This window comes from Poecilia reticulata, chromosome 2 (genome assembly GCF_904066995.2).
Source record: "Poecilia reticulata chromosome 2, P_reticulata-male-v2, whole genome shotgun sequence".
Classification (NCBI taxonomy): domain Eukaryota; kingdom Metazoa; phylum Chordata; class Actinopteri; order Cyprinodontiformes; family Poeciliidae; genus Poecilia; species Poecilia reticulata.
In genome coordinates, this window is record NC_088831.1 from 37,061,655 (window position 1) to 37,205,833 (window position 144,179).

The window sequence follows — 144,179 nt, forward strand, 5'->3', positions numbered from 1 at the left end:
TGACAACCTCGCAATTACACACTCCCCAAAAGTACTAAGTACCCAAAACTACTGCAACATATTTTAACTCAAGTAAAAGTAAAAAAGTAGTCGTCCAAGGAATTATTCAAGAGTGAAAAACATTTGGTAAAAAGACCCCAAACATGCAACAATTCCTTTGCAAAGGTTCTGTAAAGGTTCTGTTTGGTTCCTCAGCTCTTTACTCTGGGAGTTTGGTCAGACAAAAGACTGACCCCATGGGCTCAGAGAAGATAAATGCATGAATGCTAATTGGACTGTACCACTGAGTCCTAGCTAGTGGTGATATGCTGGGTAGTTATCCCTTCTCTCCTAGCTAGTGGTGATATGCTGGTTAGTTATCCCTTCTGGGTTGAGATGATCTGACCTGTCATTATTTATATCCATGTGTGTCCTTTGTTAGTTAGGATAGTCATGTTTGAAGATCATGCTGAGTTTTGTTTCTCTGATCTCTTTTATGAGCTCAGATTATTTTTTTGTAAACATAACTATCGGGTTAACATTAAAATAAAACTTCTCATCATTCCGGTGATTTTGATCTGCCTTTCAACTGCAAAGAAGAATATTCCACAAAAACATGCAGCTGCAATGCCAACAAAAGTTTGTTGTTTAAAGGATTGACTCAGGAGAGTTCAACACTAAAGAACAACAGATTTTTATTTGGGATTAAAGTTGAAAAATGTGTGCCCTTTTCTTCCCACTTCACACATATGTGCTACTTTGTGTTTGCATATCAGATAAATCACAAAAAAATACTCTGAAGATTGTGTTTCTTTGTGACAAAGGAAACTATTATGAAGCTTTATAGTGCCTTGCAAGAGTTTCCATACTTCATGTCTCTGCAGGTAGATGAGATTACTGCACAGAACTGCTACCTAATCCCAGGAATCGTTAGTAGCTAAGAGTAGCTGTGAGCCATACTTACTTTTGTACTTTCTTTGAGGTAAAATAAATACATTCTGCCTCCAAACAGACTTTGAGGTTTTCTGAATGTTGTTTAGTGATTCCCCCCCCACCTTTATAACTGAGACAAGCACACATTCCAGATTGTAAATTAGAGAGAAAATTAGACAACTTAATGAGATGTTTTGAATCCAGTAAATACATAATTCCCCCCTATGCGCCAAATAAATGTTTTGCTATATCTTTGTAAGGTTTAAAATAGGGCTGTAAGAAAAATAATGCAACATTTGTCTGGGTAAAACGGCGGAAAATAACAGAGCAAACATTTCCCCAGTTATCTGATATCCGGTTGATGGTCTTTTTCTAACAACAGGCAAAGTAATCTAACTTGTGAAAGCAAATATTTCCTCTCTCAAAACTGTAATTACAGTTGAAGAGGACAATTAACAGCATTTTTCATAAATAGATAGACTTGTTGTCATTAAAATAAATGTGCTGAGTAAACTCATTGTTTTATAACTGACTGCTGATAACGTCGAGTGTTTTCTAAATAATGTTTTATAAAGCCGAGAGGACGACAGAAGGCGTGTACCCATCAGCACGGCACTTGGCTGTATTTTTAATCAGTGAGCCTCAGCATGAGATTTTCATAGAAAAGTAAACTTTTATTTCTACAATCACAGCTTGTCCCTGGGGTGGACAGGCATAAAAACCAGCGAGTTGGTATATTTTCTTTGAGCAGTAACAGGGGTGGAGGAAGAATTGGTCAGCAGGAAAAGGAGTCGTGCAACAAGAAAGATATATTACATTTTACACAAGAATGAGGATCCACATGGTTCGCTGATAAAACTGAACCCATTTCTCATTCCGAAAGATCACAGAGACTGCGTGAGGAAATTGGAGAGTCACCTACAATATTCAGAATCACTCTTTTCCTCTGATGTATCAATTGTCATTTGCATCACAGTTGGAGGAGTTATGATATTCATTCAAATTCTTCTGAAGAAACTGATTTTCACACAATTGGACTGTATCAGTGCCAGTGTCTGTTCTTGCATTGCAATGGGCTGCAAATCAAAAACTTGTTGTATTTTCTTTGTCAGTGTTTCACACACGTGTTATGTTTACGCATAAATCTACATGTGTTTTAAGGGGACTCTGAGTTTTTCCCGTCCTCTGTAAAGGCTCACAGGTCGATGGAAAATGTGATTTTAATAGTCATGTGTGTGCTTTCCTGGTTTTACAGAGAGGCGACATTAGAAGAACAAAATGGCCCCAAATGCCACCCCTGCTGACTATTTACTGAGTGCCACAAAGTCAAACAAATATGACACGGCTTTGGTCAAACACTGTAATCACTGGGGTGGTCACAGGCTCAGACAGGCGACGGGCCTCAGTGAATACCCACAGTGCCCTCTACTGGACGCAGAGACAAGCACTTACAAAAGGAGATATGTCTTAAACAGGAGTCCCAGCTTTTAAAGTGGACATTTTCACCAATCTTCAATCACACTGGAACTTCTGTTTCTATATGTAATTATAAATCCTTTTACTTCTGCTGTATTGTGATAAACCTGCTTAAATCGCACACGTAGTGCAGATTCTCTGTCAACACACAGGGTGGTCCGTCCAAACGCCCTGCTCACTCCGAGGGAGAGCGATGTGGATGTGTTAGTGATCATAACTATCTTCTGACAAGACATCAATATACATAAGACCATTTTAATGCAGGAGCTGTCTGACAGCTGCTGCCAGCACAGCACAGCAGAGGCAAATACCCCAGAAGCCCCCCTAGGACAGGGCGTTTCTCGGATGCTTTAATCTTAGCGGCGCAGAGTGTGCAAAATTACGATCTTATGGAAATGATGCAAATAATCACGCTGCCATCCTCCATTAGTGTGTCATGGCCTTGAATTATGCAATGTTATGCATAGTGTTCTGTCCACCCACCACTTTTGCATTCAGAGAGCAGAGTGATGGCTTGCATGTCTGATAAATATTGCAAGGGGGATACATTTGGTCCATCTACCGCACCTCATAAATCAAGACACTTTCCAGTCCAAACGTTACCAAGGCCAAGCCTATCGGCATGGAGGCTTTTGACCTTTGTCCTTTTCACTCGCAAAGATTATCTGTAAGTGTAAATATGCCATGGCTTGATCGTGATATAGAGAGTTATTGATAATGTAAAGAAGAAGCTCAATGTTTGTATTATTTATAAAAAGAAAAATAATATGAAGAGAACTTTAAGGAGGGTAAATAGTAAATGATTTTCTTCAGTATGTGAAATTTACAGATTTTGTTAAGATCACATATAATAGATCAACTCAAAAAAGTGTCTAATTTATGAAATGGATGGAAACGGCATGTTTTTTTATTTTAATTATACAAATGCAGAACCCTTTACTCTTACGCTCTTAAATAATTGTCTTTAGATAATTAGTAAATTAAATCCGCATTGTGTAATTCATTTGGAGTATAAATGAAGCTGCTCGGTTTATTAGAGAACATGAGTGAATAAAAAACATCAAGTCACATTGTGCTCTGGTCAGATGAGGCCCAATTCAAATGTATTTATCTTTTGGATCCAGAATGCTGTGAAGATACACCATCTCTGTGGTGAACCATAAGTGCCAGAATCATTGAGTATTGTTGCTTTTCTGCAGTACAAACAGGGAAGCTGTTCAAGGTTGATGGGAAGATGGATGGACCTAAAAACAGATTTTAAAAAAACCTGTTGGTGACTGCGCAGTATTTTGACTTTAGAACTGTAAGGGTTCTTGTCCTTCTAGCAGGACAAGAACCTTTACAGCCAGAGCTACAGGGAAACAGCTTCTATTAAAACATATTCAAGTGGTAGAATCCCCAAGTCAAAGTCTAGACTAAAGCCCAATTGGGAATTTTGTGGCAGGACTTGAATATTTCTGTTCAAAGATGTTCTCCATCCAGTCTGGCTGAGCTTCAGATATTTTTAAAGTAAAAATGGGCAAAAGTTTCATCATCTATTTGTGCAAAGTGAGAAGAGGAAACTCCAAAATGTTTTCAGAGGATGTTTGGACCCGGGGTTGTTGATTTTTGTTATTTTTGTCATTTTTGATATTCCTTATGGTTTTTTTCTCTATTTATTTGCCTTGTTTTTCACCTTTGTTTTTCCTTAGTGATTCCAGTTATGATTTTTCTAGTTATTTTCTGTTCCAGGTTTCTTTTGTCAAAGTTACTCTTTGCCACTTTCTGTCCCTCCTCAGCCTGGCTCCTGCTCTAACTACTCACACCTGTAATCAGTTAACTCATCGTGTTTTTTGTCATAGTATTTAAGCTCCTCAGTCTCACCCACAACTCGCCGGATCCTCGTGTCTACTCTCCTCAGTCTTTTGTGCTTTCTTGTGTTCTCCTCGTCTCTGCTGACTGGATTTGTTTTGGTCTTATTTTCATCATCTTTTCATTAAATCACCAAGCTCAGCTACTGCCTCCACCTCTCTGCACTACACCAACCAACACCATGACTGAGGAAAACTGCCCTACAAACTGCAGGCTGATAGTGAAACGTTGAAAACCATGCATCATTTTAGGATCAAACTATCCCAATAAAATGTGAAAAAGTCAAAAAGGGGAGTGAAAACTTTTGGAAGACACTGTTGCTATTATTTGCTGGTTTCTGTTGATTTGTCACTTCTGTTTTTGTCTCTGTTTCATGTTTTCCTCTGTGTAGCTGAGGAGTTAAACTTTTCTGTTAACCTCAAGGCTGTTCCTAGCTTTGGCCCCCCGCTGGTTTCTTTTCTGCTGAAATCTGTTTTCTGGTCTGTTTCTCCAATTACATTACATTCCAGTTCTATTCAGTGCATAAATGTTTTACAACCTGAAACTACACATACAGACATGTTGATATGGTAGGTGGCTCTCAGCCTGTTTATTTTCCCCTTCTGTATCATATTCCCCGTCCGATGTGTTGCCATAGAAACAGAAAGATGCACTACGAGGGCTACGTCATAACAATGACATTACACTTATGTGATCAGATAGAAATGTGGTATTTTAAATCAATTGGAAAAAGAAATGGCATAAAGCTTACAGCTTCAGAAAAGGTTGTTGTTCCATTTACCTGCTGTCCAACCATGATATCAGAATGAAACCTTTATTTAATTTGTAAAATGTTTGTCTTAAATGGCTCAAATTCTGCAGCTGTGCTGTGTGAAGCCCAACATATGTCGGGCACTCAACCGCACTCACAAAGGTATGAGATGTTTGATCAAATCAAGTTTTATATTTTGTAATAAACACGGTTTAGGGAAGTTTCCACATCAAGTGATGTTTTCTAAAATCCAAAGTCAACTCAGTCATCTACCAGGAAATTTCAAACTAACTTTTTCTTTAAATGTGTCCCGTCTGGCAGAGTAACTTACTTTTACATTACGGCTTTCGCTGTAATACTCCACTTGATATGAAATACTGTATTAGAAATAGCTTTGGGTTTATTTCAAATTCAATGGACACAGACAGTAAAAGAGAAAAAATAAATAAAAGCAGAGAGGTGTGGCACAAAAATAAGAGAGGAGAGAAAAGGGATAAGAGAAAACAAGAAAACACTCTAGAAATATGTTTCTACACCTGCAGAAAGAGAGAAAAGAAACCCCACAGTGACGCACAATGCAGCAACATCACTGAAAACTACAATGTACTAATTAATGCAAGATGAATTTAGTGCCAACCACAGGCAGAGATCAAGTGTGTCTTTTAACACTTGAATCCAAACATGTGTGCGTGTGTGTGTGTGTGTGTGTGTGTGAGCATTCAGTAGTGCTGCTCTGCTCTTCTTTGCTCCCCAGAGAAGAGCAGACGATGGCCTCAGGGACCCACCCAGCAGCCCCAGTGCAGAACCCCAGGGGGCCGCAGCGCTGCACACCGAGCTTCCTTCTGCTGAGCAGCTTTATATAGATGCTAATTCAATTTTCCAGCAGGTGAAGGCACCTGACCAAACTCACAAAGGTACCAAGAGCTGGTTCAGTCACCGTGTTGCTGCTGCGTTTAATCGGTCAGCAAACCGGCCCACAGAGAATCTGAGAGGACAATGAGAGACAGCAGACCTTACACTGCAGATGATCAAGAAGTCAAGTCAACTCAGACCCGGATGGCCTCCATGCTACGCCGTTGGTGCAGTAAATTATGCAAAATCAAGTACTGAGTGCAAATGAGTCAGTCATTTTTTTAAATAATGACATTTCTGCTTAAAATATCTCTTTTAATTGATTGACACTAAATTCTAGGTTCTTACTAAGCAATAATTAAAACTGAAAAAAATGCTTAAACGTTTTTGCTCTATATGTAACAAATGAGTATTGAACTTTTTCTTCATATTTTTTATTTATTTTTTCCCTTTTCATGAATAAAATAGAAGGTTCATAAATCTGTCTTTTATAAAATCTCTGTATGGGTAGAATTTTGTTGCGACCACCAACAAACTTCTAGTTGCAACAAACTTCTGGCTGGATAATTGGCTCATCTCTGCAAAATTGAAAGAGTTTGGTGAAAGTGGTTGGCTTCTTTGCAAAAACCTCACTGGTAGTCATTTCTTTAAATCCTACAGCCAGCTTTGATGTGTGTTTGAGATCAATGTTCTGTTTAAAAACCCCGTTGGAACCAAATTTAAACAGTTTTACCCAAGCAGTCACCATCAAATCAAAGGAAATTGGTGGATGTTCAGACACAGTCCAGACACTTTCCAGTGCAGAAGTCACCGGTTGAATCATGGATTCAGTTAGGTGTAGAGACAATGATCCCACACAAACATCAAATCCTGTTAAGGCAGAATAATATTAAGCTTCTGGAAAAGCCACATTGAAAATGATTGTCCTGTGCTTAACATGTCATCCTGAGTCAGGAAATCCGCTGATTCAGAAAAGCACCATGAAATCTGATGATAAGTATCAGGAACTTGTTAATGGCTCCAAAAAGCAGGTTTTCTCTGCAGCTTGTGATCCACCACAAGGCTGTGTGTTGTTCTGTATTTGAACCAGAATGGATTAAACAAAACATGTTTTTTTCACATTTATTAAAGAGAAGCAATTACATGATCAAAATTAATGTGAAGCTTTTAATGGGTACATGTGAAAATCTTTGCTTCTTTTATGCACAGTCAAAATCGCCTTTTTCTTAATTCTGCTGTGATTAATTGCATTAATCTTGTTTACTTTTGCCTTAGTCAAAAATATCCTCCTTTTTCTTTAAATCTCAACTCCATTTTGTTATTATCCTTCAGGACGGAGCTGCGATCCTTTTCCATTTGTAAAAATGGAAGAAAATTTCAATATAAACTCTACAATAAAACAAATTATAAGCACATCTGTTAAGAAGCTTATTAAAACATTTTGTGTAAGCAGGAATAATAAAAATAGCCACGTTTTTGTTGGAGGAGTTGTGGGCGGACACATTTTTCTGCCTGGGTTTTTCATTTCAGACTTGTGTGCGTGTGTGTGTGTGTGTGTGTGTGATCCTCTGCTAAAGAGATGTTTGACCAAAAACAGGGGAGTTTATGCAGGTTTAGTCTGCTGAGCAGTGGAACTAAGATGTGTTCAGAGCTCAGATTCTGGCTTGGCTCTGGTTCTTTACGTTCCAGTTGCCAAAGTATACAGAGAGAAAAACAGACAGTGGAGTTAAAATACATTTTTCTCTTCTGTAACTAATGCCAGAGTCCAGTAAAAACAATTGGTTTTAGCAGTTCACCTTCAGGAAGACGTCATATTGTTGCTATCTAAAGCTGTGAGGACCACAAACACTAGTAGGCAGAAATTTGAACGTATGTCAGAGTATCTTGATTCAGTTATTATACCTCTCAGACTGAAGAAAGAGTTTATTTGAACATGCTAAAGCAAATCTTTTCATTTTCCACCTTCAGCAGCAGCAACTGCCTTCATGCGTTTAAGATAACAGGGAATGAATCCTTTATATCAAAATTTTTGCTCTGCTGAATTGTTTTAATTGCGTTTCGAGCATGAATGGACAGCTTAAGCTCATGGTTGAGAATCTCAATCAGATGCAAGGCTGGACTTTGACTAGGTCACTCAAAAACCTAAATTTTGGGTTTTGTTGAGCCGTCCAGAGACCGACTTGATATTCAGCACATGTAAAGACGCTCCAGACTATCATGCTACCAACATCCTATTTCCCTGTTGGGATGATTTTCTTCTTTGGAAATCAATAGTTGGTGAGTTTAATGCCAGATTTACAAGATATACAAGGAGGCAAACCTTCTGCTCTTGGCTCAATATTTTCCAAAAGGTTTCGGGGAGTATCAAGATGTTTTGAGATGAGTCTGTTATTTTTCACCAGTTGTTGTCGTATTGAAACCCTGCCATGGATTCCCTTTGACCTTCACTAACAGTGAGCTAAACAGACACAAGTGAGGCCTGCAGTGCTTTAGACGTCTTTCTGAGCCATTTTCTGAAATCCAATGTGCCCTTGAGGTGATAGTAGGAGGCTGACCTCTCCTGATAAGGGTCACCATTATTTCATGTTTTCACCGTTTTGTTGTTCACTGGAGTTCCAGGAAAGACATTTTCAATGTGTTCTTGAATTTCGAGTTTGCAGAGGCCAGTTTCATTTATGTTATCATTACCATTACCATTTTATAACCAAGGTTTATTGATAAACATGCTTAGTGAAGGCTGGCCCGTGTTCTTAACCAGCTGAACTTCTATAGCTAAAACTGATGAAAATGTAAAGCTTATTCTGATTGCCGTTGTACGGATAGTGAAGGCGCCTCCAGCTCTTTAAAAAATGAAGAGCCCACTGCACTGAACCTCATTAAAAACCTCCTGGTTATTCCACCAAATATTGATTTCTGAACTCTTTCTGAGTTAAAACATTAGTATTGTTGTTTTCTTTGCATTATTTGAGGTCTGAAAGCACTGCGTCTTTTTCGTTATTTTGACCATTTCTCATTTTCTGCAAATACTGTAAATTCTAGATTTTTGCTTGCATTATCAGACACATGTTGTCAGTAGGCCATAAGAACAATGTTCAGTTCACTCAAACAAAGTAAAATCAGAGAAACTGATAATTTAAAGTGGTCTCTTAATTTGTTTCTCCTGAACACAAAAGATTCAGCCTTGGACTAGACCGATGGAGGACGGCGGCCCTGTCAGCTCAGTCTGGTTTTGTTTTTGGATGATATGGTTTGTGTGCATCACTATGGAGAACACAAGATGACACCGGGGTGCATCAAGAGAAGAAAGTCAGGTAGTAAAGTCTGATCCATGGAGGCTCGTTCAAGTCCCAATGGGTGAGAAGCTTTTTGAAATCATATCTCTTCAGTTTGAAGGTGCATTGCATTCATCAAAGACAGTAATTTTCTTTGCCTTCCTCCACAACTGCTGGGTAGAAACAAATGTCTATTTTCCACCTCTGTAAGGAACTGGCACGTTCAGATATTTCAGAGGACAGTTTAACAAAAGATTATCTTTAGCCGGTGATGCATGGCAGTCCGGTGTTATTTCTCTGTACCATATGAAGCTGAGCAGTGCGAAATGTCGGCTTCTATTTGACAGCTCATTTGTCACTCCTGTAGGCTTTTGTGAGTCATCATCCTTATCAGCCGCTCTGTATCCAGACAGGAACCCTCCACCTGTCCTCTCGAGTGGAAGCATCCCTGGACCTTTGCCTGCAGCCAGTTGTACGTTCACCTCCTGAGCTGTAGTCTAGCACACACTCACACGGCGCCTGGAAGCAAGTAAAAAGAGGTGCTGAATTTATCTTTCCACCATCATCCCAAGCAGACATGTCTGTCTGCTGAACTCACAAACATCTCCGTTTTTGTTTGGGGATTTTTTTTAAAGTCAGCCATGAAAGCATGTCTGTTCACCATGTTCATGTTTCTTATGACCTGAAATTTATTTTATGTAATAGACTGACATAAATCGGAGCATAATTGAGAAACGAGAGGATAAGGAAACACCTGCCAGTTGTCTGAACTCAGTAAATTCAAGGTCACAAGCAGAAGTGTTTCCGTCTGCAGCAGCCATAGGCAGGGAGGTTGGGGACGTCATGAGGTAAGATATTACAAACATCCCAGCAAAAACACATGAAGGCCAGGATTTAAACCTTCACGGTGTCAACAGCTACATCAAGATGCAGTCTAGAATAAATGTTTTTTGACAAATTTATTATAAACAGAACTCTGACAAGTCGGCCTTACATTTGTATTTAAGACTCACAAAGTCAACATTCTTATTACTTTCTGGGTTTATGTCTCTACAAGTTTTGCATATTGAGAATTATGTAGATTTTTGCTCATTATTCTTTGCAAAAATTTATTAAGCTCAGATTATATCGAGAGTCTGTGAAAAGTCTTTCAGTTCACAATATATATATATTTTTCATCTATCAAAAAATGACAGATCTTGCAAATGGTTTATACATTTATTAATCACTTAAATTATACTTATTGACAAAATCTGAAGAATATGCAGCAACCTACATGAAGGAATACATATGACAAGATGTATAAACTCTGATGTGTTTTATGTTTCATGTATCAAGATTGAGTGTCCAGATAAATCATAGTTTGTATTAAAATAAAGTGAACAGATATTTTTATGGGTTAATTTTGCCCAGTTAGACATTTGTCAGGCTGCTGTTATGGTAAGGGTCTTGAACTGACTACTTTTCATTGCGTAACAAATGAAGTTATGATGCAACTAAAGTTGGTCATAATGTGTCCATTTTAATAAATTAAAACGTTGTTGAAAATGACATTTACCTCACTAATTCAACAAGTGAAACATCGATACACCTATGAAACAGAGTGACACATTTAAAGTGCTGCTATGATTACGATTTATTGATTACAGTGAATAGAAACCAGAAATAAAGTTGATCAGAAAATGAGAACATCACATAGGACCAAAACTAAATAGATTTTTAACAAAAAAAATCTTTTTAGTTACTACACCATGGGTTTTTAACCTTGACAAGCCGAAAACCCATTTTTACCTCCATTCTAGGTAAATAAAACTAGCTTAGAGCTGCAAATGTTAACTTTAAAAACACAGTATAATTTTTAATAAATATCTACCAAAGAAAAATAGTTAAAGAACCTTTTTACCTTTAATAAAATAACTTTTGCAAAAAAGGATGGATACATATTTCTATGTGATGTTGAGATTTGTGAAAAAGTTTTTAAAAGAAGAAAAAAACCACATAACTAAAAATTCAATGATGCAATTATTCCATAAAATTCAGAATAAATCACTAAAAGCTGAGTTTGTCATTACATATTTTAAAACATTTGTTGGTTCAAAGTTATAAGTAGCCACTGTTGAAGGTTTAAAGAACATTTTGCAGCTTTATGGCCACAAGTTGCAGACCTCTGACCTTCATTATCATGTAACAGTTAGTAGCTCACATTTGAAACAAATTACAGAAATTCACACCCATTTTGATAATTTTTAACTTCGAGATCCACCTGCATTATTCCTGTTTGGATGCAGACATTTCCATCAGAAGATTGCAAAACAATCAGTTGTAAAATATATAAAAATCTATTTCTTTTTGCCAATTACAAAAGTGAATACAATTTTAATAAGGAATTATTGATTGAAGAGAAAGTTTGCAAAAACCAAAGAAATGCTGTAAAATATATTTTAAGAATCTCATTCTGCAACAAGGAAAAACTGACAATTGTCCTGCTTTTTCCCCATCACAGATAATTGCTCTATATTTGTATTTTCATCAAACTTCATGTGTAAATAGTAAATTCCACAATTGTGGGGAAGTCTAATTTTTAATTTTGCCTCTAACGTTTAAGTTTCATCTGCGCTGATGAGATTCCTACAAACTGCAGAAAACAGAGAGCCAATTCAGAAGAACAAACCTCAAATCAACACAGGAAAATACTGTACATTAACAGACATGATTAAATCATTACGCAGCTGCAGCAGCACCAAAATCTTCATCTCTAATAGAGACTCTCGTTGCACTAATTTGAACAAAACTGCTGAAGTGATCACGAGAGCTCAAGGGCTTAATAAGTAAATGTTAAAGAAGCTGGAGGAATAATTTGGAGCATCTTCTCCAGTGATTGCCAAGGCACTGTTTAAGTATGCAGAGGTGGAGCAAGTCCACATTTAGAAAAGCGATGCTACTTGATTGCAGCGCAAGTCTTAAATCCTGCTGATTTATTTTGATGGTAGTCAATTTCACGAGTCTAACAAGGAAGCCACTAAAAGCTTTCAATCAATGTTTTGGAAAAAAGTGATTGCATTAAATTCCCAGAGGTTTTGTTTTATTATTTTAAAGAATTACTCCTCACATTTAGGTTGACAAGTGAAAATTGCCAAGAGAAGAAAGAGCATAAAAGAATATATATTGAATTGGCTGGCATGACATTATTCAAGGTAAATGGAGATGCATGTGGCTGTCCAGTGTTGCGTAAATTCTTAAGAAAAAATATATAAACGTATTTTTCAAAAACAGTTTAATGAAGGCTTTTCATATCCATCTTAAACATCTTATGTACAGTAACTCTCCATCAGAGCCGGGCTTGGCCAGCAGCAGCCTTTCAGTGTCGACGGGAACAGAAGTGAAGCAGATACTAAAGGATGATTTGGTTTTTGAAGCCGCGGTTCAGATCTTTGTGTGGGAGCACAATCGAGTTCAGTATGATCACCTCAGAAGGAATGGTCACGTTGCAACCTGAGGAGAAAGAAAAGCTTTAAATCCTGTGCAGAAAACAAAAACATTACACATCACACTGACTCATCATTACCCCAGTGATGAGTCAGTGTGATAAGAGAAATTTAAATTGGATGCAGTCCTTAAAAAGTTCTGGCCTTTGCTCTATTAAAAACGACTCACCATTAATGTGCAGTGCACATCTTGTCACATGACCACACATTCAATTTAACTTATTGGGATTTTCTGATTTTGTGTCTCTGGACTTGACTTGTCATCAGTCCTAAAGGTAGTTAAAAATATATTTTTAATCTGCTTTTTAGTAATTTCTTTTGGGATTTTATGCACTATTGCCTATAATGAAGCCTTTTGTAATTTCTAGATCTTGAAAAATGCTTTCTAAATAAAGTTTTACTCACTTCCTCAGGTTGCGTTCCCACTGCAGCCTGAAGTGACTATGTTGCTCCAGTTGGACGACAACTTCAAGATCGTAAGCTAAGCTCCACCGTTAGCCTCCACGGAACCGTTAGCCTCCACGTTTACTTCCACAAACACTGAGCACTTCTTCTTTTTACGGCGGTTGGCAAAACACTGAGAACGCTGACGCTATTGCGCCCTCTACTGCGCATGCGGGACACCTTCAGGCCGTTTGCAGTTCACAGTGGAGATCATATACATGTTGCCTATATTTGGAAAAAAATCCGACTTGACAAAAAATCGGAATTGGGTCACTTCGAGCTGCAGTGTGAACGCAGCCATGCAGACCAACAGAACGTTGTGAAGGAGAAGCTAAACGATGAGCGGTTTTCAAAAATAAACATTTGACGAAAGCGTTTTTTCCTACAGCCCAATTTACTCTGACAAACTGAAATAAAATCTGAGGCAACCAGCCTTTAGAGATTACACCTAGTTAGGAAGCAGAGTCCTCCACTTCATTTGTGTCTGGGACAGGTAGTAAATGTCATATCTTGTCATAAACACAGAGATTCAGTGAGGCTTACCAAGAATAGTTATAGAAGGTGTGAGTTTTCCATCTCTGAAGAGCGTCTCGCTGTCAATCTTTGCAAATGGATCATTTGGGTTTGGGTCACTGGGAGTTCCTTCTACTCTTGCCCACTTGCCTATGGTACTATCCCATCCCACAATGCTGTTCAAAACACAGCACTGATCCTGATAAAGAGCAAATGAGATCATAAAATAGACGCAACAAGGTAACAATCATTTGTAATCAAGAATTAATTAACAGCTGATTGTACTCTGACTAAAACATCGATGGATTTCAGATATCCAGTGAAATAACATTGAGATATCCAGCAGGGAGCGTTTATTTAGAGGAATACATCAACTAAGAATCTGGCCTTCTATGCATTATGCAATGAAAACCAATAAATCTCCAGTGGAATAAATCCAGTTTAAATGTCCCCCGGTCTTCACAGGAGACATGGGATTAAATTACAGCAGCCTGAAAATCGTTAACCATGACATCTTTGTGCCAGGCAGTGGCAACAATATTTTTGGAGACAGATGAGGGTGATGATATACTTTAGGGATGTCAGATGCGAAGGATGGATAATGTTGGCATTAAAAATATAAAGACAGTCTCATCTTTAGCTCTAAGTTCACCTTAATATTAAGCAACATTTAGCATTTATACTGAGTAAGAAAACATTACATTGAAAAAAGAACACATTTTCACTTGAGTTCAGTGCACAGAATGGCTTACCTGTAGGTTTGCACCATGAAGAATGATTGATTCTCGAACTCTGACCCCGGCGCCGATGGTAACACCAGTTCCAATTGAGACGTTGGGACCTAACTGCAAAAATAAATACAAAAGCAAATAAATAAATAAAAAAGAAATAAAGAAGAACCCAAACTCGTCACAACAAGGTACATGGCAGGGTAACATTTCAACAGTTCATTGCACAACTATGGTAAAAGTTTACACATTATCTCAGAGGCAGACAGAATCATGAGGAAAACGTAGGCAGCTGACAAAAAGGAAAATAATCTAGACTTTTATAGACATATCTGCAAATAAATTCAAATGCAACAACTGTTGCCTAATATATTTCATGTGTGATGAACTTGCATTTTACATACTAAGGTAATATTTAGTCAGCTGGACAGCAGCAGATGCTCCCCACAGATACTAGTAGCATTGCTCAAAATAATATAGAATAACAAATAAATAAATGATTTAACATTATTACTGTTTTTAGACTAAACATACAAAAAAAGACAAGAATTTGCACATATTTCATTTGTTGACAATTGTTTACAGACACATAATATAAAGTTTCAGCTGCCAGTGAGGCACGTTGGAGTTTATTTATGTGTAGTTGCACTGACTGTTACCAGTAGAGGACAATGAGGAAGCCCTCAACAACAATCAAAGTTACTCATGTGACTTTTTGGGAAAACAAACTGGTCACCTCTGACCTCTGACCTCGATCAAGCGAACCACGATCGCATTGCTTTTAAAAACAAGTCTAACAAGTGAGATTTTGAAAGAAACTTAGCAGATGAAGCCAACTTGTAGCAATAAGCAACAATCACCTACCAGAAGGTTTTAGTCCAATAAGTGTTAGAAATGCATGCAATAGTAAAGTAGAGGGATGACTAAGTCTGCCTCTGCTGTGTTTCATGTCTTCTTGGCTACTGTTACATTTTAACAGAGATATTGTGTTTCTATTTAGAGTTCTTACCACAGCAGTGGGATCAATATTGGCTGTGGGATGAATATAGACATTACCTGGGCAGAAGGAAAGTGAGTGTGAGTTGACGTGTACAGGTCAATATTTTTTGGGGTGGATGTACAGCAAGTTTATAAGTGGTACCAGTTATTTTGGGTCCTCCCTCTTTATTAGGAGCCAGTCTTTCAGAGTGAGTTGTGTGATATTGATTGAGGTACAATCGACTGGCATAAATCGCAGACCTGTGAAACGGAACAAAAATAGTTTGACAGCAAACAAAAGCAGAAACAAATCAGATTCTCGTCTGAATGAGTCACGGCTGAGTGGGCTGCCAGATTTGCCGTGACAACGGTAAAGATCACGACGTCTGTGATGCGGCAGGTAAAAATGCTTCACTCACCCTGCAGACTTAATCTGGCTCCAGAAGCTGAGGGTTTTGTAGACGTAGAGTTTGCCCTGTCCGGCCAGGGCAGTAAATATGTCCTGCTCCAGCCTGATGGCTTCTGCTCTCTGCCAGCCGTTGGTCGGCTCCTCTCTGCACCAAACAGATCGTCAGAATGAGGCCGAGAACTTCAAAAGTTTAGGTATCAATCAATAAAAGACTTTATGAAGCTTAGGGATAATGTGGGCATTTGGGCTAAAGGCAGTTTTTTTGCCCTTCCCACTCAAGTGTTTTCTTTTTTAATTTCTTCTGCACAAGCTACTTAAAATAAATTAATGGTACAGTTTTCAAGGTGTGCCCACACAAAAACAGAATGTTTCCAAAACAATCGCTGCATTTGAATTTTCTAAAAACCTTAAATAAACATGGCATTATGTCATTAAAGGTCTTCATGAAAATTAAAGGAATTGACCTAAAACTGTGACAGTAACTGTGACAAGCATGCATGTTGTGATATAAAGCAATCGCTAAAAAGCAAAGGAGACGTGAAGCATGCAGTGTAAAGCTTTGGGTTGTGTGCTGGAACACATTACAGTGGCATCAGTTTCCAGGAACCGATGTGTTGACAACAATTTAAGAAGAAGATGTCACTCTAAACTCAATTCAGGAAAAAATAACCTAACAATTAGTCCAACTGAACTGTTCAATATACATACATATTATCAGTATGCACAAAGGTTTAGGTTGAAATTACCCGATAATGCTTTTTATTTATTTATTTTTTTTTAGAAATATTGTTTTTTAATCAACCACAGTTTACACATTTTTTAATACAAAGCATGCTTTAAAATGTTGTTTTACTCTTTTCACCATGCAAAACGAATGCTGGACAAAAGGCGGCCATTTTTAGAGAAATGAAAACATGAAACTCTTCACCTGTTTTAAGTGAAGCAAATGCTAAAGATTTTGAGAGTCCTGTTTATTTTATTATGTAATGTGGTAAAATTGCACATTTTTGAATCAATATGCTTTGAAACTATTGTTATATAAATTGTGTTATAAATGTTATTTTTATGATATGGACCCCACATTGTCATGGCAACAGTGAATAGAGATCCAAATAAACAAACAAATCCAGCTGCAGGTTGTACAGGAACTTCAATTATATTGTTATATTCAAATGCTTAAAACAAAAAACATATCTTATCCACTTCTAAGACATAACCTGTATACAAAAAAAACAATCCATTAACAAAATTATCGAGTTTTTCTTAAATTATTTTAAGATTTTGTTGTACAAAATCTTTATTGACGAGAATCAAACAGACAATCAGAGAAAAGGATCATGCTGCAAAGGTTTCAAGGTTAGGAATCAAACCTGCTATTAGCCTCGGTACATGGAGCACCTGCTCTACATCTACGTCATATATGCTGTCCCCAGAAACCCAGATACCTCCGAAAGAAGCTTTTCTTTAACAAATAACCCGCAGTTTAAGATGAGACACATAAAAGGCATGTAGACTCTGATGGCTTCAGTGGTGAAACCAAACCTAATTACTCAGTGGTAACCCCTCCCAAAAAGAGTCTTAAAGAAGAGTTTACGTTCTCCATATTAATCAGGGTATCCAACTTGGTGCATTGTAAGACCGTAAAGATCAAACAGAGTCTTAAATATTGATGAAAAAGAATATTTTAAAGGATCAGACCCATAATCGAAGACTTACTAAGAGAAGGGTGGATGTGAGAAGAAGCAGAGCAATCCCTGAGAGACTGCAGTAAAGGCCTTCTCATTTCTATCAAGAATCTCTGATGTGCTCCAAAGTTTGCTGATTCAGCACCCGCTCCAGTTAAGGTCCATTGATGTTAGCAGGTGAATTATTCATGGTGCGTTTTGTCTTTTCCTCAGATTTCCTAAATGTCCTTTGTGTACCATTGTGAGAGCAGTGTGGTGTTTAAGCATATGTAAGCAGCTGCAGGCATTTCATAAAGGACGGTAAAATGTTCAAAAGTTAAAGAGTAAAACAACAACAAAAAGTGGCAAACGGGATCAGTAACAAAGTTTCACCTACTCCGACTCCAACACTGTAAATATTATTCTAGACTAAACAAATGCACTCCAGGTCAATTTGCCCCTTTGCCAGTTCCTGTTTCCATTTTATACCTTTAAACCATTTTGTAAAACATGTTAAACCATGAGGTATAAGTTTATCTCTCTTGGTTGTTATAGATAAATAATGATAAAAAATACTAAAGTCCAGAATGTATGTAAAAGTATTCACACCATTTGACCTTTATTATATCGTTTCATTCAAGCCTTTGAAGTAGGGCTGAAACGATTAATCGATTAATCGTCAACTAATTTAGTAATCGATTGTAAACAGGAGAATACAAACTCAAAAAAGGCCATTTGCTGAAAGAACATCTTATTCAGAGCAGTAAATAAGCCAAAATTGTATGAATTATATCTACGTTTTGCATTTAGGATAAAAACAACTTTGTGGAACAGCTTTATCTTCACCCGGTTCAGTTTCACTGAGGAATGAGTTTTATTGAGTTTTCAGCACTAAATGTTTTCTTTTATTATTTTAAAAAAAGCTACTGAAATATTTATTTGCATACAAAAACAGTGTGGTTGTATGAAAAATCTGTACAATCTGATTGTTAGAAAAAATGGTAGAATACTTGATTACTAAAATCATCTGTCCCACTTTGAAGTTCACATGACATTTTTGGTCATTCCTCTTGACTAAACACCTAAACAGGAAGGAAAATATCACATTTTCCAAGGTTCTGCCAGTGATTCTGAAGCTAAGGAGACAGTTTAGGAGGTCTAGATAAAAATGGGTGTTCACACTAAGGCTGTTGGGGGATCACACACCTTACAACTGCACCAGCTGAAGGATCACAGACTACCGGATTTTTCAGGCCAACTAAAGCCAACTAACTGAATGTATCAAAGTGTTGCGACGGCAACCGTTTGAAGGAAGAAACAAACATACCAGCAGGTGGTGGAGACAGAATATCCAGACAAATCCAGGAGAGTTTGTTATTTAGAAAAAAAAAATCTATTCGACTCATGGATTCTTTTCAACAAAAAATATATTAGATTTCTACTTCTCTGATTTGAAGTAAATTACTCAAAAGGAAAATAAAGGGCCACCTTATAAACAAAAGTCTCAACAGCAAACACAAAGCATTCTTTAGAAAACGGTGCTTTAGGCAAGCATTCACACAGAAACCATTGTTATCGCAGCTTTTTGTGGATTAAAGCTCGCCACATACTCCAGTTGTTCTAAAGTCACAGCACACAGCCTAAACATACCAACTTACCCATCGTACGGATAGCTGACGATTGGATAAGGAAACAGAAAACATGGCGTGGAAGGGAAGAAATGGAAAAAAGTGAACAAATGAAGAGGATAAAAGAAATGAGAAGATGGTATTCACATGCAGCCTCAGACCCTCATGAAAGAGAAAAGTGCTGCAACTTACAGCAACATGTCCTGCTGGTTCTTCTGAAAGACGGCGCCGATGTGCTGGAAGATCTCTGGGTTAAACAGGTAAATGCCACAGTTGATAATATCGCTCACAAATGTGCTGGGCTTTTCCACATAATGCAGAACCTGAACAAAAAAAACACACAAAAAATTAAAGCCTCATTTTCAGAGTCTCTCAGTTTAAACACGGATGAATGGCCAGGTGGACCAGATAAGGGGCAGTGAATACCTCATTTGTTTGCTCGTTCTCCACGATGCAACCATAATTCATGGACTGCTTCCTGTTTGCCTGAGAGTCGAGAAGTTTTCACATTAAGAGTCTAACAGAAAAGTTTTAATAACAGTGAGCAAAACAACAGCGGCCCGCTAATCATAAAAATCTCACCGTTGTCCCTAGAATAACAAAACTGCTTGGCTCTCCGTGCTCTTTCTGGAAGTTGAGCATCTCTGTGAGAGGAAACGCTGAGCAAACATCAGCATTCAGAACAAAGAAAGCCTCTGGACTGCCAGACAGGATCTGATCTCTGAAGTGATAAATGCCCCCTCCAGTGCCCAGGGCTGCAAACTCCTGTAAATACCTGCAGTGCAGAGTGGAGAACAAAGAGATAGCTGTAATTGTTTGGCAATGTTGGTGCATTAGAGCTGTAAAGTTTCTCCTTTCCCATAGATTTAAATAACAAAAGATGATAAGCATGTTTTAAAGAAAAAAATTTTTTTTTCTGCATTTCTCTAATGACGAAAACAAAAACTCTCTTGTTCACCTGATGGACATTTTGAACTCCTGCTGCGCATTAAACAGGAATCGGTTCAGTTCTTCATTTGGCTGATAAAAGCCGATGAGCAAAATCTCCTTCAGGTTTGGTACCTAAAAAAATAATTTGAAAGAAAACAAAGACTGTCAAAAGAAACATCCAGATAATTATGGATAAAGAGTTTTCCCTACCAACATGCTCAATTGGTAAAGAAAGGTTTAAATTCAAAGGTATAACAATTTGTCTGTGACTTGAATTAAATAACTCTAGAATAAAATAAAAGATGGATAATTTTAAGGCTCAACAAACCTCGTTGACAAAGTGGAGTTGGGTCAGAAAAGGAAAGATGTAGTCAGTTTTTGCATCACTTTGTAAAGTTATGTAACAACGTACAGGTTTTAACCAATAGTCTGAGGATACAGGACCCAAAAGAACAATTTAAAACCTAAATGACTAAAACCAATTAAAGTCAGTGAGTAAAAATGCAGATAATTTAACAGATGAATAATTGCACCATTAAGCTATCACCATTATCTACAATGTTTAGAAATAATTATTTCACTATTATTAGTAGTTGGTGTACTACTGATCAGTGCCAAAAGAATATAATTTCAGGTTGCATTGCAGTGCGCATATATGCAATTTATTGGGCTCTCAAAATTGAGAGAATTCACAAATTCTAGTTTATTGAGATGAAACTGTACATCTATACACAACCTGGGACTGATGAGAGAGGCACTCACTTTGACACACGCCTCAATGTGGTGCTGAAGCATGGGGACACCAGCCACTGGGAACAATGGTTTGGGAACTTCGAAAGACAATGGTCTGAACCTTGTCCCTGAAAAGCAAAAACAAAAAAAAAGCACCAGATTACGTTTAACAACACATTTTTAAAATATCGCTATCTGGTACAACACTGGACCGATTTGAGTCTTATCTAAAAAACAGATACTTATTTGTGACAACAGGTAACTTTTCATCTGAGCTAACATAAATCCCATCAGGGGTACCCCAAGGTTCCATCTTGGCGTCTCTCTTATTTAATATTTATATGCTCCCACTTTCTCAAATTACAGTAAGTAATAAGAACAGCTATCATAAATACACAGATGATACCAAGCTCTACTTTACGATGTCACCATTTGAACCCTTACCAGCACTGAACAGATGCACAGAAAGAAAGGAGAAAAAAAGTCAGTGTGTAAAAAAGTGACAGTTTCAACTGTTTTCAGATGAAACTGAAGTCGTTACTTTTGGACCTAAAGAGGAACAATATAGAGTCAGCATAAATATATATGGAGTCTGTGAGTACACAGATTCGGTTGTTATAACTAGAAATGAGCGATCAGGTGTGAAATCTGGTTGTACTGATGGAGTCAGACCTGAACATTTATAGACACAAAGACAGTTACAAAGTTGGCCTTCCATCACCTGAAGAACATCTCCAGGATTAAAGCACTAATGTCCCAACATGATTTTGAAAACGTCACCCATGTGTTTATCTTTATTCACATTGATCACTGCAATAGTGTCTTCACCAGTCTGCCTAAAAGGTCAATCAGACATCTGCAGCTGATCCAGAACGATGCGTTTCTTCCTCACTACGATTAGAAAGTTCACATCATCAGCTGTGCATTTCTTTTTATAACTACACAGCATTTATGTTGAAATGTTGCCCTTTAATTCTTTATTGAGCTTTTATATATTTCTGTTTCTGAGTGAATCTACATACACTGCCTGACATATTTCTGCTATTGCACAGAAATGTCCCCATTGTGGGAGAATATAGGATATATTTATTCCATTATAATGGAAAAATAAATCTTGTACAAGTATAACTTCAAAAGAGTTTCTCCTTCAGCTTTAAATAGGTTGAGAGCATAGACGTGTGGACATTAGACATTTTTAAAAGATGTCTTGATTTGTGTTTTCGGATTAAGCCACGTCAGTCACATAAACAAGCTCAGCCAGTTTGTTAGCATTAGCAGCTTAGCTTCCCTTCAATAACACCAAGACCACCGACTATGGAGACCGGACAGGATGCAGGTGGATTCTCACCTTTTTGGGGACCTCCGATTAAAATGACCGCCTTCAGCATGTTGACTGAGGAGCTGTATTGTGCCAGAACACCTGCCTGATGTCAACCTGTAACAGCTGGCTGCTCGCTTCCGCATCCACGTACTACTTGTGACGTTACGAGATTACCGTGAAAACCCGGGGCGGAGTATGTTACAGGACGGGATTTAAGAGGCGTTGTTCGGTTTCTAAACTTGAAATCTTAAAAATATCTTAAGATTTAGTAAAACAAAAAAAGAATTTGAACGGTTGTTACTTTAAATGTTTGTATATAAAGCAGACCATTGGCAAATCTCAAATGTCAAGATGGAATCATTTATTAGTTTTTTTTGTTGCAAAACATGCAGAAATGAATACAAATAATCAAAAAATCAACATGTAATATTATTTTACACAACAAAACCACACTTACAGCCTAAATATGAATGAACCTTGACTGTAGAAATTTTTTGTGCCTTTCTTTAGGGCCAGATTTGTGGCTTGCCCAACTGTCCTGTTACAGCTTCTCTCATCTGAATTGTGGATGTCTGCAGCTCCTACAATTTCTCTATTAATGCTCTTCTTGCCTGTTGGTTAGGTGAACGACAAAGTCTTCATAGGTTGGCAAATGTTATATACTGTTTCCATTTAGAGAAAGTGCTCAGAGAAATGCTTTAAGGTTGGGATGTTGTTTTACAACCTAAACTTGCTGAAAATGTCCCCATGTTTTTAATCCTGACGTGTCTGGTGTGTTTCTTGGCATTCAGCATTCACTCTGCAAAACAAATAGATTTTTTAAAATTCCCATCTGAAACTCACTTTTTCTTTTGGGTTTTAGTTTGACTTCAATTTATGTCCAATCAGCTTCTTTATGCTCTAGTGTTTTATAGTTTTAGCTACTTTTATCATTTAATTTTATTGTATTTACTAAACTAATTGCAGACATTTTTCTTTGAACAGGGTGACATATTTTGAAGTTTGCAGATGAAACAGTTACAATTATATAATATGTGGTGTATCAGTTCTTACTTCAAACTAAATTTCATCAAAACCAACAATTTTAGAAAGTAAAGTTCAGATTTTAGAAAAAGTCCAGTCCACCGCCTTTAGATCTCATTAAAGGAGAACCAGTGGAGCAACTTATTAGTAAGAGAGAAATAAAGGATGAAGCAAACGGTAAAAGCGTTTCGCAAAATTATTGGTACCAAATTATTTGATTTAACAGAAAGATTTTTAAAAAGAGTCACATAAAAGGCGACATCTACCAGACCCCTGATTTCACACTTGATGATGAATTTGAGGCCTTACATCTATTCAGAAAGCCTAAAGACCAACACATGGATCAATTTTAATTCATTATTCCATTATTTAGTTAAATGAAATGTTTGAGTGTGATTATTTTGATATTTTAGCCTGATCTTTGATAGTTGTAGATATTTCTGTCTGAATTTAATTTTATTTCAATTCAATTCACTGGAAAATACTTTATTAATCCCAAAGCGAAATTAAATGTTGTATTAACTCATATTATTCAGCATAACACATAGTGATTGTATTTGTGTGTTTTTTAAATGTTTTTCACAAGGGTGCAAGGGAAATTGTAACTGGTAACAACTAAGTAAAACTGATTCTATGGAAGCCCATTTCCGCCATGAAAGAAAAAATAAGACCAACTGGAAGTCATAATTTCGACTTTCGAAGTCATAAATTTGACTTTGAAAGTTATAATTATGAGATTCAAAGTCATAATTTCGACTTTCAAAGTCACAATTATGAGAAAGTCGAAACTATGACTTCCTGTTGGTCTTTTATTTTTTCTTTCATGGCGGAAATGGGCTTCCATATGATTCTGATAGTCCAACATTTTGGTCAGCCTTGTTGCTATTCATTACCTTGAAACACAAAAAGGCAGAAAACATTAAGATATGCACATCAGCCACTACATTAGAAACCAAGCTTTTAAATCAATTCAAGACAAAAATAGTTCAAGGTATTCACACTTTTGTAAGCACTTTTAATAGAACAAAAACAGAGCAAAACAAAAGCTACGGTATGTTGTTATGATGTGATTATGTTCAGTGTAACCAGACTCCCATAAATGAGACACACAACCTGGCAACGATACAACGTGTGAGTACGTGATCCCAGATTTTGGCGTAACATTTCATGACAACGCTCTGTCACCTGAAACTTCAGCTCAGCGTCTTGTTTCTCAGAGTATCTTTGGCACCAACACAAAGTAGGTTAAGTTGTTATTTAAGAGTTATTGCAGAAAGCAAAATAACTCAGCTGTCAGTTTGAAAGACTCATAAAGACAGCAAATAGTGTGCAGTCATCTCTAATGGAGGAGTCTGCTTTCATTCCTCCTCATTAAAACATGACCTGAAGTAAAACAGTCTCCTGAGTGGTGGTGTTCAGAACTCAAACATATGCAAATAAGGTGCGAGTTTTCATCAAACAAAATTCAATAACATTTCAGTCACCAAGAGGTGAAGGTGCTCTGGTGTAGGCATCCGTTGCAGGAGAGGCAGAGGAATGTGACGCACTTTCAAACTATCTAAAGTTTAAAGGTTTATTTTATTTGCCTGCTTCTCCGCCTAACAGATTGTTTTCTTTTATAGCGCTTCTAAACAATGTTTTTTTTATAGGTTGCTACAGTTTTGGACAGTTTTAATCAAGATACAAACTGTGAATAAATACTAAGTTCTTAACATTCAGTTCCAGTGGTTCTGCCTGTTATTGAAGACTAATAACAGGCAGACTAATAACTGATCCAGTTATTTTGGTGATTTTGGTTCTGAAAGATGGCAGATCAAAGCTTTGTCTAAACTTTTCCCATCATATTTCTTATTACCTGTCAGATTAATGAAGGGATTCGAGTAAAAACGAAGCCATAAACCCATTTCCCTTAAATTCTGAGACTGATAAACTCACCCAAAATATTTTCAACATTTATTCCCTCATTAAAGAACATCTTTATATTCTGTAGCAGTAGACTAGAACTAGAACTAGAACGGCATCTTCATAATCTAAATTTCACTTTGATTAAAAAGGAATTGCATATATTAGTTTAATTATTAGTTCCTCTATCTTTAACTGAAGTATTTATTTTAGTGTTTTAATTCAAATGTAATGATTACTGTTCAGGGAATAGGACGATGCATTGCCCTTTTATTTTTCATACGTTTTGAGGCTGTTATTGGTTTATGAACCATAAAAATATTTTGTGGCAAACTCAAGCGGTACATGACTACAACAATGCACAGCTTAAAACATTAAATTCTCTGAGCATTGCAGCATAAATGAAGACATGAAGAAAAGTTTATATTTGATTTTAGTTCATGAATTATTGACATAAACTGCCACTGTTAAGAGATACTTTTATATATACACTGCTGTTTCTACAGGCTCAGATGTATTAAGTTCAGCATTTCTTGTATTGTACATGAGGGATAAAATGACAAAAATCTATTTATTTTCAAACCAATAAATCATAATGAACATCTTATAATTGACAAACATATCTAATTGGAGAACCAGAAAACTCAAGATAAAAAATAAAACACAAACAAAAAGAGGCAATAAAAATATTTATTGAACATTTCTCACAGATATTGATTTGATAGTTTCACACTGTTGTGCCAACAGGGATGTTGCTCCTAAGTAAACCTAGGATGTCAGCTCTTGTCTCAGCATAATTTATCCCCTTAAGGTGTTTCATATTTAGGGTGCAGTGGTCATGAAAGCCAAAGATCCGTACACAGCTTTGTTTCTGGTTGAGATTGGATCAGATAACAGACAACAGTTACATTTCTTTTTAAAGAAAATGCAGTGGTTTTGCTTCGACTCACTTTAAACATAAAATAATCCTCACAAAGAAAGGCAGAAATATAAAATCAGCCCAAGCAGTGATAGGTCCCCAAAGTAGCAGACAAAGTCACTTTAACATGAGAAAAATAAAAATAACATTCAAAAATGTTTGGTTTGACTTATTTGGCCTCAAAATCATACAAATCAACATTCAGTACAGAACTGAATATCGTCTAATGCTTAAGTACAGCATAACTCAACAATTCAATGGCAACAGTTATTCAAGTGGTGTTACAGTAGGTGGTGCTGTTCAAGAGCCATCAACAGAGGTGTTTATATTAGCTGGTTAAAATCAAGAAACCTAGTCTTTAACTTGTGCATTATTATCATCATCAGTCATTCCTGCATTGGTTTGGTGTGGAGTGCTTCAGGTCGTAGCTTAATCAACCTGAAAGCGATAAAAGCTTATATCAATCCTCTTCTGTATAAGTGGTCAATATATATTTTTTTATATGACTTCATACAACCACACATTAAATCTGTACCGCAAAGGTTCAGTACCAAAACTTTTACCATTTCACCCTTATTTTTTAATATAAATAAGTTTGGTCTCTACAGTTTTAAACTGGTAAAGCATTCCTTCAGTCGATACAGTGAAGATTCATCTTTCAAAGAGAAACACTGATCACCATAAAGTTTTTGTTTTTAACTCACCTGGAACATTTAGCTGCAAAACATGTTTGTTTTAACACAAGTCTTCATATTAAATGCAGACTCAACTCTACATGCTGCCGTACAAAACGTTCCCTTCAAAAACAGTTCAGTGGGGTGACAGGATTTAGATCACAATACCTTCACATATTTTTGTTCACATTCGTAAAGTGAAGCATTTTAAGATCTAAAATATTACTTCTGTTTTTTGTGAGAAAAGTAAAAGTATTTTAGTGTTTTTCCTGCAGTTAACAGCAATCAGAGTAACGGGAGGTCAGACGATGAAGGTGGGGAATTTGTGTAGTATGCAAGTCAAGATCCAACACGAGGACTCAAGTGTTTAAAAGTGAAATCACCAGAAAGTTTCAGAAGAACTGAGCACATGCTACCACATGCTCCGCATTTATTGCCACCCCTGGCAAAAATATATACAAAACCTGGAAACTGCAGCTCTTTAACTCCGTCGCCTCTCGTGTCCTCGTCCAGCTTATAGTTTATCCCATTTGTCACAGTTTCTTTGTGCTTCTCTACACTGGGAGGTTTCTGATTCCCGTCTACTGCAGATAAGACACTGACAACTTGTAAATATTTCACACATCCCCTTCTAAAAAACAAAAAAACAAGCTTCCAATGTGGACACAGCTGAAGAGCAAAAAGAAAATATTCGTTGATGAGCACACACTAAAAACGTTTTGCAAGGAAATAGTGGTTTTCCATTTGGCTCAAATCAAACTGTAGAAAAATCCAGACTGTTGCTATAAAAGGGAAAAAATACCAACAAAAAAAAACCCATCATTGGATTTGGTAAATTAAATTCACCATTACTTTTGAAGTTTACATAAAAAAAAACACACACACTTATTCCCAAAATTTTAAGTCAGAGAAACAAACTGCTCTTTAGCTGGACTGCTAAACAAGGCCTGTAACGGAAACTTGTGTATCTTATTATTATTATTATTATTAGCAAAAAATCCTAAGAGTTTTAACTATTTAACAATTCAGAAAGCTAAACTACTTAAAGCACCCATAACAGAAACCTGACTGTACCTACTTGTAAAATGACAAAGAATTATTCCTGAAGGTCTTCACTACGTGTGTTATTATGATACGATAAGATGAACGTGCAATTCTCTAAACAGGAACAAATTTATCACTAAACTACAATCCTGGAGAGAGAAAGTAGGACTACCATGTTACGATTAAATAATAAAGGTGAACTTCCTGTTGGTCACAGATTCAGCTCAAAACGTCTTAATGCCCATTCATAAAGTTTCGAATCACAAATGCTGGTTTGTCCGTTACGTCCTCTGCCTTACTGCCTCCTGTTGAAGAGGTCTTTTTGCTTCCGTAGCTCCTCTAAGACCCGCGCCCTGAACTGGGTCCAGTCTTCGTCCAGGAGCTGCTGGACGCCCAGAGCCTGATGGAGCTCTGCAGAGTGGCTGCGCAGGAAAGGGTTGTACTGCTTCTCCTCCCCGATGGTGGAGGGGCTCTAAAAGTGAAGTGCATGACAAAAACAATCCCATCTCAGAAAGCTCCATTCACTTTGTTCTCTTTTTGGCAGAAAGGAAATGTGTGCAGCAAAGGATTTCTGCAGCTGAAAATTAGCTCAGATTTACATTTGTGGATGTCTGACCCAGTTTGAATACTGCTTTGTGTATTCATACGTTTCTGCAGCTGAAATCTTTGGACCCCGAAGTGACTTAAATATGTAGCTGCAGAACATGTATCCAGGGTATTAAAAATATTTCTGAATTATCATTATTTACCAGAATTCATTCAGCTTTACTGTAACTCCTAGCCAAAGTATTCATAAGGATTTTGTAAAGGCAGAGCCAAACTTTGTGCATCTAGAGTCCTTTGGTGCCCCTTAATTAAATCCAATGCAATTCAGCAAATATGTGGAGGAATGTGTCAAGGAAGCTGCTCAAAGGCTATGATGAATAAATCTTTGTAATGGGTAAATATTATGATCTCTAGAGGTAGACACAAATCAAAATATTTGATGCAATGGAAGTGAAAATTGTGTTCCAAAATGCAAATCTTTAAAAAACATGTACAGGGTGGGCCATAAGTTTCCGTACATAAGAGAATGTAAAATGTGTATTTCTGTTATATTTCAGATACCCAAGAAGATGCGTTTGACAAAAGAGCAAAGAACTGAAATTGTACTGATGGCTGGATGGGGAAGCAGTCGCATGGTTGCACGAAACTTTAACAGAAAACATGGAGCGAGCATCACAACGAGCATCACACACGACACTGTGGCAAAAACTTATTTGCAAGTTTCAGAAAGCTGGAAATGTTGCAGATCAACCACGAAGTTGTCCAAGACGTGCAGCGATTACAGAGTCCCACAAAAATAAAAACAGTTGTCCAATATAAAATGTTTATTTTCTCTATATATGGAAACTTATGGCCCATCTATGCTCAACTTTGTGTTTGTCTGCCACATAAAATCCCTCAAAAATACAATAAAGTTTGCAGCTTTAAAGTGAGAAAAGCTATGAATACGTTTTACATGGCGAACATGCGACTACATGAACATCAGCCACAAACAGAAAACATGAGCAGAGCCTGAATCTCATTAGGCTGCTTCAGAGTCCTGGCGCTGTTCGTACTGGTTCACCATCACTCTGCCATGGCTTAGAGGACACATGGAGACACTGGAGTCTATGCTAATCTTATTAGCAACACCTGGCCTTTCCCTTCCATGAAAAGCCAAAACGCCTGTCTGAAGTCAGATGCGACTTTCTTTTCCAAAAGAAATTCCCGAATCAGGAGCCAGTAACACCTGGAACGGAATACGCTGCCATAAAGCTGCTCTGCTTTGGGATTAGAAATGAGTGAACACTGTCCTCTGATGCCGGGAACCAGCTGTAAAATAGTAGGGATTTTATTTCATGAACAGGAAAATAATGGGCCAATTAGCTTTCACACAATGTCACACCTAATTAAATGTGTTCACGCTTTTCTCCAGTAAGAACTGCCCACTGTGTTGAAAATATGATATAGAAAATCTTTCTATGCGCTGCCTCGTAAAAGTATTCATACAGCTTTATTTTTATTTTTTTTGATACATTTCTGTAACATTACAACCAAAAACTAAAAAACATATATATATTGAGCTCTTATTTTATAATGCAAAGTAGTGCACAACAAAAAGGATTGTTTTCTATATAGAAACATGAAAACTGTGGCATGCATTTGTCCTTTTACTCTGATCTAAAGGCTGGAACGATTCCTCCAATGATTCGAGTTCCTCGATTATTAAATTGATCTGGCTCAAAGCTTCGTTAAATTATGTTTCATCATGTCGCACACAGCGTTCCGGTCAGATTATCGTTTGTGTCGGGCAGGGCTCTCACTTCCGCGTATGAGTCGTTGCTAAATGCTAACTGCATAATGTCAAATTTTCCAGGTTTTTATTGTTTTTTTAGGGGACCAGAAGCGTTTTTGAATTGACTGGTGCGATGCTTGGAATACGACGGCGTTTCTCCTCCCAGAAAGAGAGAGAGGGAGAGAGACAGAGGGAGAGACAATTTTTTCCGATTACTCAATTAATCGTAACAATAATCGATAGAGTAGTCAAATAATAGAATATTCTTTTACAACAGATTTTCCCGCAATAAAATCCAGTTGTTGATTGGATTTTTACTGGAAGCGCTCCTCACAGATGTTTCCTTTTTGAGTCAATTTCCTGATTTGCATCTGATTGGTTGAGTTGTTTTCATCCACCTTGCCCACATTAGAGAAAAATGAAGCAATATGAAATGCAGGTGATCAAATACACAAAAGTTCAGGAGGTACAAACACTTTCGCAACATGCTGTATTCTGGAAAGGGAGGTTGACAAAACTCCGGGAGGTAAAAACTAATGGAACAGCCTCTGCAGTCATGTTGTATTGATAAGAGGTAAAAAGCAATCTAAATTCCAGGTAAGCCCTGAACTGAGAGCGTTTGCCCGGCTGCAGAGTGCATCACAGATGAAGCTCGACAGTAAGCCTGGTCTGTTAGGGGAGGAGGGTTGCAGGAGTGTGCAGACCAGGCTCTGACAGCATGTAAACTGTATGCGGCGATAAGCCTTGTTTCCCGGGTGCAGGACAACGCGAGTCCTTTCTGGGAAGGCGGGCTTGAGGAGCATAACAATGGCAAAAATGTCATTCTCACCGAACAAAGCTTCTGGCCTCGCTGCTGCAGCACCCACTGATATTTGTTCTCTCTGGCGGCGTTGCGTGGCTCGACCTCAGCAGCAAACAGCAGATTGTCCTCTGCATACTCATGACCTGCGGGGTCGTCAGAGGACATGCGAAAAAAAACAAACAAAAAAAACTTACATCGCATATAAACGAGACTTAAAAGCTTTTGGCCGCCAGGGGATTGATGCTGGGCAGTAAGAGGAGGAAACGTTAAGCAAACAATCAGGAACCAGACGTTTACAGAGCTGTGAAGAACTATTTCCAACTTTTGGGATTTTTTGTGTTTTACTTTTTTACTGTCGAAGTTCATGGTTTCATTTAAAATGTGGTTATCAAATATCATTATTAAGGAATATGTGATAAAGTCCGAAACCTAAGAACTGACTGTTACCATGGTAACAGCAGCTGCTGTCGAGTCGTAACATGACTCGACAAAAAAACATACTTTTATCAAATCATACTTTAAATGGTTTACTGTTAAAAACAGGACAAACTGTGGCTCTTTGCTGCTTCACAAACACTTCTGAATGACAACATGAGGGAAATGAATGGATTAACTAAACAGTGTAACTATAATCTGATCGTTTTTCAGCCAAGAACTCAACACTTTTCTAGACTTCTCAACTCATTATGTATGTAGTTTTAAGGATGGACAGAAGAAAACAAAGAAAAAACTAAGACAAGAAAAGAAGGTGGGAAGAACACAAGGAAGGGCATGAGAAGAAAAGAAGGAAAGAAGAATGAAAGGCCACAAAAAAGGCAAGGAAAGAAAAGAACATGAGGAAAGAAGGAAAGAAAAAAAGGACACAAGGAAGGGCAAAAAAGGAAGGAAACGAAAGAAGGCCAGTAAGGACAATAAAAGGAAATAAAGTGTGGAAACAAATACATTTCTAAATATTTATCCAGACCTGGGAAAAGCTGAAATCAAATTCAAGACATTTCCAAACAGTTTATGACTTTACAGGAACTCTTGTTTCCATAGTTTACAATCTGAAGTTTGACAAAAAAGCTTTTCTGTCTGACAGTTGAAGCAGTTTACATACCGGGCCACAGTAAAGTATCGTCACTTAAGGAACCGACTGTGTCCAGAGAGGAGAGCATTGTTATGGCACTGCCCTCGAACATCCTCCCTGGAAACACCAAGTTCAAATCATCATGTTAGAGGAAATGCATGCAGATGTTTATCAAAAAAACAATAATAGGAATATCCTTTATTGTCCCTTAGAGGGAAAATTAACAAAAGCAAATGGTTTTACAACACCATAAGAAAAAAATACAATGATTAGGACAACCTGAAAAAAAAAAACCTAACAGGTAGAGCAAGTGACACCGTTCAAAAATGACAGTAAAGTATTTAGAAATACAAAATCAAAGCCTGCCATTTGCTTTTTTTTCACTTTTATTTCAACAGCCGGCCTGTTTCCAGTTGACCTGAGTTGTTGTGAAATTGACGTTTTTCAGCATTGCACAATCTCCCCTGTTTTCCTTTGACCCATGTCCTAACTTGTTTAATACAAGCTGAGGAAATAATGACGAGTATCACCCAAAGGCAAAAAGAAAACTAATAAAAGAGTGTGCAGGTGAAAAAAAATTAAAAAGCTTTGTCCCCAATTAAATGACAGTTTAAAAGTTTTCTTATAACTTCATGCTAATGAAGACTTTATATCTAAATATAGCATTGACTAACAATCTGGAATGTTTGATGTTGAAAAGATCCGTCTTGGTGTCATTTGCTCAAGGTTCATGGTCTAGTTAAAGTCTCAGTGTCGTTAACATTTGTACAGGAAACCGGTTGGTGTGCAAAAAGCATCTAACGGATGTTTTAAGGATTTGGAGATGCTAAGAAGTCTCTGTTTGCTGCAGTTTTCCCAACAGTGAGCTTTAGAGGTTTACTTTACCTCCATTCCCATCAAGCTCACTGTGTGTGAGAGCAGGACAAACGTGGGACCACTGGAGCCTTGTTAGTCACAGTTCCACTTGTTTTAAAGTTTTTAATTATTGCTCTGACTCTAGATATAAACAAGTTTAGACAAGCAGCTACTTTTTATAGCCAACTTCTGACTTATAAAGACTAAATCGTGTTTTTTCCATTTCTGAAAGTGTCCAACAGAAATATTGTGCCCCCAGGGGAATGGCATGCCATGGATTACAAATTAAAAGTTTCAAGACACTCTGATGTAATTTACGTATAAATGTACAAAGAATTATTGGCTTGCCAGAGTTTTTCAAAACTTTACATTAATTTATGCAAAAAAAAGAAAGAAAAACAGAAAAAAAGAAACACAGTAAGGAAGAAGCGAGGACACAAGTAGAGAAGAAAGGATTGAGGAACCCAAGGACTTGAGGAAGGTAGGAAGGATCTGAGGAAGGAGACAAGTAAATTAAGAAAAAAGGAAAAATAAGGAAAAAAGGACCACAAGGAAAAACTGAAGGAAAACAGCATTTATGCAATGGGATAGAAAATAAAATCTGGAAAAACTATGTTTTTCATACTCATCTTTACTTAAGCAGGTCTAGAAAATAATATTTTTTTTTACTTTATTCAGTGCCAAAAAGTTTGTTAGAACAACTGCAAAGAATCTTCAACTCAAACCAAAAGATGATTAAAGATGATGAAAAAATAAATGTGAAGGCTTTGAACATCTTTAAACAGAAACCAACAAGCATTTATTAAAAAAGATGTGCAACTAACCACATCCTGAGAGGAACACCAGATCCCCAGAGAAGAGGCTGCAGGGGGAACCGACTGCCGCGCCGTCCAGGAGGTAGATTATGTGGCCTACGGTGTGTCCAGGAGTGAACAGGGCCTTAAAGTGCAGCCGGCCCACATTGACTGTGTCTCTGTGTGAGAGTGGGCTGGGAACAATACAAATAAATCAAACTGATGTCCACCAAACTAATGCTGATCACCATTAATGTAATTAGAAAAAAGTAAAAGTCAGAAATAGAAAACAGGAAGTCATTCCTGTTGATGACTATGATTTAAAATCAACCCCCGCAAGATAAACAAAAACAGTTTTCCACTGCGTGATCATTTACTGTGAAGTCAGCTGCTGCTACTGCTTCTGTGAGCGCTGACGGAGGGAACAAGACACGACTCATTACAGTAAAAGGCAAGCTTTGAAAGTGTGTGTGCGCAGCCCGTGCACGCTGGGACTTACTGCGTCAGGCCAGGAATGTTATCAGCTGCGCTTCCGTACACATGACAGGCACTGTGAAGCCTTTTCAGACCTTTGTTGCCCCCGCTGTGGTCCCTGAAAACACAAGAGAAGATAAAGGCCTTTGGGAAACAGCCAGAACCGACACATCTGAAAACAGTTATTTCATTTAGATTCATTTTGTTGCTGAAAATAAGCTTAATATATATATATATATATATATATATATATATATATATATATATATATATATATATATATATATATATCTATAAATGTATGCTTGCGAAAATTACCAGATACTCACCAGTGCTTGTGGGTACATAATATAGCTTCTAACATTGCTCCCTCTTCTTCAAGCACTGTCTGAAAGGTTATAAAGAAACAACATCAACAAAGTGTGCCACTTACATGTAAGCTGGGAGAACAAGCTAATATCAAATGCTTTTACTTTAGCATTTCATCACTGGAGATTTTTACCAGGAACCTGACAAAGTGCACTTCCCACATTTGTCGAGAATACAGCTTCAGGTGTCAAAACACTTCTGCATTAACAAGAAATGACAGTTGGTGTGCTCACCTGAACTGTTTGAGGGTCTGCAGGGTCTACAGCAACTGCGACGCTGGAGGCTGTGTCAACAATAAGGTAGCTGTAGTTGTCAGACAGAACCGAGATGGGAATTATTTTTACACCTGTGGACGAACAGGAAGAAGACAGATCAGAAAACACACAAAACCCATAAATGCATGGTAAATAAGAAGACCTCCCTGCTGAAGCTTACAGAAGAATTTATACCAGCTGAAGCTTTTTACAACTTGTAAACACAAACATTTACACCATAATTCTGAAGAGAAAAATAATAATACAACATTTTGTTCCTCAGCCTGCCTGTATGTTTAGGCTTGTTATTCTGCTGGAAGGTTAACCTTTTTTTTTTAAAGCATCACAGCATGATGCTGCCAACATATATGTTCATGGTTACGTGCAGTTATGCGTAACTTTGCAGTTTAGCACAGGGATCTCTGCAAACTTTACAATTTGGCTATTTAAGCCCACAGTCAAGCTAACAGAACTCGATTAGAGCTGCAAAGTTTTTTTTTTCAGAACCTTTAGAAAAACCTTTTAAAATGTATTAAGATTTGATAGCTACTAGAAAATCCTCTTTGTGAGACTGTCATAGAAAAACAGAGTGACTTCAGTCACATTTGTTGTCAGATTTATGCTAGGAAAATAATTCCTTTTATTTTATGTCAGTCTGTCACATAAAACACTAATAAAATATGCCGCAGTTGTGGTTGCAATGCTAGAAAAATGTGAATAATCCCTGAATGCGCTTCGGTGCTATGTACCGTTCAGCTCCATAGGATGAGTAGTGGAATGCCCAGCAGGATAATTCTCCCTGGCTTTCCTCATTTGCCTCTTGTAGTATATATAACCCAGTCTGGTCCTTGTGTAGAGTGTATACCTGGGGAAAAAACAAGATATTAAATTAACTTTTATAAGCAGTCAATTCATCAGCATGTAAACAAAGTTTTCGGCATCCCGAATTTAAATAAATGTAGGCTTGCTACCAGCAGAAATCAAAACAATACACGTCGCTAAGCTACACAGACAGCAAACTGATAATAACTCAAGTTGTACTAACGCGATTCGGAACAGCGGCTTCTCTGTTCGAGCCATGATCCTGTTCAGCAGCTTCCTGCAAAACTCCAACGTGGTTCGTCGGTACCGAAAAAAGAAGCACAAGAAACAGAAGGAGGATGCAGCGACCAACGATGTCACTATCCAGTCAGGAAGCGCCATAGCCTGCTGTGCGTCGAACTCAACGTGATGACGTCACCGCGATGGGACAGCGTGCCTTTGCGGAATTCATGAGTTCAGCTGCTTGATCAAAATAAGGCGGAGGAAATAAACACAAGAAATGCTAATGTTCATAATTGGAAGCAATAATTCAGTTAAAATAATGAGGGAAAAAGCCGCATGTACATTTACTTTCAATTATACTTGAATTTACAATTTGAGAATAATTGTGTATTTCCTCTGTTTTTGAAGAATCATAAGAACAAGGGTTTTCTTTGCTTTTGTTACATTAAGTTACACATCACTGTGACAAAAATAACAAAACAAATCCACACCCATCACGTGAGTATGTTTAAACTTTTGCCCACAACAGAACTATAATTATGGGAAAAGAATAAGAAGGAAAACATTTTGGAAAAAAGTAAAACTTGAGGTTCAAATTTTGTTCCTTTTTTTTTTCCCATGTTTGTTTTTACATTTCATTGCATTCTGTTTAAGTAAACAGTGAGGGTACCAGGCAGCGTGTGTACCACTTGGCATGCTTTCTGTGAAACAGCAGTGTGAGTTTCAGTGAGCATATCCAGTTACACAGAGGACATGTTCCAACGATGACAGTCAGTAAGCAGAGAGGACGGAGGGGCATTCTGCTCCCATCACAGGCTGAGGCCAACAAAGGTACGTTTCTATTTTTCACATTTATTCAGTAATATTCAGACTAAACTACGACACGATGGGGAGTTTAATTAGAGCCATGTTCTCATATGACCTGTTCTTTTTGTGATAATAATACTGGATTACTAGACTTTTAAAGTTAAGTCATCAATGCAAACCTTAGTTCAAACAATGTGGTTATATTACTGGCTATATAATGCTATCATGTACTCCTAAAAACTAAAACAGCTTGGCTGGAGTTACTTTAAAACTCAGCAGCAAGAATCCTGAAAAGGTTTAAGGTGATCAGAAAATGAACTTTTATGTTTTGGAATCAATATTAAAGTTTTTCTATTAGTTTTTTTTTTTATTTTTTTACTCCCAATATCCTCAAGTTAGTTATCTGAGTTATCTGGAAAGAAGGTTGTCTCAATACTGCTGGTAAGAACTAAAGTTAATCAATTTCTTATTATTGCCCTCATCTTGGTTACAGCCTTCCTGGAGGTCTGAGGGCATCTTAGTGTTAATGTTTTAAAAACTTTTCTCTGTAATATTTGTTATATTAATTAATTTATTCAATTTTTTTTGTTTAATTAAGTTTTATGTTCTTATCTATTTGATTTTATTTGACTTGCTGTTATTTTGGATTTATCACAAATATTTTTGACTAAAATTTATTTTCAAATCACTGTAATTTTTTGAGTTATTTCTTCCATTGTTTTGACTTGTCCAACCGTAATAAAACAGAATTTATTTACTAAAGTAGACATTTTTAACTTTTTTTCTCATGTCAGTCTGTTTTAACATGTGCAATGCAGTTTCTATTCCACTTATTTGTATGGGGATTGCTCTACAAGCACACAGTAATCCTCACCAGAGTATTTTTTCTCTGATCAGCATACAGTCATTAGCAATAAATGCATCTCATATAATTCTGTTAACTTCCTTTTTAAGGTGGTCCAGAAAAATGTCTTCCAAAACCGATTCTCCTCCATCCTATGAGGACGCCCTGAAGGATCCTAAGTGTAATAATTACCCCTTCCTGACACAACATGGCGCCCCTCTGCCCCCTCCTCCATCCTACAGCCCCAGTCCCGGCATGTGTCCAGGTCCCGGCTTCCCTCCGCCTGCCATGCCCATCTCCACTCTGTCAGCAGGACTGTCTGCGTCCAGCCCAGGTTCCCAGGAGCTTACACCGACTTTCATCACTCACTTCTATTGAATTCAGATTAACTTCTGAAGCTTAAATTGCCTTTTTTTTGTGCAATTCTGCAGGAGAAATGGATGACTTTTTCAGCAACCAGTGGGAAAGCACGTCCATTCGACACGCCTTCATCAGAAAAGTAAGGACTTTCTTTTCTTCTCTTTGCCAGAGTCAGGGACTCAGACTGTTCCTCTGTTGTCCAGTGTGCCAGTAATCACTGTTAATCTGACCTCCATGTCTGTGGACAGGTTTACTTGATTTTGACTGTGCAGCTTGCGTTCACCTTTGCAGTCGTCGGTGTCTTTACGTTTGTGTAAGTCTCCCTGTTCAGTCCAATAGAACACCACTTCTATCTGTTTAGTGCGGCTGAATAAAAGAAAGCATTGCTGGTGACCCTGTTGTCTGTGGTTTCACAGTGACCCAGTGAAGATGTTTGTCACCCAATACCCAGCAATCTACTGGGCTTCTTTGTGAGTTTACTTTCCATCAACAGTGACTAAACGTTTAACAAAAATGTCTAATTTTATTGTAAAAAAAAGCAAAATAAACTTTTATAACATTTGACAGTCAGCCAAGCAGAACCACATTCCTGATTTATTTCTCCATAGCGCTGTTTTCTTTTTGGTGTATTGCATTCTCATCTGCTGCAAAGGGCCAAGGTAAAGCAAGGATCATTTCCAGATAATCAGAAATTATTCTGGGTTTTAAAAGACGTCACATTATTTTCCTTCGTTTTCTGTGTAGGAGGCGTTTTCCATTGAATCTGGTGCTGCTGGGAATATTTGTAAGTATTTATCCTGAATCTGAAGCCAAAAGCTGGGTGAGGAGTTAGGGCTTGAGCCAAAGACTGGCAGCAAGTAAAGATGAAAGAATAAAGCAAAGCTGTTAATTATAAAAAAAAAACACATCTTGTCGTGTTTTATCTTGCAGACTGTTGCCCTGTCTTATATGGCTGGAACAGTTTCAAGGTTTGTTTTTGAACACCTGAATGCACTGCACAAGTCTTTTCTTTACGCTCTGTCAGGTTATAGACACAAACTTCAATGTGTTTTATTAAAAAAGACCAACACAAAGTAGAAGAAGTAAAAATCTTGGACGTTTGCTGCGTCATGCATCTGCATTCAGTTTTTCTCAATCAGTGCTTTGGAGGAACCACATTTTTTTCGCGGTTACCATCCTTTGGGTGTATGTTATGCCCAGTTTGCACCAGCAGGTTTGCCAAATGTTGTTTTAAAAATGACTCAAGCTCAAACTGAATGGAGAGTGTCTGTCGATAGCAGTTTCCAGTGATTCCCTTTAGCGTTAGCCCAATTTAACACATGGATTTATTTATGTGCTGATCTAAATCATTCTGTTGTTGGTCAGGTTGGAAGCTCCTTAACATCTCCAGGGTTGTTTTTCTTTTAACCTGCTTTGTTCCAGGATTGCCTTGAATTGAACTCCCTCCATCAACTGTGATTAGCTCTTTCAGTCTGAAAAGCATGCCCACATCACCATTCTGCCACTACCATGTGTCACAGTGATGTTGGTTCAGGGTGATGCAGTGCTTTGCATGTATGTTAAAAAGCTTCAGTTTCATTAGTTCCTTTGAATTTTAGCTAGAGTTATTAAATAAAATTAAGATTCTTATTTGTAATAAAATTGGAAAACAAATAATCTTCTGTTTTCTGCCACATAAAATCCAAATAAAATGCTCTGAAGTTTGTGGTTGAAACATGGTAAAGTGTTATCCTATTTCAATCTGTATATTTCTGTTTTTCCAGCTATTATGAAACCAAAGCGGTGATAATCGCCATGGGAATAACAGGCGTAGTGTGCATAGCCGTGACAGTCTTCTGCTTCCAGACGAAGGTATCTGAAAACGGTTCTTCTGCTGCAGCTCAGCCGCCTGTGGCTTGTCAGAGGATGTCTTTGTTGTCGGTGTAAAATAACTCCTTTGTCTCACATTACAATGGGGCACTGAGCTCCTTTAAATATTTATAACATTTTGGGATAAGATGTGAATCCCATCTGATGCAACTCCAGATACATAAGTTACATGTTTTGGCCAGCACATGGCACATCCAGCCAACTTTCTTTTTTTTTTTTTTTTCTTTATTGCAACTCCACTGAGAAACCTAAAAAGAAAGGAAAAAAATACATTTTCACTGCTCCTTTATGTGTGGCTTGAAGCATGTTCTGCCTCCCTTTCATCCTTTTAATGACTTGTTTCTAATCACAGGTGGACTTCACCTCCTGCGGGGGATTTCTCTGCATAGCTGCTGTTTTGCTCATGATCATTGGGATTGTTACATCCATCGTGCTCTCCTTCCAATATGTGAGGACTCTTTGGTCAAGGCCTTTAATATATTCTTGCTTCTCTGTGTGAGCTTCAGCGGCAGCTCAACAGGGGTGTGCATGTGTGACCAATTTTCACATTTAGAGAGCCTTTTCTATGTCACTCAACAGGTCCCCTGGCTGCACATGCTCTATGCTGCAATCGGAGCCGTCGTTTACACTCTGGTGAGTGAACGCCGGCATAATTTCAAATCATTTCAGCTTTGTGTTTCTATATTGTTCTGCAAGAAAAGGCCAATTGATTTCAAGCTATATTGAGAAGAGGTAAATAGCATGTTTGTCGTTTTTATAGGAATTGCAGCAGAGTGCAACTGTATTTTTATGCAATGTATGATTTCCAAATAACCAGAATTTCTCAGAGTATCAGTGCTTATTGATGAACCTGGTGATCAGTGTTTATAACTGTGCTTGAATAGGATTTATGGCTTGGTGAAGCGTAAAGTTTATTATACTGGGATTCTGTGGGATAAAACAGCACAAAGTAGCAAAAGCCAGAATGTAAGAAAGGGGGATAATTTGTTTTACAATGTTCTTACTTTGTAGAACCAACATTTCCAGACTTCAATGGGTTTTGGAAATGGAATAAATTTTATTCCGCGCTCTAAATGCTCTGGGTTAAAGCGTATCTTAAGTGCATGTTCCCCTCTGACAACGTTTTACCATTTTCTCCTTTAATTTTTCACCAAATCTCCATGACCGTAGGTCATTCCTAATGATAAACCCTGACTCTTTGTCAGAGGTTCAGTTCCTCCAGCTAAGAGGCCTTTACTTCAGGACAAATTGTGACAAACCCACTGGATTGATTGACAGGTGGCGTCAGGTCAATTGCTGTTACACATCTTTCGGGTCATGTCCCTTCCAGTTCCGCCCGTTGTTCTTTGTAAAATACCTCAAACTCAGTGAGACTGGATGGACAGTGTCCGAAGAGTAAATTTTACATTCCATCAGAAATTTTCTGTAAAGTTTTGCTCTGGACTTTATCTGAGACATTCTAACACCAGGATATCTAAACTTTTTCATTGTAGTTCTGTCTGGCATGACGACGATCCTAAACAATGTGTCAAATATTTCACAGTGTCTAACTGTTAGACTCTAACAGTTTTCTCTAGGATTTCCCTGTATTTAGCATCATCCATCTTCTCTGTCCATTTTTGAAGAAAAGCAAAGTTATTGTGCTTAGATTGAGCCGGTTTTGCAGCATAGGTTCTTGTTCTCAGAAATGTTCAAATATGCTTTATAAGCTAATCCCGTTTGAAACTTCTCCACAACTTAATGCCTGATCTGTCTGCTGTTTCTTAGTCTTCTTGATCATTAAGGTTCCCTAAAACACGAGACCCACACTGAAACAACATGTCAACACTAAAACGTTTCAGATGTGAAACTTGTTTTCTCCTCTTTTCTTAGTTTTTAGTCTACAACACTCAGCTTCTCATCGGGAATCGGGAGCTGGCCATCAGCCCAGAGGAGTACATCTACGGCGCGCTCTCTCTCTACGTCGATATCGTTCACATCTTCCTCTTCATCCTGCAAGTCAGCGGAGCGGCAACCGAGTAAAGCAATCACCCAGCAACATTTTATCAGTAAATCCTGAATGTACAGAGTATTTTGGGGAGCAACGTCACATGTATGCATGCGCACCAATCAAAAAAAAAGTTTTTTTTGTGTAAATGTTATATAAACTTTATTATAGTTTTATGTATGTTTGTAACACTGAAGCACTTTGATGCTCACTTTGGAGCAGGGATGGAAACTGGAGGCTTTAGCCAAGTATGAGTGAGGAAATGCACTTAAGCTTTAATATTTATAATGCAACATTTATGTACACAAAACAAACATGTATCTGAATTATTAATCCTTTCAAATCTAATTATTATTTTGGTAATTTATGTCCTTCCAGCTCCCAGGAAGAAACAAAAACAGGTTTTTTCTTTAATTAACCATTTTTATTTCTCATTAATTACTTATAAAACACATTTAGTTACAGGCAAACTGTTGAAAACCACAATCATCATACTTAATGTTGGTGCTGGTAATACAAAGGACTCTGATTTGTGTTCCAGTTGTTTAAACCACATAATTAACCCTTAGAAAACCCTTGTTAATTAGAAGATTAATCACACGTGTGCAGCCTCCTCTGGGAGTGTTCTGGCCCATTCCTTCCCTCTTCAACCCGTCTGTTTTTAGTTGTTAGAAAACTATGCACACAAATCAATAAAGTACCTTCTATTACAACTGCTTCATTCTTCTTCGCGATTAACTTCTATCAGCCTGTTAGAAACGGGGTGGCGCTCTATCCCCCTCATTGCCCCCTTTCTGGATTGTGGATTAGTTGTAATCTCCGTCACCTACAGCTTTGAGTCCGGTTGGTATGGGATTCTTCCACAAGGCGCTGTGCTCAGGGTGTGAGACGTTTGGGGTCACGGGGGAACATGGAGGTCTGACGCACGTTGTGGAGACCCAGGTACAGCATGCAGACTCTCTCCAGACCTGAGAGGGAGGACGGGTTGGTAACTCACCAGATTCAAGTTTCCAGTAGAAAAGATTAAAAAGCTTCTTACCAATCCCTCCTCCACCATGTGGGGGCGCTCCATATCGGAATGAGTCGATGTATGACTTTATCTTCTCCAGATCTACAATCATCAGAAAAAAAAACTGAATTGTTACAAAGTAGCACATTAAACATTTTGCTTTTTTCTCCATAAACACTCTCAATCCTTTAGACGTTCTGTTATTGTAGTACCTGCCACTCGTCTGCAGAGGGAGACAAATCCTTTCAAATACATTCTGTGAATGCGTTTTAAGCTTGCTTCTTACCGATCTGATGATGCAGAGCCCGTTCGGTCAGCAGCTGAGGGTCGTGGACTCTCTGAGCCCCAGACAGGATCTCCTCTCCTCTCATGAACATGTCGTAAGAGTTGGAGTATTTCTGGTTGGAAGAAAAACCAGGAAAGAATCATATTATCTGTTAACTAGCATAAAATGTTTACACTAAGTATACAAGGTCTTACATGGAGATAAGTAAACAACTTTCTGAATGTTAATTAGGGTTAAATGAGTCTTTATACCTCAACCTGCTTCACAGTTTCACTACAAACTATGGTGTTGTTTATGCAGACTTTATATGATGCATCAACTTATCATATTACATAATCGTGAAGTGAAATCAAAGTGGATTTTTTTTTTTCCCCAACCAAAACCCCCCTGAAAATTTCAGAGTTCATCCACTCTGAGTCAATAATATGTAAAACAACCTTTGACTATAGTTGGAGCATTTCGTCAGTTCTTTCCACAGACAGAAGCATTTTGCATGAAGGGAAAAACAAAGTTACATTTTGATCTCACATGTCCAGAGCACCTTTGCTCCGTTTCTTTCAACAACTACAATCCATTTACCATTCCAGTATAAAAGGACAGATTGGTGCCAGGTGTGAATAATGGATGTCAAATTTTTAAAATTTTCTTTGTATATAAAATAATTAGCATTTAAAAAAAAAAATCCTTTCCATTTCCTGATATTTTGTTTTTCTGTCAGTAACTCCTCATGAAAATAAGTTAGTGGTTATAAAATAGCAACATATGAACATTTTAAGGGTTATTAATACTTTTACAAGAAACATTTCACTAAAATAGTTTTTTAAAAGTGAGAAAATAGTAATTTTTTTAATTTATGGAGCTGAAGAGATTTGCCAGAAAACTTCCCTCTAAAAATGTTTGGAAGCAGATTTATCATTACATATTTTTGCTTTTTAGATGGTAAGTGTTTCAGTGTTTTGTGTAGATGAGAAACTCACAGGGTTGTTTGGATCCGGCATCGTGTAAAAAGGTCTAACAGCCAGTGGGTACTTGTCCAGCACGTAAAAGTCAGTATCATACTGAGGAAAAGTAAAAATAAAAACAACGGATATTAATAAGAGCACAAAAGTGAAGCAACTAGTTCACTTTTTGAGCACTTTTGTTTTTGGATTTAAATGTGGCAGTGGCCAGCGGCTCCAGTCCTGCAACTTTTGGATGCCTACCTGCTCCAGCAAGCCAGAATTAAATGACTTTATTAACTCCTCGGCAAGTTTAGCAAACGTCTCATCATTAACTGTTCATGTGATTCAGGTGTGTTGGAGCGCGGATGCACCCAAAAAGGTTGCAGGACGGAGGCCTTCGAGGACTGGATTAAACTGTACGAACCTTTTCCTTGACCAGACGGCCCAGCAGCTTCTCATTAGGAGTGCTGCGGAATAACAAAACACGTTTTATTTACCATCAGCAAAAACTTTCACACAGCTTTCAAATTCTTTCATTTCCTGCTCAACAAGAAAAAGTTCAGGAGAACTGGTCTTATCACGAGAATTACATAAACACAGAGTTCCTTAAACATATCCTGACTTCTGTATTTTCAAATGAAACCATATGACAAAACATGGCGTCCCGTGCAGAGGGTGTGTGACGTAACCTGACCTCAGGTCATCTTCGTCTCCCATCTCCACTCCGGCCTCGCGCAGCATGGCCAAGGCCTCAGTGTATTCCAGCCGCAGGGTGGGCTCCAGGAATTTAAACGGCTCGCTGGGGAACTGCTTGCTCACCGTCTGAATCTCGGTCTGGAAGCTGGTGCAGAAAAACCAGCAGACAGTTTTCATTTCACTAGTCACTGATTTTCAAAGGTTTAACATGCAATATATAACGCAGGAATAAATTAGGTTGTTCTCATCACATTAAAAGAAAACAACATTTTCAGTAGACTTTGCAGTTTTAGCACACCTCATGCTTTTCTTTATCATCAAATTGAAACACTGCACATCACTCTGAACACACAATCTCCATGGCTTAAATGGTACTGGTAGCATCAGGCTGGAGGGATGGTGCTACTCCAGCATGGTTCAGCCCCAAGATTTTACTTTTTATAAGCATTTGTTTGAGTAAAATGAACATTGTTCTTTTATTCTATGAACTGCTGACAACATGTCTCCAAAAGTCCAAGCAAAAATTCTGTATTTATTTGCAGAAAATGAGAAATGGTCAAAATATTTGAGGTACTTTCAGACCTCAAATGATGCACAGAAAACAAGTTCATATTCGTTTATAAACAGCAACATTACTAATGTTTTAACTCAGGAAGAGTTCAGAAATCAATATTTGGTGGAATAACCAGGAGGTTTTCAATGGGGTTCAGTGAGGTGGGCTCTTAAGTTTTTCCAGAGGTCTATGTTAGATTTATAGCCGAAAAGGTTTCAGCAATGAGTAGTTCAACATCGTACTGACTAAAAAGAGCTGAATGGAAATGAATAAGTATACAACAACAAGAAAAACATATATTTTTTCCTTCTATTTCTCTTTAATACCCTGGTTTGTAATAGTTTTTCCACATAAAGGCTGTGGCTGTAATGTCACAACATGTGAAAAACTCCAAAGGTTCTCAAAGTTTTTACAAGGGATTGTAAATAAATGAAAATCCCTCACTATTTCCATAGAAGCAGAAAACATGAATCAGATGCTAACCGTTATATCTCTAATAAAGAATCTTTATTAAATTATTTCTAAACAGCATGTGATGACTGATGTTTCCAGAGAACAACAGTCATGAGTTGTTCTAGAGTTGGAGCGAGCGCTCAAAATAAACACACACGTCAAAGGAAAGAGTCTGGGAAGTCATGAGAACAGAAGTAGCAAACTGGACTGAGGAGAGAAAAGAGGAACGACAGTCATAAGGTAAAACAAACCAACAAAGACGACTTGAACTGTTAGTCGGTATGTAACCCTGATAGAGCCGACTTTCCCTGGACAGATGCTTCAATCTGTAATTCATGAAGTGGGACTTTATTGTTTATTGTGTTCTTTTTTTTGACTGCACCAGATTTATGTGTGTGATATTTACTCTATCATTTGGCCAACTGCTTCTTGCTGCACTGATTTCCACCACTAGGAGGCAGTAAAGCCACATCATATGGATCAAATTACACTGTGCAACAACTGTGGCTTAACATGATAATTTTGATCTGTTTGTCTTCTAAATCATCTTTTGTTTTAGCTTAACAAATAAAACACACAAAAAAAATAGAAACAATCATTTTCATGCATGAATGAAAAATGATTAAACTCATTTTGAAAAGAGGCCAAGAGAAACTGGGTTTTATTTATTATTTATAATTGTAATCCAAAGAAACATGAAGTCATGGATTATTAAAAGGTTTTCAAAAATCTGATCAGTCCAATCAAAATCACAGTAAGAAATCTGACAGGAATGGTTAGGGGTGCCGGTGCATATGACCCCGGTCACGATGCCTTTTATTTTGCAAAGTGCACCAGTCCCTCCTGCAGCGAAACCTCCAGACAGCATGATGTTGGCTATCGTCTTCCTTCACAGTTCAGAAGATGGTTAAACCAAACCAAACCCTTCCAGAATGGTATGATGGCTGGACATTTCCATGGTGTTTATACTTGGAAAAAACTGTTGAAACTAATGGCTGTGGCCCCTTCAGGTATCTGGGATTGTTGATTTTTTAATTTCCCATTAAGTCACAGATGGCAGAATGTTGAATAAATCTCCATGTCTTCATTTAACCCAAATGTTGTGAATTATTCAATTTACAAAGCTTTAGTATCTTCTCCTGGCCTTTTATCAAATTGCTTAAAGGGTCCTTAGTGTATATAAACGTTTGAATTTGAACAAAAAAAATGGTATTTAATACATAGGAATAATTTTGGTAATCCTCACTGACCTAAAACAAGAAATGTTTAGCCTGATGTAATATAGAGATGAAAAATGTTTTCTTTTAATATACTTTTATACATTATATGTGAATGTACGTTTTCATCTGTTTTCTTAATGTTTAAAAAAGATATTTTTCTTAGTTTCTTCTGATTTATAAAGTAAAGATACAAGAGAGTCGATACTCCGTTGTGAAAACAAATAATAAAATATTTAAGCAAACATGTAAAATTTATTAACCCAGTTTTCTGTTGTGTTCAGGTTTCTGCTCATACAAAAACATTATGAATAAAAACTAGCATTATGTATAATCTTTGGACATGAATAAACAACGTTTTCATCACTTCTCAGCACATTGGTTACCTTCTAAAGCATGTCTAACTGTGACTTGGTATCTATCCTGTCTGGCTTCTTACTTGTCTCTCAGGCCCTTGAATATCTGCACCATGGTGTCAGTGATGGAGTCAATCACTTCGTGGTAGTGGTAGTTGAAGGCCATCTCAATATCCAGACCCACAAACTCAGTCAGGTGACGGTGAGTGTTGGAGTCCTCTGCCCTGAAAACTGAACGTTGGAACTTTAACGTCAGGGTCAAAAGAAGTTCATGAGAAACAGAAACATGTCATTATGTTAAAAGTGACAGAACTAACTTGCAACCTGACTGGATCTTAAGGAAGAAGAGGGTAAAGTAAATGTGGATTAAGAGTTATGTTAATTTTTTATTTACTTAGGTACAACTGAAACTAGTGGATAATTATTAAAGGAAACAAAAATTTTTCTTTTTTTTTGCAAATATAAATTTTTAAAGTGTGATATGCAGTTCCTGAGTAAATAGTTTACAAAACCATCTCTTGCTACAGATCCAGCTGAGAGTTGTGTGTGCCAAGTCTCTACTGGACTTTAGAGACTTAAATTAAATCGGCTCAAACTAACAAATCAGAACCAGCATCTCTGGATTATTCAAAAAAAAAAAAAAAGAAAAAAAAAGAAAAGAAACCACACAGTATAATGCTGACAACACCATGTTTTATGGTGATGGTATGTTCAATGTAATCTGCTGTAATAATTTTCAGTCAAACAAAGTTTTTAGCATGTAGGCCAAAATGTCCAGCTGTTGTCTCATCTGACCAGAGCATCTTTTTACATGTTTGATGGTTTAAGGAAAAACTTTATGGCTTTCTTTCAACAATGTCCTGTTTTTTTCCCCCCTTTCTTCCATGAAGGCCAGAATAGTGGAGTGCTCAGCTAATTGTTCTGTTGAGAGATTGTTTTTCAAATCCACTTGAGCTCTTCTGAAGTTCCTCCTTGCTTCTTCTCTGATTAATAGTCTGCATAATATTTAGCAAACAGGATTTTCTTGAACTTTTTAACAACTTGATATCAGTTGTCCTAAGGATCATGTTCCTTGGTCCTCATGATGCTGTTTGTTCACTAATGTTCACAAATAAAACAACTTGCATAACTGAAAGTGAAAACGTTTAAAGGGAATAAAGACTTTTACAAGGTACTGCATCGTGACAGTGGAGATAAATCTCCAACAAGCTCATTTCCTCCACATACTGGAGTTGGACCTTTTTTCCTCTTGCTTCTTTTCCAAAGCGCACCATAGATGTAGGGGCTAAAGCTGAACAAAGCTGAGCTTCTGACCATTTAGATATTTGAGCACATTTGACCTCACTTCTTCATACCGAATCAGTCCTGAGCCTGCATGACTGTAACTACGGCAACAGCAGCGAGAAGCAGTAATGATCTGGAGCCCTTTGATTCCTCAGGTGCGGCCGCAGAGGAACTGCAAAAAACACAATGCACCGAGTGGTGCTCTCTTCCTTCAGAAATGCATTTTATCTCTGCTCAGCAACACTAAATACACATCAAACAAAGCGTTTTAGATAAGACCGTCTTTGTATAAAACCAGCTACGCATTCAACGAAGCGATGAAACTGTTTGCTCACCTAATCAGATGGTGGCAGTATTTGCTCAGCTACAAAGCTCCAGGTTCTCCCAAGTCTGTGTAAAAAGTCTTTTACAAGTCCCTTTATGTCACTAACGGACCAACTACAAGCTCTGTCCACAGTTACAGGACCGGTGGGATGTCTGCTAAACTTTAACAATCTTAAACACAATTGGCGCCGTTTTAAACGTGTCATCTCAGTTAATAGGGTCCACCGCTTTCATTACACTCCTGCTGCTCATTTTCCTATTATGCCTGTGAGAACTCTGCCAGCTCATGAGGTGTCAGACGGGAGGCGTCCCTTTTACCTGGGCCGACGCAGAAGACCTTGTCAAAGTCAGCACAGATGCACATCTGCTTGTAGAGCTGAGGGGACTGGGCCAGGTAGGCGCTGGATTTGAAGTAAGACACCGTGAAGACGTTCGCTCCACCTTCGCTGGCAGCTAGGAAAGGGCAAAGACAATTTTCAGGAGTGATTGGGGGGAGGGGGGATTTTTTTTTTTCCAGCTCAACCTGCAAAAAAAGATTACTGTGACCTGCAAAGGCTGAGAGTGCTTTTCAAAATTTTACCCAATCTTCCCTGAGGTATGGCACTCTACAAAACTCTTGAACGTTTTCTTTATATTTTACCTAAAAGAAGCAAAGAAATGCCCTGTAATGTTTTAAAGTTTTCCTTGGAAACTATTTTTCCAAGTAGTCTAAAGGCAATTCAAAGTGCCTTGACTTTTTTTTTAATCCTGTCTGACAAATTTCAGACCTGTTTGTGCTTTTTGAGCCCCTTATTCTCACTGAAAAATGAACCAGGCATGAAAGGGTTTCTAAACTCTAGGGATGAACCACTGTTGTGCCAACAAATGTCTAAAAGAACTCAAATTGGGACTGACATATTAGCCCAAAATTAGCCGAGACTCAGGCAGAACCCAAAAGGACGGTGAGCATGGCAACTATTTATTTGCCATTTGCCGCTGAAATAATTGCAAGACTTCAATCAAATCAAATTAGGGAGTGATGAGTACCAACTAGGAAGGTCTCAAAGCACTTAACTAATACTTTATGATCTGGACTGGAAAATATCTGCTCTTTCAAATTGGAGCTGGAAACATGATGAATGATGATTGCTTGAAATGTCTCTACAACCAAAGAGAGATCTGGTTGTAGAGATCTGGTTCTCTACAACCAGATCTATAGCGTGTGGAGTACTTTATTACTTACTCATGGTAGAAATTCAGAAGTACAGAAAAAAATAATTAAACAGCTGTCTTGTTTGAGCCGATTTGAGTTTACAGCTGGACTTGCTGATGTTTATGCTGGTTACATTTGAGCTGTAACTTAACTTTAAGGACCAATGGTGGGACCTGGACTGCCTTTAGTTCACCTGAAGGAGAATAACATTACTGCAGCTGTCAATCAGTGTCTCTCTGAACGGTGAACTCAAGGTTTTTATGCATAATTTCGATTCTCAATATCAGACTGGGGGAAGGTTTGGAAGAAGAACAAAACTTGGATAAACTCCAACAACGTCCCTTTTGGTCGATCAGATCAGATCACCTTCAACTGCAGAGTCTCCTCCCTGTGGAAATCAAGTTTGGACCTCAGCAGGTCCGACCTCTGACCTTTCTAAGGCTGTGAGCGGAGGAATACCGCGACACTCCGGTCGGCTTGTGACCTCTCTCCTGGCTCTGACCTCAGAAAGTCTCAGTGGTTTCTTTCACTTCTGAACCGAAATGTAAATTCACAATCAAATCTCAAATGTTTTTAGATAAACCAACTTCTGGTCTTCAGCAGGTGAATGAAGACACTTGCAGAAACCTTTAGATGGCAAACAAAAACAAAAATTTTAACCACGTGGATCAGAATTGAGAAATTAAACTGGTTGTGACTGCTGTCCCCGCAACTCCCATTGTGGGGTGTGTGTGTGTGTGTGTGTGTGTGTGTGTGTGTGTGTGTGTGTGTGTGTGTGTGTGTGTGTGTGTGTGTGTGTGTGTGTGTGTGTGTATGCGTGTGTGTGTGTGTGTGTGTGTGTGAGGCTAAAAATAATATAGAATTTGTTGAAACCTTGTTGTTTACATTTTAGAGACGAAGGTCTCAGACACACACTGATCTATATCTATCAGGGGAAAAGACAAGGTTGCATTCAGAAAAGAAGCTTTAAAGTTATTACTGATCATGAATTATTTATGGTTTTAAAGTAGCAGCAAAATAGTTGAAAGATTATTTTATGTGGGATGCATCTAAAAGTTAAGTCATTTTCTGTCTCAGATTATCTTATTTGAGTGTCATGACAAAGGTTTTGATATGTCTTTAAAAAAAACTGATTTCTGACCCTTTCCAACACTTAAAGCAGCTCTGCAGGAAATTATTCTTAGAGTTTGCTTCTGTCCACCACAACGCAGATAAGCAAGAAACTGATCTCAGCAGAAAAACAAAAACCGACTGATTGGGGGTGGGACCAAATGAACAAGATAAAATAAAAATAATCTGTCTGAATTATTTTTCAGACTGATTTTTTTTTCGTGGAAAAACTGTCACCCTTCTATTATTTTCAAAATAATATTCTAGCAAACACAAAATGACGCTTTTGCAGATCTGCTCATGTTTCATGGAGAGCCATTTTGCCAATTTAAAGTAAGTTTCTACATTTGAGCTGCAACTTAACTTTAAGGACCAATGATGGGACCTGGACTGCCTTTAGTTCACCTTAGGAGGAACTTTGAGTAAGATTTTCTGAAAGTAAAGGGCAGATTAAAGATTATTTCTTTAAGCACTTTGATCTTTGCTCAAATAGAAACGAGTATAAGACAAATGAGGGTGGAGTCATTTGATCTGAAGGTGAACCACAAAAACCTGTTATGGCGGTTAATTGTGCTCAGACTCAACTTTGCTCTTATTTCAAGATTAAAAACTGTTAAATTGATTATATTGATTACACTTTGATGAACAATAGACATGCAGCTAGTTTTCACCTCAGAGGTTTATAAAAATCAACAATAGTGTTGATTTTTATATGAAGTCGCCGCAGCCAGTCTTGACCAGGATTCTCTTGCAAAAGAGATTTTAACCTCAATGGGATTTTCCTAATAACAAAGCCTTATAATAATAATAATAAAAAGAAAGTTTGTAGCATCCTTTGTATTACACACAGCCTATGCAATATCTGCACTGCAAGATCTATCAAATGTGAATGGATATATTTGAAAGGTTGAGTGTTAGAAACAATTGAATAATTGGACAGAAATATTGATCCTTAGCTGCTCTTATAAATATTGGAAAAAAAACCTAAAATTTTCCGACATGGGTTTGGTTGAGTTCAACCAAAACACGTAATATTTCAGCTCAAATAACGGGATTCCCAAAGTCTTGTTAGATGAAGATTTTGTATTTAACAGGCATTTTATTTATTTATTTTTTGGTAAGGCAAAGATTAAAAAAATGAAAAAACTCAGCTAAAATAGAGTTTATATAAGTTTATATAAGTTATCATAATGTGGTACAAACTTATTTTTTACCTTCACCAAGACTGCAGTGTTTTTGTTCAAAAACAAGTTTGAGCATTACATAATGACCAGCCATGCAAAACACATCTGCAGCTTTCTGTTCGACACAAACGTCATCAAGGAGGGCTCTATCTGATGTTCCAGTGAAAATATATAATAGGGCGTGGGTAGGGGGGGTTCTCGCACAGCACAAGCTGTACGCTGCGCGTGTGATGGGTGTAGCAGGAAGATGCGGTTTTGCAGAAAGCACATCATGTTGTTTGGCAGGTGCCGCCAAAAGGAAAAAACGCGGCAGTTTTAAAATGAGGCGAAGATGCAACGATTGGCTGAAACACAGTAAAAGAGGAAGTGAGAGCAAAGCTGTTCATGTCAAATGTGAGAATCACGTGGGAGTCCAGGGATAGCACAAAGACACGGCCCTTTTATGTAACATGTTTTGGAGTTTTTTACGTAACCTGCTTTTGCCGCCTCCGTCTCAGGTTTTAGCAGTTTTAGCACAAGATGAATATTTCTACTAGAATGGAGGAGAAAAAGCACCAACAGGAGAAGAAACACGATTCAAAGAGCTCAAATACATTTGAACTTTGATAAGCAGAGTGAGGAATCTTTTTTTGTTTGTTTGTTTTATGTTCTTTCCAGCCGGTAACTACTTCTTCTTCATCTAATAAAAAACTTAAACTTAAAAAATATGAAAGTGGAGAGGCGAAGGTTTGATGCTACAAAACAATCTTCTGAATAGATTTTGACATGTTTCCCGATCCTGGTCCTCGAGGCATCCTGCCCTGCATGTTTCAGATGTCTCCCTGCTTTTACACATCTGACTCAGATAATTGCAGTTCAATAAAAGTCTGTTAATCGGCCATCAATTGAAATCAGGTGTGTGTGAAGCAAGAGAATTATAACTTGGGGAAACATGGGGAAAATGTCACGTTCCAATGGAAGATTATTTCGTTATACTTTTGTACTTCTTTATCAATATTAAGGAATTATTGACTTAAATCAAGTTCCTATATGCTGAAAAGCTACGTGTAAATTGGTTTTGTTTTTATTTCACGTGTACTAAGATATTTGAACTACAAACTAGACCAGAAAAACTAAGATTTTGTGTTTCTGTAGTGTGAATGAATAATGTGTTCAACATGAGGAGCACTGGTTGGTTTGGCCTGCAGTTTCTTTTATGCTTTTGGCTTTTTTTTTTTTTTTTCTCTCAAACTGGTTTAACTCTTGCTACAGTTGAAAGCAGAGCAGATCATTGTTAAAAATTAACCCTCAAAACAAAATAGTGTAACAGTTGAGTGAAAGAGCACACTGAAACATAAGAGTATACTCCCTGAAGTAAAGGCCCGGTTTGTGGAATGAACAAACAGCTTGTCCTCCTCCAGAGCTGCCATGGGCCACTTTGGCTGCGTATCTAACCATCTTCAGACGATGGATTGAACAGTGTTCAGTGGATTAAACTTCCTTACATCCTGATCCCTGAACTCTGCTGTGTTTTCCTTGGTTTTCACAGTTGTGAGACTTTCTTGCTGCTAAAGTATTAATATGTTTGCTTTAAGCAGTTGAGCATTTCTACTATTTTTAAAAGTTTGGTTTTGCTCTCTATGGTAGGAAAAGCTGTGGGGGGGTTAACAATTCAAGAAAAAGCTCAAATACCTCTGAACTCTGAATGCCTGATAGAAGAATTGTGTTTTTGTTTAATTTTTTATTTTGTTCTGAACCAAAGGTATTGAAGTATTACTACAGTAAAACGTCCCCTTTTCCAAATATAAATTGGTGTTTAACTAAAATAGAGGAGAGAGGCTAATGTTTTAAGTTTAAGATCCCAAGTGGCCTGAAAGTTTTCATATTCCAAACTGTTTCATGTTTGCATGACTGTTTTGGTTTTATGACTAACGCTGGGAGATTCAGCTGAACTTAATGTTTGGTTTATGATTTTAAAATGCGTACTAGTAGAGGAAGTGTGATTTACAACTGTCACTTCATGACTCACAGGGCACCTGCGGGTGGTGGGATGGAAACAAGGGTGCCTCCACTGAGATAACTTTAAAAACAAAAAAAAAGATCAGTTTCCCCAACTGGGGGAAGATAAGAAAACAGTTTTACCAGATATTATTTTGGGGGTCTGGATCTCTACAAAGCCCTTTTTGGTGAGGGTGTCTCTGAAGAGCTGGCAGACTCCTGACTGCAGGCGGAAGATGGCCTGGCTGGTGGTCGTCTTTGGGAGGAAACACACACACACACACACAACGCATAAAGCATTGAACCACAAGCAGAGCAGCGTTACCACACACAGAGTGATTCATTGGACTCATTACCCAATTGTAACAGATGTGCAAAAACAAGATTGCCAGTTTTTTTTTTTTGTATCTTGCACCTCCCGTCTGCACGAAGGTTGAAACATTTATTTGCTGGCAAGGGCGAGACCGAGACCTGCATCAGAGCCCGGCGGGAGCTCCGGGAATGCAAAACCTATCATTATCAATGTAAAAACTGACAGCGAGGTAGGGAAGATTACTGTTAAAAATTAACCCCCAAAACCAAAATGTGTAACAGTTGAGTAAAATAAGCAGACAGAAACATAAAAGCACACTCCCTAAAATCCTTTGACTCATCTCGGATTACCACAAACCTCTACAGTTTACTGGCCTACGACTACAGCTATTACATATCAAAAGGAGAGAAACTGTTGCCACCAAGCCTCATCTGTACTGACGGCCTAAATTTGAATAGACATTATGACTGCTTTTTGACAAGAAAGGGAAAAGTGATAGCGTGTGAGCACTGGCCAACTTGTAACTCTACAGACGATGCTTCAGGGATGTCTGACTGAAATCTGAAGCATCAGCGAGAACAATTGGTAAAAAGAAGAAGTGAAAAAGATATAAAACTTTCCTGATAATTTTTATCAACACCTTTGCAAAGCTGCGGAGCAGAATGGCTCTGACTCATTTTCGCTGTGCGTCATACGTTTGGGCCGAACCTCTTTTAACTTGGGAAAAAAATCAGCGACAAGCCAGTCTGAGTGAGGCCACGCTTAAACCTTCGAAAGCGCTTCCTGTTTACAGCAAGTCTGCAGCGAGAAGGTGCGATGGGTATATGTAGGTAGCAGTCGGTCTCCTAAACTGGCAGCTCTTCTGATGCTGCGGTTACTTATAAGAAGCACCTAAATATCACTTACAACTCAGAGGCAAACTCTACGGTTTAGAAACCCAGATGCGGTGATGAGATACCACAGACGGGTTTCAAGGTCCAAAATTTACATTTCTGGTGAAGTGCGGTTTCAGTCCCACGTTGCAAGACAAGCATAGAATTCATCTGGGAGTTTTTTTGCCCTTACTATAGTAAACAGTGACAAACAGACTCCAAAATGGTTAAAATATTGTTAATACTGAAATTTGATAGTAATAAAAATGTCTGAAGTTAACCCAAGAACATAATTCTGTTTTTAATGTCTTTGGTGAATGTGAAACACCTTAGAGGAATTATAAAACCAGCTCCAGAGAATTGCAGAACACCTAACTATGCAATAACATGCATTGCATAGTTAAACTTCTGCATTTTATATGGTGACATATTAACAGATAAAAAAGTAGCATTGCAAAAATATACAGGAAGTTTATTTTCTTTGGATAAAATCTCAATATCTTAAAGAAATGCAGAGTTATTAGTGAATTATGCAACTGCTCACTTTGCCAGGGATGCATTTGGTGATGCTTGTTGTTTAAAACAGCAGAAAAATGTTTCACTGAGATGTTTCAACTTTTCAATTAAATCATGCAGTTGGGAGAAAAACTATATATTTATCATTATTTATTTTTCCCAACACTCTATAGGGTCCATTTTTGCAATATACCATTAACGAATTCTCCAACATCATCACAAATTTTATGTTTTCCTGAAGACTCTTGTTGAAAGTCACCATGTCCTTGCAACCGTTATATTTAAGCAGAAATTTACCATTTTAGTTTGTTTTCAAAACTTGCATGTTGTGATGAGGTGAGAGACAGTTTTGCTCCGAAATCTTCATAAGTGGAAGTATTACTACAAAAACAAATCTTTTTGCCTATCATCTGATCAGCTCAGTTTCATTTACAGAATCATTATGGAACTTTAAATTGCTTACATTGTTTTCAGCTTGATACATTTCTCTTTCAACACAGAGTTCCTGGATGTGAAGCTGTTTAAATGATATCCATTTGTTGCAGTTGAAGCATAAAATCAAATTAATTCAACTTGTTATTTGTCACCCAATAGAGGAACTAGAAACAAAAATGTACTTTAAAAATGTTAAACCTTCAATGCAGTTTAAAATTAACGATGGCACATGTAAGAAATGATGATGCAACACTCAAACAGCAATCAGCGTACATATATTACTCAACAGCTGAAGGAGAGATGCACAAACAAGTCGATACCGTCTGCATTGATAAATGTCTAAACATTTGCTTTTAATTTACGCATCAACCAGAGATTACATTTTAACGCTAAGCAGCCCAGTTTGCAACAAACTGATGAGGTGTGTAACCTGACACCAACCTGTCTTACATGCATCAAAGGGCCTTCACCACTCCAGTAAGATTGCTTCTTTATACGGTTTTGAAGTTATTCTGACCCAGTCGGCTAATCATTACATTTGTTTTTAATTAAACTTGTTTAGATCTTTATAATTGCTCATTTTCTTGATTCTATCATTAATTTTAAGGAAAATGATAACTTTTCCACTGTTTTCCACTAAAAGGGTGTCGATATATTTTACCTGACAGACTTGAAAACATTCAAGGAGCAAGACTTAGTAGATTATATTCCAAAGTAAGATATTTTATATTGTGTATCATCTGTTTACTACTATAAAACATCAGTTATATCAGTAAAAAAAGACTAGATTTTGTTTTAGAAATGTTAACAGATTCTGCTGCTTCCTTAAAAAGCAATGCAGATATGTTGACCCCACAGGAAGTAGCATAGGTTTCAACTTTAATATGTGCTATTTTACTGTTTATTGTAGTTTGGTTAATAAAAGCTGTTATTTCTATTACACCATCTTGAAATTTTGTCTCCCAGCTGTTTGTTGTATGCAGTCTGCTGACTCAGAGTCGTATTCCTAAAATGAATGCAGATGACAGAAAAAAGGGTCAAAATTGTCAGTAGTAATCTATAATTAACAATTGTTTATCTCCATCTTATCTAAAGCTGGTGCCAATTCAGAGCAAAATGTAACTAACAAGTTTTAAAACTCTAGCCAGGATTAAAAGGTGATGTTCTTGGCCTAGAACTTCAGGTTGTACACAGCAGCTAAAACTCTGCTTGCTATTTGGAAAGATTTTAATTTAGTTAAAAAAAAAAAAAAATTTATCACATGACGACATCCCATACGAGCTCTGCAAACTTGTGCTTTTTTTATTATCATTTAAAATCTGTTGATACACATTCAGGAGGGGGTCATAGTTGACTTTAATGTAAATTAGGACGTAAAACTTTCAAACTCTTAAATATTTCCTCGGCTAAAGGAACCTTAGATTAGTTTTTAGCTGCTTGGCATCTTCCGCTATAAATCTCCACCCTGAGCGTTCGTGGTAACATTGAAAGTTGTACCTCCTTACCCGGGGTCTTGTTCTGAGTTTAATTTCTAACCCTGTGAACCGTTTTCACACTGGCGCAGTGAAAACATAAGTGGGTGAAAAAGCCTGAGAAACAAACTCTGGTTCCTCGAGGAAGTTTCTATAAAGGAAATGAGCCTAAATTAAATTTTGAACTGCACTGTTTCAGTCAAAAAAAAAAAAAAAGTTAATTTCTGTAGCTATTTGATGCCAAATAACTGAACAGATTGCAAGTCCAAGCTTTATTGCACAAACTAAATTAACACAACTGAACTTCCTCTGCTTTTTATCGTACAAAGCACCTGATGTTAAAGCATCACATGAGAGAAGTTTCATAGAAACTCAACTATTCTTAGAGGAGCTTTATTGGTCCCTCATCGAGTGTTTGTCTCGCAGAGTGGGAACCGCTTTATAGCTTCACCGGGTCCTTAAGTGTACAAGTGATGACAGACCTTCGTCTGTGAGCTTCAAGTGTTACAGAAACAGGTGTTGTTGTGATCCTTTAGAGCGCCGTGTCTCTGTGCTGTGGTGTTGCCGCCTTCCTGCCAGCCATATCATCCATACATATCAAAACAATGCGAGACTCGGCGGCTGTGCGCCTTCTGCTGCTCATATAGATTTAGCACATCTCCCACAAAACGCGGCAGCATGCTAAATCACAGATGAACGTTTTCTCTTCTAAGGTGCAGCGGTTTGCTCAGTCGTTTTGAAGTTATTAGGTAGTTTGCTTTCTGTTTGATCTCAAGTGCCGCGCTTCAACGCTATGGCAGTTTTAGCTTAACCTGTAAAGTCTGAATGAAGACGTTTCTAAATTTAGACGACGGAGCGTAAAAGATAAGTTTTGAACGGCGTTGCTTTAATTTTTTTACTGAAAATGACACGGCATCCCGCATGCTTGTAGGAATGTAAACTGAGATTTTCTTTTCCTTCACCCAGAGTCACCTTTAGGATAAGATCCACCGACTGATAGTTTTGACACATTTCTGTTGTCTCTTACCCTGAGATCAATCACCCGGTTGTCCAGTCTGGTATCCTGGTTAACAGTGGCTCTTCCTTCCTGAGGGGAAAAAACATTTTAACATCACCACCAAACATTCGACTTATGAAATAATTCAACAGAGGTGATATGCTCTGCTCCTGTTCTTTACACAGGGGTGTTTGCATTCAGTGATGTGTAAATATTTTACAGGCTCTTTAAAGCTCACAAGGGATGAAACATAAGGAGTGTTGCATATCTGGATATGTTAGGATGTAAAATCATAAAGGGGCATTCTTAGCAAATTAGAGAACTTACTTCATTCCACTAATTCAGTTAAACTCAAATATTCATTTTACATAACATGATGTGCTTCAAATTTTCATCTGTGTTAATTTTGATGATTAAAAAATGAATAAAGCTCAAAATTTACTTTGTTCTGAAAACATAAACATTACCGTATTTTCCGCACTATAAGGCGCACCTTCAATGAATGGCCTATTTTAAAACTTTTTTTATATAATAAAGCGCACCGCATTATAAGGCGCATAGAATAGACGCCTCAGTTTGAGTTGCCAATTTGTTCCGTACTCTATTATTACACATCCACATTGTCCACATTTGTAAAAAAGTGGTCCCCGAGTACTTTATATAGTAGGCTGCCCCAGTCATTGTTTCACTCACGGTGTTGGTGTTGCAATATTGTGCCCAACTGCTTTCTGGGTAACACAGACCAACCGACACGCTGCCGCCGCAGTCTCTGTCTCTCTTCCCCCGCACCCCCTGGCTTTAAATGTATTATCAAACTTTATTAACAAACCAGCATTCTGACAACTATCGCAGCATGCACCATGCACTTCTTCTTCTACGGGGGAAAATAATGTCGGCGGCTGCTTACCGTAGTTGCTAGACGTGTTGTGGCTCAATATTGGTCCATATATAAGGCGCACCGGGTTATAAGGCGCACTGTCGGCTTTTGAGGAAATTGAAGGTTTTTAGGTGCGCCTTATAGTGCGAAAAATACGGTACATATTATGCAATAAAAGTAAAGCAGTTATCACTAAAACCGTATCCACAAGGAGGATACGGTGCCAGAAGTGTTTGCTAAGAAGCTTGCTGGTCACCGGCTATCAATGTAATGTTTAGTGGAAGGAAAAAGTGTGGTAGAAAAAAATTGAAGCAGGTTTTCATGAGCATTATGCCATAAGCATCCAAATAAGAAGAATTATTTAATTTTGATGATATTCTAATTTGTCGAGAAACATAAATTGGAAACTGCACCAACAGAGGCGTGCTGAGTTGTTTCTACTAATACATTAGAGTGAAAAAAGTAAAAGAAAATCTGTCTAATTTGGTTTATATATTTGCATGCAAACATTCTTCTCTATTTCAACATCAAAAGAAAATACCTCTTATTAGTTTCTTTAAAAATTACATTCAAAATCAAGTGAGAAATAAATTAGAGCAATCCAAAAATGTATTCCTACATAAAAAAGAATATAAATATTCTTTTATTGTCCCAGTGTGTAATTTTAGCCATTTCATTTTTCCCACTAAGGTGACACAACTCGGTTCGCTGAAGATGATTTGCGTCGTTTAAACGTCAGACTGAGAGCTGTCAGAAAATAAAAAATAATAATAATAATATTGCAGCAGCTAATAAGGGCTCCTGAGGATTTAATAAGGCCTAAAAATTTAAATCATCCTATGTGATGTACAAAAAACATCAAAAAGATGTGAATATAAAGTGAGAATTGCAGCAAATTTCTAAGTTATGTCAGCTAAAAGAGCAAACACTAGCTATTAGGTGACAGGGTGACCCATATTTTTCCATTAGACAGAAAACAGATTTTTGTCAATATCTTCTGTTTAAATAGGAAAACACTAATGTGCAAATAAATTACTTTCCCTGAGATAAATAAAACGTGACGTCAATATATGAACAACTCTAAATAAACTGAGCACTGACATGTCCTAACATTTTCACATGACTGTGAGAATGTAGGCACCAAGCGCTAAATGGGAAACAAGGTCAGATGCAGATTGAACAACGAAAATGTTCAGCTGCAACAAAACATCTGCTCTTCAAGACAATAGGGAATCAATTCAGAAAGGGGAGAAATATAAAGAAAAACAAATGAAAAAGTAAACATTTCATCACAGGAGGAACTAATGCTTCCAGGGTCACGTTGGGCTTCCTCAGAATGTCCTCTGGGGCGCGAGTTAACAGCCCATGTTGCTACATCCTGCCCCAGACAGCCTCATACAGTGGGGGAAAAGTGTTAGGCAGGCAGACAGTCAGAGCCGATCTGGCCTGCCTCTCTGGGGACGACAGGTGCTGCTACAAGTGTGTGACTGACATGTTGAATCCCAACAGAAAACACCTGAGATCCTGCTGCAGATGTGAAATGTAGCTGTGGATACAAACAGGTGTGCTCACTGCAACAAGGTGCGACCCGTGTGCATACAAGGACAAATTTGTTGACACCCTTGTTTGAAATGTGCTAAAAAGTCTTTAAAAATGTCACCCTTCACTCCAGTTTCATGCTGCGAAATACTATAATTTTACCAAAGACTTCAAAAATACCATTTATTTAACCCGCAACCATCCCTTCACAATAAATAACTTCACCCTTGTTTCTTATTTTATTTGATTTTTTAAGTTGGCCAGAGTTTAAAAACGAGGAACTTCTAATTATACAGTGATGTTTTTCTGTTGCCCTCTGGTAGAAATATGCCGCGACAGATGCCCGTTTCTCTTTAAAATGTCATACAACTTCCTCTGATGTGTGCTGGTATAAATAAGTCTAAAAAACAGCTACAAGAAAACAGCTGCTTTCCGAGTCCTCAAGACAGAGCTACAGTCAGAGAGACAAATAAAGTTCAAAACAACTGCAACTGGGACCAAAAACGGCTGTCAAAGCTTCTGCAACAATCAGACTCTTTTTATGCACCATCTGTCCTAAAGTAATATATATTACTTTAGGACAGTAATAGATATTAATGTCCTAAAGTAATATCTATTACTGTCCTAAGTTTAAGTAGAATGTAGTGTTTTTGTTGGATAAAAAAATGAAATGAGCTTGTAGGCCAAAAAAAAAAAAAAAACCTCAAGGTAGGTTTTAAGTAACACTGTTAATGTTGTTAGTGTGCAACAACGAACACTGTTGCATACAGTGAAATATATGCAACAATGATGTGCATGGTGTCATAAACTTCAAGTCAACACCAAAATATAAAGAGAAGAATAAACATTCAGAATTAAAGCCTATGGAAAACCTGTGGGATGGGCTGTAAACAGAGATTATCAGACACAGACTATGCTTGTATGCTTTGCCAGAGAAAAGCTGAAGCCTTTTATAAATCATGTCAGAACAGCTAATTGAGCCAAAAGTTAAATTGGTGCTTTAGTCCTGCACAACAGCAACTAACTTTCTAACAAAACTTAAATCCCCCCCCCACATTTGTCACAATGGAATGACATCATTCCTCAAAGTTTTCTCAAATAAAAATCTGAAAGATTTGTATTCCAAACCCTCCTATATAAAACCACTTTTTGAAGCAATTGCAGTTCTTTTGACGTACACCTCTACCAGTTAAGAGTCTAAGGTTACAGCTCTTTTTGTCCATTCTGAAGTCACCTCACCTCCTCCCCATCTCCGTCTGGCCTGACTGCGTCCTCCAGCTGCAGGGGAAGACGAGGCTCTGCCTGGCTGATGACAAAAATCTGAGAGAAAAAAACAAGCAAAAGAAAACAAAGCTTAGAACAATAAAATGTCTAAAACAAAGCTGCAATGTTTACACAAGGGCTTAAGAAAATGGAAAGTACCTGACTTTCAGACTTCTACGTCAAAGTGAAAGCGGATAAGAAGTGACACCCCCCTCTGTTTATGTGAAAAGCTGACTCCAGCTGACAAACGTGAGTGCTTATTGTGATCGGTTTGGTTATTGCTTCAATTGTCAAGCCTGAACACCTTGTCTCGTAGCTTTGAAATTTTACCTGGTCAATGATCCCAATCTGCTTGAACAATGAGTTTCAACACAGAGGTAAACATTAGGTGCACTGTGTGCTTCCTGTGAGGGGAGCTGTGTACCTGCCTGAACAAAATGAACTATAAAGGCCTAAAAGTCTGGATGCTTTTATGCTGCCAGGCAGGAAAGAAATATGTGTGTTTATTTGGATGTGAAAGGGAACAAAGGTGCATGAGAAGGCCTTGCAGGTGAGCTAACCCTCTCGATGTGGAGCTCCACGTCCTGCTGTGAACAGCTCTCGATCTTCTGCTCCACTTTCCTCACCATGGCCTCCACATCCACGATGCTCTCCTTTGTGATGCTGCAGAGTGAAAGCAACAAACTGCACTTAGAAAACAAACTTCTACGCCTGTGTCGAAGCCACATTTCTGTTAAACTCTGACCTCAACCAGCAGACATGAAGGAAGGTAAGCGTGTGGGACATGGTGACTGATTTCTGACTTGATTGTGCCATTTTCTTCATTTATTTTTTCAATCATGCTGGAATTACAACTGTTGAAGTGACATTTGCGGAAAAGTGAAGAAATATTTCAGATACCACGCGCTCTTTTGGCTTTCATATCAAAACCACCATCCCCTATTTCTCCCCCTGCTTTAATCAGCAGGCTGCAACGGCATGCACAATTTCCCTTCAAGCTCATGTAGAACAAAATACAGATGGCTCAGGTAGTTTGATAAATTTGATAAAATATTTTTAGACAATTTGTAATGAGTCACAATAAATTAAAACATTTTTTAGTATATTTTAGGCCATTTCTGTTCATTTCAGGGGTCACGTTAACAGAATATTTTCTGTATTTGAACATAAAATTACAGAAAACTCTCAAGGCCTGCAGCAGCGAGAGGCACACAAACAACAGGGATAACTGCAGCCTTGACATTATTGTAAACCAACGTCTATTTGGTAGATTTACAAGGTGTGGACTGCAGCAGTAGTGAGTCCTTCAAGAATCACTACATGCAGATACAGTTGTGTAAAGTCAATCCTGAATTGGTGACATCTGATCTAAGCATCTTACCTTGGCTAAGGAGCGAAAGGAACGGATTATTGTTGACATTTTGTGTTGCATTAGAAAATCAACATCCCGAACTCTAAAAGAAGAGAGGATGGGCAAGGATTTTAAGTTGCTTAAGATCCGGTGTGATGTTTCTACAGAGATTTGGGGAGCCTTGTAACCAGCCATCAAACTAGTCTGACCTAAACTTCACAGGGTTTCTGTCAGGAAGGTGAGAGAGAGCTGAAACAAAAATGCAGACAAGCTTAAAGCAACTTGAGCTTTATACCGAACTGATGCAGCATTCAATACAAAAAGAGTCCTAAGAAATATTCAGTGCATCTACTCTACAGTACAGGGACATGCTTATTAATAAGGGTACATTTCTGGCAGTAATCCTCTTTAATTGGTATTTAGTACTATAATTTTTGGGGAAATAAATCTGCTATTTTGTTTATCTGAGAAAAAATAAGCAAAAATAAACATTTGAAATATCTGTTATCAGTGATTCATCTGTGCAATGAACCTGTAATATAAGAAGCTACCTTTCCAGATAGACTAATGGAAATACATCAACCTTATTCTGACTTTCTGATTTATTGACAAGCACCTCCATCTACTCAATACTGATCATCTCCAAACAACAACTCTACCCTATGCAAGATTAACAGCACACATTATGCAAAAGCACAGATTTTAAAAGCAAAAGTAGAAATCAAACAACAGGTATGGAGAGTTTGTCAGATTCTCAGAAGCTGAAAGGAAAAGACTGTCACTCAACTGTAACACCTAACGTAAGGAAGAGGATGTTTTCAGTCTTCAGAATCATGCAGAAGTCGTCTAACTTCCTGCACCAACTGCTACCTGAGAAAGAACTGAACTTCACTGACAAGATTATATGTTGTTTTTATTAATCTAATTCATCTTTAACCTTATGATAATCAAATAATTTGGTACTTAAACCACTAACGGCTTAAAAATTCAAAGTTTTAATTTTCAAATAAAAATATTCAGAGTTTAATAGTTTTAAGTGTGCATAATAAAAAACAAAGCATCAGGGTGAGGCACTGCATCATATTTCAGGATGTAGGAAGTGCACAGCTACACAACAAAATCATTTGGGTTTTGTTCCCATTGTGATCATTTTCCTGTCCTACTTTAAATTTAAAGTAAATTTGTAGGAGGGCCATTTTTTTTAATTTTTACTTGATCTTTGTTGGTTTCAAAACCAACCCCCGGCCCCTAAATTCAAGCTGGTGGAAACTCAGTGTACCGTGTTAGAAAAGCGAAACACCCCCCTGCTTGCCAAACAGCACCAGGCCAGATGGGAGACCTGCTGTAATCCGTCACTCCTCCTCATTAAAAAGCAGTAATGAGGGACTGAACGCCGGGGCACTGCTGTCCCTTCAGCCCCGCGACAGCTGCCGCCAAAGTCCTTCCCATCCAGGAGGAGATCAGTAAAATAAATAAATCCCCAACATTAATGACCGTCTAAGCTCGCCCCCAAAGACTCTGAGGATACGCGACACGCAACTGACATCACCGAATGGAAATGAGACAGAAGAGAAGGGAGACGGACTTGAGTAAATGACCCAAGGAAAAGCAAGATGGTGCGGTTCTTCAACCTGACAAAAACTGACCACCTCATGGGTTCGGTACTTGTTCGTTGTCTCCAGTCACTTTTAGAGATCTGAGGAAAAAACTTTTGATTCGGCTAAAAACTGAGGGGGAAAAAAGTGGTCAGACATCGAAGGTCAAGCTCCGGCCTCGACTACAGATCAATTATCTTGGAGTTTTGTTCTGATTAACTGGAGCTTGTCTGTAGAAATGTGAGCGCTGATCTGTTATATTATGGTTTAAAAAAAAAAAAGGACTAAAAGTGAAGCTCGTGATTAGCCGCTCTGTTGGCTTCACAAGCCTTATACATGTGGTCATGAGATACTGAGTACTGCTATAATAACCCCATGGCTTATATATAAATGTGACCCATCTGCAGGGAGGCTGGGCTCACCCTAAGAGCTGAGGCGTTTTCACACCCAATAGTCTGGTACACAACATGAAAACCTGAAGAAGACATGAACGCAACTTCTTTCTTCACAAAATGTAAACAAAAATGGGCTGGCGGTTGTAGGATTTCCATTTTGTCCTTGGTTAAAGACCATGGCCCATTTCTCTTGCTAGCATTAGACTTTTGTGTTTGTTTTGGTTGCATTTACCCCAAATGCCCTCCTGTATAGTCTACTTTCTGCTTTTGGAGAGGTCTCTGGCGCTGAACGCATTAGTGATCTCCAAGCAGACCAGAGTTCACTTCAACCAAACAGACTTAGGATTTTAGGCAGACCAGTTTGCTTTTTGGGACCAAATCAGAGTTGGATTGCCATTCACACCTCCCCAAACCATCCAGGCCTTCTAACTACTAATAAATGTATTCACTCGGTAGAAAGCATCTGTTAGATATCAAAGGTGCCAACAGAAGCGACGCATCAGTGGAGTAATTTGTAGGGGACTGCTGCTTTAACTATCTAATAAAGAATTAGGAGGTCTATTCTATAGAAAGAAAACTAAAATGGGTTGAATTGGGGACTTCATGTTCAGCTCCTGGCAGGAGCTGGCAGGAGAGTAAACGTTGCAGAGCTTCTGGAGCTCTTAATTAAATTGCATGTGAGAGAAGAGGATGTCCTGGACATGGGATAAATGAAAGGCGACTTCCCACTATGATGCCACCTTTGGCCTCGGTATGATGATGAGAGGATTTCCTTTTAATCTGGGTTCCCACTCAGCTTGTCAATCATCAAGCCGCAGCATGTGAAACTAGATGAGGAGGGTAGAAACCCACCGGTTGCGTTCTGAGAAGCGGTAAAGTTTAGTAAAAACATGTTGCTTTGACAACCGTGTCGTCACTTTCACTTGCTCCGTTGCTAGGTGCCAAGTTTTGCAACACAAACTGTCATACCACAAACATTGCAGAACTAGATTGAGGAACCGTGATACGTAAGAGTTGCAGATACACCGACACCCAAATAAATGCTTGGGGAAATACAGTACAATAAGCTTTGATAAGAAGAGTAATGTTTTAACTTTATACTACTGACCTCTGGTAGAATAAAGCAAATGTTATTTATCTTGGATATCTTTAACCCACCCCTTACTATCAAGATCTTTCTGAACAGTAATATGTTGTTTGCTATCTACTTTATCTTTTCTCACACCTAATGTGTTTTTTTCCAGTAAAAAATGAACAGAAGGGCAAATGTTGGGCAAGGTTTTCTAAGCCCAAGATCTTTTCCCCATGAAGATAATTTTATGATTGAAGATTAAATGCTTTTACAGACAGAAGAGAGACAATTATTCAGGACTCTGAAGACATTTTTTTTTTTTCTTCTCTAGTCTTTTCAGAGATGGGTTTCTGTGATTTAACACGACAACAAAGAGCAAACCAAGTTCATGGCCGTGAGAACCATCAGTTATTTTGCAGAGTCACTAATCCCACATCATGGAAAAGTGCAGCCCAAAGGTCATCTGAAGAGGAACTGCAACTAACATCAGGAGTTTGAGCCATTTGCTGAAGCTGACGTCAGCACTCCAGTCTGAGCATCAGTAGGTTCACCACCATAGTTACAGTGAGTCTCTAAGCAGCAGAACAAACTGTAGAGGATCCATTTAAAGCATGGATGTGGTAAGCATATGTTGGATGTAAAGTATGTGTAGAAGGACTGCTAAATAAAAATTAACAAAAATCAAGGAATTTGTCATTTATTAACTAAAAATGTTGAAATTACACGTCATCTTCAAATACTGGTTTTGTTTTACATATAATCCATATTTCTGGACTACTTAATACAAAGGAACACGATATTCGGTTGTGGCAGCCTTGTGTCATGTAGATTTTTCTTCTTTTTTTTTTTTTAATGGATGACATTTCTTGGCAAAGCAGATAAAAATAAACACTATTCAAAAAACGGTTTAGGTCCTAAACATAAAATCAGAAGTCTGCTGGAAGACTTGTGTTAGCAACACAGTGAGTCCAGGCATACATGCAAATTAATGAAAAAATATAAAAGAAAGTTTAATTTTGGCATAAATTCAATTTGAAAAAAAAAAAAAAAAAAATCCCAAAGGGAAATTAAATGCTGATGCAGCTCATAATTTTCCTCAGAGTTGTTGTAGATGCTGATGGCCATGTGCAGGAAGGATCTTCTATAGAGGTCTGTATTACAACGGAGTCTAAAGAAGCTTCTGATTGAAGCCAGTCGGCTGTTGCACAAACAGTCTCAAGAGGAGAATGCTCAGAATAAATTATTTCATTTAACACTAAATAATTCTATGAATCTAATTGTGCGCTTTAGCAAAGCTTTAAGTTAGCCTGTGCATACTGATGCAGTCAGGTGTTTGTGATTTTTTATGTTTTATTTTCATTCAACTAATTGTCAGAATAACTGATTACTAAAATAATTGCTAGCTGCGGTCTTACTTGTTTTTCCACTGAAGTTATAAGTTTCTCAATCGTTAAGCCAAGCCTTTATTTCCTTTTGGTAAATGTATAGAACAATAGTCTGGTAATATCATTGCACACATTGAGCAAATGGTGAATATTAATGGACGTGATGATTATGCATGTAATGCATCCAGAAATCTATAGGACTTTTACTTGATTTTAAGAAAGGCCCCTTAAACATAAAGTTTCTTTGAAATGTTTGGTATTTATTGATCTTTCACTGCTCATTTTAGAAATATTCAGAGAGAAAAAGAGGCCGGGAAGGCCAGCTCAGATCACAGTGAAGATCTCAGAACCTGCAGAGCTTATGAGGCAACTGTCTGAAACATTTACAAAGCTCAACATGTTCAGTAAGCAGGCCTGACTCTGCTCTATCGGAACTGCCTGGCCAACTGCCTTTACTCAGAGTATTTACTTTCTACCTTTTGAACGGCTTCCTGAAAGAATGGCGCAGCATACAAACCTAGGGAGGTGCTTTTGAACTGAGCTATGGTCACATTTTAAACGGTGTTTGTTACTGCAATACCTGAATTGCCAAAGCTGAGCATCAACCGCCTTTTTTATGTGGTCGATTACAGCCGTGGGTGTCACCGGTGGACTAATTTGGCAACATCCACAGGAAAGCCATTAACATTGCATATAATAATTAAGGTCTCACACGCGAAATTCACTAAGTACAGGGCGTAAAAAAAATGCTTGTTTTGAAATCAATGCATATTTCAGCACATGTGCATGATTATCATCATGCAGCATAATTCAAGCTCCCATTAAGAGTTATTCTATAATCAAGCTCTTAAGTGAGCCTCTAATGTGAGCCTCAGTCAGAGCTATTGTGTCCCTTCCTCTGTCCTCTGAAAATTGCTTTCATGCAAAGACTAGCAGTAATGGGCTACAATTTAGCTGTTAAAATGACTAATGATGTTTTGCACTTAAGTGTTGCTTCCACACCGCTGTATCTGCCATCTTAACAGGAAGTGCTCTATTAAAAACTGCGTCGTATTCCACCCTGTTAAAAGCCAGTTTCAGCTGTCATGTGAAAAATGATTGATTGCAAACCCCCTCCTCCTCTCCTGGTGTAGAATGTGTGAAAATGGACCAGCGGACGATTAGAGCCCAGGATTTTCCCACCATTGTCTGCACCGACTGACAGGAAAAACAGTCTCGATACTCACTTTGCGGCGAACTTGACCATCTGCTTGCTGGCACGATCTCCCACTGCGACCAGCGCCTGCACGTTGAACTGCTGCTGACGCAGGACCAAGAAGCATTGCTTCCCTGCAAAAGCAAAGCAACAACAATAAGTGGTGCAGGCCTAACAGACTTATCACAGAAGAAAATGAAAAAAACTTAGTTGGAAGCAGGGTTGGTTTGCTGAGTGAAATAAAAAGGAAGACTGGATCCTGCAGCTGCAGAGGGTCAAACATTTGCAAACAAAGCCTTGTGTTTGAACAGCACTTTGTGGAGAAAGTGTGATTGGGAGAGTGTAAACAAACGAGCTCACAAAAACTCAGGTCCGCACATAGGAGGACCACCCAGACACTTTGATGTTTGCTGGGTGAGAGAAAGAGGGGAGTGGTGGGGATAGCACCGATGCCAGAGTCCCACCAAAAAACAAACCTCATCCCACACCGAATCAGGATGTTGTTCTGCTCACACGGACATCCCAGAGCGAGCACGTAGAATTAAAACACAAGTGGATAGGAAGCGACTCTTGACCCTGGAAGCTATCTTGAAAGGAAATAGTCAAAAAATACAATCACAGGTTTGTTTATGGTGTCAGTAGGTTTGTTTGTGATGGCAGGTTTAGCCAAGCAGAAGAAAGGTGGGCTGTTTAATGCAGAGAGGTAACAAAGCAGGCAAATCTCAGGCAGTTCATTGTATTCAAACTCAAAAACTCCAAGGCTGACGGTTGCTGGAACTGAGTTATCTGATCTTCCCGTTGGCAGTGATAAGCTAGTGTGAGAATGATATTAGAAAACACCCTCAGACTGTCAAACTGCTTGACAAGGAGAGGGTGGGAAAGGGGAAACATTGTAGGCATTGTAGACAAGTCCAATTCAACAAATTCTGCTTGGTTTGAGATCTTAGAAGTTTTTGCTTGTTTTTAACGGTTTCTTTTAAACAGTATTGATACCCCTTCAATATTTACATATTCCAACAGTGAAGTTTAATAATGCATAATTTTCAAAAGTTAGGTGTGCTTCTGTATTAAGACACTCTGATACTTGTAAATATAATCAAGCACAATGAATTGCCTTCAGAAGTCACCTTACTAGTAAACAGTCCATCTTTCTGTAATTTAATCGTCCTAAAATGGAAAGGGCAAGGCAAAGTTGAAAACCTACTTGGCTGTCCACCTAAGCAAGTTTAGGGAAGGAAAGCATTAATCACAGAAGCAGCTAAAAGGTTCATGCCAACTCTACAGAGAATCTGCAGAGATCAGGTGGGAAAAATCTGTCAACAATTGTTCTTGAACTGCACCGTAATTTGACCTGTATGGAAGAAAGCCCAGACAAAGTCATTGTTTAAGGAATACAGGGTTTCCCCCAGTGTATTATAAGCCTGATGGCCCTCCATGTTTTACACTGGTTTTATATTATATAATTTAGTGTTATTTTTCCGGTTATACGATGAATCAAACCTACCAAATGCTTTGTCCACTTAGTCTGCCAGAGTCAATGCGCACGGCCGGGTGGAGAACTGAGAAACTCGTCCCATAAACTTGAGCAACCAGAATAGTTTCTGTGATGCTTATTAAAAACTCAGCCGACACGAAATAGAAGAGCTGCTAAAGCCACATTAGCAGCACTGAATTAAATCTTCCGTTTGTTGCTCATCTCTGCGTGCAGTGCGGCGGGTTTAACTCATCATGCTGGGCCGGTCCAAGGCTGTATGAGGCCTGTAGCAGAATCACCTTTTGATGCTAAAAAACAGCTTCTGTGTTAGATTTAGTGAAATCTGGGAGAGGGGGAGTAGTTTAACTGACCATCCTAAAAATCAATAAGTTATAATTGCAGATTACTAAATTGTATTTGTGAACAAAAAGAGTTCAAACTCAAACATTAAACTCGCAGCATCAGATTGTTGCTATAGTAATAAACCAATCTAACTATGAATACTGTTCTTTTAACTTTTACAACGCAAGCTTAAAATCTTAAATTTAAATGTTAAGCAATTTAAAATCTTTTAATCTACGTATGTATGCTGAAACCATTAAAACTAATTTAGCAGCATTGATAATCTGAATAAACAGATGTTACATTTATATATCTGTGGTCTGTGTTAAAATATCAGCATTTATGTGGCCCCTGAAGCCCTGGGGGGCCTGATGGAGCTGCTGACATAATTTGGGTTAAACAGAAGCAAATAATTGATATTCATTTTAACTATTTTTTTTGATTTGATGTTTTTAAGACTAGTTGTGGGTTTAAATAGCGTTTATCTGGCAATGTTATCCTGTGACATATAATTATCCAGCAATATTTATACATTCCCTGACATCTTTTAATACCAAAACACGATGCACCGCCTCGGCGCCTCGACCACCAGGCTGAGCAAGTTGTGTGGGGGAAACCCTGGGAATGCAATAAGCAGTAACATTAGCAGGTTCCTACATGGGTGCCACCATCCATGTAGGGAATACAGCATGTTTGGTTCAAATGAGACCTAAATGTAACTTTCTGGTGTTGAAAGAACCATCAGTAGAGACAGAAAAAGCTCTGTTAGAAGAAACATGTTAGAAAATTTGTTGTAGGCTGCAGAAGAGTTGAGGCTCACTAAACTAAAAATACAACCAGAACTTGAGTAGAATGATTTAGATCAAACTGTATTCATACGTTTGATTGCCCAAGACTTTGGTACTGATGTTCATAGACACATCCATTCAATCTGACAAGTATTGAGGTAATTTGCCAAGAATTAGGAGACATTTCCATTCTTAGACAAGCAAAGCTGTCAGAGACATATCCCAAAGGAATTGCAGCTGTAATTGCAGCACAAACTGGTCCTACAAAGTCCAGAGAAAAACACACTTCAGATTTTTATTTGCAAAAAACTTATTCTTCCTGTATTTCACAACCTTGCATTACTTTCTCTTCATTTATGCATCAACTAAAAATTCAAAGTTTTAATACTTTTTGCATTATGTAGACAGCAGTGGGTGGTAAAAGTAAGTATTAAAACTAAGGGGAGTGATGTCAGTTGTTGAGGTCATAAGAAATCCAAGAAGTCCACATCACTGTCGGCTGCCTCTGCTGTTTGATCTTGAACTAAAAGGAGAGCTGTGGAGGAAAATGGCTCAAGGGCAGATGATTTAGTCTGCAGAGTATAGGACACCGAGGATAAGCACAGGGGGGGCATCTCAGCCTGTCTCTTTGTATGCTCTGATATAAAAGGTGAACAAAGCGCCCAGAGGCAAAGGAGTGATCTCACCTTTGGCTCGGCTGGTGTGGACCCGGGCACGCAACCAGATCAGCTGGTCAACTTTATGCGGAGTAAGGTCTTCGACTCGGACCAATGCCCTGTCTGGATCAAATAGACATACAAATTTTTCATTAGTTCAAAGAACTCCCGAACTTCTGAGCGAAAAAAAAAAAAATCTCCCTTGACTATCCTTCATACTCCCAAAGGTAGAACAAAATGTGAAGAAGCAAGCGTGTGCTTGTGGTGAAACAGGCAGTAAAACTGCTCAAATTACAGGCATGCCTAATAAATAAGACACAGTAGAAGAGCTGCTGAAAGCTGTCTAAAATTTGGCTATTCTCCCTGGGCTTTATGACAAATTGAGTCTAGTTTCACTTGTATCAGTTTGAGGCATGCTTACTGCTGATAATCATGCAGAGACACTAAAGAAAGAGCTGCCCCTTTGGCTGAGAACTCTCCGTCAACTCTCCCGCTCCCCAACCCCTCCCGCTTCGTCCCTGTGGCTGAACTTAGCATGCAGGTGAGGGAAGGAGGCCCCACTTTGTCTGTTGCCACTGATGCTGAAAGAATATGCAGACAGATGGACGGCAGCAACAAGTCTGTCTGCTGCTTTCCCCATCTAGGGAGTTCTCAAACACAGGCAGTTTAATGAATTATCTCTGGTATCGATGAAATTGCCACTAGAGGTGACTCCAACGTGGTTTTTCGTGATGTTTATCACAAGCCTGTTTAATCAGTTTGCTTGACTGGAATACTTCTGGCTCTACTACTGTGCTGTAAGAGTTCATGCAGAAAAACAGGTTGAAACACTCTTACTGCACGTACAAACAGCTGCACAACCTGTATTTCTCAACAAGTACAGATGAAATGCGTGGAACAATGACTGGCAATTTCCTCGTGTCTTTGTAATGACAAGATAACAGTGCGTAAACTTTGTAATGTCACCTTGGTAACAAACAACAATGGAAATTAGCACTTAAGAGTTTTAAACTGGCATCTCTCCTCTGCATCTTGTACACGTCCCTGTTTTAAAAAAATAAATTGTACAAGCTTTAAATGCAAATATATGCATACCCTTAAATATTTTCACATTTTGTTGAATGTATTTTATCCAGATTTTGTGATAAACCAAAATATGGAGTTTATTACAAAGTAGAAACAAAAAAAAGAGATCGTTTTCAACTCTATTTATTCGGTAACATTTTATTGAAGGGGTGTGCATAAGACTGACATGACATTGTCATAAACATGACATAACATCTGTCATGAACATGAAGAAGTCTTTATGAATGTTTATGACAGTTGTCATGAAGTGTCATTCAGTAAATAATGACACTTTTAATGCAAAGTTGCTCTAAAAGTCCATTAAAAGTGCCAACTTTGCATGATTTTGTAAATTATGATAATTTAATGCAATCTGGGGGATCCAGGCAGAGGGGAAAGGCTTTAGTCTCTCAACCTCTCATGTCAAGCTAAGCAAGGTTTGTGACATCAACTCACTCACTCTTTGGTTACCTAGCAACAACCTGCTTGGTAGCATGCAGTTTCAGGTTGCCTCAAACTTTGGTTACCTAGCAACAACCTGTTGAGTTTTAGGTTTTGCCACATTGTCTCATAACATCTTGGGGTGAAAACAGAGGATAAACCAGAAAAGGCCATGCTACTACTGTGGCAGTATTTCAAACATATAAACAAAAAACTAATCAATAATTATCAAAATTGAGAATCATGCCTGTCTCATGATGGGTTTTCCAGCCATACTGTAAAGCCCTACAGCGTCTTTAGGTTGTTGTTAAAATACTGTGTGAATCTTGAATTGTTCAGAGAAGGGTTTGGGATCTGATGATCCGTTCTCGGACAAAAGAATCGTCTCAACTGCCTGTTAAATAGTATTTCCATTTCAGCTTGACAAACTGCTCATATTTGTATTTGCAATGAAATGTTAAAAACACAAGTGCACAAACACGCACTTTGTGTTTGTCAATTACATATAATTCCAATAAAGTAAACTAAAGTTTCTGGTGAATGCGAAAAGTTTACAGGAACTTGCATACTTTGTAGAGACGCTGGATTTCTGTCGAATAAATAAAAAATGTAGCTTTTCTACCTTACCAAAGACCATGAAATCGTCTGCTAGACAATTTTCAGACTAAACAAACAAAATAACATACAGGCTTGAATGACAGTGAGAAATAGTATTTAGACATAAGCACAAAAGTGCTATTTACTTTTGGTTTCCGTCTCTCAGCTTATTAAATTGATGATTTATAAGTATTTTTATTCATTGTGAGCGTTTAGATGTGCTGGTGAATCGAGGTAGCTCCGATACCAACCAAGTTTTTGCTGCGATTGCACCATAGCCGACACCCCATATCGGTCCTTGGCAAAGTCCTTTAAAAAGAAGACAACAAAACACATTTTAGTACATAACGCTATTACAGTTGAGACAGTCTTTCCACTTCATTGTAATGACGTCTGTCTGTCTACTACATCTGCGATAAGAGACACGCAGAAGAGATACTGGCGCTTATCATGATCCTAAGGAGAAGTTGTGCAGCACAAAAACAGAATCCAAGAGTCATGCGTGCAGGTATTTGCATACCAGTTGTTGCAACAGAACACCAAAAGAAGACAGAAAAGCAAAAAGCTGCCTAAAAACTAAGCCAGAGGTACTTTGAGGATACTTACATCTTCATCTGCACTTTGTTGTTCAGCTGCCTGAAAGAAAAGGAAAGCAACAGGAAATGTCAGGGGGCATTGCTAGTAGATTGTCATCTTGTTATTTCCTAGCTGTTAAATTTAAAAAAAAAAAATGCACCAAAACATTTGCCTTCAAATGGAGAAACATTTTACTACAACACTCATGTAAATTGCGTTTCCATCTTTTGCTGTTGAGAATTTGAATAAAATTAATAGCTCATCGTTCAAGCCCAGAGCCGAGCGTCAAATCCCTGGAATTCACCGCTCTTCCACACATTGCTCCGAAACATCACGGGCAATGAGTAATGGCAGCACGAGATATTGCCATGTAATAGAAACAGTGTAAGTGGACGGATATTCTTTATCTCTGCATGGACTTCCAGGCAAATGACTCCCAGAGTGCGATGAGATCCAGCCTTGGCAATGCTGTGGCTCCATTTTCTATGCAAATTGATATTGGGGCACGGAAATGGCTGCTGGCAGCGGAGTGAATTGGAATCACCCATCCTTGATATAATAATTCAGTCACATGATGGATGATATTGCAGCTTATGATCAACCAAATATAGACCCGCTTTAGCCGTAAAGCGGCCGAGCCCCACAAAAGTGACAAGTGTTTGCAGAATGAGCATAGAGCTGGCAGGGGCGAAGAAAGAAAAAGAAAAAGAAAAAAAACATACCGATGTTCACTTAATAAACATTCAACTCAGCTTTCAGGTCTTCCCTGAGGCGATGCCTACTATGCTTCAGTAATGTGAGCAGCAGCTGGTGGATCTAACAGTGACAGCAGCCTCTCCCTCCATGAAATGACGCTGACTGGTTTAATTCAGCTGGAAGACGACACTTCACTGCTTACACCTTTCAAAGGCATCTCAGCTGTGGCAGCGCTGCACTGCATCAAAACTACATCTCTAATTTAGATACACTTTAATATACCTTGGTCAAACTATAAGATTACAGATTACATTGCCTGCCTTTCAGTCTGATTTTAAGGATAATAACTGGATACTTTAATAACATTTTTTCTTCTATGCAAAGAATTGACAAACTGTAAATTAAGCTAAATAACCATGAAGGAATGATAAAATAACCCACCAGGCATTTCACGACAGCACACAGCAAATAAAGCAATCAAGGCTGTAGGGCTTCAAGTGTTGTCAAATATTTACATTTTTCCTATCTGCAGTTTGCCCACGGGTAGTTGGTCATGACTCATTTTTTGGTGTTATCTCATTGTTAGTTGTACGTTAAAATAAAACAGGTTACTAAGACAACACTCATCAAATGCAAACACTGGAGTAAGATGGCAGTCAGCCAGGCGGGTTATAAACCGTTTGGACCATAATGTTGTAACTTCTCTATCACTTGTCTGTTGAGTTAATTTTACAAGGCTCTTGTACCATTTGCAATCCCAGACTTTTTGAAACACAAATCTGTTCTCAGTCCACTTTTGTATTTATGTTTTAAAAATGTATCCAGTTCATAATAGGTGTACAGCATTTAGGTGATTTTTTTTTGGAAGCAGAAAAGGAACAGAAAACAGAAAAACAACCTGGAAAAAAAAATTTAAATCAAAATCCAACTTCCAAGAAACTGCCAGAGTAGAATATTTCGACGGTGAACTATTGGGAGAATTTAAAGAAGACAAAGTTGTATTTTAGCAGAACCTGAGAAGTAGAGTGCTTTTCTTCAGCTAATATAAACTCCTCACTGAATGAGTTACTTTCAAACCCACAAAGATCCAAAAGAAAGAAACATGCCTGCACTTTTGAGGTAGTCAAGGAGAAAAGTGACATTTTTCAGCATATTCCTCCTTTCATGTCCGTTTCCCTTTATCTTTTAATATAAGACAATAATTCAAAGCAACACACATACAAGTCTGAAACATTTGGAAGAAGGGAATCAAAAGAAAAAAAGATGAGGAATACTCGTATGAAAAACTGAATGAGTTTTCTTATAAATGCTGATGAATTAAATTGCACAGCATTCCCGTTTTACTTAATCAACCTTTTTAAAAATAAAATCACATCTGTAGTCAAGAAAACCAAATTTGATGTGAAAAAAACCGACAGAACTTCTGAGAAAACTAATGAAAAAGGACTTAAAGGGAAGCTTTGATCAGCGAACGCAGCAGTGTGTAACTGCAGAAGGTATGTGTATAAAAAAAGTGTAGTTTATGGTCCCTTTGTTGAAACTTCAGTAGCAGCAAAAAACCCATCTCCTGTATGGCAAAAGGTGGACAGGATAAATCTTACAAATCCTCTATCTCGATGCTTACAAGTATATAAAAGAGAAAAGCCACCAAAGGTGTGTATTATAATTTAAGAAGTTATAAGAGGCCTTTGGTAGAAGATAAGGCGCCAGAATATTTGTATTCTGAAGACAAGTCCACATGTGAGTGGACATAAGGTCTGTTTACATGACCACAAACATTTACATATGACTTTTTACACACATTTTACAGTTCTCTTTCAGAACCTTACTTACTTCATGATTCTCTTACAGCTGGCCAGACTAGGGCTGTAGTGATACAATAATCTCATGATACGATACACGATATTCTGCTCACGATACGATATATATTGCGATATTCGGCAAACAATACAATTCAATACACTTTTGCGATTTTCTGAAAGATTTTAGAGGGACAGAGTGATTTTGGTGACATTTTGTGACTGTTATAGAGTTGGATTGAATTAATTTAACTGAAAACTGATTAAAAGCACCAACTACACAATACCTGGCTCTGGTTGGACACAGACTTAAAGTCGACAGCTGGACAAAATTAATCAAAGAAGTGGTGAGAAAACATATTTCTTTTAATTGAAACAGTACAAACTGTAGCTTACATGCATTTGTAAAGTAAATAAAGTGCACCGAGTACCCTGCTCTGAATAGTTTGATACCTTTTTAACCTTGACACTTAACATCGGAAGGAATCACTCTTAGCCTAAACACTCTGCCGGCGAAGCAAGCAGTGAGTGAGCAAGGTGACAGTTGCATGTTAAGATACTTGCGGATGAATATCGATTTTTTTTTCTAGGAAAGACAATATCAATATATATTGCAAAATCGATATTATTACACAGGCCTATGCCAGACACTTTCTTATTCTGCACTGATATCGTTCTGATTCTTGACCATGAAACTAGTTTGTCCGAATGTTTGTGAATACATGTTAAGTAAATGGTCTGTACTTGTATAGTGTTTTATTTAGTCCAGAGGACTCCAAAGCATCACACTATTGATATTATTTTATCCATTCACATGCTGATGGATGTAAGCTACACTGTAGCCACAGCAGAAACTGATAAAAGTGAAGGACACAATGACAGAGAAGGAGTTTCACCCGCCAACCCACAGTTCACAGGACAAACTCCTGTAGACTTTGAGAAACTGTATTTTTTATGAAAGATTTTTTTGTCCATTTAGAATTTTAGTAATAGAGCTTTTTAAATAATTTTACTTTAAATAGTAGTTAATGTGTTTCACTCTGAAATCTAAACCTGATTTTTATTCAATAAGATGAACGTGTGTTGAAAACTTCAGAAGTTTAAACAATGCCACACATCTCCTAAAATCCTCCTATGAAAAGTTGCTCAGGCCTATAAGGCTATTCAATATTAAAAAAATAACTATTGCACTGACAATAATATTGATAGGTATTGCAGTAGTATTATCAGTTGTAATGTATGACAATTTTGTTTTTTCCTCTCGTTCTCATACCTGATTCCAACACTTCCTAAACACCGTTAGCCTCTGCTGATGTCCATCTTGCTAAATATGACACTTGTGAGGTCGAAGCACTTGGACTATATAAGCCAGAAATTACTGCACTCCAAACAATCCTTTGTGATATGAAGATTGCATACACTGTTATCCTGATGATGACAAATTTGCGATAAATTGTGCAGCTCAGTATCATTCCCTGAGCTGCAGGTGAAGCCCAACAACTTTATCAGAGTTCAGTGGAGAGAAATGTTTGCTACATTGCACAGTTTGTTATTTTTGACTTATTTCTGCTGAAGTTTCTGAACCCCCTGCCCCCCAAAAAAACAAACTTTGTTTTCCCAAAACCCCTCCAGCATACCCAAAACCACACAGTAACGTTTGTATCCAATTCTGTTTTGGAGTGACCAGATAGGGCAGATAAGCCACCACCTCCTGAAGCATGATGTCCTTCAGGCGGTCAGAATGCCCCCGTTAGCTGAGCTGAGAAACTAAACGAGATTCACAAGTCAAGAGACTCAGACCTGTTCACAAAGACATGGCACAGCAACATTCAGACCACGATTAGGCCACAAGTAACTCTGCTCGTTTTGCTAATACGGTTCTGAGCTGATAAATGTGTGAATATGGAAGTAGATCCTAAACTGTTGGTGTTTTTATGTTATTTTGCTTGTGCTTTATTTTTACCTATGGGAAAAAGACCTTAGTTTGAATAATACGCAATACAACCGTCAGAGATCTGTAATTAATTTCACACAATCTAAACCTTCAGTTAGAAAAATATTTAGTTTATCTTTGCTTTTGAAATTGGCAAAGAAATTGTTCCTCAGCATGTTACAGAAATGTGTAAACAAAAATCTATGTACTTCGCAGAAACTGTTCTTATTCTTAGTTATGCGATTAAAATGATCCAAAAATATCTCCATAATCCATCTGTCATAAGCGCAAAAGTGCTTTAATAACTATGAGCATTACTGTGTAGGATGTGGGGATGATTCAGTAAGAAAACAACACTTTGCGTGGACATAAACATGACCGAAATGACAGGAATACTTGAACAATAGAGTCCAACCCCCTGTTGGCTCACCAACCCTGCTGGGCCAACAATGCCCACCAGAACAGCACGTCACATCGTCAACAGCTGTAAAGGTTTTCGGCGGATGTGAGACATCAAAACAGAAAAAAACTGCAACAACAACACTGACCAGCTTGGCCTGTTTCTCAGCCTTCTTTGCAGCTTTCTCTGCTTCCTTCTGCTGCTTCTTGAGGGCTTTCTTTGACTGAGCCTGCTGCTCCTCCTCCGTTGCACTGAAACAGGAAGAAAGACACAACATAAACATGAAAGTCAACTTCCACATCCTATTTCTCCCGCATCCCACGGGGAAGTAGTTGAGCGCCTGGGAAAATTAATTCTGCGCCATCACCACCTCCAGCTTTAAAGTCTGAACTCCCTTTAATCCTATTGTTCTTCCAAACAAAACAGCTGGAGTTGAGATGAATGGATCGGAGAGAGCTTGGAGAGCAGTTAAGATTGAGATGTCAGAAAGCAAGATTAGATAGATAAACACTGCAGCTCTGAGGAGACTGTAGACAGACTGGCAATCTCCAATTCTGTAGCTGTTTGTAGAGAACACAGATTATCCCATTAAACTAACATAAAGGTGTCTTTATTTACCAGATTAAAAACTCTTTACTTGAGCTCTTAGTGAAATTTACCTACAATTAACAGTATAAACAGGATAACAAATTGTTACATGACAAAATCCAAAATTACCACAAATGTACACAAATACAGAGCATCTGCCTTTTAACACGTGTAGATATGTTTTTGTTCAGGTGCTTTGAAGATTTTGAAGGTGCATTTTAAGGCCAGGAACCTTTTCCAGAAACTACTCTAGAAATAGAATATTGCAGTGTTTATGTCCTGACATATCAATTAAAGCTTTCACAACTTCACAGAAGTGTTTATTTGGATTGAGTTGATTGTGTTGATTGTCTGAATGGAGCAAACATGCTGCAGCTGATGTTTTAACACTCAACTCGAAGGCTTTATTATTTAAAGTTCTCAGCATTTTCTTCAGAGATAAAACTGATTTTAATACATTTTCAGAGCTCAATGGCCATGAAAGCATAAATTATTCTCTACAGTTGGGCCAACACACTTTGGTAGAATATATTCTTATATGTTTGCACACAGTAAGTGGCTTTTAAATTGTAACAACTATGAAACAATCAGACATTAATGGAGTTTTGGTCCGATCTCACTGTTTGAATCAAACTATGGATGGAGTGGGTGGAGATCCACTTCACCAGGTCCAGCAGCACTTCTTCAAGAGGAGAATCAACTCAAAGCTCACACACACACACACACACACACACACACACACACACACACACACACACACACACACACACACACACACACACACACACACACACACACACAAAAATCACATAATATACTAATCAAATATGCTGTAAAATATGATACAATTCTGGGGTCATGGATACTTTGGAATAATCTCTCTCGGTTTTTTTCCTGAATAATATCAGCCTAATAATCTTTCTAGTTTGCAATTTAAATTTAAGAACAAAATTCTGTAAAAATTAAGCCACTATAAAGCAGCAGATCACAAACAGTTAGAACTTTGGACTTGTCCATTCGCTCATAATTATTTTCTAAATCTGCAGGTGCATCAATACACCTGCTTAGTTTCCCAAAACACCAGGAGTCTCGACCTGAAGGAAGCCTGTGAGATCAGGAAATAACAGGGAGCTATGAATAGCAATAAAGCCCAAACAAAAGTCAAAAACAGCAACATATTATGACTTCCAAGGGAGGAATCAGATCCCGGTTGCACTTGCTCTATTGTCTAACGTGTCATTGATACCACTGCTTTAACAGCAAAATCAACAGCCCAAGTTCTGCCTCTACAAAACCTGAAACTAATCTTCAGTATCTGGATGTCTGTAATACATAATGGTTCTGATACAGCAGTAGTAATATGCAACAACCTAAAATGCTGTTTTACTGTTGTTTTGATTCTCAAGAAGCGATCTGATTCTGAAGATTCATATTGCGCTCACAGAAAGATTCAACTATTAAACAAATGAAACCTCAACCAATTTAAATACAACTATGATAACATGTCCAGGATCCAACAGCTTCAGTCCCCAAACAAAATACCTCTTCTGCTATAAAATAGTTAACATTTCTAACATAACCACATGAACAACAATAAAAAGTGGGGAATAGTTAAATATAAAACAAAATGGCATCGATCTTTGAGCTAAGTTCACAAAGCTAAAGTCAAACAGATTGAGAGCCAAAACCTATAAAATAAAGTTAAATCTAAAAGCTTACTTTAGAGTAAAGTCTGCATCCGAGTTATTGCTGTTGAGCTAGCAAGTAGCTTTTACGTGTTTGGGTGTCCACAAAAGGAGCTGCTCAATAGAAGTTCAATGTTTTGTATTTTTCTAATCTAATGAAACACAATTAAATTATATTTCAGATTGAACTATCTCAATAATAGATCAAAAATACTTAAAAATATGCAAGTACTTTAATATATATAAGAAAAAACTGTCACCTATTCATTATTAGAGCTGAGGATGTAGCACTGTCTTCTAAGCAGTGCTGCATGCTTAGAAGACAGTTCTGTTTCCTTTCTTAAACAGGAAAAAAAATATAGCATTTTTTAATCAGGCCTGTTTACAGTCACTCACCAGAGGTTCAGCAAAGGCCAAATTTTTAAGATTTGGTCCATGCTTGTTTTTCCTAAATCCCTAATTGGTCTGTAAGGTCAAGTAAAAAAAAGAAAAAAAAAAACACTAATGTAATATGTGCTTTTAAAATTTCTGAAAAATAAATAGCAATTCAATCATATCAAAATTATGAACAATTTGGGATTTTAACCTAGATCCACTAACTTTAATTAAATTGAGTTTTTAAGCTTTTTCACAGAGCTCCAAAGTCTTATGAATCTCAAATCACCAGAAATATAATCGTGAAAAAACAAACTGCCTAGATATAGCTATCAAATGACGAGCCATAAAACATTCATTACCAATAATGCGACCTTCATGTCTATCTCTAACAACAATCTAAATGCCCAAGACTATAAACTTCAAGCAAGGTGGCGCAAATAATAATAATCAATTTAATTTATAATGCACTTTTCATTAATAAAAATCTCAAAGTGCTACACGGTGCAGCTAAAAACAAATAAAATCAACAATCAAAAAAATTAAAAAAAAGACAGTCATTTAAAAGTGGAGTAGGCTTGTCTAAAAAGAAAACTTTTCAAGCCAGTGTTAAAATCGGACAATAATTGTGAGGCTCTCAAATAGTCCGGGAGAGAGTTCCATACACGAGGAGCAGCCACAGCAAATGCTCGATCACCCATAGTCCTTAGTCTTGATCGAGGAAGGTGGAGAAGATTACAGGCTTGAGATCGTAAGGATCTAGAAGTTGAATGTGAAATAAGGAGGTCCTAAAAGTAATCCGGTGAGGTTCCATATAGACAGTGATGGGTGATAAGTGCAATTTTATACTGAATCCTATAAATTACAGGAAGCCAGTGAAGCTCGTAAAGAGTAGGTGCGATGTGATCAAATTTACGAGCTCTCACTAGGATCCTGGCAGCACTGTTTTGAATGTACTGAAGCCTCTGAAGGTGTTTTCTGTGGACTCCAATAAACAGCGAGTTACAGTAGTCGAGCCTGGAGGAAACAAAGGCGTGGATGAGGGTCTCGGCATCAGAACGGGAGAGAGATTAACGAATTTTGGAAATATTGCGAAGATGAAAAAAAACAGGTTTTAAACAGGTGCTTAATGTGATTTTCAAATGTGAGATGAGAGTCAATTTGAACTCCAAGGTTTGTAACAACGGAGGATATGGGAATGTCTTGTCCAGAGAACGAAGTACTCGTCAGGTCGAGGACTGAGCCTCGTGAGGCGTTCCGATCAGTATGGCCTCGGTTTTGGAACAGTTCAACTGAAGAACGTTATGATTCATCCAAGTCTTAATCTCCTCCAGGCAGGACGAAGATGAACCCGTTCTAATGTAAAGTTGCAAATCGTCCCGCATAACAGTGAAATGAAATGTTATGCCGATTAATGATTTTACCTAAAGGCAAAAAGTAAAGAGAAAAAAGCATAGGCCCTAGAACTGACCCCTGCGGGACACCACAGGACACACTAACGAGTTGTCAAGTAAAAACTGTTGTCAAGTAAACAAATGTTACGTAAAAATAATAATAATAAATCAGTGACACAATTGGGAGAGACTACGATCACTATTGTTGCCATAATTATATAATGGTACGTTTTGTGTGTGCTACAATTAAAAAGCACACGATGAACACATTTTATGAGATTCTTTTCTAATTTTTAAAAACGAAGAAAAGTTTTATTGGAGAACGAAATAATTAGAATCAACAGTCGTTTCATGCAATAATGTACATTTTACTGTAGAATAACCAAAAATTGTCACAAATTGTGAATACTTTTTTGATAAGGGTGTTTTTATTTTTAATTTTTTTTAAATCATCAAGTTTTAGCACAATGATGAACTTTGTGTTGAAAACAGCCGGGTAAGTCATATCAACATTTCAACTGTCGGTTTCATTAGTTTGTGGCAGGAAAATATCCTGCTTACGTGCAGGTATAAACCGTGGTATGTTGTTATCTTGTTGTTTTCCGTGTTTTGTCGTTTGTGGTCTTCAGTTAATTTCAATAAACTGCTAAATTAAACTTTATCAAACTGAAATGAAAGTGATTGCTGATGCAATTCGCTGCAAGTTAGCTTCTAGCCTTGTTAGCACCTTGGTGAAATCAAAATGCCGCTCTGAGAGCTGTGCTACAGCAAACGCTACATTCACAGCGCTCTTACCCGTTTGCTTCTTCTTTCGTCATGTCCAATTTTATTCTTGGAAAGTTGGGATATTTTTTTTTACAACTGTTTGCTAGGGGAAGAAAGACCGCATCAGCTGTTCACAGCATGGACGGGATCAGGAAGGAAGGAGCTGTTTTGACCGAGCACAGTTCCGACTGGAAACGAGTCACAGACTGTAGTTCCGCCTTATTAGCGTTTGTCCGGAGCAGACAAAATACATCAAACATCTGTAGGGAAATGCGTCTGAGGTAATTTCCTCAGACTGTGCAGAACTTCAAAGCCACAAATAATTGTATCATCAAACTAAATTACAGAAATGAAGTCATCTAATGCCCAGATTTGGAGAATCTATTTTGGTTTAAATTCAGTTCATATCAATTCACTTCATTCCAAAGCGCTCCAATAAATTGTAAGAATCAGGTCAAATTCAGTTCCAAACACAACACAATTTAATTAAGTACTAATAGGCCAAAAAATAAAAAGGCATTTGTCTAAGAAAGTCTAGCTGATTGCATGAAGCCATCCAGTTTATAGGATTTCCACCTGTCAAGGAGTGGGGAGCAATAATTATTACAACAAACCTATTTGTATTAAGGACCAACACAGTTAGTGAATACTATTGTTCTATAAGGAAAATGAAGCATTCTTTTTGTTTGTTTGTTGTTTTTGTTTTGCATACAAAAGGTTATTTTGTCATTATTTTTAGTAGAATAAGTCAGACTCAAACAGATTAGATGGAGAGCATGAAAATTCATTATCAAGTGTTGCATCATATTCTTAGTTGTATTGTAATTTTGGACTTTGACTAGGTCATGAATATTCTTTGACCCAAGTCATTCCATTTTGACTCAATTTTTTTGTCTTCTTGTCCTACAAAAAGGTGAACCCTTGTCCCAGTTTTTATTTTTTTTATGTATCTAATAAGTTTTAATTCCTTATTGTCATATATTTATCTCCATCTTGCTTCCGAGTAGGTTTGAGCAGCTTCCATGTTCACGATGAGGCAAATAATTCCCTTGGTAGGGAAATGTGCTACTTTGTCTTGATCTATCCACTAAAATCCAGATAAAATACTGCTGCAACATTTAAATGTAAAGTTCAATGGATATGACTGGCCTAGTAAACCACTGTAGTGCAACACAGCTCACTTCAAATCATCTAAATACATTCCAATCCAAAATCTCATAAATGACTTTTTGAAGATAAACAACCATGGAAACGGTCTCCTTTCTGTTTAGCATTTTTATGAAAAATCTATCTGAAAACATGTTATGTTTAAATAAAAGACACCTGCTGTCATCTGAACCTTAGTGATAAATCTTTGCCCAATCTATATGAGGCATTAGGAACTGCAGCGTTGCATTTGTGGTTGGCTGGTGGTCTTATCTTGGGGTTCTTCTTCTCTTTTGTGGGCTGGGGGTTAGACTTTGTAGATTGTTTTATACCTTCTACACTGATGCCACAGTTAATTATTGACTTCAGAGACTTCAGAAAACATACTTAAGTCACGTGCAGCAGTGATAATTTTGAAAGACTTTAGTACCACTTTTTTAGCTACACTTCATTATATGACATAGATAAATCAGTCCACATGAAATACAGGTCATACAAACAACTAACAGCAGGTAATTAGCATGTGGGGGCTGCTTTACTCTCACAGAAAGTGTAAAATTCAACTGAACATTCACACCTTTGCTTGAGTGCTCTAAGTGCACACAGGTATCCAGTAACCTTTGCAGGAACGGACCGGCACAGCGTGTGACGGTGGTTTGAATTCAGCGGGGGTGTCTTCAAAGCTTTTCTCAGGCTGCTGGCCACAGGAGCTCCTGATGCAGGAAACAGGCTTCCTGTCGTTCACTTTCCTCCCTAAAACAGTGTAACCTTTGCGGAGCGTGTCACTGCACAAAAGGAGCTCAGGCTATTTATTTGTTGTTCTTTTAAGCTGGCGTCTGCTAAGCTGTATTTTTCTGTTTTTACAGTGCCCAACATTAACAGTTAAGTAAGGATTAGTAATTTTACGGAATCCAAGTTTAAAGCTGCAGATATGGAGATGTAAAGATAATGAATCACCAGTAGGAGCAATTTCCTGCTCTCTCCAACAACTTTAGCCTTTAACCCAGGATACCGACCTTCCTGCAGGGAAATATTTGAATGAGTGTGTTTTGACTCATCAAATGTCAGTTTAAAACATTCAAATTGAACTCCAGTTTTGTGCATTTACTATTGAAACCTTTACATTATAGAAGGTAGACACTTCCTAAACTGCTCCTTTGAAGGAGACGCTAGAGATGTGTGATGTTGAATATTGTAGTTTGCCATTACACAGAGAGAATGAAAGCTTTAATAATGAATGGAAGGGAACATTCTTGTACCCACGATGTGAATTCCTAACAAGACTGCCTATCTCAAATTTAAGCACTTCACTGGGGACCAAAGTCAGTTTGTAGAGAGGAAGAACCCATCCATCTCCTTACTTTTATCATTTTAATTGATTACAGTTTGACAGACAGACTTCGGTGTGTTTTATTTGGATTTTATGTGACAGACCCACACTAGGTTGGACATATTTGATAATGCTTTTATTAATCAAACTTTTAAAAGCAAAGAGTACATAGTAAGTCATTTCTTTTCTGATGTCCCTAAATTGAATACAGTGAAAATGTGTCAAAAAAAACTCTGCAATAAAGTCAATAAACTCTGCAATAAAAGTCTAAAATGTGTTGTGTGCATTTGTATTCAGCTACCCTGAGTTAATCATTCATTTTTTTCATTCTTCTTTGGAAAAGCTCAAGCTCAGCCAGATTAGGTGGGAGAGGATCCATGAATATCAATATCAAAGTCTTGCACATCCTCTCAGTTGATCTTTAGGGTTTGTGCTTTGACTGGGCCATTCTAGGACATGAACATCCTTTCATCTACACCATTTTATTAGAAATCTGGATATATTTTTTTTGGGGAGGGGGGTTGTTTTGCTGTTGGAAAGTCAACCTCTGACTCAGTTTAAAGTCTTTTTCAGCTCATATCACGTTTTCCTTCTGTCTTCTTATTAACCCCTTGCCACTCCCTCTCCATGCTGAGGACAAACACATGATGCATGATGCTGCCATGAGGTTCTGCTTTGGTCTCATGTGAAAAGAGAACCTTCTTTTGTATTCTTTTTGGATCCGCTATATGTATTGTGTCAAGCTGAGAACAGAACTCTTATCTCTTTTTTTCTTGTCACTAGTATAAACCCAGTATGTTACCACCACCACTGTGTTTTATGGTCTGTAGTGCTTTGAATATGGCCAAGAAAGTTCAACTTAGGACTCATGCTGAGGATAAACTGCAAAACTTACAGTCATACCTAAAGCAGAAGCTGGTTGACTAAGATGAGATGAATAAAAATACATGCCAAACCTTTCAGATTTTTAATTGTAGACAAAGTTTGTCGTAACAGAATAAAATATTAAATAATTTAAGGGACATGAATACTTTTGTGAGATTTATTCCCCCCACAGCAGTTGCTGTGTTAATTTAAACTGTAAAAGCTGTGCTTTTTTCCAGGCTGGGATTTAAACTTTCTCTTGTCTATAAAGCATAAATGCAACTGAAGAGATACAAGTGAGGCAGATCTCCCTGCACAGGATGAGGCCTTATGCTAAATGAGGCTCATTTGGCTATATTCCCAACTTTGAAAAGCTCCTCTTGTTTTAAACTGGTTCACTGCACCAAAACAGGCATTAACCCTTTGACTTAATGGAAGCACTTCACACTTTATTCCTCTCCACGTAAAGATATGGAAATGCATCTCCATGGGAGTTTAGAGTGAATGCCAGGGCTGTGGTATTATACGAAGGGCATTTGATGGCTTCATTCTCCTTGACATCAATTGTTGTCTGCTTCCTTTGGTCTCCCAACTTGAACATCAGTCTTTGTCACCAGTTCAGCGCTGATTACATTTAACATATATCTTAGTTAAAAGAGATAAATGTGGATAAATGTCCAAAAAGAAGCCATTTTAAGGTCAAATGTTGCAGTTTTCTTGTTGCAGCAAATTTATGCAAATGATATATCACAAAACCCCTCATGAGAGACAATGCCTGGCTATTTGCATCCACTGAATACATTTATTTCAGTTTTTGTGATCCATTTAATGGTTAAGCTGACCCAATGACCCTTTCAATGAGGTGAATGAGAATATTGCTTGTTTACAAGCCAAACGTAAAGGAGGCAGTATATCTTGCAAACTGGGAAAGAAAGAAAATAAGTCAGAAGGAAAACTTGACATGCTAATTGCTTTGTTTAGGAGCCATATGGGTGCTAATTCCAAGAGATTTCTTCAGCTTTTGTGTCACTGTCTGGTTAAGATGTAAAGTGCACAGATGTTCCTGCAATTACAGGGTCTGTCTGTGCAGTCCTTCTGCATTTCAGGCCAGTTCAGGTGGTGACATTTGCTAGGAGACTTTTTACCCCCCACACCACTACTCGCCCACAAACTCCCCAAAGGGGAGGGTTGGTAAAACTCCCTCATCACACAACAGTCACGGAAAGTACAAGACACTTTTATTTTTTACAGTAAAAAACAAGTACAAAAAGCAACTTTCTTAAATCAAGCATAAGCCCAGTGTAAACGACAGCAATAAATTATAGCTTTCACTTATTCACGCAACTTAAGTGCGACACACACACACAAAAAATGCTACAAACAGAACTATGTACAAGGTTTACAAAAGCAGCTACCAGTGGAGGACAACAAATAAGATCCATGGTGGAGCATCACAGTCTGTGAGAACAATACAGATAATGGATCTTGAGTGGGAAATCGGCACTGACCAGGACACAATGCTACTTCAGAAGATGAACAATTGGGAAAAAAAATATAACAAAACACACACAACTGCAGTTTTCAACTCAAGCAAACAACCAAGTATAAAAAAACAAACAAAAAACTTTTTTTTTTTTACATGTGTACAAAATGTAGTAAGTTCTTTAAAATAAAGCTTCTTTTTTTTAAGTCTCTCCTGAGAGTTTAAAGTCAAGAACTCCCAACAGTAACCGCCGGTTAACTCGATAAAACGCTGGAAGACTCAGACTCTGTGGACACAGAAGAAATCTGCCCGCGCTTTTTGGCCATGAGAGTCACTTTCTGGCTTGATTTGCTGCTATTTGTGAGCGTGCTCCTGGCGGTTTTATTGAACTTCACCCCCAGGAAGGCATACAGGATGGGGTTAAGGCAGCAGTGGAAGTAGGCCAATGCTTCGGTGATGGAGATCCACGTCTCCACCGCCTGCTGCAGCTGACAGGAAGAGCGCACGACGTCCAGCATGATAAGGGTGTCCAAAAAGATGCCGGTGCAGTAGGGCAGCCAGCATCCAAAGAAGCAAATGATGAGGATCACTGTGGTCTTCAGAGCTTTCTTCTTCAGCACCTGGCCCTTGGCGCCTTGGGAGAGCTTGGAGATGATGATGCAGTAGCAGACGAGGATGACCAGTCCGGGCAGGACGAAGCCCACCAGGATGTGCTGGAAGCGGAAAACCACCGTCCAAATCAGGCTGCTTGCCCCAGGGTAGATGCGCTGACAGATAGTTCTGGAATCGGCGCTCTCCATGCTTTCCTCCACGAACAAGTAGTTGGAAGACTTTACATCCTGGACCCGGGCAAACACCAGGTCAGGCACGGTTAGGATGGCAGCCGGCAGCCACACTGCAACGTAGATCACTTTGTTGGCCAGCAGCTTCCTTTTGGCCTGGCTGTTGGTGGCATGGACAATCGCCAAGTACCTGTCCAAGCTGATGAAGGCCAGGATCAGGACGCTGCTGTACAGGTTCAGCGTGTAGATCACGTGCACTGAAACGCAGAGGAAGCCTCCAAAGTACCACGTCTTGGCTGCGTCCACGGCCCAGAAGGGCAGCGTGAGGACGAACAGGAGGTCAGCCACAGAGAGGTGGACCCGGTACTTGTCTGTCATCGTTTTGACCTTCTTCTGGTAGCCCATGACGGCAATGACCAGTCCATTGCCGACAATCCCGAGGATGAATATTATTCCATAAACCGTTGGGAGGAAGACCTTGTTGAAGTTGCTGCTGAGTAACTGACCACATGGCTCCGGGATGAATAGATCAAGCTCTGCAAACTCCTCGGAGATGTTGTAGGTGTTGTTATCAGAATACTCAAATGTATAGTCGTCCTAAAATGAAAATAAAATGTTTTTAAGTTTTTAAAAAAATGAAATTGTTTACAAACTAGGTGTCTAACCACAACATCCATCTTAACTTTAACTGCTCTTAAGAATAAAGGGGGAAAAAAATTAAATAGCTGTAAATCACGTTTAGAATTAACTCTAATACAGGAATCACCTTGCAGCTAAAAGGGAAACAACCTTTTCATCAATTAAGAAAAATAACAAGACTCACCTCTCCCATGTTTAGCTTTCTCCGAAAATGAACAGTTTTGGCAACAGGCACCGTGTGTTTTCGCGTTTAGCGAGGTGATTAGATGTGGCGATCTGTAAGCGGACCTACCCCATTAAGTAGGCACAGTCAGCCGGCCCCCCCACTCCGCCTCCCAGGGGAGGAGGAGGATGTGGAGGCGGGGTTGCGCCGTGCAGCGGGTCTCCAAAAACAGCGTCACTATAAAACCCTAAAACACTCCGCATGTGGCAAAGGCGGAACATGTGAAACTTTTCTGTCTGCGAAAAAGACGTTAAAGCGTTAAAATAACTGCCCCAGACAGGGGCGTTGCTAGACGAGAAGCAAAAGGGGTTCAAGACCTGGATAAAAGTAAAACTAAAAAAAAAAAAAAAAAAAAAAAAAAAAGAGGAAATCAATGAAAAGTGTAATTAAAACTAAATTATGAATATTTGAATGTTTACTTATCCTATATTTTATGTTTTTTTTTTGCTATTATGTTATGTTATTTGCAATTGTGGGGAAGACTGAGGGGAGATTTATCAGCACACAGTAATTTACACCCTCCACAAGGAGGACACGCCACACAATCAAAGAGCTTTCCTCCCAGCAGCTGGGACCAGTACGGCTCCCAACAAACCTGATAAATTCTTTGTATTCCCACTGTTCCTTGCAGGAATCTCCATAGTTTTGTACAGAACATATTTCTACATGAACATATAAATTGAGGATTTCCTTTTACTATTTATGTATCTGTTCTGTATGTTCATCACAACTATGCATTATTCTATTCTTATAACTATAAAGGATGATTGATAGAGACTAGCTCTTCACAGTGTTGTATTCAAGAATATTGAAAATTGAATGGAAGGAAAAAGTAGGTCGAAAAGGTGCATGAGGTAACTCTTAGAAAGATTTCATTAGCAGCTTTAATCATTGCTTCACTGAATCCAGGACAAGGGATGCAACTGCATTTCTTTAGTTATGCCACTTTTTTAGAAAGAGACAACATTAAAAGCCTCTTACTTGGGTTAAGGAGAAAAATAAACCACACTGTTGTCCAGTAAATTTATTATTTTCTTTATATGTTACAGTTTGAAAATCTGAAGAGTGAAGAGGTTCACAATCCAAGTTGCTTGAGGTCCTTTGTGAAGTTAGTAGATGTTCACTTATGGAACTGTGTCATTTTCTGTTTTTGTGCTCCGTGTTTAATCAAATTCAGGTCAATATCAAGTCACTAAATGTTGGGAAACTTTATACTTCTCTGTGCTGACAAGCATCATTGCAGATTTTATTTTTCCAGCAGAACTTAGCACCTTTCCACATAGTCAAAAGTACCAAAACCTGCTCCTTTTTCCATGGAGTCACTGCAACTGACTGACCAAACTGGTCTCACCTAAGCCATATATAGATTGTTGAAAACAGGAAGGTCACCGACAACAAACCCAACACTGCATATTAATTAAAATTCGCAGCCAAAATCAACTTAAGTTTAACACCTTTTAGCAGAGCATCTGATAACTTGGAAAACACTTGAAATATATGTAGTAGTCTGGCTTTGTCACCAGAATCCTTTAACTGCTCTTAAGAATAAAAGACCAGTTTTATTCTGCTGGTTTTATTCACATATAAAACTTCTCCACTGAAGTTATTATTTAAAATCTTCTTAAGAATCCTCTGTGATCCTTTGCAAAACAATCTCCCATTCTAAGGCAAAATTGATATTTTGGCCAACTAATCAAATTTGGACATAAGCATGTTGCATTTCTTAAATAGTTTGAACTTTTATAGTGAATAGAGATTGAGGAGAGTAACTTGCTTTCTTTATTCCCCTATATTTTAAGATGACATTTGTTTAAATTTGATCTTTATGGGCTAAATTGGGAACAACTTTCTGTTGAAATAATATTTAGTAAATTTACTGAGGTACAGAACATACAGCTCTGGGGAAAATGAAGAGCCCACTGCACTGAACCCCGTTGAAAACCTCATGATTATTAAACCAAACATTGATTTCTGAACTCTTCCTGAGTTAAAACATTAGTATTTTTGTTTCTAAATGAACATAATCTTGTTTTATTTGAGTTCTGAAAGCCATCCATCCATCCATTTTCTCACACCCTTGTCCCTTAGTGGGGTCAGGAGGGTTGCTGGTGCCTATCTCCAGCTAACGTTCCGGGCGAGAGGCGGGATACACCCTGGACAGGTCGCCAGTCTGTCACAGGGCAACACAGACACACACAGGACAAACAACCATGCACACACACACTCACACCTAGGGACAAGTTAGACAGACAAACTGACCTGACAGTCATGTTTTTGGACTGTGGGAGGAAACCGGAGTACCCGGAGAAAACCCACGCATGCACAGGGAGAACACGCAAACTCCATGCAGAAAGACCGGGGCCGGGAATCGAACCCAGAACCTTCTTGCTGCAAGGCAACAGCTCTACCAACTGCACCACTGTGCAGCCCGAGGTCTGAAAGCGCTGCATCTTTTTTGTTATTTTGACCATTTCTCATTTTCTGCAAATAAATACTAAATTTGTGCTTGGAATTTCAGAGACATGTTGTCAGTAGTTCATAGAATAAAAAAACAATGTTCATTTTACTCAAACATATACCTGTAAAAAGTAAAATCAGAGAAACTGATAATTTAAATGGTCTCTTAATTTTTTTCCAGATCTGTAGACTTTATGGGAATCAAACAGATATTCATGATTTAGCCCAATATTTGACCAGATACAGCAAACTGCTCAGTTTTATTTTCAGGACATTTCTTTTTTTGTTAATACAGACAAGCAAAAAACATGCATGCATTTACGATGATTAAATGTCAAAACTTGTAAAACTTTTGCATATTTTTTAAAGAATCCTACAGTCATTTTAAAAAAAAAGTTGTGAAGAGAAACTGTGGAGCTCGTCAGTCAACAAAGCCCCTTTTGGAAAGTTTCATGCAAATCACAGCAATTTAAAGATTACAAATGCTTCTCAGGCCTCATCTCTGCAGGCTCAAGCATGCATTATCTCTGCCTGAAGTGACGGCTTATGTTACGGTTTTTGGGGTCCTTTCCAAATATACATTCCCTCTCTACAAGCCACTTCATAGCCATGTCTGATGACAGTTTTCATCACAGGAGGATTCCACATTCTGTCACTTCTCAACTGCTGTTATGTCCGAGTCCACAGTGGATGTGAAAAGTGCCACACACCCAGTGACGTGTGGGTTTCTTTCAAAAACGGCTTTGGGGACTCGGTGTGCTGAGCATTCATGCTCTACGGGGTTCAGTTAGAGCAGTGGTGGCACGGCGAGGCCACACGAAACTCCCCGCCCTCCTCTGTCTGACACACAGGGGCTGACGGTTGCTTGAAACCGAATATCCTACTTGAGTCTTTGATATATGAGAGCAATGACAGATCCAGCGACTTGATCTGCACCATTGATTTCCTCTGACACATCCCACTTGCCCCAAAGAGAGATTGCAAATATGTACTCGCATCTGCTTTAGGTAGGGGATTAGATATAAGAGACAGATAATGATTGTTTTCATATCGGACAGAGCAGCACTGAAAACATATGTCACAGATAAATGGTTCGTGGGAGGTTTATCTGTGAAAACCGACTCTATAAGAGGTGCAGTGGATCTTGAAAAATATGCCGTGGTTCAGCTGTGAAGCTGAAGCTTGGTTCTTCACTGTTTCAGAGTGTGAAATTCACAGATACAAATGGGGGAGTTCCAGGGAGAAAAGGCTGTTATTCTTGCCGATTAATAAAAAAATCTGGCTATCAAATGAAACTCGGACTTGTTTTCCTTAGAAGAGCTGGACATTACTGACTTAAAAAAATAAAGACTCCAGCTCACTATGACCTATGTCATATTTCTTCATCATATGACTTGAAATCATTTGGCTGATGAAAGTTTCAACACTTTCTGTTTCCCCTGATGCTGTGTCTAAAATCCCCTAAAACTTCAGAGAAGTTTTTTTCACTTTCTGTTGTTCGAACGTGGTTTGCAGGGTTTGAATTGCACCTCGGTAAATACCAAAGTTTTTCAAGCACCAACACTTATAAAGGTCATGATTACGTAGAGTGTACTATGTGCTATTTGACTGAAAAGAGAACAGAGATGAATTACGACAGTCCTATTGTGTTTACCATTAACTCTGAGTGGAGGCTTTTTATACATGTCCCACCCTCCAACGTTTAACGCCACCTACAGGTCTGGGGGAGTAGAAAAATAAATAATAATTTTGGGTCATTCTCTGTGTTTTCTTTTGAGGCGACAGCTGATTTAAGAGAAAGATGCTCCAGTTTAGAGCATGATCACCAGCCACATTAATTAGCAAATGCCAGTGGTTTTTCAGTCTGGAATCCAAAACACTGTTAAGTTGTACTTCATGTCATTCCCAAATATACGTTTTGAAGTCAGAGACTCTGTTGTTAGTGCTTATTTTCTCTACGATAGTTAATTTGTTCAGTTTAATCTTGCAAAAAATTGATGCCAACACTTCCTGAGTACTACTAAAACCACCCCAAGTGAGAACAGTGGTTCTTGTGTTGATAGTTTGAGCCAATTGATTGCTGTAAAAAGAACAGACAGTTCATAAATGACAGGAAATGAGAAGATCTGTATGTATTTGAAGTGGAAGTAAACAATTATAACTTTATAGTATAAGAATGTGCAGCTCTCTCTCTCTCTCTCTCTCTCTCTCTCTATATATATATATATATATATATATATATATATATATATATATATATATATATATATATATATATATATATAATAACATAGTATAGAGATAAAGGACTGAATTCAGTGTGCCAAAGCTTATAAACATAGCTGGATTAATCCTGAGCATGTCGTCCTTAAGATCTGCCTGCAGCTGCACTCCTGTGGAGAAGAAACTGTCAAAGAAAGGCCTCTGTATGAGTATGATGCTCTTATCAGCTCTATTCAGAGACCGGCAGTTTCTACAGTATCTGACTACAAGCAGAACACAGGTATTTCATCAAAAATACATACAGCCGTTCACTATTTACATTGTTCAAATTGGTTTCATCACTGAAGGGTTCATTTTCTGATGCTGTTTGAAATGAGAGAAACTCCAACAAAACCTGGATGATTTTGTAAACAGTCAAAACTCTCCAAAAAAACTGGGTCTTCGTTTTCTTTATTTCAGCTGTAGGGTGAAAAATGGCTCAGTGACAGATGCTTGTTTCTTTTCTCATATCAAGTGATTTTTAATATTACATTTTTTTTCTTCACATTTAAGTGAAGAAAAAAAGTAAGAAAAATGTTATTTCCTCACTGGCATAGTTCTAAAAACTGTCTTTTGCTATTTTTTTCATCACCTCTTAGCTTGACATGCACACATCATTTGGTTGCATTGCAACAAATTTCACGCTTCAAGATGTAAAAGGCATTTATTTTGTCTCCAGGAGGTTCCCTACAGCCCCCCGCGTCAGCATCAGAAGTCAGATTGCAATCGGCCTGGAATACAAAAGATCTGCGAGCTACTTAGAATACAGATCGGGAAAAGTGTGAATGACCGCAAAGGGCTCTTCTGGTGAAGAATGGCTATTGAAACGAGGCAGCAGAGTGTCGGTGAGATAAAGAGAAGAATGAGCGGAGCTGCTCAGCCAACAACACTACCTCTCCGGTTCCAACTCATCCCCGCAAGTCTGCACGGGATCATTTTTCATAATGATAGCTCGGCTCAAATATCACTTTATGGCGTTTTTAAAAATCAGAAAACAGGGAATAACATCCAGGGTTTGTCAGTCAGGCTGATTTTGGGCGTTGGCCACAAAAGCACTAAAAGATTTGACTCAAAAAACCTTTAATCTCATGTCTGGACTCTGAAAAGCATGTTTGCATTTTGGCTCAGTGCGTGCAAAGAAGACTTGCATATTCATCATAAACAGTGAGAGACGGTTTTTTAATGTTTGTACTCAGGAACGTCTCTGTTTGTTGTTCTATCAGTATGGTTAACCTCATATTATTATGTTAATATTCACACAGTCTGAGTCATGTACAGAATCTGTTTTGGGCATAACTTATATGCTGTAGCCTCCACAATCCTCTTAAGCTGACGTGTGAACGCTGCTGTTTCCCAATGACTTTAAATGATCTGAATGCATCCCTGCACCTTCATGCATACTTTGTTCATTATTCAATTGGAATGCTTATCTTCTTTATCTATTCATCAATGTTCTGCCGCCTTGCTGTTGTTTTTTTCTGTCTGTGTGGTCGTTCTTTCAAGGCAGAAGGTTGGCTGTGGTGTGTTTGTGTGCACGTTTGGTGGCTCGAGGCCAATTTGAGAGCCATCCTTCACATGCTTGGCGCCTTTGTTTGGGTTTTGTCTTGTTCAAAGACACGACACATCAAGCCTCAGTGAGTTAGATTTAAAAAAAAAAAAAAAAAGGACGCAACTTTTATTTTCTTCTTAGGAGACTGTAAACTCACTCGGAGGGTTGCTCTACCTCTGAGTGACTTGTAAGAGCTGTTACTTGCAAAGGATGTGGTTCGGTTTGCAAAAAAGAGATATTAGGTATTATCAATGTAGGCAGAAAAAATGTGAAAAATGTAAAAGCATCCGGAATGCCAGTCATCTATTTTTGTGTTCAAAGAAAGTGTTTGGATTTGAACAATGGAGCCACTTTTAAGGACAAAGCTAGCCTCTTATCTTTGGACTTCACCCATTTAAACTTCCTACTTTTCTGTGTTATTGGCCTATTTAAACACTTTGTTTTTGACCCTTCTAGTCAAGTTCAGAGTACTTTGGTGAATTGAGTGTGAAATGCAGGTTTGTGCATTCTTTCTCTTTAGACCATCCTGTGAGCTCGATGCCGTCTTCTCTCGCCTCACCCTAAATGTTTACCAAAGGATTTAGATCTATTGTCTGACACGACCATGGAAGAAAGTTTGTTTTAGGTCTGGTGAAGCATTTCTGTGTTCAGACCAAATTCTTTGCCTAACTCAATATTTTTCTAAGAGAAAAAGCCATATAGCATCACAGATCCTCTGTACTTAATAGTGTCCATGAGGTGTTTTGCTTTACAGTAATTGCACCCAGAATGTTTTCACTAAACAGCACAATCTTAAACTCATCTGACTAAAACACCAGTTTAAGTCCCAGTGGAGTTCCATTAAAAGCTCAACTCTTTTAAGTCTGTGATGGGACAGAATAGGCTTTTTCCTGATGTCCCTCCCAAACAACCCATTGGCATGTAAACATCCTTTAAAGGTGGTAATGGAGACGTGGTGCTCCCCCAAGATGTCACTCTTTACCGCACTTCCTTAACATTGAGAGGTTTGGCTGTGTTTTTCTTTTACCATCAGTGGTTGTTTGTCACAGTTTCAGTTTTGAATTGTTGCTCTAACTATATGGACAAGTTTATGCCAAACTAGGAGGTTTTCCCAACCTCCAAGACTCTGAGTTCATCAGCATAACTTTTTTAAATTAAATGTTATTGAGAAAATATTAATATTTTTTAAAACTCATTTACTTTTTTGTCTTATGAGACTTGCTTGACTTGTTTATGGCATTGTTTCATAAAAAAGAAATAAGTTTATGTCAAACCCTGTGTGGAGGTAAACCTTAATGTGCTCACATCTTTCTCATTTTGTTGAATAGCTAAGAGAAAGTAACTTCTGTCACCTAATATGTACAGGAAGTTAAGGATTCATTATGAAAAGTTCCTAATATCAGTTCATTTTATTCTAAAGAAATTGTTACAGCTGCACATAGATATGACACCAGTGAGTTTGCAAAATAATTATTTGAGCTAAAAATAAACAATTCCCTCTGCATAAAAACTCTCAAATTAAAGGTTTGTTTTTTCTATTTTTATTCAATTTTATATCGCCCTGCTGCAAGAGTGCTGTGATCACCACCGTCTGGACAAAACTGTGAAACTTTGGAGGAACCTCGTCAGTGGATTTTACTGATGAAACTTCAAATATCTAATTCAGTTTCAAATATTGATTTCACAAAACTGTCACGCTCAGGTTGATTTATCATTCCTGCTGGGTGCTAACAAGCTTACACACACTGTTGGTCTGTCATCATTACTGGGGGACAAATGAAAGGTGGCTTCTTTTTTTTTTTTACCACTCTGAACTTTTTCACGCTGATTAACCCGAATCCTTCCGCTGCCTGTCCCGACATGGAGTCCATGCAGACTGAGACACAAGGGCATGAACCAATAAAAAAAAAAAAACTGAAAAGGGTGACAATGCCCTCGAGCAGTTAGTGGAGAAACAGATCCCACGTGTGGCATAAATCCAAGACAAGTCACAAGGCTGCTTGAGAAAGGCAGCCAGTTGTTGCAGAGGAAGGGTGTTTTCTATGAGCCCATGATAAATGCAATCGGGGTTGCTTTTCCTTTTCACCAACGTCTCCATTGTGGTTTTTATCTTGCGACAATATTTTAACTCTGGCCGAGTGGCCTCCTGTGGATCAGGGAGTTCATTTGTGGCAGCTGAACAGTAATTACACAAAAACAATGCAAATCGGCCTCTTTGAATGCCTTCATTTGCATGACAGTTCAGATGTCAATTTATGAACCTCCTCTTTTACATTTTTTTTTAAATGTAGCTGCCACTACCTCAATGCATCAACGTGCAAATTAAAGCATTCAAGTTGTTTTTTTGTAAAAGCTTGTTGATTGAATTTTTGCCACTTGGAGAGCAACCTGTTGGGACAGGAGACCTTAGTGAGTCTTTCAGTGGCTCTGCAGGTGGAGCTCCTCCATCTGGCCTGTGTGTGCGGTTCAAAGACCAGAACAGGGGCCCAGCTCAGCCCCGATTATCTGAGATAACGGGACAATAGGCCAGATGAGAGCAGATAGGCTTTCCATCCAGAGTCAAATGACCAAAGAGGGCAACAATCTGCCGCCGTCCAGACTTTCTCTTGACACAAACCTACCCCTGCGTTTGCAGTTTTTACTTTTAGCTCACATTAATTCAAAATCATAAACAATATTTCATGTTTTTAGAACTGCAGCTGCCTTCCATGCTATAAATAGTGATCTATGCAAATTTATTTAGCATTCTTCCAGGTTAATTTTTGTCTTGGTTGTGCTATCCTTTATTTTTTGAACATTTACAAATTCATGAAACTGCTAACATTTTTTTTTACACACGTGAAAAATATCTGGCATTTTTTTGTAATTGACATGGAACAGGTTCATGAGGCAACCAGAAGCCTGACAATAATGAAGGAGCTGCAGGAATTTATGTTGAGAACTCGATGTGCTCAACCTGTAACAACAAGAATATGCTTCGGTTGGATGAAACCAAATTTTTCTCTAAATGGAATTAAACATTTTGGCAAGATGGAATAAATTATGAACCGTTCTGAATGCCAGTCAAACCTTCGAGTGTCTGCTGGAAAGCTGAAGATGTTTTTGTTTACATTACAGTGAATCCAAGAGAGCATCCTAAATTAAACAAAATAATGATTAAAGTTCCACAGACAAGATGTGGGCTCACCTGAAAAGTGTAGTGAGCAGCACATCTCACAATCTGCTGGATTTGGGAAACATCTGTACTGAATGATATAGATTCAGCCATGTCAAGGTGAGGGACACCAACAGAAGATCTGTGTCTTTTTTGCCTTCATTATTAGTAAAAAAAAAGATCAAAAGAACCTGGATTTTTAACAAAGGAGTGAAAACTTTGGAGAGACACTCGGTTTGACTCGTCCATAAATGTGCGGCAAGTAATAAAAATAAGTACGTACAACCCAATCATCCACATTTACTTTGCAAATACTAGCTGTAATTGTTAAGGAACATTATATGTTTACATAACATGCTGCAGTTTGTAGATAATAATGTAGTGTTACATACTTTGATAAATAAAGCTTGAGGGTAGGTTGTGATGTTCCACACAATTACCTCCTCTTTTCCAGACTCACCCAAGCTTTTGATGGTCGCGTCCTGAGGAGTTATAGACGTGTGTTCACAGGCACGTCTGCTGCACAAATGGCCTGCATTTGGTACTCATGGTGTAAATGGATTGATAACAAAAGTCACTTCAGTTGGTTTCTTGTAAACTTACTGTTTAGAATGTTTTTTTTGGCAAACTGGAGAAAACCTAGTACAAATAATGAAGTGTGAATTGATTCTTTTAAACAGTCTGCATTAACCCCCGCGCTCATAAAAGCCTGTGGCAGTTTGCTGAATGATTGCGCCGCTCCACACAGCGGGACACGTTTCATTTATTATTTAAACACAGTGATGGAAAACTGGACGCACACATGTGACCATCTTTTTGTTGTGACATTAAGCTGCGGTCTGGAGCGAGTGTCCGGCACCGGACCGGAACAAAGCGCAGGCAGAGGGACATGCATCAGCCGGAGCCAGAGGGATGCTCCGCCGCCTCTGCTGTGCCTCCCTGACTGAAAGATGACACCGTCTCTGTTGACTGCCTGCAGCAAAACCAAGAACAAATAGTCGTTTTATTTTCTTCTTCCTGTGGTCTCTAGGACGTAGCAGTTGGTGGTACAACATGAAATTTTGTTTTTCTGCTTTCACTCACAGTTTATGAGTCAGACGGTTAGTCATAGTCTGCCGATCAGGCTGGAGCCTCTCGTGAATGTCAAACACTGGAGATTATGAGCCAACTTTTTGTTTTACCTGGAGCCTGCACAGGTACACTCATTGTTTTGTTGAGTGTTTTCTCCTCTGTGCTTTCCAGATGAAAACAAAAGAAGCTCTTAGACAGTAGTCAAACGTTTCAGTTACATACTCATGCTTGCATGGAGCTAACCTGGTACTGTTTGCAGATTTAAAAAAAATGAAAAAGAAAACACAAGCATGTACAGCAAACCAAGGCTCCCTTAGCCCTCTGATAGCAACTCTTCAACTGAATCCTTGAGGCGCTCACTTCAGACCAACTTCCCCTTTGTGCTGCTGCCTTCAGGTTTATTTTCCCTGCACAATTGGAATTCTTAACTTCTCTAAAGGTTGCAAAGATTGCAGATCCCTCTGGCTGATATAGCGCGCCACCCCCCGCTCCCCTTCCCCCGACGGCTCTAAATCTGTGAGGATTATTGTGTTTTTGTGTAAACGAAGACATGGAGAAAATAATACGTGTGGATTTTCTGTACCCAGAAGAGTCTCCAGTCCTCTGGCTCTGATTGTTTTACCTTGGAGTTGTTTATGGCAGGATACGCGTTGGGCACTGGTCAGTGTTTTAGCAAAGCAAAAGCACTTAATTCCCACAGAAAGGCCAATCAGTCAAGACAGAAACAATGCAACCCGTTTCCATTTTTACTTCAGTTTCTAAAGGATTCACAAAATATTTACCTCCTAACACAAACTTCAGTGTATTTAATGGGATTGTATGTGAGAGAATAGCAATTAGGGCATGACTGGAAGGTGCAAAGAAATGAAACAATTATTCATTTTTCTCTTTACAAATAACATTTGTTAAATATGTAAATGTAAACTTATTTAATTTGTTTCATATGAGAAAAAAGCTAATAGAAAAGTACAGGAGCTTTTTAGTTTATTCTTATCCATCTTACTTATCCAAGCCTCATTGTCCTGCCTGAAGTTGAACCTTCAAGTCTCAAGTGATTTGCAGCCCCCAAGAAGTTTTCATTCACAACTGAGCTGTAATTAGCTCCTTTTGTCTTCCCATCATCTCTGGCCATCTGTCCTGTCCTGCAGAAAAACAGCTTCACAATGCTGACCCACCTCCTCGTTTTACTCCACACATGGTGTGTTTAGGGTGATGTGTCAGTTTTCATGGAGAACTCATCTGACCCACTTCCTTCACTGGTAAGATTTGTTCCTTACTTGACTTGAAGAGAACTTCAAACAGGTCTTCTTTGGGTTTTCTGTCAGCAATTCAACAGTCTTGATGTTTTTCTACAAAGGGACGATTTGCAGAGACCACAATGAGTAACTGTCCTGTCTTACCTGATCGCTGAAGTTCTGCAGCTCCTCTTGCTTCAGACCCGATGACTGTGATGTTTGTATGAAGTAAAGCACTTTGACCTGCATTGTCCCTGAAATGTGCTATTCAAATAAACTTGACTTGACTTGACTCCAGAGTTACTATGGGTGTCTTAGCTGCTTCTTTGAATCATACCCGCCTTGTCTAGCCTGTTCGTTTAGGTGATGGCTGTGTTTTTCTGTTTTGACAAATTAATTACATTTTCAGAGGAGAAACTGAGATTTTCCACCCTTCAGTCAGTCTATCCTGACTGTAAACAAAGCTGGTTTATTAAGACTGGTGCAAAACAGCAGATTTAAGAAATGGCAGCCATCCCATCAACAATTACTTCTCAATAATGCAATATCAGGCAAACATTTAGGTATTTTACAAATTATTTTATTCGTTCAATTACTTTAAACGCCAACCAATCAAATTCCAGCTCTTATCGGGCACTTTCTATAAAAGAGCTGGGTTTGAGGCGGGGTCCCAAGATGGCTGCCACAAAAGACACACCCACAAGGTGGCAAACATTTCAACCACCGGTTCTTTTACACACTCTAAGACTAAAAGAGCTGGAGAGAAACTTTTTTTTTCATGTTTTAAAAGCACATTGTTTACTGTTCTTAATTATGCAATAATTTGTGTTGGTCTGTCACATAAAGCCTTGATAAAATATTGTCATGCAACAAAATGGGGGATGTTTAAGTGGTATACATGCTTTGCAAGGAATCTTCTCAACCTCTAGAAGTCTGTTTGGAGGAAAACACGAAACGTCAGCGTGAGTTACCCACATTCGGTCAACGCAGGAAGTGATAAAGTGTGACCACTCTCAGGACAGACAAAGGTTTTTCAGGCCTCAGGTGGGAAGTGGCTCCTGTGAACCCGTGATGTTTAGACTGATTATTATCTGTCGAGCTGTGAGACACTCGGATGTGCTGTGAGCTGCAGTGACCAGAGAGGACAGACCCCAGGCAGGTGGCAGAATGTGTCATTATCAGGAGTGTCAACAAAGCTTCTGGGTTATCATCAATAACATCTGGATGACAAAGAGAGCAGCATGTGTGCTGTTTCGCTGCTTGTCACATTTTACCAGTTGCATGCGGGTTTGTGTGTTTTGAAGTGTTTATTGCATACAATTACCTGGGAATCTCCCTACTTCACATGTTCTATTGAAGTTTCTGTTTTTATGTTTCCATTCTGCAGTGGTACTGCTGTTTTTCTGTTACGGCATCAGTGAAACTTAATTCTTGTTTTGTTTTTTCTTCCTTTTTGCTTCTTTTCTTTTCTGCATTGTATTTCACAGAAATAGCAGGTGCAATCACGTTGCTTCCTGGGCACCACAGGGGTTTTCCTGCAATATGTCACACTCTAATGTCAGAGATTTTTGTTACATTTGATTTGTCAGAAACTAGAAACTCAATCTTAAAATAGGGCACCCTATAAACGTCTGGGTTAAAAAAAAAACTATTTGGTTTTTGCCCAGTTCTGTGTTAATGAAGAATCCCCTTTTATAAGGAAGTATTCTAGAGTCAAATCAGATGCAACTTCTCTAACTGGATACCTCACATGAAACTGTGCCATGAAACAGAAGAATAATCTTAGGAACAGCAACAAAAGTAAAATAGAATGAAATGTGTTTCAGTGGCCTAGTCCACGCCTCAGTTAAACTGATTAGGCACAGGAGCAGTGATTTATTTGTGTGATAACTATGATAGAGCATTGTAGATGAAAGAAAACAGAATTGGCTATGTGGGTGTAAATTTGTGCCAAAAATCCCAAGAGGTAAATTTCACATATTTACAAGAAAAAACTTGGATATTTTCTGATGTTGAAAACTAACACATTTGTGTGAAAAACCATCCATGCTAAAATGGTTAAATGTATGCTCTTAAATTTACCACTTGAATCTAAGAGCAATCTTGGGAATTGTACATTTTTCTTGCAAATTTATGACAACGTTAAAAGTTTTCAGAGTTTTTCCTTGTGAATATGTGAAATTAATGTCAAAATTCCTGAAGTTTTTGGCAGAAATTTACTCCCGTATGGCCAGTTATTTTTTTTCTTTTATCTAGAACAGCTTGGCACTCCATCATAAGCATAACATTGGATAAATAGAGATCTGTCTGCATAGACACCGTATTTTTCTTTCATCTGAATTTAATTTGAAACTCCCTCTGAAACTGTGATTCATTCGCATGAGTAGGAAATGAATGGCGCCACATAACACGTTATTTCTTCTTGTGTAAACAGAAAAATCACTGGTAGGTTGGTCTCCATCGCCCATGAAGCAACTCTGAAATCGTTTCTATTTATTTACTGCCATGGAAACTGCAGGAGAAACAGATTTTAGCAGCAGGTCAGAGACAGTGTCGCGATGGTGAAACAGCTGGCAGAAGGAATCCCCTTTTTTCTGTTCCACTCTGTGAATCAACAATTCATTTCCAGCCGATTTGTACAAAAGGTGATTGTTAGCAGCGGGTCCGGCCTGTCCACTTACAGTTTCCTGAGTGAACCCTCCAGACAGTCATTGCTCAATCGTGGTTCACCTCTCTGGCAGAGGGCAACGACGGCAGCTTTCACATTCACTTCAAATCAAATCAATGTGTGATCCATCATGGGCCTCCTGCCCCTGGGGCACCTCTGGAAATCTAAGAACTAGTTTCTGTGTTTTCTACAAGCTGCTTATGTCTCGGGTTGATGTGTAATTATGCATGTGTGTGTATGAGAGGGAGAGTGTGTGCGCCTGATAATGAAGTTTAAAAGGGCTCCCCTCACTCCTCTTGGGAGCTTTCCATCTGGTTTGATATGTTTTCTGTCATAATTAGATGACATAGACCTCTATATATATTAGCAGATGTCAGACAGGATGCTTTTGGAGGATGTATTCAATATTGTGACACTCAAAACGTGGACCACCAAACCACAAGTTAACTGTATCTTAGCAGATGTTGTCTTTGTTTCTCCACAAAAGACAGAACAACATCAAACCTATGTAGTTTTTAATGATGCATTGCTATTAGGAGCATTTTGTGTCTGTTCAGGTAAGCAATTATTTAATTATGATAAAATGGTTTAAGGTTATTTTGCGGTTATTTTGTTAATGGTTGTAGTTTGTTTACTGTGATGGAAATTTAGGTGGTTAAAACTAATGAAAACCCAAATATTAAGGATCATGACGGGCGTTTCTCTCAGCATGTAAAAATAGTAAAAGGTCTTGCCAAACTAGATTTATCAGAACTGTTAACTGCCTGAATTTCCATCACAGTAAACAATTGCAAACGTCAACAAAATAACCACAAAATAATCTTCTGTGCTGATCATTTCTTTGTTATTGATTTACGTTTTGCTTTAGAGTATTAAGCTAATTTCTCTGTGCTTGTTGTTTTTAGAAAAGTATTCTCTTGTGTCCAGTTCTCTCTACATTTGACTCATTTAGTTAAGTAATTTCTCTCTTGGTTTGTAACTCCTTAGTGTCTAATTCAGCTTCCTTTGTGTTGTTTCTTCTCTGTCCCTCAGTGTCCTTCACAGCTGCTCCAGTTTCCCCTGATTAAGCTAATCTGAATCCAATACCGTTCTTTGGCCTCACACCTTGTTACAGACCAATTGTGAAGAGTGTTGCTGTGTAGTGAATCGATTCACAGCAACACAACAAGAATACGAGGCAGCTTGTTTTAAATGGACAGGAGAAAGTTTATCTTGTGTTTAAAACAGTAAATTGGCAGAATTTACATCATCTGGCATTTATGAAATGTAGACTTTGACAAACTTTTATTCGGTTGATGGCCTTTATTTGAGTTAAATTTTTTGTGTCTTTTTTGCCCCATGCCAATTTTAACTTTTGCAGTTTTATATATTTCTTTTCTGCCTTTTTCATGTCTGAAAAGGAGCGATCTGCCACTAAATGTTTCCTAACAAAGTTGTGTTAATTTGAATCCAGGTTGTATGCCTGCTTTCAGGATCAATTAATTAAGTCTGGAGTTCATTAGTCCAGAGGTTACTCATCGTTATTTTGTGTGACTGGGGGGTTGTACTTTCTATAGGTATGTTTTCCTGAATGCAGGTTAGAACTATGATTAATGGAAAAAGACTTTTATAAAGAGAAACCTTTAAAAAACAAAATAGGTTTCAGTAATATAACCATAAAATATAGTCAAAAAAATAAATAAAGCAAAGCGTAAGTACACAGCTACAAAATAATTAATTTATGAATGGAAAATTGAAGTAGATTATAAAAAAAATATGTCCTTCTTTTGGTTGAAAAGAAAACACGATGCTAACATTTGACCAAGATGTGATTAAAAAAAAAAATGTGAATAAGGTCATTTCGAATACCAAACAAGAAGTTTAAATGGAAAAGAATAACCTTGGTTTTTTCTCTGTTTTGTACTTGTGATTTATTTTGGTGGTGAAACTGAAGACTTGGGACGTCTGCCATCCAACTCTGAGACAGCTGACCTGGATAATCACCAAAATTACTTCCTATTTCTACTGTTGTTCCTGTTTACGGCGTCATGACCTCTCTGGAAAATGTTACAGTTTATAGTGACATGTTACATCAACATTTGAGGTCAAACAGAAGTTGTGCTCAGCAACTGTAATAAAATGAACTCATTTATGCCACACAAAATTAACAGACGGAAATGTCTAGAAAGAGAAGGCAAACCAAGCTAAAAAGGCAATATGAAAATCTCAATAAGGTGGTTATGACCCAGAATGTGTTGCACATATAAAAAAAACATTTCAGAGTCAAATCTCAAGGAATTATGGAAGATCAGTTTCTTCATTTCTTCTGATAAGTTTCAGATTTGAACAAATGAAGCAGTAAGAAATTATAGATTTGGCATTTGCATTTATAAACTGTGTGCAGTCCTTTACAAATATATTTAATTGGAAGTATATCTTATAGTGGATGACATGCTAAGTCTGACCCAATGAGTATAGTTACTTAAATCTTTGGCTTTTCTTGGCTCCCTCCCTAACGAGTCTGGACCACAACTGTGCACTCAGTGTTCTCCCACAATGTTGCACAAGTTAATTACTCCGTGTCAGAGCTGCTGTGAATAGTTCACATGTTTGGAAAGAGAGTCACACTCGGAGCTTTCCCACTGCTCCCAGTATTCAGACTAAGCCTGGTTAATTGACCTTTGGCTTCAGCTCAGTAGTTGCAGAGCTTACAGGATCTGCGTATTGATCCTCTCTTTTGTTTTTCTCAGGAAAGCAAATGAGCAATTTTCCCAAAATGTAAATCCTTGGCATTTATGCAGTCCTGGGTGATTTGGTGCTGACCAAAAACGGGGTGAATTGGGAATAGAAGACAGTAACGTTGTGATTAGACACATTTGGGGATTCAATCAAACTTATTTATGTAACTAACAAGATCTTAACACCAGGGTTCCCTAAGTGTGGCACAAATGTCACTAGCGGTACTTGCCTGCTTTTAGAGCTACTCAGAAGAAAGTTTGATGCTGGCAGAACCAATTAATCAACTGTGATGTTGAGCTACAGAGCAGAAATGTAATTACTACCCAGAATAGACTGAAATGGGCAGCAGTGAACAGTGGTTGAGCCAGTCCCATTTAACCACACAGTTTGGATCTGGAAATGACATCAAACCCAAACTAACTGTGTTCAAATTCCAGGTTTGTTCCAAATATTTGAATTGTTTCAGGCTGAACTGGTTGGAAATATTCTCATTCAGTATTTTTTCCCCCTTTGTTGAAACTACATCTGTGTTGGCAAGGTATTTAGTGTTTAACCCTGTCTTTCTCCTAGACAAATCTACTGGCTGAGCTTGTACTGCGACTAACTGCGCGTGGCCACCTTCGTCCTGTAGATGTGAAAATCAACTCAGAGTTTATCTGATGTTTTCCCACCTGACAGTCCGGTTGACTCGGTTCAGTAGGGAAACAAAACTGTAACATTTGTAACATTTTCTGCAGTTTGCTTTTGCATGTGTTAAACGATACAAATTAATTGATGTCTTGGCACCACTCACCTGCAGGTGGTGCTGCAAAAAAAGAACCACTGCAGGAAACGCCATAGATGTCACGCTCAGACTTCTGTAGGTACTTGACTTTTGAATTGTTCGTTTTTCATTGAGATCTTTTTGTAAAGTGCCTGAGACAACGTGTTGTGAATTACTTCTACATAAACAAACTGAAGTGAATTCAAAGTTAATTCATTAATCGCTTGTGCCATATTTATATGAAATTTCATAAAATACACTTTTACACTTTTTTCTTTTTCAAAGTCAGAGATGAAAAACCCCAAACTTGGACTCCAACTGCAGAATTTTGTAGCTTAGAGGTACCTTTATTAGTACTCTGAAGAAATATTGTTCTCAATAAGAGGCAATTACCTGCAAATTAACTGTAACATAGATCCACATCCACATGAAAAGATGATTTGGTCAAGCAAAGCAAATAAAACAGAAGTGAAGTAGAGAAAATGTCAAGAACTCCTATCAGCATTTTCCTTTGAAGCAGAACATGAATCAGGAAATGACCTCTATCCCAGATTAATTACGCAACAATGATTAATACCATTAACGGCCTCAGTGGACGCTGAGGTCAGTGAAATTATGATGATGATGTTTTGGTTTTAGTGAACTAAAAACCACCTGATCTGTTTCTGCTGAGATGAGTGGTTGGAAAATGTTGTTTTTTACCTCCTCAAGTCTATTTACGCAAGTGAAGTGAAAGGAATCCCCCAAGTGATTGTATAATCTGACCTAAAATTGCCAAATACATAGAAAACAGTAGTGGGTCTAATACACCTCTCTATTAAATAACATGAATTCAGAAAACATTTTAACAAAAGAAATCAGTAACATCTGAAGCCTGTGCATGAATCTGCAAAGGTCTATTGTGTACAAAGCAGCAGTTTCCAGTAAAAACAGAACAGATAATATCTATGTGTACTTCTACAGAGATAATATAACACTTATGCTTCAGCCATGTTACAGCTGAGGTATGAAACCTCTTATTTTAATACTTTGAATTCTGACCTATATGAACCTTGCAATTTTTTGGGGAAGTTTCAGAAAAAATGCGATGCATTATACAAATCAAGAGGGTGGCACTTGGAAAACATGGTAAGAATTAAGTCAGAAATTGTTATTATAACTTTGTGAACAGCTGCCTTAAGAAACTGCATTTAGTTCCAAGTTCTGGTGGCGTTTTTTGCTACTGTGAACACAAGATAAACTTTCTCCTGCACCTCTAATGTGAGCTGCTTCATATCTCTGCTTTTCAAACTTTTTTATTAGTCTTCCTCACCCAACATTGTCTGTAATCACTGACACGACCTTGGGGATTGTGACTCATGCACCACATTTTACCTTTTTTCCTTTTCCGACATCATGGAGCAAACACCTTTTCTTTTCAGTTCTCCTTTCCTCTCCCAACGTGATTCATGAGATTTAACGTGCTTGAATGCCGGTGGCTGCCTGCTGTAATAATATGTTGAGCGAAATTGTGTCTTTCCATCGTCAAATTTCTGAACTATCTTCAGGGCTTTTCTATTCCTCCTTCACAGATAATGATTGCTCACCGGCTTTGCAACTCTGAGGCGCTGAGATGTCATAAATCAAGTTTTTAAAAGCATCCATTTTATGATGCATAACTGTTAGAAATGCCTGTCTATATTTGGTCATGTGGTGTTTTTCAGGTAAGATTCCTTCGTATGGTGTTCTCAAAATGTTTGTTCATACGGCTCTAGCCTATCAGCAGTTGAGCCACGGACAACTGATTTGCAGAAAAACTCGTAGCTCTTTTAGCTTTCTACTTACCATATAATAAAATAAACTTATACAAGTATAGACAGCATTTCTTTCTCAAAAACATGTACCCTGTGGGTTAGCTCCACCTTCAGAATATGTGAAACATCAACCCTGTGCTCCATTTTTTGGCATCATTTCTTATTTCTGGCCCATGCAGGCACATTTTTTGCTCTGCTTTGATAATTAAATGATAATGTAGCAGCCGATGTGCCTCTTATCTTCCTTGGCGCTGCCTTTTCTTGCCCAACTCTTGCACATCTTAACTCCTTGTGAGCAAGTAAACACTTTCATTCTCACATTGCAGAATGTGGGGAGGAGAAGCAAACCAAAATGTGGCACAGCAAAAAAAAAAAAAACAACAAAAAAAAAGACGAGCTGCTTATGTCAGATGGATAGTGAAACAAAGTGAACTTTTAGTGAACCTATTTGTCTTGCACTGGTTGTCTGCCTGCGTCATCACAGGCAGAACGAGGGGAAGAGACGCAAACCAAAATGTGGTTTGCTTCCCTGCTCTCGTGACCGACAAGCAACCGCTGATGGACGCCACAGATGTCCACTGTGAGATCAGATCAGTAACCTTCCTCTAACCCACTCAGGTACTGGCCATCAGGCGCCGTGCAGGAGTCCCGCCCGACTTCCCTTTGCCACGATTGCGTGAGAGTGGGTGGAAAAAAAAAAGAGCTAATAAAGCAATGCAGAGGTTCTTGTTTTCGTCTGCGCGGGCCGCCGCGTTGGCGTTAGACCATGTCAAAACACAGTTCTGTTGACGCAGCTACAAAGTGTTGTGTCACGAATTCCTGTGCAGTTAATGCGTGTTCATGTTTTAGCTGGCTCACAGTTGACCTTTGTGAGGTGTTGCCTTAAAAACATAAAGTAGCAGTTAAGTTAGTCATATTTACAACAACAGAATGTGTCAGTGCCTTGGAGACAAGAAAACCAGAGTCCTAACATGATCCTACTCACAACTACGATGCGGTTGCTCAGGTGTTTGGGGCGTGGAGGGTTTGTTGATCGTTTGACAGCAAGACATAGAGAATTAACAAGAGAAAAGTCCTACTCATTAGAGTTCTCTTCTGATCTGGTCATTGTGCTGCTGCTGCTGCAGGTGACAGATGGCAGTCCGGTGGGGGAGGGTATGCTTGTGTGTTTGCATGTTTGAATGTCATTAAGGGACAGACTGGTTAATGGCATAAAGGTATACCAAGGGTCTGAAAAAGTTACCCATTTAAAATCAGTAAGAGAGTTTGTCATCCTGGCCTTTAGGTTTAAAGTCCTTTTTATGAAAATCGGTGGAGTGATGGGAGTTTATCTGGCTCTGTGTAGACTGTGCCTTTTCCCTCCAGAACTACTTTGTTTTTTCCACATTTGGAATATGTCCAGGCCATTTCTGTAAACAATTCTGAGTCCAAAACATTAAGTGAGGGTCACTACTTAGTCTACCATACGGAACAAATTGACAAAAAAAACCCAAAATGATCAAAACTGTAAAGGCAAAAAAATGAAGAGGAGGCAAAACAATCAGCATTTCTAACTTGACTCTCTGTTTAGTGAAGTGCCTTGACATACATACCACAGTGTACAGTGTTTTTGCTCTATGTAGGAGCTTCCTGTTTTGCTGGTGTCCAAATGGGTGAAAATGGCTCATTTAAATGAGGCTCTGGGCCAGTTCCTCAGCATAACCTGTCAAACCCCACCAAATCCCTTTAAACTGCAGAGTATAATAAGAAGGAACTGAAAAATAAAAACCGACGCATTTTTCAAAAATGTCAGCTTTAAATAATGACCATCGGACTAATAGCAGTTTCGGATTATTCAGAGTGGGCGGGCAGGCAGGCACTAGCAGCGGAGGTCTAAATGGCAGGGTATCTCACCATGAATGCGAATAGACTATAAGCACTGAGCCCAGTGTGTGCTTTGTTGTCGCTGACAATACAGACCTGACAGCACATCTGGCATCATAGAAGGGCCTTGGTGTTTGTCTCCCCTGGTGGGAAATGCTCTCTGCACCATTAGCTGCTCAGTGGGCAGGAAAAGACCAGCTACAGTGCCGTCCTGCTGTCAGTCATTTAAAATGCATCTTCCTAACACACCCAGCCTGCGTCACCTTCCTCTATGCAGATGATAGAGCGATATCCATTTGCCAGAGCGCACCTCGTTCTCTGACATGGCCTAATTGTGAAAATGGTAACGCTGCTGTGATTCCTTCACAGCCACCTGAAGCTGCAGGCATTTTTCCGCCAGGCGGCCAAGTCCTCTGCAAGTCTGGTTCATATTTAGGTCAGCGTTATTTATTCAGGAAGCCTCATTCAGGTCAAAAACTCGTTTGCCAAATGTCAAAACAACAAAAGGCTATGTGCATGTTCCCTGATCTTTAAATGCAAATGTTCTTTATGCAAAACTCCTTAAGGAATTGAATTAATAATACTTTCAATCATGATGAGGTCGATTTGCCGTTTAATCATTAGCTGCTTTTCACCTCCCATTACAGGACAAATACAAAAAGCATCCGAGTCTTTTTCAGAGATTACGTTTTGAAACCCTTGGGTTAATCAAGAGCCCTAATCCTGAAGAAGGCTGATGTGTTTCTGTGTCAAATTCTGTGTTAAGGGCCCTTCACGCAAACAAACAAGCCTGACCCTGGAGTGAAAGAGGGCAAGAAGAGCTGCGTGACCTCTCAGCTGGTTGTGTGTTTGTTCAGTGAATTCTCGCTCATTAAAACACCAAGAGCCCCAGAGCCGCCCCGGCCCAGCAGAAGGTCTGGCAGGGGGCCATAAAGTGACCCGCGAGTAATGGCTGAAACGAGTAAACATCTTTACAATGACTCACTTTCATCCTCGGCCGTTTAAACAATAATTGCCTGTAAAGCAAATCGAAATCTTTACTTGGCCCAGAGCTGAAGAGTATCTGGATGATTAGGATTCAGTGTAAAGGCCAGGAGAATTACAGCTGCAAATTTTCAGGTGAACACCTAGCAGCAACTGCTCAGAGAAAATACAGAGCTATTCGGAAAGGTTGTGTGAAACAAATTCAGCAGAAATGGCCCCCGTATTTGAATTATTAAAGCTTCCTGGGGTTGATATTACATGTTGTTACTGAAAGAGCCGGGCGAACGCAATCGTATTAGGACACATCATGAAATACGTTTGATTGGTAGCAACTTCCTCACCCCTGCTGCGGTTTTACTCTCCCAGAAAACAGGTTTTATTGCAAGAAACCCAACATTGTGCTGTCACTATACTCACCAAAGTGGCTAAATTTACTGCCCAGTAAATTTTGTTATATGCTTCGCCTCAGAACCTTGCTGTTTTCAGTGTTTGACATTAGCAACATGAATGAGTGCCAGTGTGACCCCTGCAAGTCTATAATGGCTCTTACTGGTTAACTGAGACAGATCAGGGTCAGCTTGGACCACCTGTGTTAAAGTTATGGGCTCATCATGTTAGGACGGAAAGGGTCATGCAACAGAGCCTTGCAAAAATTATTCACAACCCTTTCAAACAACATCTTATGAGAATAAAGCCACAAACTTCCATATATTTCCTGAGGTTTTATGTAAGAGAACACCTCAAATTAGAGCATAATAAATGGTTTTCAAATAAAAATCTGAAAGGGCGGTGTTTATATATATCCAGTCCCTTTTAAACTGATACCCTTAATAAAATTCAGTCCTCATAAGACACCTGCTTAGCAGAGTCCATGAGTGTGTATTTTATATTGATTTGTTTTGATTAAATAACTTTGTAGTAATTAGACTTCACATTCTGAAAGTAGTTTATAAGTTATTTATTTCCATCGCTGCACTTCTCTCTTCTACTTCACAGCAGCAAGCTTGATAAATTAGTGAAAACGTTTAACAGCAGAGAAAAATGTAGTCGGACCCAAAAATTGCTTGTATTTACTTTGTAAAACCACATCAACATCAGCAAGTGATTTAATTGTAGCATTTATTTTTAATTTATGGAAGACTCAGCAAGTAAATATAATGTGAATCGTCAACTTTGGGCCAGCATCTATAACCGGATGTGGAATGGGTTCGATCAAAGCTTGTAGCGATGTATTAAAACAACCCAGTCGAGGTCAAGAAATGAGAATTTGTGGCAAGATTCGAAACTGATGTTTACAGATACCATCCATCCGATGTCTGAGCTTGAACTGTTTTAAAAAAAACAACAACAACATATCAGTCTCAAGATGTGTGATGTTGATAGAGACGTAGTGAAAACTGCTTTGCTTGGTGTTGGTCCATCCGTCTTTTACACTACAATAAAGACTAGCTGAGTTTGCAACGTCACAAAATGTGGGAAAGTTCAAAAGGGCCTGGATACTTTTGAGGAACAGTGCACTCCAACCAGCTGGGAGAAACTCCAATGCAAATTGACTGTTTTTGTTTGTTTAATCATCCATGGAAGCTCTTTTATTTATTCATAGAACACAAATAGGACTGAGGGCATAAAACTGACAGAATACCCAGGCTGGTAGTTTATTGCAGAACCTTGTGTTGCAAAAGGAAATCCTATTTAAGCAATTACTGACCTCCTTGCACTTAATTTCCACTGTTGCAATAATTACAAACAAAGAGGAGTTTTTGTCCTCATCACACGGAAAGTGTTATGAGACCATAAAAACAAAATCCACCAGATGGTGCTCATCACTTCCTCATTTGACTTGTGTTTTATCTTTCCCATAATGTTTTATTAATTCCTAGGCAAGGATCACTCTCACCTTGTAATCTCCCTTCGTGTGTGCTTACGCTTGAATTGGGAACGACTGTAATCATCAACGTTCCCTTTTCCTGGGCCTACGTGTCTGCTTTAATGACTTATTGATGGACGACTGCCTTTCATCTGAAAGGGGCTTTCTTGCCCACTCGAGTGTCCGGTGTTCCCATGTCTAAGGTTTCACGCTGGACTTTCTCCTTTTTGATCATCCCGCAGTCTCTTTCAATCTATTTCAAGTCTTATAAGCCTGCATACCGCCTCCTTGCCGCAGTGCCTCTTTGAATTCTCTATGAGGATAAATGTGTTGAGAAGAAAGGGGGCTGACAAGCTTGTGTTACCGGAGAGAGATTTACATGGGGCCATAAAAGCCAGGGTGAAAGGAGAGGAGAAACAGCCCATATTAAAGGGTCAGTGTGTGGGGACGGAGAGGTAAACTGACCCATTCCAAATGAAGGCCGGACAGCCCATACACACCACCTGGACATGCTCCCATTCACACCCTGCCCTCTGGTCGAAGACATTTTAGCTTAAGACAAAACACCTCCACCCCGCTAGACCCTGCATCCCACTCCCCTTGCTGTTTTCAATTTCCTTTGGCGAACATTTAGCCAATTTGCGTCATTGTCTACGACCCATAACTCACAGAGAGAAATGGTACCAACTCTGCCTGAGCTAAAGCCTTGGAGCCAAGTCAAGCCTGAGCAGCCCTGCAAAACCACATGTCCCAATGTGTCAGCATGGGTCACAGAGCTGCAGACATGTTCCCCAATGAAACTCCAGGTAGAGTTTCAAGAAAACATTGCACTTCATTGTTGCGTCCAACAACAAAATGTTGAAAGAGCCACTTTGAATGATTACATGAAAGTAAAACTACTTGGAAGAAAGCAAGTACAAAGTAAATTAAATGTTTATGCACAGTAATCTACAATCACATTTAGAAAAGGCAGACAGAACATTTAAGAAATGATGCACACATATCTCAAAGCATAAATCATAAGCCAGCTAAAATGGCTGCAAAATGATGATTTGAAACAGAAGATTTAGAAAGAAGGTCAAAATTGATTTTTAAACTATTTTCCCTAAGTGTTGTTCCTCTTAATCTATTTCCAATTATACACTCCAACCTTTTGTGTTTTTTATGCTTGTATCCAAAGGTTGAGGCCAATATAGTCAATTGGTGGACCCAAGAAAACTTCACCTGTTCTGAACCAGGGAATCCAGTGAGGTTCTTATTGATGCTGACTGCAGCCCGTAAGGACATAGAATAAAAGGACTTAATTCAAAAATGTCTTCAAAAGTCTCCTTCTGCACCTCAAACTTAAATTACACAGTTTGGACTACGTAAAATAGCACCAAAGATGGAAAAATCAATGATGGAAGATGGTCTGGATTGTCCTGGTAGCACTCATCTTTGAAGGCATAACAGGGAGATCCAAAGAAAAATATCGTCTACATGAGACAGTGAAGGAGGCTCCATCATAATCTGGGATTTTTTTACTCCAATGGAGCAATAGTACTTCTGGTTGTGAGTGGGAATCAAAGAGCATCTGGAGATGTTGTGGCTGGCATCCCTACAGTTTATAACTCCTGTTTCACAAAAGTCTTGAAGGAAAATAATGTCTCTGCATGATTGTTTATTAAATAGCTATTGGTCTTTCTCTTTTTCCCATCATACACTGTGTGCACAATTGTTAAACAAGTACATTTTTCAAAGGTTTTATGGACTACAGAAATGACAGTGACTCTTTACAGATGAGACTGAATGGATTAGTAGCAGCTCCACTAGGAGTCAGACGGCAGCAAGATGGACGTGGGGTTCTGGTATGGGCTGGTATTACTAAAGATTAACTAGTTGGACTTTAATGGGTTGAAGATGAACTCAAAGTCGACTCCCAAACCTACTGCTGGTTAAAATACACTTTCTTCAAGCAATGTTACAGGAAAGAGGTTGCATCTTTCAAAAAGACAAATGTTTTTATGCAGGACAATGCTCCTTTAAATGCATCCAGGTACTTCTCTGCATGTCTAACTAGTAAAGGTATTAAAGATGAGAAACTTTTGAAACAGCCCCTTCCTCAGTTGACCTGAACTGAGAACTTGTGGTCAGTTCTTACATTGAAGGAAAACAATCCGTCTCTCTGAAGGTATCTGTGAGGCAGTAGTTATTGTTGCATAAACAGTTGATTGTCAACAGATCAATAAACTGACAGACTCCATGAAATGAAGAAATATCAATGTTATTGAAAGCAAGGGTGTCTATATTGGGGACTGATTTTCTTTTTAAATGTCAGGAATGTTGATTGGAAATACATAAATTTGTTTATAATTCTCAAATAAACAGATGAAAACAGAAAAAGAGAGATGGGAAAACATGTCTTTCATTTAGTTGTGTAATAACTCTCCACAATGACAGTTGCCCAATAATTGTGCATATTATTCTCCCGAGAAAGCCAAAAACTCGGTTTTACTTTCTTAAACATTCACGTTTGAGGTTTATTAACATTTTGGATTGACCAAGAATGCTGTTATTGGTTAATAAAAACAAGACTTCCTCAATAATTGTGCCCACAGTGTGACTAATTGTAGCATGAAATATGATTTACATGCCTTGCGTGGGCAAATAACATCCCAGTTTGCCCAAAGACCAAACAGTAGAAACCTTGTAATGTGTGTGGATATGCATCTGGTTCGGTGGTGTTCATGAGGAGGGAAATCCATCATTGCATGGAGAGCAATTTATGTCCAACATGAGACATGACTGACATCTCCCAGCCTGCAATGCGGTGCTTCTGGTTTCACCGTGCTCAACCTGCTCGCCTCTGCGCAGGACGACTTCTTCCAAAGAGCAGATAATTACAGCCACTAAGTGAGATGATTTCAATATCAGGCGTTCTTAGAGGATTGCGTGTGAAACAGTCAAGTGAGCAAACCACTTCCTCAAATGGGGAGAACATATTGTACACTGCTGAACACTGGCAGGTTGTTTTTCAATGACAGTGGCTATTTTTGGCTAACTGCGCAGCTCGGGATGTTTTCATGCGAGAAGCACTTAAGTCGTTTCCTTCGCAGAGCATTTGTTTATGATTTTATGCAATTTTATGCTTTGATGTCTGATAGCAAGGAAAAGCAATGGGCATCAGAGTTGGAGCCAACTGGGATTAACTTGCAAAGGTTCAAGTTGTTTTAATTCTAAAATGATGTTCAAAATGTTAATAAGAAGCCCCCTTTTGACTTCAGCTCCCCTTTTATTTGAATTTCCAGTCTTTGTGAAATTAGAGTCAGTTGGGGGTTTTCTGGCACAAGAAAAAGAAAGAAAAGAAAACAAACATAATAATAATAAGTAGCAATCAGATGAAGTGGTAATGAAACATGACTCCCAAAGAGACAACACAGCTGGGTGCAAGGGCCATCTAGTGGAAACATGCGCGTCATTACACAGACGAATTTGCCCACAGATTACTCTCATGGTCAATTATTTTCACTCAATAAGCACAGTTTCGCGTGAATGGCCACTCAGATTTAAGCATTCATTAGATCTGATCGCCCACATTTGTGAAGCAGTAATTTATTACTAAACAGCCATGATGAAATGCGCCACATGGAGAAAATACTGCTTTGTTGTGGCTGTCCATTGTTGCCCACTGGGTGCAGTGATTTCAATTCACACACAGAGAGCATAATAGTTTGCAAGTGTTTGTTGGAAATGAACAATGCTTTGAGGTAAACCTGAAATGGCTTTTTTGTATCGGCGCAATTGACAATCCAATACAAGAGTCTCTTGGGTACATTATCAATCGACAGAAAGCAAACAAATAAAACATTTGTGGGCTTATACAGTTACAATAGACAGATGTGAGGCTCAGAGTTTTTTTTTTAAAAAAAAGCAAGAACAACAAATGGATAACAACAGAAGTACATACAACTGCACTTCTACTATAAACAGTAATGAGTGTTTCTTTGCTCTTAGCTCCATCTGTCTTTCTCTGAACTCCTTGTTCAAAAAAGTGTCATCACAGTATGATACTGCCACCACCAGTTTCATTTTGGGAGTGTTGTTTTGAGGATGATTTGCAGCGTTAAATTTTTTGGCACGTCACAAACAATGTGCATCTTTTTTAATGCTAAAGTTTATGGTTTTAATATGAAAAATGCACAAAAAGTGTCGTACCAGCGACTACCCAGGCTTAGTTACGACCAACATTTGAATTTTTTTTTCTTCCTGGCTGTGGCTAAAACGTTTGATTGACAAGATTGTTTAAACATGGAATTGCAAAGTGGCAAATTTCACTACTATTTGAACTATAGCAATGTAGATAAAATGCAACGCAGAGGCAATTATGCAAATTGTGCTGAATTAAATTATTGGAAACTTGTCCAAAAATGACATGAAAATGAGATGTCAATAGGCTGTTTAAAGTATTTTCTTTGCCACACACACCCATGCAATTTTGATGATTAAGTCAAGATTGACAGGGTTTTTATTCATTCAAATTATTTAAATGTAGATAATTACATTTCACACATAGAACAAACTGAAATCGCTGATTTGCTTCTAGTTCCATGACTGACTTACATATTTGCATCATGTATATAAAAACTCTTCAAACCCCTGTTGAGATACTATGTTTACCGTGACATCTCTTTTAAAACGGCAAGTTTTGTGACGTAAAAAAAACATGCAGACTTCAGCTAATACTTTAGTAAACCACATTTTGATTCAGTTCCAATATTCGCTTGTGTTGAGATTATGAGAACATTTCTTCTCCACAGATTTCTTCAGCTGATTGCACAGATTTTCGGTTAGTAAGGCTGGTGAAAACAATCTTTTGTTGTTTTGTTCTTTTTATGTATGCTATGACTTACTGTGACAGTGAAAAGTTAAATCCCTTTTTGTTTTCAGATTTCTATCAAATGTCAAAAGTTCTTGAGTAAAACCTGAATGGTGTCTTTGTTAATAAAATAATTCAAGAATTATGTCACACTAAAAGAAAAAAAAAAATTCAATATCGCATAGTTTAATTTGTTTTTAATCACAAAAACGTTCATTTTTCCTTCAAGTTACTGTGTGTCCACTGTTTGTGTTGCTGAGCAAAGATTTCTGGATTTATTTGGAGAAAACTGTGCAGCCAGAGGAAGTCAAGCTGCTAACAGGGAAAGAGACCGAGTTTCCATCACATCATTATGAAGTATTAGCCGGCTCTGTTGGAACCATCAACAAACACTAAGTGGCTACTGTAAGTGCCACTGATACACTGTGTAATCCAAACGGGTTCTCTGGACTGATTCATTGAGGCATTTATTTCTGTTTCCATAAACAGCTCTCCGTGTTTATCAGTCACAATTGAGATAGAGCTTTCTCATTTTCTCCCAGCATTCAGGAGGGCTAAATACCTTAAGTGCATAATGACCCCTTCGTGTGTGATTATTTACAGCCCTTGTTCACTGAAAGGACAAGAGAATTGGTAGGATTAACTCATTTATCTCCAGGAACAGGCAGTTTGTCCAAGAAAACGGCTCTGCACAAATCAAGGCAAACACAGACTGTTTCTCCTAATGTCAGCAAAGCTATTTGCGGAGAGGTTGTCTTACCGCTCGCTTTTGTCAAATACCGCGTGGGTCTTTTAAATCACGCTAGCAACATTTAAATCAGATGTTGGAGAAAATGGCACTCATTTTTCACCGTCCAGACAACTGTGTCTGGGCACCGTGGCGGTTCTCTAAACTGCCATAAAGTCTTCGAAAGCAGAATAAAGTAATGGCTGAAGGAGCCCCAGGAGCATTTACTCGAACAAAATGGAAAAGTGACACGTATATGCCAAAGCGACTGCGTATAAATCTAGCATCAGAATTTACTGCGGAGGAAACAGGCTCTCTTCCATCAGTGGAGTCACTCCAACCTGAAATCTGCGGCCTTGCTTATCAGGAGTTTAATTTTTATATGCGATTAATTAAAGACGAACGTCTTGACACGACTTTGCTGTAATAGCTTTGCTGCTTTCCGCTCGGATTGAGACACTCCTAATAGTGTTGAGGATTGAAGTGAGCAGGTCGGGGATCACTGTGAGGCAGGATATTGGGAACAAATTGACAAGCCGTCTTTGCTGTCTCTCTCCCTATTTAGACCAGAACGATCCAGACCAACTGGCTGGCAGCCAATTTATCTTGGAGATGAGGATGCGAGGAAGGATCCCTCTGAAACAGTTCCTGAGGAAATCGTGAAGTCTGATGAGACCAGCCGAGGGAAAACTTTATCTGCTCTTTGTTACAAGACAGCGTCCAAAAAAAATGACACATTTCTCATTGGATTTTTTTTTGTTAGGAATTTACACACGCAGCTCAATAAATGAAAATATCCTGGAAATTCTGATTTATTTCAGTCACTGGATGAAAAAAACACAACATATTATATAGATTTATTACATACAATGCTTAATTTAAGCATTAATTTCAGTTAATTCAGATGGTTACGGTTTACAGCTGATGAGAATTCAAATTTCAGCTTCTCATAACATTAGAATATCTTATAAGAACCATTAAAAATGAAATCTTAATACAGAAACGTTGATTTACTGAAGACTATTTCCATTTACTGGCTTGAGCTCCTTATGCATGAATGCAATGGCAAAGAAGGGATCAGACTGTGGATCTGCTGAGCTGTGAAATAAGTCCAGCTTGCTTTAATATTGGGCTTCGACTAATTTGCATTGTTGGCTTTGGTGTTTCTTTTCTTCCTCTTGACAATACAGCACAGATTTTTGGGAGGTTTAAGTCAGGACAGTTTGTTGGCCAGCACAGTTAAACTCTGGTCATTAATGCAGGTGTTTGTGTTTTTGGCGCAGGTGCCAAATCCTTCTGCAAGATGAAATCAACGTCTCCATAAAGCGCCAGCAGAGGGAAATGAAAACACGTTCATCCAGAATCAGAAGAATTAAACGATGCCGAATCATAACAGACTGAAGAAACTTCATGTTTGACTTTAAGTATTTTGGATTCTGTGTCTCTCCTCTCTTCTGCCAGGTTCCCTAGATTTATAGCACAGAAACTTCTCATGGACCTTTGCTCCTGTGTTTTTTGTATGCCTGCTTTTTCTTCTGTAGATGGTTTCTGTATTAACTGTAATTGTTAAAAGTGAGTTGTTTCTGACTGCCTCTAAGCCAATACTGAAGGATTGCTGCAAATTTAACTATTTGATGGCTGAACAAACCTTAGATAGGAAACTAGAAATTTTTTTATTGCATTTCATAATAACTGGGATTGAATTGGATTGTATGCAATCAAAAGTAAATCTATCAGTATGATTTGGTTGAATACTTTTGCATGTAAATTAGGCCTTTTTGTCTTGTCAAGTGTTTTTAGATGAGAATTGACCCTTTCTTTTTATTTTATTATTGTTTAATGGGTTTTAATATTTTAGAGTATTGAACACCAGTCCAATTATTTTTCTCTTTAGTCCAGGTAAAACACACTCAGTTGTCTTTAGTTTAGAAGTCGCCTAACCGATCGAAGGTGAAATGTTTTAGCCTATATCCTCGATATGTGTGTGTGTGTGCGTGTGTGTGTGTGCGTGTGTGTGTGTGTGTGTGTGTGTGTGTGTGTGCGTGTGTGTTGTGCTTCTTGAAGCATCCCAAGTTGTGATTCTTCATAGGCCCTTCAACATGTCTTCAAAACCCCAGTTATTCTTGTTTTTGGGGAATTCTTTTATTTTTTTTTATTAAACCACACTTTTTCCTTCCACTCAATTTTACATGAATGAGTAACGATCTTTTGCAGACATTCAGTGTCTGAACATCTGTAAAGTCAGCAAACATTTCCGTATTAAAAATCACTCAAAATAACTTTGACTGAATCTGACTGAATCATCAACAATAACACAAATAAATATAGCATCAATGATTCAGGAAAACTGAATCAGAGTTTTCCTTTTTGAACTGAATTACTTAAATATAATTGAATAATATTGTAATTTTATTGGGATGCATCTGCATTATGACAACTTGAGCGTTAGTCTTTTTTTTAATTACTGTAATATGACATAATCAGCATACAAAACATACTGAAAATCCATCTCAGTGAAGTTAACCAGGGGATGATGAGTATTCTCTACTCATAACTATTGTTCCTCCGTCTCAAGCCAAGTGATTAATGACATTCACTCCAGAGAGAAAAAATACAGCTCAAAAGTGCGCTCCTCTGAGCCAAAAAGTTCTCCTGTGTGACACACTATTGTTCACGATGATTTGGCTGAGTGTGAATCATTCTTGGAGAGCTTATCCTGCCAATATTAACAGTGGGTGTTTAGGCAATTTAGAGGAGCCATTTGTCTCTGCACACAGGCTGAGCACAGGGAGAACTAAGCTTGTTTGTTTGAGTAAGAGGAGAGCGACTCGCTTTAAAGAGATGCTGTTGGATTTGCAAGTGCAGATATAAGCTGACCGAAGACAGAATGGAGCAACACAGGCTCTCTGATGAATGAGTTATAAGAACTACACTCTTCTGTTACTTTCGTTTTTTGATTTCTTCTCCCCTGTAAGGAGCTGTTAACTATCTGCCAACAAGATGCTCTTCATGGTCCAGATAGCTTTCAAACCTTATCAAAGATGCAGTTAGTGGGCTGGATTTTAAATTGGCAGGGTTGAGCAGTTTTGCTTGACTGTCACATTTTGCCATTTTTACATGACAGCACTGACTGTTTTGCATTAAAAGAAGCTGACGCCGACATCCTGAGGGCTGCTTGAATCAAAACTGTCATTGGATGTACAGTAATGGAAGTGGGTGAGCTGGAACAGTACTGAATGTATCACTCAGTTCAAATTCAAACTCAAAAATACAACATTTCAATTCCCTTTGGTGAAATTAAATGGTGTAACTCATTACTCATCTGTATCACAGTGAATTTGAAGAAGTCTTCGTCTGAAGATTCTGTTTTTGTAAAGCAGAAAATTCCCATCAAACATAAATGTTTTGTTTTTAGGTTATTGAGCGCATTTTTACACCAAAGATAAACTGAGTAAGTACGACATGCACTTTGTTCACTGGTGCCGTAAATCACCAAAAATACATTTTAACCACTTTCAGATTAGTAGTTAACTCTATTTTCACGTGTTATTGACTTTCTTTAGACACAGTCTTGACGTCTTGCTGTGTGATTTGTTTTTTTAAGCCAACTTCATGTTGTCAGACATGTTCTGTTTAAGTGATTCTTGATTCTGAAGGTCTGTCAGAAAGCAAGCCTGGGAACAGCCATTAAAATTTGAACACTGAATTCCAAACAGATGTGGATCATTTCATCTATACTGTGGTTCGATTATATTTATCTTAGAGGAATGCTTAGGGTTGCATTAATGATCGACTAGCCAAATACTCGTAAAACTGTCTGTTAATAGAGCCTAAAGTTTCAATTTAAAATTAATGGGGGAAAAAAAAAAACATAATAAAAACCCTCTAGAAAATGTTAAAACGATTCAGAAATTGTGTCCACATACGAAAATGTTTAAGATAATTACAGAATATTGATGAGAAATTTTAGTTAATAATCCCTGCATTATCTTTTTTTACTATTAGTAAAGAAAAAATGATGTTTTCTAAAATGTTGGCAACATTTTAGAAAACATGAGGCAGAACTTTTGATAAAAAAAAACTCTTGCACTTTTATTTTTTACCAGAGGGCATACTGGTAAAAAATACCAGTATACTTTGGTTCTTCAACAACTTCTTAAAGAGAAACTACTCAGTTAGATGCCGGGTGACTCAAACCGACACGAAACTGGAAATGAGGCAAAAATCACCAGTTATGTCAGTTTTGTGCAAAATGTGCATACAGACCGTTTAAATATTCCAGATGTAAAAAAATCTGTCGAGAAGTGAGTTTAAATCAAGGACAGACAAACTAAAAGTGTGAATAGATTGTGCTTTGTAAGTACAAGATGACCAGTTATTGTGCAGACACCAAACCAGTCTAAAGAGATCAGGGCGTTCCACTGTAACGTTAAGATTATACCAGTGTAAAACTACTGCATTTAAAGTGATGAAAATACCAACATTAGGCTGACAGACAAAATCTAAATGATCATATTAATCATATCATGTCAGTGTTTTACAGAACTGCGAAAATAACATCTAAGTAAACAGCGTTAAGCATTTGTCTAGCCTTATTTAAAGAAATATAATCGCATAATCCTCAATGACTTTTTGTCTATGTTAACTAAAAATTATAGAATAGAGCAAATGGAAATGTGTGTAATTATCAAACCTATGCAGTTAAACCACACACTGGCACCATTTGTGAAGTTGCTTTTTTTCTGTCTCTGTTCCCTGTTGCTATATTTTCTCCTGAACGCTGGTGCCGCTTAACGCTGGACTCATTGCTCACACCGGCGCTACCATTCATGGCTGGAACAGCCTGCAGATATAACGCTGCTGCTCAGCTCAAAAGGAGGTTATTTTAGGAATTATCCAATGAAGGAAAAATAAACAGCAAAGAATCAATATTGTAAATCTAAAACAACACCTTCTTCTTCTTCACAATATTTTCCACCAGTAAAAGAAGCTGCTGCTTTGTGTTTCTGAAAACCAAGACTAGGAATCAAATTATATAAACAGGTCAACTTTTCATAGACATAGACTTTGGACATTTAGGAACTCTTTTAGGGTTTGTCCAACCTGCAGTTTTTATTTACAAAGAAGTAACAAAGAAGTGTTGTCCAAAATAATCACAATAAAGCTGCTGCACTCTGTTAAACTTTCAGTAAGAATTTATTGCTTCAGTAGTCAGTGATAAGTAGCATAAAATGATTGATAATCACCACTGATTAAGTATCTACTGAAGCAATAAATTCATACTGAAAGTTCAATTAAGTGGTGGAGCTTTGTTCTGCTATTTCACTTTATTACTTCTCCTTCAGTGTACATGTATTCCAGAGCAGTGAATGTGCAAAAACATGTTTTGGTTAGACCCAGGAAAAGCCAAACGACTCACTGCAGAGTTAAAATGGTGAAATAAAACGTAACAGGAGGAGAGCAGGAAAGGTTCCAGCAGGGTTTTCCAGACTTTGCAAAGCATAGATCACATATAGATGTGATATTCTCACTTTTTTTCCCCACATTAAAAACACAAACTTCATTATGTTCTGTTGGGAATGTATAAGCTAGACCAGAATTTGAAGGCGTTGAGCATTCACAAACACAAATTGTAAACGCGTGGAAGGCATTTGTGTGCTGCCTTTTGTTAGTTAAGCTGGACCAGCAAGGTTTTGAAAACCGCACTAGAGCACCCCCTGGTGGATATTTTTGTTATGTTGCTTTTGTGACGCTAAAAGAAAACAAAAAAAAATAGATCCAAGATGGTGGAACGCAACACCGAACAGCTCGTGGAGTGGAGTAGCTGATTATTGTCTTTATTCGTTGTGTTTCAGACACGATTTGTTCGTAAGTATTGGTTAATTGTGAAAATAATAACTGTCTCTTTGTGTTATGTAACGCTGGTGTAAGTAATTTGTATGCTGAAGTCATTTAGGAAAATGTTTTTCGTTTTAGCTCGCAGTAAGAATGGCTATTTTGCTATGTTAGCTAATATTAAGCCTTGTATGTTGCAGTTTACGATGGCCAAAGTGATGGCAGTGGTCAGAGGCCACTCTTCAATAAACAACTAAAAAAGAAAGAAGTTTGGTTATTGGAGCGTCGTTGTCTGGCTGTCTAGCGGCTGAAAAGATCGAAAACTCAGGGTGAGGACAGCACAATTTGTTTTTGCTTTGTATTTACTCTGACCTAAGTTGTCGGTAGAGCCCACCTGTGTGTAATTTATTCTCAGTTATAATCCATCTGTCCCACACTTCAGCAAACAGCATCACAAAGACCAAAGAACAAACCCCACAGATCAGGGATAAAGCTGTGGAGAAGTGCAAAGCTGGGTTTTGTTTTGAATCAATATCCCATGATTTTAAACTCACTGAGTACTCTTTAATATATCATCAGAACATGGAACGAGCACAGAACAGCTGCAGACCTACCAACCAGGCTGTGGCTGTCCACCTAGACTGACAAGTCAAGTCAGGAGAGCACAGAATAGCTCCAGGTGAGCTGACGAGAAGCCGAAAATACATTTTAATGTTTGGCCTTCGCATGGTGAGGTGGAGTAACGTTGCCTGCTGGAGGAAAACATAAACAAAAATAAAAGCAGCAACATAACCCAGCTGAAACATGGTAGTGGCAGCATGATGCTGTGGGAATGTCGTTGTCCAGAAGAGGGAGAGAGGCTGGTCAGAGCTGACGATGGATGGAGTAGTAAAAAAAAAAGTCTTAAATGAGGTTCAAACTGTTTGGTTGTACCAGACTCAATATGTTGTCATAAAATAATTGAATTTATTTGATTAAAATAATCTGAATTAAGTTTATTGTTAAGCAGTAATTAAAAAAAAAATAAAAACAAAATTATTTTTTAGCTTTAATTTCAAACACATCCTAATCTCTGTGGTCCTGCTATTGCTTCATATTTTAGCGTTTTTGCCCCATTGGCAAAAACTGTTATATTAAAAATATATTCCAGAGATGAAATACTAGAGAACTGGTAGAGATATTTCCCATTGCAGTGAAATGTGGTTCCACAAGCACTGAATACAAATTCACAGCCATTTTCCTTTCATTTCACATGCTTCACGCTACTTTCTTTTGGTAAGTTAGATAAAATCCTATCAAAGTTCATCATTCGTGGTTGTAATGGGACAAAATTCAGAAAGGTTTTGTGAGGCAGGCCACAGCTGATGAGATCCAGAACCATGACTGCCTCGGCAAATAATCAGTAATAGCTTTTTTTGTTTGTTTGTAAAGTTGATAGAAACAAAACAATCAAACCATGCTTATCAGACATTTTCCCAATGAGTCTTCAGTATATTTACCTCCTGATTGTACTACATTTGGTTAAATAATGTGATTTTTTATTTATTTCATGGTTGTAGATTCAAAGTAAATTAACTCAGAATTATCTCAATCCCCTTGCCTGCTTGCTTGGCTTCTACGACATGCCTACGTTGTTGGTCCCTGGTGCTTTCCATCTCATTGTCTGGCTCTGTTGAGCAGTGAGCCTCCTTCTGCAGGAGTTGTTTGTTTTCTGAATGTTAACAATGACCTGCCACTCATCACTGCTGATCAGAGTACTGAATGAGCTTTTCCTTCCCGTTTGCACCCCCGAGTTTGATTTCCAGCTCCCCAGGCAATTACAGCTAATTTGGCTGCATGCGAGGGAAACAGCACTGCCCTACTTCTCAGGCTCCGCCGCTGTGTTTGAGGGTACATACACTGTACTTAAAATATGAGTCTGTTTTAATCCGTGTTATTCTACTCAGCTCGGTGTCTCTGCATCCAAGACTTGTTATATGTTTCTGTGCAGGAGATGTATAAAAAAAAAATCTGAACAAAGCAAAACTCCCACAGCAAGCGATCACGGCGAGGCGCAGAAGAGAAGCACAGAGACGAGAGCGTTTGAGTCTTTGCAGGCAGCGATATGAGTTTGTGCCTCAACACCACGGAGTATTAAAATGCCACGTTCAAAGATGAAGAAGCTGATATGCAGAGAAGGGAGCTCGGCAAAGGCGCAGCAGGCTAGACGCTTGTCAAGAAACTGATGCTGTAAACCACAAAACGTGAAGCTGTTTGTGTTTAATCACAAAAGGTTTGTGTGCATCCAGCAGCTGCGGTTTGTTCCTAGATGTCTTTTTCAACATTTTTTCTTCTTCTTCTTCTTTGGCGTGACTTTCTGCATTGTTCACCTGAGCCCCACTGTGCTACTTGATGCATGGGAAATCGATGATGCTGTACGGAATCCATACTAGTTTATCACTGGGCCATGATACGTATTAGCAGCCCCCTCCGGTCCCCTGCACCTTTATTATAATGATGTGTCATTTTCAGAAACTGCAGTCATTTGTAAGAGGTGCACCAGATTAATCAATGTTGTTTACAAATTCAGCAGGTAGGTTTCCAAATCCTCCCTGATAAATCATGCAGTCCACCTGCTCTCCGAGATTTTCCAGATCCGTATCTGCTCTCGGAGGCATCCCAGTCAGATGAGTGGGGGAGCAGAGGGGCCGCCGGCTGTATTCTCAGGAAGTGGCATTTAATTAATCTGGACAGCTTCCAACAACCTGAGAGGCCCCACTAAGGTTCGTCTCAAGGCCCTTGAGGTGCGGAGGGAAAGCTGGCCACACTTTAATTTTTTAGCACATTTCTCGGTGTGCACAGTCTCCCTCTTTAACCTCAGTCCTGTGAGCCTGGCTCACTGCCAGATCATCACAGCTTACGTTTAGCAGCAAAGCTTACGCCATCAGAGCGCCTAACAGTTTAGCTGAAAGAACATTGTGAGTATTTCGATTTAATTTCAACCTACATTAATCAAAACGTACTTTTCTAGTGAGCGCATCTCAACATTTGTTTTATCATCTCCTGGTTTTGCTGAATGTCTGCTGCTTTTGTACATCTAGAAACAGAAAAGTCACTTTTCATGTCCTGTCGCAGGCTCACAATTGTATTCATGTCTGGACTTTGACTAGGCCATGAAAGTACTTTTAATCTAAACCCTTCTATTGCAGCCAGGGCTGTATGTTCAGAGTCACTGCTGGAAGGTGAACCTCTGCTTCAGGCTCAGGTTTGTGCATTTCCTTAACGGTTTTCTATTCTAAGTTTGCCATATATTTAGCTTCAGCTTCCTATCACGCTCACAAACTTTCCTAAGAAAAAGCATCCCACAGCATGATGCAACCAACATCTTAAACATTTCGCTGGGAGTGCAGCATCTAAGATGACGCAGGAAGTAGCTGTGTTATTTCCACTCCATGAATAAGTTTTTAACTTTTAGACCAACTAGTCTGATCTCACCTCAAAGGACCATATAAATATATCTGTGTAAGAAGGAAGGGACAGATTCTATGTTTCTATTTCTATTTGAGCCTGCCAGAAAATCTCTCAGTCTCACTGGTGGCACATCTTATTGCGGGACTCTAATTTGGAAGATCGACTTTGTTGAGGTCAGAAGATAGGGATGTCAACGTACATCTCAGATATGAATTGTCGAAGCCTGAAGGGAAAACTCTGTAACTAGAATGCCATTAAGTACCTCGGGTTCATGTTGCTTGGCAACAAAGAGTCTCAGAGAAGATTTGAATGCAGCTCAGACACGACCAAATGAAAAGCTGCTTGAGGTAAATATCTGCCTTAGCTGCGTCTTCTCTGTGATGTTTTCTAATTATAAGGCAGCCGGGCTGCTGAGTTTGGAATATGCAAACCGCATCACGCCAGAAAACTTGGCGAATCATTCCACCTTTGCTGAGCTATTCATGATAGAGCAACTTTGTTTTTTATCATGCAGACAGTGGAGTTTGGGTAATTAGCTGTTTATTCAGGAAGCTTAATTAGCGTTGTTTAATTACCCTAATCACATGTAATTGTCCATTTTCACCAGCATCTTTACTTTGTAGGCTGCTCTGAAACAGAAAAGTTCCCGAGCGTGCAGGGAAATGTATGGGCACTGAGGTTTCTGTGGCAGCGAATTCCTCAACAAGGAGCCAAGACTTTATTTAGATCCGGTCCTATAGAGGATGCCGTACTGAGTCATTTTTTTTTCAAAAGTAGCTTTTTATCAGCTTAAAATGGCAAGAAGAAATCATATTTTCTTACAGAAAGAAGATAATGTTCAGTGATGAAATTCAGAGAAAACCATCTCTGCATACAGACGTGCACACAGGAAAGCTTCTCCACCCCCTCACTTATTCTCACATTGTCAACCATAGTGACAAATCACCTACAGCTGCATGCAGACAGAACCTCCTTCCCCCAGCTCAGCTGCCCAGAGCTTTATTACACACACGGAGCCGATCGCGGCGATCAACTCGGCGGAGCGCCGGGCTGCATGTCAGTCAGTCCTGCCTCTACAAGCCAAATCCAATTCAACATCTGCCCACACGTGCGATTAGTATGAAATCTGCGCGCTGCACTACAACGCGCATTAAGCAGAAAGTTAGATCCAAAGTCAAGCGCAAAAGTTGATTTTGGGCATTGTAATGGAAAAGAGTTTGCAGCCCTTATTCACCCACTCTCGTGATTATTCTCCATTCATCTGCTAAGGAGGAGAGGAGGACATGTGAATAGCTCCTGCACTGCCAGGGCTCAGCCAAATTAAAACCATTACAATGAAAGGCTGGTGCCAACGGACTCTATCTGAAACTCCCTGAAATGGTGTCGTTGTGATTCATTATTATTTGACATAATTAGCTGTCTTTCTTCTTGCTCCCGGAGGAAAGGCGGCCGATAATGCGTGGTCAGCAGTAGCACCAGCCACTGTGTGTGTTAGATAGCATCTCAGTGCTCCCAGTCTCCATCTGCTAGTATTTCATTTGATCTTACCTCCAATTTGTTCATAGGATCTTATCTACATTTCCATTAGCCTCTGGCTAAGTCTTTGCCATGATTGCTAATTGGACGCTCAGGCCAGACTGGGTCTTCTGTCTGCTTCTGTGACCCAGGTCTGTCTGCTGTTTCCCATTAGTGCCTCACAGAATGAAATCCACTGTGGTCGTGCATATGGAGAAAAAGATCAGCCTGAAGGTGGGCTCTATTATAGCTCTTGGTTTTCCATATCTCCCTCAGGCTTAACTCGAGTCTCCATTAAGTAATAGAAAATACCTCCCTCTGCAGCTTCAGCATAACATGTCATTTCGCTTGCTGAAATGGTATGTTATAAGCTAAATGAATTACGACATCCTGTGACTGCAGGGTCTTTTGACGACAATGGCCCTCTGCTTTTTTACAGTTTAGAGAAATTACGAATTTATGACTGCAATACAGCAAGAGCTGTAGAGCTTTGCAAAGATCTTTTCTACGTTTCCACATTTTGTCATATTACTCCAAATTCCAGAGTATTTGAGCAGACTTTTATGTGTTACACAGACCCAAAGTAAGAAGGGTGTAAGAAAAATGGTTTTATGTATGCAGCTGCCTTTACCTTCTTCACTCATCTAATTTGAAATCTCAATATAAATGAAGCTTTGTTGTGAAGGAGTCAGATATTTGTTAGGGAAAATAGTCAAACAGGCAGAATGGAGGAAAGGAACATTACAGACACATTAAAGGCGACCTATGACATAATTATGCTTCCTTGAACAGGTCAGGATGCCACACAAAATATGTTCATTACATTTTTTGCAAAAAATCATTCTTGGATGGTGAGATTTTAGTCTGGCCATGATTACAGTCATTTGAAAACGGCTGCAAACAGATGCGCAATTATACAACTGCACATCTTTGAAAAGCAGAAGTGGAGCCTCTTGCACAACCAACACGAATACAACAAGTGGTTTCTGGATGGTAAGTGAAAAACTTTCTTCAGCAACACAGAAAAGCTGGTCAGATATGGTGAGAGGGAATGAATGCATACGCATGCCACACTTTTCAGATTTGTATTTTTTTTGTTACTGTTTAATTGTGTAGCTACTTGCAGTTGCTGCATCATCTTTGCTGCCTCTTGTTCAGGACTCCCTTGAAAAAGAGGATTTAATCCCAATGGGACTTTAAATAAAGGTTAAAAAAGGTTTTAAAAACAATCTAGAGAATCTGATTATAAGGGACTCGTAAGAAGCCAAATTAAATAAATAAGTTAGAATATCCATTGAGGCATGTTTGTCATTTTAAAAATACCATTATATTCATTAAACCTGCATTTCTACAAAAAAAATTTAATTGGTCAAATTTAATATTCTAATGTTAAATATCTTTTTTATTTAGCAATAAGTAAAAATCATCATGTTAGAAATACAGGCTTGTGTAATTAACCTATATAGTGTTTCCTGAGCTGAGTTCCTAAAATAGATTCTAATTTATTGGCTATCACTGTATTTCTGTCTCCATAATGTTTCCAAGTTACCCCATAGGTTTGCACGAACTACACATCTTGCATGAATTAAAAATTTTGAGGAAGACATATTTTTCAGTTCCTTATCTCTGCTTAAGTCAAAAACATAATTTAATATGGCTTCAAACGAAAAACAAACTGTCTTCTAGCGAGCGATCTTCTCTTTACCAGACTTTTGAGCATCATTCCTGAATGCTGTTCATTAGCTGACCACTAGGTGGCAGAGTATCATGCACATACATAATGCAGCAGCACCAGAGGAGGGGCTGCTCTCAATTTAGTGACCTGAGCCTGCAGTCGCAGGAGACCATGCAATCCAATTTTAAACCTTTTGTGTACAGCTAACGTAGTTCTTCCAATCTCATTTGTGGATGAAGAATTGTTCCTGTCACCGTGAGGACTTTATCATAGCCAAACATCTTCAAAGAAAAAATAAAAAAAAAGATAAATCTCCATGATATTTATTGAATTTGACAGCTGGGGGACTGAGTTTGCTCTCATGTCTGTTACATTTTGAAATGCTTTGCTTTTATGCTCCTTTTGTAAAATGTTCAGTAAGTGCAGCAAATAAGTTAAGGGTCTGGCAGAGCTGTTGGATATTAGGCCAGCATGAACACCACAGAAATCCAACTTTACCAAATCCAAAGTACATCTAGAGCATCAAATATCTGGTGAGGCGAAAACTCCAGCAACACTTGAAGTTCAAGTGGGAAACATTTTTATTAGCAGACCGATGCCTCGATTTTATCTTAATTGTCTACAGCAAGTTATTCTTCCACTTCATAATTATATGCAGCTTCAACATGCCATAAAATCTGTGGTTGCCATACGACGAAATGTGGGGAAAAAAAATGTTAGTGAAATGGGTACTTTATGAAGCATTATGATGCATTCTTAATGAGCACTTAATCACATAACATGGCAAAAAAAAAAACATAAATTTGGCATCTTTCCAACATGATTTTCCTCCGTTTCACTCATAAATTTCATTTTACACAACAACAGAAAATAAATCTTGTAATATTTTCCTTAAAAATCCATTCAGTAGGACTTTTGGCAAGCTAGACGTTAGCGCATTGCGGAAGATCGATCAGAGTCATCTGTGTAGGTCTGACAGTTTAACAGAGGCAGATGATTTGGCAGAGCAGGAGGTGGGGTGTGGGGGTTCATTATCTCCTAATTACGCGAGATAGAGCATCGTCTCACGGAGCTGGTGCAGGAAAACACCTGCAGACTCAATTGTTCCTCCCCAGATTTCAGCACAGAGCCTGGAAAAATGCTGCTTATTACAAAGAAATATTGCATTTGAAGACAAGGGAATGAGGAAACAAATCAGGATGGTAGTGGAAAGGTAGTGATGGATGTCAGCAGCTGGAAGTGTGCACTCAGTCAGTCTGATTGCTCTCTCAATAAACACCTTCTCTTTTAGTCTTTAATACACTGCCCTGTGCATTTATCGGAAGAGTAAAAAGCCTTAACGTTATTGATCTTTTTTATTACTGTATGTTTCACACTGTAATAGGATCTAGCAAAGCCATCCCTTATTCTGTTTTCTTCAGTCAACCCAAATGTTTCCTATAGGACTTTGGTGTGAAGGTCACCTTGTGACCTTTGGTGTGAAGGTGGGCCTGTCTACATTATGCTGTCTACATTATGCCTGTCTACATTATGCTGTCTACATTATGCTGTAGACAGGCCCACAGCATAATGCCACTTCTACTAACACACTTCCAAGGGCTTTGTAGAGAAGGTGTAAACTAAGAAAGTTCTCTATTTTAGCAGGGGGTACGTCTGATGTCAGATGGTTGATCTGGATTTTATTTACTAGTATTAGAGAATAAAATACATAAATATGAACAAATTTAAAGTGTAGGGATACTTTATGCAGGGCACTTTACAAACCCCTCACATAAGTTTGTCTTGTTTCTCTCTTGATTCGATATTTTGTTGCAGACACAGCCGATGGCTTTGGCTGATGATTAAAACGAGAGCAGCAGGCTTGTTACGACTAAAGCAGCTACGCGGATCCGTCTGGCTGGAAAAGACAGTCAGGGACCAATTTGGACACAGTTTGCACTTTATCCTAACACTGTTCACTTTCAAGAACAGCCACTAAGAAATGTCCGCCGAGATGAGAAACCGACATTGTGAGTATTCACTCAATGGAAGCTTGCTCTCCTGTAATAAAGTGAACAGCAAGGAGGAATTTGGCAACAGCTTCATATACAAAGACTTTAACCTTATGCACGAAGAAAAGCATAGGCCTCTCAAAGAAAGGTATGCTTTTGAGTTGCAGGGCAATTTATTTTTTTCATTTTTTGCTCTGCATGAATCTCCACTTAGTTTGTACAGCCTGGGGATGAAAAAACCCACTGTGAAGGCATGATTGGTGAATACTTTGGATTTTTCTTGTGAGCGTGTCTGAAAAAAACTTGAGATGCAGAAGGTATTTATTTAACCAAAACCATCTTACTGCATCATACAGCTTGTTTTTTTTTTTTGCTGTTCTCAATTTGTCAAGACAGTTGGTAAAACTGTGTTTGACAGGTGAGTCAGGGTGTTCTTAATTCGTCTTTACAGCCACATGCTAATCACTGCAGAGGACGGATCAACCGGCGCAGCTGTGATTAAGGCAGCTTAAAGTGCTCCACGAAGGCCAGCAGTTCCAGCAACTAATATGATATAAAAGTAAAATCATAAATGCGAAGTTATTCTTGAGAACTTTTTCAAAGCAAATGTTATGATGACATCTTATGCAGACCTGAACCAAAGCGTGATGACATTAGAAACCTGTTACTTATCCTTATTGAGTCCACAAATATTCACACCTTTTGCAGCTTTTAACTTTATTATTATTATTACCAACTTCAAAACATTTATCAGGCCAGAGGAACACAAATTTGACATGATTTTCAGATTTGTTACAAAAAACACTTAAACTTTGTTGATCCGTCCACTTGAAACAATTTGTTACTGGTGGTAATGTAATAAAATCTGTGGAAATGTTGATTGGCATAAATATTTTTTTGAGCCATTGTAGATTTCCGTAATAAAAAAAAAAACATGCAAAGAAACGTTGCTCTCAAAGTTTGCAAGTATTACATTTAGTTTTATATATATATATATATATATATATATATATATATATATATATATTTTTTTATTACATTTTAGAATAAGTCAGTGTAATAAATTGGTTTAAAAGAACTGTGAGATGCGATGGTCCCGCAATGAGACAGAGGTTTAGTTATTTAACAGTGACAACTATTTCTGCTCCCTGTCTGATGCAATAATATTTAGTCTTCACAAATAAATCTAAAAATCTCACAATGTAAAGTTCTTCTTTGTTACTATCACCAATTAACCTCAATTAACCCCCTTCTTCCAGACTGAGTCTGTGTTGAAAAGCTGCACAAAAACATGACAGCCACAAGAAAAGAGTAAGGCAGAGAAATAAACTTGTCTCCAAGATTCATTTGCAAATGTTTATTTATTAAATTATGCCAAATAGCTACTATAAGGCGCAAGCTAAATTCATTCTGTAATATTGTCAATTTCGCTGTTGGCTTATTAGCAAACCATAAAATTCGTGGTGTTAGATGCCTAACACGACACCATTAATAATGCTGTTGTGGTCGGTGACTGATAAGCTTAACTGCAGGTGGACTTCCTAAATCAAATTCTGCTTCGGGCCCCATGAAATCTGGTGCCGGCTCTGAATGTATTATGAGTAAACGACATGCTGCTTAAAAGGGGCAGAGAGGGAGCCGGGGATACTTTACAGCTTTTACTTGAATGCCGTTTGAAAAGCTTTACAAATGGCCTTGAAGACGCTGCATAACTGCACTTAAACACAGAGACAAGATAGGATGGATGACTTTCTGATAGACCTGAAGTGGTTTTGGATTTTCATCATATTTTGCACACTGACAGACATCAGGGCTTTAAAGTGGGGTCTTGCCACTGAGAGGCACGACTTACCAGCTGCACTTTGATTTCATTGCCCCCAAAATGTGGCGTGAGAAAAGAGGATGCCACACGGTAAAAAGCTCCATTTCAAACTGTCTGCATCTCTGCTAACATTTAGATTCCTTGTCAGCGGCTTACATGGATTTGGTGAATTTGTTCTATTAGACGTTTGTCTCCGCTGTTTCTCTAGAGTTTATATGCCAGACGGCAGCTTTTTCCAGCTTTCACCCGAATACCTGCCAATTAAAACAAAACGGGCAAACAAATACTCCTGCGAAGAAGTCCCATGTAATGCAGCAGTGAATGAATAAATACAAATCTGTTTCAAATAGAGAAAGAAAACATGAAAAATGATTAAACCTTGCCATGATTCATCTAAACCTCCCTTTGATTGTAAATGTACTGAAATTAAGCCCGCCTCGAGGTTCCCTAAAGTCATGCATTGATTAAGTGCAATCAGAAAACTAAGAGCAAAGAAGTTAATCAAACTAATAACCCTGAAAAGATCAAATCTTTATGAGCAATCACTGCTGTTGACCTTAAAGTACCAGGCTGCAGCTTGCAACAAGATAATGCTCATCAATGCAAAACTCGGAGCAAAGTTGCAGGAAGTGAATTAAATCTTTGGAAAAATCAACAGATAAAAAATGTTTCCCTCCCGTAAACCAAAGCTTATACACTTGAGAAACAATGTAATAATATGAATTAGCAATAACATAAATGATAATGTTACATCATGTTTTATCTCAATTGGCTCTTTGATTTGAGTTGTGAAGAAGATTCAAATCTGCAGACAAAAAAGATGTCAAATTGTTAGCGGTATTTTCTGTTTAGTTGCTTACATGACACAAGAATGATGGTTTAGTGTTCATGGATAAAACAATGACAAAAAAATCAAGAGCAATTTTATTTCTGCACAACTTATGTAGAAAATAATCCGCAAATGTTTTCATCCATTCATTAACGCCATTTTAAGCTTTCGTTAGTGTATTTTAACGGTTCTTTTTCCTGGTCGGAATGATGGTAAAACATACATCTTCAATGATTTTTCAAAACGAGAACTGGGTACCTAACTGAGTGGTTTCTCTAATACTCAAAAGATCAAAGCTGCATATTCCGGCCCAATCATATACTCACACTTTTATCAATATTTAAGGCTTTAAGTTGCAGAGAAACCACTTGCTTTCTGTAGCCATCAGGAAGCTCAGGGGATAATTCTGGATGAATATTTGATCACTCATCTTGGCAGAATTAGTAAAGTTCAATTCAATTTTATGAAATATATTTTACTTTCAATTGACTGATTTTCTGATACAAACCTGTTGCAGTTAGAATGTTTTTTTTTTTTTTTTTTTTGCAGTCATTGTTTTCTGAAAAACCCAAATGTGTCAAGGTTTCAACCTTTAGACACAAAGGCTCCACCTTTAATTAAAAGATCTTGGTACAGATGTTTAAGAACAACGAAAGTAACATATTAGTGTCCACAGTGGCGCAAGATATACATTAAAATGGATTGAGATAAAGAATAAAAAAAACTGTCAACTCCAAAACTGATATTTCCATGCTTCACTTCAATTTGCAGCTTTTGCATTATGGATACGCTAGGAGGAATCCATGTGAAGCTTTCAAAATTAATTTTAATACAAAACAATGTGATTTACAACAAAAAACGTTCACAACTGAAGAAAACATACTACAAAGACTGTTGTAAAATAATAATAAGTAGAAAACAACTCACACTGTATTAAAAGGCACTGGAAATAAGTGTGTGTTGAAGAGAAGAAGCCTGACTAAAATTTAATGGTAACTTATTCTATAATTCTGGAGCCATGACTAAAAAAGGTTCATCTCCTCTGAGATCTACTTTTTGGAACAACCAGCAGAAGCTGGTCAGCAGAGCTGAGGCTCCTTAGTGAAATGTAAGGCTGAAGCAGGTCAGAGAGGTACAGAGGAGCAAGCAGTGGCGGAGCTAGACTTTTAAAGTTGGGGGGGCCAAGGGGGGGCCAGGACTACCTCTGGGGGGGCAAAATTTTAAATGTGTGTGTGCACATATATATAATTTAAAAAAATAACCAAACTGAATATTTGGTTATTTTTTAAGCCCCTCTGTCATTTGACATGTTATAATTAACACCTTTGACTGGCGCACATGGTGTCATAATAGACTTTACGCAGAGTTCATCACAGAGGAAACTAAAATCAATCAAATAAAAGATCCTTTCTGAATATCATCTCATGGACTCTGAACTAAACGCATCTTTCTGACCGGGAGCTGACAGCGTGTTGAAGAGTTATGGACACCTTGGTTAGGAAGCTCTGATTGGACAGGTAATTTGACAGGTAACAATATTTTGGGTCGGACCAGAATTATTTGCCTGATGGTGGTTCGGGCTTCTAATGACTTTACATTTAATGAGTTTGCAGCACACAGAGAAAACCTAAAGAGAATGTGATCTACTTATTGTAGTTTAAGTAGAGGAATAACAGCTGACTGTTGAGAGAGGAAAGAAATTAAAGTGCAGATCCGTTAGGCAGAAACAAGCGCAGAGCGCTGGGCGATAAATGCGCTTAAATGCTCCACCGTTACGCTCCAATTAATCACGCATGAGATGACAAACGCCAAATATACAATATATAGTTACACTGCTTACGTTAATGGTTACGTTACGTTAAAAACAAAACCAGTAAAAACTGAGTTAATATGTCAGATTCCCTCCTCAGCCTCGTCTTGATAAGAACAGAGAGCAGTTCGCTGGTTTCTGTCCAGACTGTGATCAAGCGCACAGCTGACCACTTGGTGCGCAGACAGTTTCAACTTTACGCACAGAGAACATCGTGGAGCTCATTATTAATCAGACTAAGAACAATATCAGTCAGAGAATCACCTCTGATCTGGACGCTTTAACGGACCAGAGACTTTGAAGCGTCTAGCGCAGCTGATCCGCTTCTGCGGGGTTTTTCTCCCGCAGAGGGAAGTGATGCGGGATCAGGAAACGATAAGAGTTCTGCCGTCTTCTAATCACGTCATTTCGTGAAATGTTACCTGATTTCAAAAACGTTCTAGCAGAGAAATAATAAATGTTTCGTTTGATGACTACAAATTGGAAATAAAATTCTTTTTTTCTTTGACGGACAACAAAAAAAAAAAAAACTGTAGCGCCACCTCTGATCCAAACTACGAACATTGTCGACCCCTCTTCGTTTTTTTCTCTTTTTTGCGGAGGATCAATAAATAACTTATTGGTGTTTTACCATCACCACCAGGTATGAAGTGCTTTAGGCTTTGAGTTTCACCACAGCGCAGCATAACTGAAACACCCAGGAGAAGAATATCAGCTTGTTTTTATGAGTATAAAGGAGGCTGGTATCGTGCCTGATAAAAATCTATTTATTTATGTCATCACATGGACTTATATAAAGTTTTATACATTTTCTTTTGATATATTTATTATTGTTTTTCTTCTTTAGATATTAGGTTGGCTTAGAATGATTCCAAATAATGTACAGGAATAACCTGGTGCGGTTACATGTCAATAATCTAGGGGGACCACTAGGGGGGCCAATCAGATGACAGGGGGGGCACTGGCCCCCCTGGCCCCCCCTCTGGCTCCGCCACTGGGAGCAAGACTATTAATGCATTGGAAACCCAAGAGGAGGAATCGAAAATTAATTTTCTGGCACACTGCTGCCGGAAGAGAGATGATGGAACAGGTGAGATATGTTCGTGTTTGAGGGTACCAGTTAGAAGACGAACCGTCTCAACGAGCTGAAGGCATATCCATGTTATTTCTATGCAAACGTGATTTTGTAATTAAATATTTTACTGGAACAACAAGTGGCGCTGTGTTGGAACCAGAATTTTTCACAGGTTACTAAGAGCATAAAAGTCAGAGTTCATCCTGGGAATTCTGTATTAAAGGTGTCCTAGTATGTGTCTTTGAACAAGTTAGGATAGATCTACGGACTATATAATACATGTTAATTATTTTTTTTTATACTAAATCATTCTTAGGTAATGAGGTCTTAGTCTGCTCTGTTCTGTACATCTTGAGCTCCTATCACAATGAGCTGTTTTAGGCTATCTTGTCACTTTAAATTTAAATAATCCACCATGTAACAGTACGACATGTACTGTTACTGTTTAAACAAAGATTGTAATTAGAACGTTTTCATGTAAATGATCCAAATAAAACGGAACAAAAATTCCGTTTTAATTGGATCATAGCCGTGTAAACGCCCCCTTTGTTAACACAGTAACGGTACACATTGAAAACGTGTAACGCTCTCGCTGCGCCTAGTTGGTGCTAGGTTCTTTGAAACTGAGTGCGCATGTGTTTAAAAAAAAAGTTCCACTTGAAGGCACATGGATTCGTGTTTCCCCATCAGATACCATTCTCCCATATAGATTGGGAGAAAACACGCATTGTGTGCGTCTGATTAGGGAGCATACAGTTGGAAAAAGTGGAATAACTTTGCTGAAACACCTTATTTGAGCTTTCACTGTGTCCGTAGCAGGCCAGGCGGCATGGGCGGGCATGGACCTTACCAAGCTCCGCCCAGAAATGCCCCTCGAAAGTCCCACGTGACTTCATGTCTCACATTAACCTCCTCGCAGAGCTTAGCTTCTATGGGATTTTTCGTTTCGACTGACTCTGCAGAGTATTTCTGAGTCGATTAGTTTAGCATTTCTGCCGGATTTTCACAAAATATCAGCCACGACAATGGACAAAAGAACCAACAAGTTTATGTCATCTTTTTTGGACGACATCAAGATGTTTTGGCCACGCGATGCCTCTAACATTGTGCGAGTTGCAGCTAAATGCTACCAGTCAATGAGGAAAACAGCAGATTCTCACACCCTCAGCATAAATATAGCTGTGGACAAGATCACTGATGGCTATTGTTCTTGCAAGGCTGGGTGAGTCGGACATTCATGGTTTTGAGGGTTCGAATGAGTCTAGGACTTATACACGGTACTTGGTGCTAGCGTGTATACTTATACACGGTACTTGGTGCTAGCCTTTTTTACTAAACTAAAAAAGGCTTTCTTAGTTTAGTAAAAAAGCCTTTTCCGGTGAAATAAAATCTTTAATGTATGTCAGATACGGTATACATTGCATATTGATCTGTTCAGCTAACGTAAGGCTGTGTAACAGACAAGCTTCAGGATGTAGAAGTTGTATCGGTACTGCTATTATGCTGTACTTGGCTAAAAGGTTTTCATAATGGATGTGTTTATTATTGACTTTATTTTTTTCATTCACTATACACAAAGAAAGCAAAGCAATAATACTTACGCCAGCAGACACTTTGTTCTTATTGATCCTATGACGGTTGAGCTGCAAATGCGGTCGTGCACAAGCGTTAATCCAAGTAAGACATTCCGTTTCAGATTTTGGAAATCTGTGAATTTTAGTTCCACAAACACGATCAGGATACCTGACATCGCCTGTACAGATACCCCACTGACGGAAAACCATTTTTTTTTTCGAGTCCTGACGCAAAAACTTTCTGTCGGTCTGGTAGTCCACAATGTACATTAGCATGAGTTTGTGAGCCGGTAACCCACGTGATAGCTGCGCTGTGACGTAAAATGGGCATTAGCCAATGAAAGGCGGACCCTGTGGTAAGGTCCATTGGGGGACACTGCCCACCCACAGAGTCAGCCTTGCCCCAGCCCCCGACTGGAAGCTGTTTATTGTTTTTACCATGGTATGGCCAACAGTCTGTTATTCCTATATCAATTTGATACAATAGGAGCTTCCGCATTTCCCATATCGTGTCTCTGTCACCTTTTTCAGCAGTTAAAACAATTTAATCCGTTGTTAACAATTCGTAACCTGTTTGTCCGAGTCGCCTTCAAACGCAACATGAACGCTGAGAAGCTCGCGCTGGGTTTACGCCTGTGAGGCAGCGAAGGAGACCTGCTGCTGCTGCGGAGAGCTTCGCAGATGTGTTAGAATCATGACAGCAAACCAGCAAAACGCAAATAACTTTGCAGTTTTTCCCCCAAACTAACCGACTGAATTGAGTAAAGCTGTTGGATACAGGTAATGATAGCTAACAGATGACTAGCTAATAACAATACCAGTGGTGGGAAGTAACGAAGTACAAGTACTTCGTTACTGTACTTAAGTAGAGTTTTCGTGTATCTGTACTTTACTTAAGTAGATTTAATAATGGGGACTTTCTACTTTTACTCCACTACATTTTACAGTAAGTATCTGTACTTTCTACTTCACTACATTTCTACAAAAGTGTCGCGTTACTCGTTACATCCAAGTCTCGTTGCGCTTTTTTCCGTTAAAATGTGAAGTTCAGGGATTTAAGGTGGCGCCGTAAAATCCAAGCAATAACGTGACTTAGTGTCTGTTGTCACCCATGGGCTCCACCTTTACTCGCACGCGGAGTTCCAGACATGCGCAGTGGTTTCCTCTGAGCGGCAGGTGATGTTTGTTTAATCGATAATAGCTGCATAAATCATAAGATATGGCGACATGTACAATAAGCAGCTCTTCGCTTTCACAGACAGTGGGACTTCGTCAAACTTTTAGCGTCACTTGGAAGGAAAGCTTAAAGAAAGGTAAGATCTGTGGACGTGATGCTAGCTAAGCTAACTGTACAGAGACACATAAGTTACATCTGATGAAA

General features: G+C 38.4%; 5 protein-coding genes across 7 annotated transcripts; 1 reads left to right on the forward strand and 4 right to left on the reverse strand.

Annotated features, from left to right (window-relative positions):
• Positions 1-9,085: 9,085 nt before the first annotated feature.
• gmppaa (GDP-mannose pyrophosphorylase Aa) lies at positions 9,086-22,119 on the reverse strand. Of its 3 annotated transcripts, none has more exons than XM_017303752.2 (13): positions 21,974-22,119; positions 20,656-20,753; positions 19,922-20,025; positions 19,546-19,738; positions 19,390-19,449; positions 19,156-19,286; positions 18,994-19,008; positions 15,682-15,816; positions 15,426-15,523; positions 15,294-15,340; positions 14,309-14,401; positions 13,587-13,755; positions 9,086-9,633 (listed from the first exon to the last, which is right to left on the reverse strand). In XM_017303752.2, exons 1-13 carry the CDS (start codon positions 22,011-22,013, stop codon positions 9,623-9,625), a joined length of 1,194 nt encoding a protein of 397 aa, XP_017159241.2. In that variant the 5' UTR covers positions 22,014-22,119; the 3' UTR covers positions 9,086-9,622. The 3 variants fall into 3 exon arrangements, with proteins under 3 accessions (XP_017159241.2, XP_008401416.1, XP_008401421.1); XM_008403194.3 differs by lacking the exon at positions 9,086-9,633 and adding an exon at positions 12,372-12,606 and having other exon boundaries at positions 21,974-22,118; XM_008403199.3 differs by lacking the exons at positions 9,086-9,633; positions 18,994-19,008 and adding an exon at positions 12,372-12,606 and having other exon boundaries at positions 21,974-22,117.
• A 3,428-nt stretch (positions 22,120-25,547) lies between these two features.
• Positions 25,548-35,683, reverse strand: pnkd (PNKD metallo-beta-lactamase domain containing). Its single transcript, XM_008403183.3, has 9 exons — positions 35,491-35,683; positions 35,195-35,310; positions 34,425-34,537; positions 34,152-34,210; positions 33,848-33,940; positions 33,379-33,542; positions 31,730-31,816; positions 30,658-30,773; positions 25,548-27,980 (listed from the first exon to the last, which is right to left on the reverse strand). Exons 1-9 carry the CDS (start codon positions 35,646-35,648, stop codon positions 27,804-27,806), a joined length of 1,083 nt encoding a protein of 360 aa, XP_008401405.2. The 5' UTR covers positions 35,649-35,683; the 3' UTR covers positions 25,548-27,803.
• A 14-nt stretch (positions 35,684-35,697) lies between these two features.
• LOC103460835 (protein lifeguard 3-like) lies at positions 35,698-42,069 on the forward strand. The gene is made up of 12 exons (XM_008403164.3): positions 35,698-36,320; positions 37,251-37,474; positions 37,572-37,639; positions 37,749-37,813; positions 37,917-37,970; positions 38,109-38,159; positions 38,245-38,284; positions 38,431-38,468; positions 39,264-39,351; positions 39,722-39,817; positions 39,949-40,002; positions 41,242-42,069. The coding sequence occupies exons 2-12, from the start codon at positions 37,264-37,266 to the stop codon at positions 41,389-41,391; spliced, it is 915 nt and encodes a 304-aa protein (XP_008401386.1). The 5' UTR covers positions 35,698-36,320; positions 37,251-37,263; the 3' UTR covers positions 41,392-42,069.
• dars1 (aspartyl-tRNA synthetase 1) lies at positions 41,759-84,980 on the reverse strand. Its single transcript, XM_008403174.3, has 18 exons — positions 84,820-84,980; positions 80,131-80,233; positions 75,185-75,214; positions 74,830-74,887; positions 72,506-72,598; positions 69,247-69,349; positions 62,783-62,885; positions 62,199-62,279; positions 58,574-58,633; positions 54,083-54,194; positions 48,794-48,928; positions 46,951-47,098; positions 44,287-44,433; positions 44,017-44,059; positions 43,629-43,709; positions 42,652-42,763; positions 42,396-42,467; positions 41,759-42,324 (listed from the first exon to the last, which is right to left on the reverse strand). The coding sequence occupies exons 1-18, from the start codon at positions 84,840-84,842 to the stop codon at positions 42,233-42,235; spliced, it is 1,596 nt and encodes a 531-aa protein (XP_008401396.1). The 5' UTR covers positions 84,843-84,980; the 3' UTR covers positions 41,759-42,232.
• A 4,370-nt stretch (positions 84,981-89,350) lies between these two features.
• Positions 89,351-91,372, reverse strand: LOC103460829 (C-X-C chemokine receptor type 4). The gene is made up of 2 exons (XM_008403146.2): positions 91,218-91,372; positions 89,351-90,991 (listed from the first exon to the last, which is right to left on the reverse strand). The coding sequence occupies exons 1-2, from the start codon at positions 91,224-91,226 to the stop codon at positions 89,867-89,869; spliced, it is 1,134 nt and encodes a 377-aa protein (XP_008401368.1). The 5' UTR covers positions 91,227-91,372; the 3' UTR covers positions 89,351-89,866.
• Positions 91,373-144,179: the final 52,807 nt, after the last annotated feature.

What these genes read in the sequence shown, in the direction of transcription:
- LOC103460835 (XM_008403164.3), top strand. Translation starts at nt 37,264, where the DNA reads ATGTCTTCCAAAACCGATTCTCCTCCATCCTATGAGGACGCCCTGAAG. An exon ending in ATGGCTGGAACAGTTTCAAG is followed by an intron (nt 38,469 to 39,263) that starts GTTTGTTTTTGA and finishes CTGTTTTTCCAG; the next exon opens with CTATTATGAAACCAAAGCGG. An exon ending in TCGTGCTCTCCTTCCAATAT is followed by an intron (nt 39,818 to 39,948) that starts GTGAGGACTCTT and finishes GTCACTCAACAG; the next exon opens with GTCCCCTGGCTGCACATGCT.
- pnkd (XM_008403183.3), bottom strand. Translation starts at nt 35,648, where the DNA reads ATGGCGCTTCCTGACTGGATAGTGACATCGTTGGTCGCTGCATCCTCC. An exon ending in AAGCCGCTGTTCCGAATCGC is followed by an intron (nt 35,311 to 35,490) that starts GTTAGTACAACT and finishes TTTTTTCCCCAG; the next exon opens with GTATACACTCTACACAAGGA. An exon ending in GAGGCCAGAAGCTTTGTTCG is followed by an intron (nt 27,981 to 30,657) that starts GTGAGAATGACA and finishes CTTCACTTTTAG; the next exon opens with AGCCCCTCCACCATCGGGGA.
- dars1 (XM_008403174.3), bottom strand. Translation starts at nt 84,842, where the DNA reads ATGACGAAAGAAGAAGCAAACGG. An exon ending in ACGAAAGAAGAAGCAAACGG is followed by an intron (nt 80,234 to 84,819) that starts GTAAGAGCGCTG and finishes TTCCTGTTTCAG; the next exon opens with TGCAACGGAGGAGGAGCAGC. An exon ending in GCAATCGCAGCAAAAACTTG is followed by an intron (nt 72,599 to 74,829) that starts GTTGGTATCGGA and finishes TATTTGATCCAG; the next exon opens with ACAGGGCATTGGTCCGAGTC.
- gmppaa (XM_008403194.3), bottom strand. Translation starts at nt 22,013, where the DNA reads ATGCTGAAGGCGGTCATTTTAATCGGAGGTCCCCAAAAAG. An exon ending in GGGAGGACCCAAAATAACTG is followed by an intron (nt 15,341 to 15,425) that starts GTACCACTTATA and finishes CCTTCTGCCCAG; the next exon opens with GTAATGTCTATATTCATCCC. An exon ending in TTCATGGTGCAAACCTACAG is followed by an intron (nt 13,756 to 14,308) that starts GTAAGCCATTCT and finishes GCTCTTTATCAG; the next exon opens with GATCAGTGCTGTGTTTTGAA.